This window comes from Pteronotus mesoamericanus, unplaced genomic scaffold, assembly GCF_021234165.1.
Source record: "Pteronotus mesoamericanus isolate MK-2021 breed Mesoamerican mustached bat unplaced genomic scaffold, CSHL_Meso_final contig_90, whole genome shotgun sequence".
Lineage (NCBI taxonomy): Eukaryota > Metazoa > Chordata > Mammalia > Chiroptera > Mormoopidae > Pteronotus > Pteronotus mesoamericanus.
Window position 1 is genome coordinate 2,758,871 of NW_026555277.1, and position 144,179 is coordinate 2,903,049.

Here is a 144,179-nt window from a genome sequence, read left to right on the forward strand (position 1 = left end):
TTAACTCATATATTCCAAATCCACACATACAAATATTCCTAAATTTCTATCAGTTTTTTTCATTTTTCTTCCAAAAAAAAAGGAACTTGAAGTTGTGAGCCCCAGTTTGAGGAACTACTGAAGAAGAAGGAGAAGGAGAAGAAGGAGGAGAAGGAAAAAGAAGAGAAAGAGGAGGAGGAAGAGGACATGATTGATGACCTTGGGGTAAAGGGAGGGAGGTGTGGGAAAAGTGAGGGGCTGTGTGTGACCCAGTGATTCTTTGTTAGTAAAACCAACTAGTTTTGCCTGCACACACTGGCTACAGAATAAAGGGCATTGCAAATTCATCATTACAGAAGTTATTATTAAAATGCAAATAAGTAAAGCTAAAGAACTATCTCAAAGACAATTTTTGGTTATCAAATTTCAGAATGAGTGCACTGCACCAAAAGACAACTTGAAGATGCATAATGTGTGGAATGAACAAGAGATGTGATAATGTCTACAAATCCTTCTGGGCATGTGGGTTTCTACATAAAACATATGTGTCCTTAAATACAAGAAGAAACTGAGTTTTTTTTTCCTTTAGATTAAATAACCAAAAGAGGTGGTGGCATTATCTAAGATGACAACTAGACTGACAAACACCCAATCCTCATCAAAGAATGTGAAAAATAGACAACTGAGAATATAGTAATTAAGGAAATCAAGAACAAAAATTTATATAATCTTTATTGTATTTTTTCCATTACCGTTTAGTCCTCTTATACCTCCCACCCCCAGAAATCCCCACACTGTTGTCCATGCCCATGAGTCCTTTTTCCTTTTTGCTCAATCCCTCCCACCCCCTAATTCCACAACCCCCTAGTTGTCATCTGTTCTCCATCTATGAGTCTGTCTCTGTTTTGCTTGTTAGTTCAGGTTGTTTGTTAGGTTCCACATATGGGTGAAATCATGTTATTTGTCTTTCTCTGACTGGCTTATCTGATGTAGCATAATGTTCTCCAGTTCTTCCATAGTGTCACAAAGGCTAAATTTTTGTTTTATATGACCAAATAGAATTCCATTGTGTAAGTGTCCCATAGTTGTTTTATCCACTCATCTGTTGAGGGACATAATGTTCTCCAGTTCTTCCATAGTGTCACAAAGGCTAAATTTTTTTTTTATATGACCAAATAGAATGCCATTGTGTAAGTGTCCCATAGTTGTTTTATCCACTCACCTGTTGAGGGACACCACTAAGATACAATCACATATCTTAGTGATTGTAAATAACTGCAATGAATGCAGGGGCGCTCACTTTCTTTCGAGTTAGTGTTTTGGGTTCCTTCAGATATATTCCCAGAAGTGGCCAAAAGGCAGATCCATTTGTAATTTCTGCATATCTATAGACTGCTTTCCACAGTGGCTCCCCTAGTCTGCATTCCTACCAACAGTGCAAAAGAGTTCCCTTTTCTCCACATCCTTGCCAGCACTTGTTTGTTGATTTATTGATGATAGACATTCTGACAGGTGAGAGATGATATCTCATTGTGGTTTTTATTTGCATTTCTCTGATGATTAGTGACGTTGAGCATCTTTTCCTATGTCTATTGGCCATCTGTATGTCTTCTTTGGAGAAGTGTCTATTTAGGTCCTTTGTCTATTTTTTAATTGGGTTGTTTGTGTTTTTGGTGTTGAGTTTTATAAATACTTTATAGATTTTGGATATTAACCCCTTTTCAGATGTATTAGTGAATACATTTTCAGATACATCTGAAAAGTATGTATATTCTGTGGGTTGTCTTTTAATTTTGTTGATGATTTCCTTCGCTGTGCAAAAACTTTTTAGTTTGATGAAGTCCCATTTGTTTATTTTTTTTCTTTTGTTCCCCTTGCCTGGGAAGATATATCCAATAAAAAATTTCTACAAGTAATGTCCAAGGTTTTTCTTCTAGGGATTTTATGGTTTGAGGTCTAACATATAAGTCTTTGATCCATTTTGAATTTATTCTTGTGTGGTATAAGGAGGTGGTCTAGTTTCATTTTCCTGCACGTGTCTGTCCAATTTTCCCAGCACCATTTATTGAATAAACTATCTTTAGCCCATTGAATGTGCTTGCTTCTTCTGAAGAATATTAATTTACTATAAAGTTGTGAGTTTATTTCTGGGCTCTCTATTCTGTTCCATTGATCTATGTGTCTGTTTTTATGCCAGTAACAAGTTATTTTGATTACTATGGCCTTAGAGTATAGTTTGATATTAGGTAGTGTGATTCCTCCAATTTTGTTCTTTTTCTGGATCACTGTTGCTGTGGGGGGCCATTTGTGGTTCCATATAAATTTTTGAAATATTTATTCTAGTTCTGTGAAATACATCATTGGAACCTTGATAGGAATTGTATTGAACCTATAGATTGCTTTGGGTAGTATGGACATTTTACTGATGTTAATTCATCCTACCCATGAACCTGACATGTACATCCACTAATTTGTATCTTCTTCAATTTCTTTTCTCAGTGTCTTATAATTTTTTGAGTACAGATATTTTACACTGTTGGTTAGATTTATTCTTAGATATTTTTTTTGAGGCAACTGTGAATGGGATTGTTTTTCTTAATTTCCCTTTCTGTTAGTTTATGGTTGACATATAAAAATGCAACTGATTTTTTAATGTTAATTTTATATCATGCTACTTTGCTGAATTCATTTATCAGTTCTAGTAGTTTCTTGGTAGACTCTTTGGGGTTCTCTATGTACAGTATCATGTCATCTGCAAATAATGACAGTTTTATTTCTTTCTTTCCAATTTGGATGCCTTTTATTTTTTCTTCTTGTCTGATTGCTGTGGCTAGGACTTCCAGTGCTAAGTTAAATCAGAGAAGTGAAAGCAGATATCCTTGTCTTGTTTCTGCTCTGAAGGGGAACAATTGTAGTTTTTGCCAGTTGAGTATGATGCTGGCAGTGGCTTTGTCATATTTGGCCTTTAATATGTTTAGGTGTATTCTCTCTGTTTCCACTTTGCTGAGACTTTTTATCATAAATAGGTGCTGAATTTTATAAAAAGTTTTTCTGCATCTAGTGATATAATCATGTGGTTTTTATCCTTCATTTTGTTTATGTGGTGAGTCACATTTGTTGGTTTGCGAATGTGGTACCATCCTTGCCTTCCCAGAATAAATCCCATTTGATCATGGTGTGTGATCTTTTTGATGCATTGTTGTATTTGGTTTGCTAATATTTTGTTGAGGATTTTAGCATCTATGTTCATCAGTGATATTGGCCTACAATTTTCTTTCTTTTAGTCTTTATCTGGTTTTGGACTTAGGATAATGCTGGCCTCATAAAATGAGTTTGGGAGCCTTCTTTCCTCCTGAATTTTATGAAATCATTTGAGGAGGGGTTTTAGTTCTTCTCAGAATGTTTGGTAAAATTCACCTGTGAAGCCATCTGGTCCAGGGCTTTTGTTTGTTGGGAGTGTTTTGATTAGTGCTTCAGTTTCATTAGGTGTAATCTATCTATTCAGATTCTCTGATTCTTCCTGATTTATTTTTGGAAGATTGCATGTCTCTAGGAATTTATCCATTTTGTCCATGATGTCCAGTTTGTTAATATCCAAGGTGTCCAATTTTTTAATATGATCGTATAATTGCTCATAATATTTTCTTACAATACTTTGTATTTCTTTGGTGTCAGTTGTTATTTCTCCTCCTTCATTTCTGATTTTATTTATTTGGGTCCTTTCTCTTTTTAGAAAAAAAGATGAGTCTGGTTAAAGCTGTGTCAATCTTGCTTACATTTTCAGAAAACCGGCTCTTGGATTCATCAATCTTTTGTATTGTGTTTTTTAGACTCTTTCATTTATTTCTGGTCTGATCGTAATTATTTCCTTCTTTCTACGCACATTGGGCTTTGTTTGTTGTTCTTTTTGAAGTTCCTTTAAGTGTGAAGTTAGATTGTTTATTTGAACTTTTTCTTCTTTTTTTGAGATAGGCCTGCAATGCTATGAATTTTCCTCTTAGAATTGATTTCCCAGTGCCCCACAGATTTTGGATTGTTGTGTTCTCATTTTCTTTGTTTCAAGGTATCTTTTGATTTCTTCCTTGATCTCATTGTTGACCCATTCATTGTTTAATAACATGTTATTTAGATTTCTTGTCTTTGCATGTTTTTCAGTGTTCTTCCTGTGATTCATTTCTAGTTTCATAGCATTGTGGCCAGAGAAGTTGCTTGATATGATTTCAATCTTCTTAAATTTATTGAGACTTGTTTTGTGTCCTAGTATGTGGCCTGTCCTAGAAAACATTCCATGTGTACTGGAAAAGTGTGTATATTCTGCTGCTTTGCGGTGAAATGCTCTGAAGATATCAATTAAATCCATTCAGTCTAATGTGTAGTTTGAGGCCACTGTCTCCTTGTTGGTTTTCTGCCTGGAAGATCCATCCATCCATTGAAGTCAATGGGGTATTAAAATCCCCAACTATGACTGTATTTCCGTCGGTCTCTCCTTTTTTGTCCACCAAGATTTGCTTTACATATTTAGGTGCTCCTATATTGGGTACATAAATGTTTAACAGCATTATGTACTCTCAGTGGATTGTTCCCTTTTTCATTATGTAATGTCCTTCTTTGTTTCTTACTATAGCCTTGGTTTTAAAGTCTATTTTTTGTCAGATATAAGTACTGCTCCCCAGTGTTTTTTTTTCCCCTTTCCATTTGCATGAAATATCTATTTCTATCCCTTTACTTTTAGTCTATGTGTATCTTTCGATCTGAGATGTGTCTCTTGGAAGCAGCATGTATATGGATCATATTTTCTTATCCATTCAGCTACCCTCTGTCTTTTGTTTGGAGCATTTAAGTCATTTACATGTAAGGTGATTACTGACAGATAGTAAGTAGTGTCATTTTATTGTTAGATGATTTTCCTCTGTGTTTTTCCTAACTTTCTCCTCCTCCTCCTCTCCTTCTTCTTTTTCTTTAAGCAAGCCCTTTAACATTTGTTACAATATTGGTTTGGTGTTAACAATCTTATTTAGCTTTTTTCATGTCTGGGAAGCTCCTTATTTCTCCTTTGATTTTAAGTGATAACTTTGCTAGGTAAAGTAGCCTTGACTGTAGGTCTTTGTTTTTCATCACCTTGAATATTTCAGGCCACTCCCTTGTGGCCTGAAATATTTCTGATGAGTAATCAGATGACAATCTAATTGGTGCTCCCTTATAGATAACTACCTGCTTTTCTCTTGCAGCTTTTAGGATTCTCTTCTTGTCTTGAAGCCTTGTCACTTTAATTATTATATGACTCATTGTAGGCTTCTTCGGGTCCAGCTTGTTCGGCACTCTCTGAGCTTCCTGGACCTGTGTGACTTTTTCCTTCACCAGATTAGGGAAGTTTTCAGTTATTTCTTCACATAGGTTCTCAATCCCTTGCTCCCTCTCTCTTCTTCTGGTATCCCTTGATGTGTTTATTGTTATGCTTCATGTTGTCCAAGATGTTTCTTAAGCTCTCCTCACTTAAAAAAATTTTTTTCCTCCTCTGCCTGGTCGTTTTTTATATGTTGTCTCCAAAACACTAATTCAATCCTCTGCTTCATCTAACCTACTGTTTATTTCTTCTAGTGCATTATTTATCGCAGGCATTGCATTCTTTATTTCTGATGGACCCTTTTTTATGATTTCTATGTCTTTTTTTCATGCTGTTGAGAATCCTTATAACCATTGCTCTAAACTCTCAATCTGATAAATTGCTTACTTCCATTTCATTTAGTTCTTCTGGAGAATTCTCTCATTCTTTCATTTGGGGTCTATTTCTTTGTCTTCCCATTTTGGCTGCTTTGAATTTTCTGCCTTCGATGTTCAACTACTCAGCTGTTAAAAATAATCAACTGTTAATCGAATCAATCTGTAATCAGGCTTCAGTGCCTCAGGGCGGGGCAGAGTAATTCCTGTGGGCGGGGCTATTGCTTCCTCTCAGGCTGATGCCACTCAGATGGGGATGGCCTGTCTGAGCAAGCTGGCTCCTACACCATGGGGGATGACTCAGCGCCAGGGTCCTGGTGGCTGCTCTCTCACTTCCTTCCCCAAAGCCTCTTTCCCCAGTCTCTCTCCTCAAGAGTCTCTAGTCCACTCTGCCCTCTCTTTGCTGGAATCCAGGGTAAGTGGCTGAAAATGAATATTTATGTGTTGGCCATTTAAAAGGTTCTCTGCATCTCCAGCTCTCTGTCCCTGGTAGAGAGAAATCCTGCTGTTTTTTGTAGCTGGATATTCTCTGGGTAATTTTTGGGTTCTGATAATGTATGCTGGGGAGCCCAGCTTATAGTTTAGACCCCACACTTCTCAAGGGCACCTCCATCCCCAGCCACTGAAATATCCCTCCGGTAATTCAGCTGCCGCATATGGTAGCCCAGGCAACCCTCTTGCTTCTCCTCAGCACCCCCAACCAGTCACATTGTGCTGAAGTGTTTTCTTTTGTTTGTCTGTGGTTGGAAGTCTTCTCTCCAGCTACTGTTCAATTGGTTATTCAAGATGATTTCTCTACCATTTAGTTGTAGCTCCAGATTGGTCCTCGGGGAAGGTTAGCGTAGCTTTCACTTATTCCTCCGCCATCTTGGATCTTCCTCAAGAAAATTTTTAAAAAAAGAAAAAGTAAGTCTTTTAGATATGTCGGTTATTAGGGATTATCTAAAATATCATCAATCAGTAAAACTTATAAAATGGAAAATAAAATACTAGCACTGAGTTTTCATCTCCTTTCTTCCAACCTCATTCATCTGTTTATTTCATGCCTTATTTATAACAAAGTCAGCAAATATTTTAAAATTTGTCTTTTGAGGGTATTAGTATTTGTGAAATCCTGTGTTAGATTTCAGTACATTTATTTTCCCTGAGTTCTCTAGGAGAGATGGAGGATGAAATTAAGATGAGTGTAGAACTGGATTTATACTATGTGGTTTCCAGTACTGGATTTTTCTCAAAGGTGCTGAAACCCACCAGGTGTGGGTCATTGCATGCTCCACCTAGTTGTAGTAAATAGTCCACAGGTAGAGACTTCTGTTTACTGAGTAAGACTGTGTATTCTCTTGTTCCCAAGGTATTTAATTAGACATTTTCCTTTGTGCCTCAGTCACTAATTATTAAACTTTAGTGTAAACAAGAATCTTTTGGAATGCTGCTTAAAATGCACATGGTGTGTGTGCATGTGTGCACGTGTGCTCGTGTGTGTGTGTGTGTGTGTGTGAGAGTGAGAGAGAGAGAGAGAGAGAGAGAGAGAAAGGAGGGTGTCATTTTCTAAAACACTGGTTCCGTAGGACTTGGACGTAGCCAGAACTCTGCATTTTAAATCACACCTTGGAAAACATTAACTCAGACGTTTAAGAAAAAAAATCACTTTTCACACTTGTCAGAAAGATTGGATAACTCTGACTGAAAAGAGAGAAGCCCCAATGCAATAATGCCTCAGTTAAGTAGTTTTTATTCCTGTTCTTCTCTTGATATGCATATAATACTAGAATGTACGGGTCCTGCGTGTGTTTCTCGGCACCATATTAGCATGCCTTTCCACGAATCCTCAGTCATGTAGGCTGTGCTACTGAAGGGGGGTACCCACCCCCACCCAGCAGAATCAGCATCACCTGGAGGGTGTTAAAAATGCACACCCTCAGCCTGCCTTGGACCTTCGGAATCAGAACCTGAATGTTGCTAATAAAATCCTTGGGTTTAAGAAGCATTGATATAGCAGATTCTCAAGCCAAATGTGACTTTCCAGCTCATTTTTAATTTCACTACCTCACATTTTTTAAATCCGAAGGCAAGAAATTTTTTTTTTTAAGAATTTATTAATTTTTAGTGAGAGGGAGGAAGAGAGGGAAACATCAACGTATGGTTGCCTCTCGAGTGCCCCCTATTGGGGACCTGGCCTGCAGCCCAGGCATGTGACCTGACTGGGAATGGTTGGCAGGCTGGCACTCAATCCTCTGAGCCACACCAGCCAGGGCAGAAAATTTTTAATTGCAAGGTTTTGAAGGGGAAAGGCATCTCTGGGCTCCCAAATGGTACTGTCTGTGATTGATGATTTTAAATTAGAAGGCAGTTGATGGTTTGGAGATCTCATTTGCCCTGTGCCATTTTCACCAACGAGATCACAGCACTCTGTGGTTGGACTCATTTGTCTTGCATCTTCACTGAAAAGCTTCTTGTGGGCTGAATCGTGTCGTAGATATCTAAATCCTCAGTGCCCAGCCTAATGCCTAACACAGGATGGTGCTCCAAAACCTGGGAATGGCAACACAGAAGCAAGTCAATAGCCAATCACTTACCTGGGTGACATCCGCCCTTCGAGGTCAGGCTTACGGCTCCTCTCCTTCCTAAAGATTTCTTCAGTTATTTCATCTACCGTGATCGCCACGTGCTGTAAGTGAATACCACTTATTCGAGATTGAACACACACACACATACACACACACACAGAGGGATTTAGTTATGAATTATCTTTATTTCGTATCTCTCTCATCACCCCATCCAAGCTGTAAAAAGCTGTTTCTTTTTATATAGTTCATACTGTCTTGCAGAGTAAGCATTCAAATATTTTACAATTAAACTATCTTAAAATAAAAATAGACATTAAAATGAGTAAATGTACAAGCTTTAATTTTCCTTCAAGCATCATTCTAAATTGACAAAATTAATTCTAGAGATGACAATATTTAAATAGCTCCCTCAGCTGTGACCTATTTATCTTAAGTAAAACATCTGTTTTGATATACAAAATACTTTCTAAATTTCAAATGGTTAGTTACACAGTTAGGCAACCCAATTCTAATTTCTGCTAGGACAGTAATTTATAGTTCTCTATGTTGACCATACATAAAATGTTTACTTTATAACAGATCGATTCATAATCAAGATAAGTTTATAGCTAGAGATCACTTTAGCGACATATATAGTAACTTATAAAGTCTTTATGATGTACCTGCTAACATCATACAGACCAATATTTCCATTTTTTAAATGCCCATCTGGGGGCATGCTTATTGATTTGAGGGAGAGGTGAAGGGAGGGAGAGAGTGAAACATCGATGTGAGAGAGAAACATCAGTCAGTTGCCTCTCCTACACACCCCAATGGGAGGGACCCCAAAACCCACAACCTAGGCATGTGCCCTGATTGGGAGTCCAACCAGCAGCTTTTTGGTTTCCTGGACAATGCTCAAACCAACAGAGCCACACCAGCCAGGGCCAATATTTTTATTTTAGAACTAACTGTAGACGTATCGCTCAATAGTGTACCCCTGGAATATGAAGCTTTAACTTCTGAAATCATAACTCCATTTGTGAATTATCAACATAGATGTTCCAGTGTTTTGATGAATCGATTTTTATCTCTACTTGTTTTAAAATGCACTTTAGTCTGTTACACAAATCACCTCTAACTATCCTACAGATGGCAGCATTGAGCAATATATTTGGTACTAGTTGGCTTTTTGGTTTCTGTGAATTTTCAGCTAGGAGTAAATTTTTCATACAGTGTATACCATTACAGTATACTACAAGACTAATTTAGTGTAAGGTGACAGGATAATTCTTGTACCTGCTTAAATTACTTCACTTAGATTCCACAAAAGCATCTCTTTCTATTCTGAATATTATTGCACCAAACATTTCCAGAGTTACCTCAACCCATTAATAAAAAATATGTAGAGAACAAATGAACCCACTATAATATATTTATAATAAATATTAACCACCTTTAATGTTGGTAGTAAAACATCAGCAAGCAGGAAGAAATGACAATATCTAATATTCTATATCCTATGATCAATGATTGTCTTTCACATGAAACCCATTGGTCTGAATAGAATTTCACTTTATTTCATGATTTCTAGCCACTATATTAGCCACTGAAGTTGAGTTTAAAGCAGAAATCCTTTCCCACCGAGACATTTTTAAAAAAGCTTTTATAATAATGTGTCTTATGTGATCAAAACCCTAACCTTTCTGTGAAGGTTGTTGTAGAATATTTGCAAGTTAAATTGGTCTTCCTGCCCTCTCCTTTTAAGAAAGAGTACAATATTTTGTTTTCTACACAAGCATGTTCCATTTACTTAGTTTTTCTTTTTTCTTGGGGGTGGGGGGTCGGGGTTGTTATTTGAAAAGTAAGTCTATGGATTTAGATCGTTTTCCTATGAAATATGAAATAATCTCCACGCTGCGCTAAACATCAGACCTGCTAAAAGTCCTTTGGTCTTAGATTACATTGCTACTAGTAAACAACCTTTTATCTTTTTCCCTGCCAAGGGGGAAATCCCAGTGATACTTTACTGCTAACTTCATGCTTCTCTGCTGCCCCAACCCGTCCCTTGCTCCATGTAAAGCACACTGTACCCCCAGAATCTCGGTCACCGCTATTGCCGCCTCGTTACCAGTTCCAAATATACGCTATTTATAGCTCTGCTGTAGTGGGCACGTGTGCCCACATCACCAAGCTGTCAGGGGGAGAGAGGGCGGGCTTTCAATTCAACACTGTGTACACAAATGATAGATTAACCAGGTTTAGATGAGGTTGCGTGATGGCAGGGAACAAAAAGGTGAAAGGCGGAAGGAGCTCTCGGGCGGGGAGCTCCCCTTTGCAGATGCTGAGTCCCCGGAATTCGCTTATTATACGCTGCTGAATGGCGCCTATGGTTCTTTTTTATTTATTTTTTCTACGCTTCGCAACCTACCTTGGTACCCCTACCAAATCTCCCCACCTCCCCTCCTGCCATGCAAGACTTGAGAGACGGGGAGCCCCACCAATCAGCAGGCTTCTCCAAGAAACTCCTCCCGCCTCTCACCCCCGCATCAGGCCCAGGCGCGCTTCTCTGCAGCCCAGCCCAGCCGGCCATTGAGCGTGCCCAGCGCCTCTGCTGCTGCGCTTTCCCTGCCAGCGTCCCGCAGTGCCGGAGATCTGGCAACAGACGAGGGTCTCCCGCGCAGAAAGGGGACGGAAACCCCGAAGGGGCCAGGAATGAGGTGGAAAAACGAGACAGCATTAAACCGAGTGGCAGTCATCTTTGCAGGGTTCTTAATGCTAGCTGGGCAGGCAGGGACAAACTAAACTGCCTGTTTATAGGTCAGCTTTAAAAAAAAACACCCCAAACTTTGGGGAGCGTGTGCTTGTGGTAACTGATACTGCAAGGTTCACTGTAGACCCAGGCTGCTGACCTGCTCTCGTGAAGGACCCATGTTCCTGTACAGCTGAGTTGGCACCATCCCTGTTCTCTCTCGCTTATCCTTGTAGTCAAGGGTAAAAACGTTATGGTGCGGTTCAATGGGCGCGGAAGCTGTGTGTGAAACCAATGCTTAAGCCAATATTTACACATCAGGTCTTATGGATCCCTGCAGGTCCCAAACATATTTTAAAATCTTAAATAGACTTCATAACATGATAAGGGGCATGTGATTTTCTCCCTGTGCCTTCACCCCTAGGGGTGAATCCCCGCCCCTCGCCAGGATGGGGATAAGCTGTAGTATTTTATTTTCTCCCTAATCAGCAGCTATAAGGCCACAGCACCAGGCGGTTGAGGGTGCTTCCCAGGGATCCCTCTGCTCTTTCGGAGTGACCAGGATCTCCCAACCTCTGCCCGTGGGCGTCCATCTGCTCCTTTGAGATGCCTCCCTGCAGCAAGTGCGGGGGTTCCAAGGAGCAGGCTGGCCCACAGCCTTATAGTCCCTTAGGAAACCTTATAAAAATTCAGATCTCCTCGCCACAGCCTATCACCTCGAAACTGAAATGCAGCTTTTATATTCCCTGGAGAGAAAGCCTTGACTAGAGACCTCCCTCCCGAGGGGTCGGTCTTACCTGTTAGGTAAGCTGCAGCCCGACTCCCGCGCCCCCTCCTCCCGGGCCCTCCCACTCCGGGCTCCGTAGCCGCAGTGCACCCCGACCCCCCCAACCCCAGCTCCTGCGTCTTCCCGAGCTCGCCCCCACCCCCAGCCGTTTTCCCAGATTCCCCTCGTGCTTTCGGGTAGCCACCCAAACACCCCGCCTGCGCCCGCAGCGGGGATTCCTGCGGGCTGGGGGCACCCTGGGTGGCGCGCGGGGAGGGAGGCCGTGCGTCCGTACAGGCGGCCGCGCAGGGGCGCTGGCCGAGCGCTGCAAGGAGGCCAGGCGCGGGCGCCGCTGCGGCAAGGCCGGGGGGCGGAGAGGGGCGGGCGCGGGGCGGGCTCGGCCCGGAATGTAGAGACCCGGGCGGGAGCCTCCCGGCGGCGGTGGCGGCGGACGGGCTGCGGAGCGCAGAGTCTCCGTCACGTGTTTTTCTCCTCCGAGTGAGACGGCGGCGCGGTCGGAGGGGGCCGGCGCGCGGAGCCAGACGCCGCTGCTTGTTTTGGTTGGGGCTCTCGGCAACTCTCGGAGGAGGAGGCGGGAGGAGGGGAGAAGTAACTGTAGCGTCAGCGCCCGCCGGGGAAGAGGCGTCTTCCCCTACTCCTTCCCAAATCTATCCCTCGCCTCCCGTCCTGGTCCCCTCCTCTCCTCCCCTGCGGACTGGAGTGAGGGTCAGGGATGTGCCAGTCCCTCCGGCCCGTCCCCAGCTACCCCGGTTGCCTAGTAGCGTTTTGCTTGGAAAAGCCACTTTCTCCGCCTGCTGAGATGGGCCCGAACGGGGGCTGCAGAGGACGCGCCCGCGGGCGGCAGCAGCAGCAACAGCCGCAGCGCCGCGGTCTCTGCGCTTGAGCTGGTATTTGGGCGGCTGGTGGCGGCGGGGGCGGTTAGGGGGTGGGAGGAGGCGGAGGAGGAGGCAAAGGAGGAGGAGGAGGAGGAGGAGGAGGGAGAACCCCGTGCAACGTTGAGACTTGGCAGCTCGCCTCCCCCTGCCCAAGGATATTTAATTTGCCTCGGGAATCGCTACTTCCAGAGGGGAACTCCGGAGAGAAGGCGCGCGCTCCTGGAGGGGCAACCTGGGGACCCCCGGCTGCCGCCGCCTCCTGCCAGCGCGGAACTCCAGCCCAGCCGGCGAGAGATGCATCTACGCTCCTTCCCGGAGACTTGGCTCTGGGAAGATCCGGGCTGCACTCCCGCCGGACGCACAGCCTCTCGCCCGGGCATGAAACGCCCGTAAACTCCGGTTGGGGCTATCTCCTTGGCGCAGCCTCTGCGTCCGTCTGCGGCCGCCCCTCCCAGGCGAAGGGGGGCAGCGTCGATTTCGGAGTCGGGGTTTCGGCCGCCTCCAGCCCTGTTTGCATGCGCGGGGCCGCCGCGAGGAGCCTCCGCCCCTCACCGGGTGGTTTTTCGGCGCCTCCCTCTGCTCGGCAGCAGTGGCGGTGGCAGCATGGCGAGCCCTCCGGAGACCGATGGCTTCTCGGACGTGCGCAAGGTGGGCTACCTGCGCAAACCGAAGAGCATGCACAAGCGCTTCTTCGTACTGCGGGCGGCCAGTGAGGCAGGGGGCCCCGCGCGCCTGGAGTACTACGAGAATGAGAAGAAGTGGCGGCACAAGTCGAGCGCCCCCAAACGCTCGATCCCCCTCGAGAGCTGCTTCAACATCAACAAGCGCGCAGACTCCAAGAACAAGCACCTGGTGGCCCTCTACACCCGGGACGAGCACTTCGCTATCGCCGCGGACAGCGAGGCCGAGCAGGACAGCTGGTACCAGGCCCTCCTGCAGCTGCACAACCGTGCCAAGGCCCACCACGACGGGTCTGCGGCCCCCGGGGCGGGAGGTGGCGGGGGCAGCTGTAGTGGCAGCTCTGGCCTTGGCGAGGCTGGGGAGGACTTGAGCTACGGGGACCAGCCCCCAGGACCCGCGTTCAAAGAGGTCTGGCAGGTGATCCTGAAACCCAAGGGCTTGGGTCAGACAAAGAATCTGATTGGTATCTACCGCCTCTGCCTGACCAGCAAGACCATCAGCTTCGTGAAGCTGAACTCAGATGCCGCGGCCGTGGTGCTGCAGCTGATGAACATCCGGCGCTGTGGCCACTCAGAGAACTTCTTCTTCATCGAAGTGGGGCGCTCCGCAGTGACTGGACCCGGGGAGTTCTGGATGCAGGTGGATGACTCGGTGGTGGCCCAGAACATGCACGAGACAATCCTGGAGGCCATGAGGGCCATGAGCGACGAGTTCCGGCCTCGCAGCAAGAGCCAGTCTTCCTCCAACTGCTCCAACCCCATCAGTGTCCCCCTGCGCCGGCACCACCTCAACAACCCTCCGCCCAGCCAGGTGGGGCTGACCCGCCGCTCACGCACCGAGAGCATCACGGCCACCTCTCCAGCGAGCATGGTGGGCAGCAAGCAGGGCTCCTTCCGTGTCCGCGCCTCCAGCGACGGTGAAGGCACCATGTCCCGCCCAGCTTCAGTGGACGGCAGCCCTGTGAGTCCGAGCACCAACAGGACCCACGCCCACCGGCATCGGGGCAGCTCCCGGCTGCACCCCCCACTCAACCACAGCCGCTCCATCCCCATGCCTTCCTCTCGCTGCTCGCCTTCGGCCACCAGCCCAGTCAGTCTGTCCTCGAGCAGCACCAGTGGCCACGGCTCCACCTCTGACTGTCTTTTCCCGCGGAGATCTAGTGCCTCTGTGTCCGGTTCCCCCAGTGATGGCGGCTTCATCTCCTCCGATGAGTATGGCTCCAGTCCCTGCGATTTTCGAAGTTCCTTCCGCAGTGTCACCCCGGATTCCCTGGGCCACACCCCGCCAGCCCGCGGAGAGGAGGAGCTGAGCAACTACATCTGCATGGGAGGCAAGGGGGCCTCCACTCTCACCGCCCCCAACGGTCACTACATTTTGCCTCGGGGTGGCAACGGTCACCGCCACCTCCCAGGCGCTGGCTTGGGCACGAGTCCGGCCCTGGCTGGGGATGAAGCAGCCAGCGCTGCAGATCTGGAGAATCGGTTTCGAAAGCGGACTCACTCTGCTGGCACATCCCCCACTATTTCCCATCAGAAGACCTCATCGCAGTCCTCCGTGGCTTCCATTGAGGAGTATACAGAGATGATGCCTGCCTACCCACCAGGAGGTGGCAGTGGAGGCCGGCTGCCCGGCTCCCGGCACTCCGCCTTCGTGCCCACGCAGTCCTACCCTGAGGAGGGTCTGGAAATGCACGCCTTGGAGCGTCGCGGAGGCCACGGCCGCCCCGACACCTCCACCCTCCACACTGATGATGGCTACATGCCCATGTCCCCAGGGGTGGCCCCAGTGCCCAGCAGCCGGAAAGGCAGCGGGGACTACATGCCCATGAGTCCCAAGAGTGTGTCTGCCCCACAGCAGATCATCAACCCCATCAGACGCCATCCCCAGAGAGTGGACCCCAATGGCTACATGATGATGTCCCCGAGCGGCAGCTGCTCCCCTGACACTGGGGGCGTGCCCAGCGGCAGCAACAGTGCCGCCCCTTCTGGGAGTAGCTATGGGAAAATGTGGACAAATGGGGTCGGGGGCCATCACTCTCACGCCCTGCCACACCCCAAACTGCCCGTGGAGAGTAGCGGTAGCAAGCTCTTGTCTTGTACAGGTGACTACATGAACATGTCGCCGGTGGGGGACTCCAACACCAGCAGCCCCTCTGACTGCTACTACGGCCCTGAGGACCCCCAGCACAAGCCAGTTCTCTCCTACTACTCATTGCCAAGGTCCTTTAAGCACACCCAGCGCCCGGGGGACCTGGAGGAGGCCGCCCGGCACCAGCACCTCCGCCTTTCCTCCAGCTCGGGTCGCCTTCTCTATGCTGCAGCCACCGAAGACTCCTCTTCCTCAACCAGCAGCGACAGCCTGGGCGGGGGATACTGTGGGGTGAGGCCGGAGCCCGGCGTCCCCCATCACCTCCACCATCAGGTCCTGCAGCCCCATCTGCCTCGAAAGGTGGATACAGCTGCGCAGACCCATAGCCGCCTGGCTCGGCCCACGAGGCTGTCCCTGGGGGACCCCAAGGCCAGCACCTTACCTCGGGCACGAGAGCAGCAGCAGCCGGCCCTGCTGCACCCTCCGGAGCCCAAGAGCCCGGGGGAATATGTGAATATTGAGTTTGGGAGCGATCAGCCCAGCTACTTGTCTGGGCCCATGGCGCCCCATAGCTCGCCTTCTCTCAGGTGTCCATCCCAACTCCACCCCGCTCCCAGGGAGGAAGAGACGGGCACCGAAGAGTACATGAACATGGACCTGGGGCCCGGCCGGAGGGCCGCCTGGCAGGAGAGCCCTGGGGGCCAGCCGAGCAGAGTGGGCCCTGCCCCTCCGGGCACTGCTAGCGTGTGCAGGCCCACCCGGGCCGTGCCTAGCACCCGGGGTGACTACATGACCATGCAGCTGGGTTGTCCCCATCAGAGCTACGTGGACACCTCTCCAGTTGCCCCTGTCAGCTATGCTGAAATTCGGACGGGCGTTGTGGAGGAGGCGAGCCTTCCCGGGGCCACGGCGGCTGCACCCTCCTCATCCTCAGCAGCCTCTGCTTCCCCTACTGCGCCTCAAGGAACAGGGGAGTTGGTGGCCCGCTCTTCCCTGCTGGGGGCCCCGCAGGGACCCGGGGGCGTGAGTGCCTTCACCCGGGTGAACCTCAGCCCCAACGGCAACCAGAGTGCCAAAGTGATCCGCGCAGACCCGCAAGGGTGCCGGAGGCGGCATAGCTCAGAGACCTTCTCCTCGACACCTAGCACCCCCCGGGCAGGCAACTCAGCGCCCACCACCGGGGGTGCTGCAGGAGGGGGCGGCAGTGGTGGCGTCGGCAGCACTGAGGAGGTGAAACGTCACAGCTCTGCTTCCTTTGAGAACGTGTGGCTGAGACCTGGGGAGCTCGGAGGAGCCCCAAAGGAGGAACCCGCTCAAGTGTGTGGGGCTGCTGGGGGATTGGAGAATGGTCTGAACTACATAGACCTGGATTTGGTCAAGGACTTCAAGCAGCGCCCCCCTCAAGCGCAGCCTCCCGCCCCCCCGCCCCCTCATCAGCCTCTGGGCAGCGGTGAGAGCAGCTCCACCAGCCGCTCCAGCGAGGATTTAAGCGCCTATGCCAGCATCAGTTTCCAGAAGCAGCCAGAGGACCTCCAGTAGCTCAACTGGACATCACAGCAGGTGCGTTTTATGGTGACACAGTCAGAAGACAAAATTGCTTTTAACCTTGTGCTTGGATTCCCTTCATCTTTGCCTCTGGCCCTTCCATCTCTTTCCTGCTTCTTCCTAAGGGAGCGAACTCTGGTGTGAGGTGGGGAGGTCAGGGCCTACAAGATGCTCACCCCACAGTAACACCTGGCTGATAGTCATATAAACCTGTGGGAGCAGCCATACAGGAGGGCTGTTTCATTTGGGGCTGCCAACTGTCATGTTTTCAAAACATACATTCTACAGCACCAGTTCTGAGGCTTGTGAAATTGATGTAGAAGAACCTTGATCTCTTTATCGAAGTTTACTTTTGACTCTACAGTTAGGTCACTCCCTGGAAGGGACAATTCTTCTACAAAAATATGTGTTAGAACAGGGCTACAGCCTTCATTTCAAATCATTTCTTGACACGCTTAGGTTGATCTTCCTAAATTACTCTGTGCACTTTATTTCTGTGATTACATAATACCAAGGCAACATAAAGAGCAGTAAGATATATTCATTTTATTCACACTCCCCCCAAAATGATTCAGGTATAAGATATTTTTTAGGTTTACATATTTAGAAATAACCTGTCTACCAATGACTCTTTAGAAAAAAGTAATTATGGGTGATGCTTTCCTTTTGTTCCTGAACCAGGATTTGGGAAATATTTACACACCGACCTCCACCTCACAGCCATGGCTGCTTTTGTACAGGGTGTGCAGTGAAGCCTGTATGCGTCTGGGACCCATTATTAGTTAAGAGTTATGGAAATTCAGCTCCGCGTGCCTGCCTCACAGTTGTCGGTTCTTGCAAAGTCCTGCATGGAGACATCACAAAGATCATTTGGGGGCTCCTGTGCATCTTCTGTAAAATTACTTAACATTTTAATGTTGAAAGGAGGAGTATTAAGTCAGGGCAATGGAGGGTTTTGGTATGGTTCTGCATTCAGTGTAAGGACTAAACCTTGTACTCTTTATTTTTAGGGTATTTATTACTTGCCTTTAAGTTCAAGAGTGGACGCCTCATTAAAAGTTGAAAGTTGGCTTGAGGTCCTCTGTGGTTCAGGCTGTATTGAAAATGAAAAGCATTTGTAATAGGAAATTAGCTTGTTCTTCTTTCTGTTGAGCCTATTTTCTGGTGGTCATAATTGTGGGGAGAAGAGAGGAGTATAGTTTGCAAATAATGTGATGAGTTGGCAATGCAGAAGTTTCCAGCATTTGGAAACACTTTATTCTGACAAACAGTCTATCTTGTGATAGTCTTTTTATATATGCTTCACTAAGTGAGCTTTTAGAAGCATTCTTCTTAATATGTGCTCATTCACAAGAAATTAATTTGTGCTTTTGGGTTCCTATTGATAGGTATTTGTTAATTATGTATTCACAGCCTCCTTGATTCTAACAGTTTCCAATATTTGAGCCATATCATTCTCTGTTTTGTAGAACAAGATGTAGGTATACAAACAAACTTAAGATTTTCAGTGATAGGATATATTATGAAAAGCAGTAATCTGATCAATATTCAACATTTATTTTCATGATTCACTAGAGAAGATTTAATCGTGTTTATCAACATAAACGGTAAAAATCTTTGAAGATGTTTTGGGGAATGTGAATCCCTCTAACACTTGAATCATTTTGCGTGCAGTCTTTTATTTATAAAGTAATGAGAATTTGAAGGAAAATTCCCCAGCAGAACTTAAATGTAGGAGTTGAAAAAAAGAGGCTATGAAACAATAAGTTTTCCTCACCTGTTTTCTTAATTTGAACAGGTTTTATGGAGTAGAATAAATAGTACCTGCTTTAAAGGCAATTGATAACCAAATAGAGTTTTACATTTTAAAAAGGGCTGAAAGTCCTCCATCTGTGGAGATACATTAAAAACAAACCAACAAAAACAAAAGTCTTCTATTCTTAGCTTTCTTAGGGAAAATATAATATTCTGGACTAACCATATCATCGTTTCCCTAATAATCTTGGACTCTGAGCAGACCATGTTCTCACAGCTCCATGCCAGGCAATTCTACAGTTTATTTGTAGATGTAAATGGAGAGAGATGAGGGGTGTGTATCTTTGAAATGAGGCACCAAATGCTGCTTGGCACATGTACGCCCTGAATTCTGCGTGTTTGCCTTTGCCCTGTTGAGCTTAAACGTGTGATTTGATAGTCAATTATACCCTGAAACCGAAAGAAATCAAACCTGTCCTTGGCAAACAGCTTTTCCTAGAAATAGGTTAAGTTTGTGAAAACACGTCTTTCTAACTTCCTGAGCAATTACTATCTTTGCCTCTCCCAATTCTCAGGTAAAACCAGAAACATGAAAGGGAATGAGATGCTGAGGACTGAGGCATGTGCTCTTTCTTCTAACCCCTCGTTTTAAACATCTCTGCTTGTCTAATGTGTTTTGCTATTAAAGGAGAACATTCACAAGGCGTTTTCGGAGCTCAGGTGCCCTTTGCTGCCCCTCCTGTCCAACCACCTTTTCTGTTTCTCCTCTCTGGTCAGCCTGTGTCTCCTCTAACCTGGTGCTGACCTGCTAGATTGTTTTCTGGAATCTCCCCTCTCCCATTCCCTTTGTTTCCCACCTCTTATTTCAGGTTCCCGGCATTGCCCCCCCCTTTTCTGCTCCCTTCCAGAATTTCGCACTACGTGTGGCCTTCTCTCTGCAGATAGTAAATGGAGAGCCCAGGAAGGCAGGCAAAGAAGACACAGCAGCCCAGCTACTTTGCACCAGCGTTAACCTCAAATTTGTTTTTCCCTTTGAAACTGCAGCTGGGCAGATAGAGCAGGGTTTGGCAAAGACACAGACACAAGCCATCCTTTTCGGGTTCTTTTTTTTTGAAGGGGTGGGTCAAGGATTCTGTACCTTCACTACCACCTCCCCTGTCTTCCTCCAGTTCCCCTCGCTGTGTGGCCTTTTTGTCTGGCCCAAAACCCTTCTGGGCTCTGGCACTTTCCCTTTTCCCCCGGTCACCTCCGCTTCCTGCATTCCTCTATTTATTTGGCACTTGGCTCCCCCTCCCTCCTGGCTCCCTTTTGCCAGGGGTTGGAGATTCTGCTGTGGGGCCCAGGCTACCCTCTGAAGTCTGCCACCCCGCCCACCCCCGGTGGCCTGGGGGCGCTGAGGTGGCCGGAAAGGGGGGGATGGCCCTTCCCCAGCAGCGGTGGTGGGCGAGCCGCTGCCCACTGCGCAGAGAATGGCTCTGAGGAGGCGGGGCAGGTGGAAGCTGATTGGCCCCCACTAGAGCCAATCAGCGCGAGAATTAGCCAAGCTGTGCCGGGGCGGGGCGGGGCCACGGGGTGGCCAGGGTCCCGTAGTGGCCGCTGGCCTGGCTTGCGGGGCGTCCTCTTCCCACCCCGTCCCCCCAACCCTTCCCTGGGCCAAACAGGAGCCCCTCCTTCCCCCTCCCGGACGAGGCTCTGCACTCAGCCTTCCGCAGGCAACAAGATCGGAATCCTAAGAATGAGAAAGTCCAACCGGCCCACTTGACAGAGGCCGGAGACACTCAACTTCCTTTTATTTTTAATTGAGAAAAATCCGGGCCGTGACCATGTGACGAGCCCCATTTTGTTTCCCTCCTTTGGTTACTACGGTTTACTAAGACGCCTTGTTCTTTCATCTTCCCCTCTTAAAATCCGGGAGCAGGAGGGAGCTACAGCACGTGGTTGTGGGATTGATTGGGTTGCTCAAGTTGCTCATATTTACATCCCTTACTAATGGGATGGAGAAGGAATAAAAACGGACACAGGTTAGGGAATCATCGAGAAAACCTCATTTGGCTTGAAACTGCATTGGGGTCAGCACTATATTGCGTGCCTGCAGTTTGCAAAGCACGGACTGACACACCCTTCTAGGCCCCGAAGGAGATCACAGTGGAAGGAAACCGTCCGGCAGGGCTTGTACAGCTTGAGAATCTATAGAGTTGTTACAAGGCCTCCAGTCAGGTTCCTTTCTGAGGCTGGAGGTAATGTTGCTTAAGCTCTCAAAAGCAGAATTGTTTTTGACAACTGACAGCCCACGTGAAAACTCATCAGGCCAAGCTGAGGGAGACAGTTCTGAAAACCTGCTAGATTTGTGTTATGCTCTCCCAAATAACCAAAACTATGTGAGAAGTATTACTTACATAGGATGGAAACTTCGTTGAGATTTGTCCTTTCCATAATAAAGAAGGAAAACAAGAGAAAAACTGTGATAGCATTTTATCCTCCCTCTCCCCCCATTCCTCTCAAATGAGCATTTCTCACCAGCCTTCATCCCTGAATCATGACCAAAGAAATATTTTCCCCTTGGTGCCCATAAGAACATCCCGAGTAAAAATGTAAGGAAGAAGGACTGCCCCGGTATAGATGCTATGTGTGCCCTGATCTCTTGTTCCAGAAAACTTTGAACATCTAACAATCTTCTCAATTTTTGCCATTATTTAGGTGCCTTTACATTAAAAAAAAAAATCAATAGAAAATTCTATATATTGTAGTCATTTATGTTTGCACCCAAATAAATATTGTCTCCAGTATTGCCATACTGTAAGGGACTGGGAATTCAAAGTGCATGTCTCCTACCTCCCCCCCCTTTTTTAAATCAAAATTCCTGGAAATTTTGCTGTCTTGACTGATGCAATGGAAAAAGCAGCTCCTTGGGGCCAGAGATCTTGCCCGGTAACAGCCAGTGCCCTTCACTAGCCATGTGACCTTGGGCAAGTCACTTAAGTTCTCTGGACCTATTTCCTCATTAGTAACCTGAGAATTTTGTTCTGAATTATTCTAGCCTCCTTTGCAGCTCTAAACATAGGAATATTTTGGAGAAAATGACTGATATTCTTTAATGGGTCAGCTGTAATGAGGATTCTTCGAGGAAGCTGCTGATGGGTCACAGTGAAGTGTATTAGAATATTTTGTTTTGTTCTGTCCTCACTTTCAGGTCAGACATTGTTTATGGTTTGATTAAGGACTAATTTTAATTAACGCTTTTTGTTTAAAGGGGGCAGGTGCAGGTTTTAATGGACCTTAAGACAAACCCTGCCGACTGACCAGTTTAAGTTCTCGGAACTTTCTCTAGCCTAGATTAGGCTCCTCCCCCTCATTTTTAAACTTAAATGTGTGTGGGAATGAAAAGTGACCTGCTAGTCCTGCACCCTAAGCCAACTGCTGGAAGCATCCTTCCCTACCCCACAGTACAGGTCAAGCTCTAACCAATCCATTTCTTGATATTACTCTGTTTATTCTGTTGGAAATCACCCCTTCCTGAACAGGCAGTTCATGGATAACGTTTCTCATTTGAACCATCAGAATCCCTCAGTGAGGTGTCCACTTGAGTGAAAGGAAAGGAAATCTTGAGAGGCCCGTTGGGTCTATAGGGTATTTTCCACAATTTTTTGTTTTTGTTTTCTGTTAGGTGTGTGAAGAAGCTCAATATTTCTCCTGCCAGCAAAATGATTGTCATCCAGCTTTTTTGTGCTTTAGGATTTTTGATTAGTTCATTGAGCTGTACACATCTTTTCTGACCCAGTGTTATCTTGGCTCTTACTAGTGTATTCAGAAGTTTCAACCCTTTGGGTATCTCTGTGTAGATTTCATAAGTCATTAGAATAGTCTGTGGATTCTTTCATTCAGAACTTCATTGATTATCTTTTCCAGTCCTCCTGCTGTAATCAGACATATTTCTTAGCTGAATTGTCTATAAGTTGTTCTTTTTATTTTGGTGGGTTGGGAATTTTAGGAAAATAAAACACCTCACAATGTTAAGGTTTTGTTTTGCATTGTTTTAAAGGAAGCCATTTCCTCAATTATTTCCTCATGTTACAGAGTTACTGGAAATTTTATTCAAGGAAAATAGCTTCTTGTGAATTCAGTTTGAAGTCAGTTTCACACCAAAGATTCCCTAACTTTTTTCATACTAATATTTTTTGTGTTTAATATAATAGGTACTCTACTACATTTATAATGATATAATTGATTTATTTCATTATCTTATGTGTTTATGTGGCAGACTTTAAACTCTTTAAAATGTTATTGAAGCATGTTCAGAAGTTGGAATCACACTGAATGTTAACAGAATTGCATTTTGATATTAGTAAGGTAAAATAGTATACTAATTTCATACTAATTTTAAGCTAATATGAAGTAGTTACAAAAAGTTACTGTAAAGCTTTCTAAAAGATTATCTATTTACTCCTCATCTTGTCCTACATTATGGAAATGAATCTCTCCCATCCTTAATTCACAGAAAAAGGGGGAAGATGGATTAGATAAGCATAATGTACTGTCATCTGTGGACAAAGGAATAGTTTCCATTTTAATAATTTTCTTGCTGCAGGCTCTGCTATAATCTGTTAAAATAAATTTGGTTGGATAAATGCTATTTGTGCTTCTTCAGCGAGTCAGTGATCTTTGAATAATAGAGCTTTTAAAAGTGATGTGTTTGTGTTGAAAAGGCTGCTTTTCTTTCTCAACAACTTTTCTGCGTTTTCATTAATGATGGCAGCAGAACTGACCGTGTGGGCCAGATGCTGATTTTAGGCGTCTCTGTATTCCAGCAGAGAGGAGGTTTGTGGTTGCATGGCCCTGCCCTGAATGTCTCCTTGAAGAAGCCGAGCTGCATGCATTGTTGTCCTTTTCTCATCCCCCATTTCCCCTGCTCTGTCACACCTGACTGGGCCCAGTTAGAGCCAAACCCCTATACAGTGGGTGCTAATTGGTTGGCCTAAAGAAGATACCAGAGAAACCCCAGTGGCAGTAAGGAAAAAAGACTGATAAACTTTCCTCCTCTTTTTTCTTTTGACCAAAATACACTTTGATAGGAATTCTCTGATCCTTCTTGACATGTTGAGGTCATATTGCTGAACGATATCACTTAACCTTGGGAAGTTGTAGTTGTGTTTGTTGAAATGATCAATGAGGCATTCTTTTTTTTTTTTTTTTTGTCTCCAGATATATGTTGGGTGACAAACGGACTGTATTTTATAGAGAGAGTCACAATTTTTCCTTTTAAGAAGGTTATGATCTAAGAAAGACAGGCACAATTTTTAAAAAATTATAAAAATACAGTAGTTACTGGATAGTGAAATATTCAGTCATTACTATGTCTTTGACTGTTATTCACTTGATATTATTTAATGATCACTTCCCTGGTCATTAAAAAATTATTTGAAGGGCTTTATGGGATAAGGGAAATAAATTGTACTTACCCTTGAATTTTAGGGACTGTGGAGGAATCAGAAGAACCTTAGCATCTTCAGTGTAGCGTTAGAGGCCACCTAGCACCCAACATAGATGATCTGAACTTGGCCACTAAACTGCTGTTCCTCGGGCAACACCACGGAGCACCTGTTGTGTTTCAAATAGCACGTTTTGTTGAAAAGAGGATGGGGGTGGATACTCGAAGGAAAAATGGGAATGACAGGAGTTCATCCAAGTGATTGCCAAATTTCTTATGGCACAATTTATCTGGATTCAGATAAATCAAGATTCAGAACATGCAATCCATGAAAATCAGCATTTTTTATGTACTTACAGGTGAACGTGCTTCTCCCTTAAAGTTTTGGGCTTTTTGTTATCCGTTTAACCATGGCTTCCTGCCTCATGGTAACGCCACTATATACTCAAACAGTTTATAAGGCTGTCGAGACTCCCATTTGGAAGAGTGGCCTACTTTCAGGTAGTCTGCTAGCAGACAATGTTGGCAAGAAGCTAGAAAAAGATGTCTTTGGTTCTCTTGTACAGGCGATGCAGCCAGGAGAGGCGTGCAGGTGTTACGTGAGCGCGCGAGCAGCGAGCACTTGCTCTGGGCTGCTAAGGGTTAGGGTGAGGGTGGGGACTGCAAAAGAAATCGAAAAGTTTTCTTTTGGTCTGAGAAGCTCTGTCACTCCAGGACTTCTTTTCCCCTTTCGGTGGGTGGTTTTTATTTTTAGTGGTGAAAGGCTCTAACCCTCTGACCTCTGGTTCCTGGGCTTGCTTCTAGCTGGAAGTAGACTCTCCTCTGAGAATTTGTCATGCCTCTCTCTTAAGTGTGCACACACACTCTTTGCCTCTCTCTGTTATGATGGTGTGAGTCAAGTTTGTTTTGAAGTTTGTAGTAGTTCCTTCCAGAAACATAAAAAAAATTTTGTTAAGACCACCACATTTTATGATAGCTTGCTGGGCCTGCTCACACTGTTTTTTCCCTTTAATGTTTTTGGTATAGGCAATACATGCACATGCTATAAATTTCAAGTAGTTAAAAATGTTTTTAAAAACGTACAGAGTGAAGACTAAGGCTCCCTGCCACCGCCGTCACGCAGCTTCCCTCGTGGGCCATGGTCAATGCTGGGGGTTTTGTTTATCTCTCCAGAGATGAGCTGCTTGTAAATTTTGAAGCTTAGTAATAAAACGTTGATTTAAATGCCCTTTGCTCAAAGTCGCAAATTTCTGCACTAAATGAACGCGGCAAACAATATACCTCTTAAATAGACTCACTGCTTGTTTTTTTAAAATTTTTTTAAGGAGAAGAAGAAAAGTACTGTCTGTGCCTCTTTTGAGTTTCGTGTTTGTACAGACTGATTAAGGAGGGCAACGTGTCTAAGTTTTAAGTATTACCATTTAAAATCTTTATTACTTTATTTTCTTCCCCTATTGTTCACTTCCATAATAGTACTCAGGCCCCCACCTTCCCTACCTCTACCTACCCCTCCCCACGGAATGAATAACTAGTTCTTAATATAGTGTAGTGGGATCAATGTAAAGCTTAAGGATCCTTTTGGAGACATCCTGGACACCAGGGTCTCATAGTTTTGAGAGTTCAAAAGAATTGATGCTTTTTATTGGAATAGTCTTTCACCATTTCCTACTCTGGGAGCAGTTTACTTTAACATAATAGTGCACAGAATAATAAAATAAATTCCTTGACACTAGTGATTTCTTCTAATTTTCTTCAAAGTTAATGCCTCGGAGAAAATGAGTGGCATATAGAGAATCTCTCATTCCCCCTAAGGAAGATATGTGTATTGCTGAGATCATTGCAAGGAGAAACTCTAATGTTTAAAACCATTCATAATTGATGTCCTGATGTCCTTGCTAATTGTACTCTAGGTTGAATTCAAATAGAATGGGGTAATGCTTGTTACAAAGCAGAAAATGGTATTCAAGAATATGTTAACAGGTAATATTTAAATCAGAATTACCAGTGTTGTGTCACTTCTGGTGACTCATCAATAAGTGTATGCAGAAAGCAGTAGTGTCAGCTTTCTTCCAGATCACCTAGAGCAGGGGGGCCTGCCCTCCGGCCTGGACCAGTGCGGCCCCTACACTAACCCTCTCCCCGCCCTCTACTCCCACCTCCCTCCGGGGAAGAATTGTCTTCCACGAAACCAGTCCCCAGTGGGTAAAAGGTTGGGGATTGGCGACCACTCATCTAGAGGAAGGAGGAATGAAATTCATCAACGGGAAGGAACTTTTAAGAAAGCTGTTAAAGAATTTCATCTTTGAGGCCGTCCGGTTTTTAGGTGTGTGCATCATCATTTAGCTTTGCTGTGTAGCAAATCATCCCCAAACCGATCGCCTTGAAACCTCTACCATTTGCTCTGCCACACTTCTGCGGGTAGGTGGTTGGACTGTTCTCCGCTTGTCTCACCGGGGTGGGTGACTGGGCCAGCTGTGGTCACTGGAGGGCTGTCAGTGGGCTGGTTGGTCTCTGTGGACTTCGCTCGCTTGTCTGGTGGGTCACGCTGGCTGTCACTTGGTGCTCGCTCTTGACTGAGCCACATGTCCCCTGCTAGGCAATCTGACTTTCACAAGGTATTGGATGAGGTCCTAGCAACAAGAGAGGGCAAGCATGCACAAGTACTTTTCCCGTCTCTCCTTGCAGCACGTTTGCTACCTCCCCATTGCCCAAAGCAAGTCACAGAGCCACAGCCAGTTTCAAGGGGTAGAAAAGTAGAGGCTACTTCTTGATGGGAGAAGCCAACTGTTTTTTGATATATACAATACATGCGTGTATTTATAAACACAGTTCTTTAGGTCATCTTTAACGCTGCTTTATCAGTTGCATGTTGAACAATTAAAATAAAATTTTTCTTAGATGTTCATAGTGAATATTCTTAGCTTTGGGTGAATTATCAGTGACTTCCTCATAATGGGATATCACTTTTTTCCTTTTATTTTTTAACTTTATTTTCCAATCACAGTTTACATTCAATATTACTTTTATTTTTCAGGTGTTTGCCTCTTAATTTTTCTTTGAAAAATGTGCAAACTGTTCCCTCAATAAATCTTTTATATATTGAGCTCATACAGTGAGCCAAGCACTTAGAGACGACAGTTGACATGTCCTACCTTTGTGGTGTTTATAGGAGGTAGAGAACAAGGGAATAAACGAAGAATTGTGTTCTACAAAATGTGGGCTACTGAAGGGCAGGCTATTTCTACGCGGAATAATGGGGAACCACTTAAACAGTAGGGGAAGCAAAACCATTTGAGAAAATAATAAATAATGTGGTCATGTTATTCAGGTTTATGAAGGGGGAACAAATATTTTTACATCATTTATTCCTTAGATCAGGCCTTGGGATGGCATTTTTTGTAAGAGTTAGATTTTTCTCTTGAGACTGCCTCTTATTTGAGAGTGAGGGCTGGAAGCTCACCTCTAAGTATCATACAAAAAATGATGCTCATATTTTTACATTACCCGAGGCTGGTGTCTCTATTTTTAGTGCCATTGGTGGTTGGTGACACCATTTGTGCTTTTTTTTCCCTAGACTAGAGGATGACACTTTCTAACACCCTCAGGTGGCTCACATAGGCTTGGAGATCAGCGTGTACTGGAGGGACCCCAGAAGCAGAGGACATTAGGCGTCTTGTACCATCTTCTTCTGCCCTTGACCAGGGCTGCCCTTATCCTGCGAACACAAGCAGAGATCTTGCTCAGAACAGCTAGACCTCCCCTGTGGTGAGGTGGGCGCAGTGTCGAGGAATAAGGGCCAAAGACTTTTCAGTAGTTTGAAAGAGGTTTTCCCACCGGAGCACAAATCTGTATCTTGGTGATGCAGAGTTGCTAATTATTGGAAAGCAAATGTAACTTGTTCTAAGGATGCATGCCAGGCAAAGCCAAGGCTGTACCTTTGTTCACTGTTGCCCCAGATCACCTATCAGGCAGTGTTTACATTTTTCTTTTGCCAGAATCTTGAATGCTTTAAATGTTCCTGAGATTACAGAAGAAAACAACCATGGGGCTCTGAATAAAAGATGTCATGGCGGGAGCAGGGGAGGGGTGCCCCTTGGGCGTTTTGGGGGGCTGGCTGGGTGGTGTATTTCTATCGGGATCTTGGCAATTCCCATCCGCCTCTCAACTCCTCCCTTGCTTTCCCTCCCTGCGCGCCCCCCTTCCCAATTCCAACGCACTCTTTGAACCACAGCTAAACAATAACTTCCTTTCAAAAGCCGATCCCATTCCCTCTGGTTAGAAATATTACATCTATTTAAGGAATGGGTAATGACTTAATTTCTGAAAATATTTTACTTCCACTAGTAGGGTTACCCTGGAAATCTCTTGGATCATAAAGACTTTCCCTTTGGCCTAAACTTGACTGTATGCGGGCATGCGTGTGTTTGGAGGACATGGGACGGAAGGTTCGGAGACGGAAACTACAGCCCAATAAAAAGGGTTATATCCCTAACACTAGGTCTTTAAAAATATTTTGCAGCCGCTGGTCCCTCACAAGTCCTTACAAGGGACGACCTTCAGAAAGTGTGCAGGCTTATTGTTTCTCAGGCCTTTGAACTGGGTGAGGAATGCTGCCCGAGTCGGAAGAATGAATGGCTGGTGCTTTTAGCCTCCAGCCTGAAACTCGCAGGAGGAATGTTATTGTGTCTTCAAAGCCTGCGTCCCACCAGGCCGTATTTGATGGGCTCTTGAAAAGTGCCTGCATTATCAAGTACACAACAAAAACCCATGCCACCCAATTCGATCTAATTCACTGGCTAGATTTTATAGATTTAGGCAGATTTTATATTAATGTCTCTTCTCTAAGAATAGAGCCCCCCATGCCCTGTTCTCTCCCACCCCAATGGGGATGATTTATTGTTTCTTACTAGATAGAAAACTCCAGGCTTTTTTTTGGGGGGGGGGGGCAATGTTAAGGAATATCATTTTAAAAACTAGCGGCAGGGGGTATTTAGCAAGGTAGATAGTGTTTTCAGCTTGGAAGAGTTCTGAATGGATTTCCACTATGGGGTAGTAAAATTGCATTTGCAATGTAAAATCAGTGCGTTTCAATGGTCAGAGGAAAAAGTGTTTTGTTGAGTGGGTTCAAGTGTACCTAGCACCCTGCCTGCCTTCTTTCAGAAAGCTCCCCACTTCCTGAGAGGCAGAAACCTCTGTCCTCCCTCTGGTTACTGGTTTCGTAGAACTCCTTTCTACTAATGATTGCGAGCTCTTTGGGAGCAGACTCACTGTTCATTTCATGACTCCAGTGTCTGAGGAGGCGCTCACAAAACGCTTGCCCAGTGATGAATTCGTTTATCAATAATTCAGGAGAAAGTTGCTGAATTCTGGCAGAGGAGGGCTCTGAGAAATTTCCCAAATGAAAAACAATACTGTGGATATTATTTTTTGAATACCTCAAACCTTTTCACTTGCCAAATATTTTAAAAATCAAACTCAAATGTAACAATATATTTTAAAGTAGTCAAACAAAATGACGGGAGTCCTCGCAATCTGATAGGAGTGGATATGAAAACGTGGGTAAAATTCATTACAATTGCATCATCCCTATTTCTGAAATCCTTGGAGGCTTCCTCTGTTCCTCAAACTGTTCTTTTAAAGATTGACAGAAACTTTGCTTTGTTTTGACAAGATTTATTTCTCTGCTTTCAACAGTAGTTCATCAACTTTTATTCTACTAATAGAGTTCTTCTGATGTTAATTGTAGCGTACTGATCTAGGTCATAACATAGCATTTTTACTGAGGTTTAAAGATATCAAAAGCAATGAGAAAATTATTTGAAAAACAATTATTGTATTACGGGTACCTCTATTTTTAAAAGGAAGTCAGTTATTAAGTATGTGATTCATAGAGTCCCCTTCTAATTTGTCCCTATGCTCTTTGCTTTTCTTCCTCTTGGGTTTATTGTTGCTAATTAGTCCCTCTGCTAAAATATGGGTAAGGTCTGGGGAAAGGAATTAAATTTAAACAAGTCCATTTTGCCGGCATGGCGCTTGTTAGCTACTCTGCTAAAAAGGTACCTTGGCCTGGAAAATTGAACCTAATTACCAAGATATGAGACTTTTCCCCTGCATTTGATTTCCACACTAGATTGCGGCCGGGCTAGTTTGATGACCATAGTAATAGAACGTGTGTTCTAGTTTATCAGCCATTATAGCCATTCCTTTTAAACAGTGCTTGAGATTTCAAGTATTAAGCTAAAACTTAGGATTCAAGCAATTTTACACAGAGCAAAACATATCTCATACTTTCATGTAAAATCCTGCATTTCCTTAAGATTTGTGATATAAATGTATTCTGTCCTATTTTAAAGAGGACTTCAGGGAATATAGCCCTGCACAGTCATTTGACGTTTATGTAACTTTCTGAAACTTGACCATTTATGCTGCTTTCCAACAGCTATGTGTCTGGTATGGAGCTCGGTGGCTGAGTCCCTGTCTGCCAGCATGGCTGACTAGTTTTGAATGCTTAGTGCAATGAACCTGGCATTTGGTAGATACTATTTGTTGTTGATACTGAGTGAATGAGTGTGGGACCATATGTTTCTAAACCCTGGTAGGGGAAATATGCCTGCACCTCCTTTATCTGTAGATCAGAACCATACTCTATTCAGGAGGACAGAGAGTCTTTCTTAACTCTGTTACCACTGCCTGACACTTGGTGGGTGCTTATTGTCTTACAGGTTTCCATTCACTCCATAATTAAGCCATTGTAATTACTGAACCTGGAAATTTGAAGAAATCATAACTGGTCATGAAGATAGCAGTAGGGAGTTGCCAAAGACTCAAATATTTGTAGACCAGACGGGAGAGAATGTTCTGGTTAATTAATGTAACAAGGAGTTAGTGAGTTTCTGCCGCATGCCCATGTTTCCCTAAGTTCTTGACTTAAGACTATAAAGAAAACCGATGAAAATTCAAGCCCTTGTAGAGCTACTTCCTTGAGGGAAGGTTGAGTGAGAAGACTATGAAGGGCCAGCTTCCCCTAGAGGGGACACACAAGACCTACTGAGAGAAGTAACAAGGACTTGTAGCCACATTTATGGACTTGAGGGGTTGACAACAATGATTTGTACACAGAGTTTCACCTAAAACTCATGATGTCCTTGTGCCTGCGTGTAGGTACATGACACTCCTTGTGGCTTATCAGTCATGTTTGAGGTTACCCTGTGGCTCACAAAATGAAGCAAAGGCTGATTTTTCTGACATGTCGGGCAGGATATGGAAGAGAAAAAAGTAACAGTTGAAGCTGATGTGTGTCTGCTTGGTAGAGATTGTTTCACCTGAAAGGCAATATCTGGAACAGGCAGCAACTAGGGGACAAGTGTGAGGAGTGTGTGTTGCCTCCAGGGGGATTGTGGGAAAGACTGGGCCTGGCCAGTGTGGCCACCGATGTGTGTGTGTGAGTGTAGAGAGAGAGGGAGAGGGAGAGGGAGAGAGAGAGAGAGAGAGAAATTTCTTTTTAAGATTATTATGCAAAACCTTTAATGTATATATACCAACCCTTTTCTGAAATTTGGTTTAAAACTTCTGGAAAAGTATTTAATATGTTTGCTTTACTCTATATTTATTCTTTGTATAAAATGTTTGAGAGAAAAAGACCATATCTTGAAACTCCTCATATAAAAAGCTGTTATTCTGGTATTATTATGCATTTTACCAATAAGGATCTTCAGGCACACTTCTGTTAGAGCCATACATCACAAGAGGAAATCTCACCATTTTTAGTAGCCTTTTCAAGTGGTTCACAGCTTTTAGGGTGAGGAAATTCCTTTGTAGCTAAGTTAAATCCACCATTCTCAAGCAAGAGCATTTTCCTTGTTCTGAATTTGTCAGTGGTGGCAAGTGATGGCCTCTGTCCTTTTTATTTTCTTAAAGTGAGGATATAAATTATAGTTTTATCAGATTTAAGTTTACATAATACAAAAATCTATAGTAAGGCACTGTAAGATTCTAAAAACAAATTAAAAATAAAACACAATGAATGTATTCAAATGTGTAGAAGATAAAACAAAATCATAACAACCTTGGTACTGTTACTAATTAGTTTGCTAAAGAGGAAATAAAACTGAAAATGAATTTAAACAGAAATTCTTAGAAGAAAATAGCCATAAACATAAAATGTTTCATAAGTGATTAGACAATGCTAATTAAACTGAATATGACTTTCTGGGTTTTAATATAATATATATTCATTTGCTGAAATTTAATTATAGAGTCCATTTCCTCTGAAAGAAATTTTGCATCATCCAACTTTTTTTAAATAAAAAAACTGTAATTCATCAAATATAATTTACAGTTTGGGGTTCTTTAAAGTGGCCAGGAGATTTAAAGGTATTTGGAAACCATTTAGAGAGCAGAACACATCAATATTTCTATAAGTACCTTAACTTGTTCTATCACTCATTTTTACTCAGTAGGTTAAAAAAAAAAAAAAAAAACATTTCTTTTCTTACTGACACTGCAAGATGCTCCAGGATCACCTTATGTCCTGCCCCAGTCCCAGAATCTGGTCCTCCAAGGACCCCTGGTTCTTTTCATTAGAAAAGTCACATTAGAAACCCCGGGATACTGGACTAGATGCATTTGTTGCACTGGGTTTCAGTTCTCTTTTGCCCGCTTGGCCTTCAGAGCAAGGAAATGTATGTGTTTGTATTCAGATACAACCTTGTGAAACTACCCAAGTAAGAGTATAATTTTTTTTTTAACCTACCATAAGATGACAGTCTTGAGTGCACACATAACTGGTACTCTCTCATCTATTTATGAGCATTTCATTCTACCTACTCACAGCCTGTCCAGAAATTATCCAGCCATGTCCTATGAAAAATAGAGACATTTATTGAAAAAGATACAAGATACAAGAAACATTGAACAGAGGACAATGAAACCTTAGTCCCCTTCAAAGTAGGCACCTTGGGACCTCATGCAGTTCTCCCAGTTGCCATCAGCTGCCCTGTCATATTTGTATATTCCTGAATCTCATCGACGGTCTGAAATCTCTTCCCTTTCAAAGGTGATTTTAGTTTTGGGAAAAGCCAGAAGTCGCAGGGCACCAAATCTGGGCTTTAGGGGGACTGAGTCACCTGGGTGATTTGATGTTTTGCCAAAAAAACTCTGCAAGAGATGTGATACATGAGTGGAGAGTATGTTGTTGTTGTGATGAAGCCGCCAGTCACCAAGTGCTCATAGCTGTGGCTTTCTGAATCATCTGAATAGTTCCCATGGAGGAATGTTCAGGCTTAACACAAAATTTGATGCAGATTCATTGCTCTACTCACTCAGTTATTTTGAATGTGACAGCCCCACAGTTCTTGTGCTCACTCAGTGCACCTGCCTATTGCCCCCACGGACTAGTACGGTGAAGTCGTCATTGTTCATGCATGCATATCTCAGTCCACTTTTCTTGGCTGCAAGGTTACATCGATGTCACACAAACCATTCTGATTATATTAACAATGGCTGGACTTCTTCCACGCAGACCTTGTATATATATATATTATATAAAGCTATAAATATTTCTGTATGTAACTATCTGTATACTAAGCTAAGCATGAGTTCACACTGATGTCTCTTAAGTCTCTTAATGCTAATTGTTTTCCATATGGACCATTGTAGCCCCTTCTACTGGCTTATCTATCACCACCCACTCCAATAGCAAGAAACTTGGCTCTTACCATCTTTCATTCATTTACTTGTTCAATTCTACTACACATATATACATAGTGTCAGAATTGTTAACTCATGCTCCTGTGGGAAACAACTCTTAGCGACCAGAATACAGTGCTTATGCACAGTGTTTTTTGTTTTATTTATTTATTTATTTATTTATTTTTGCCTTTAGTGGTATAGACTGACTTCATTTCCAAAGTTATTTAGGTCATTCCCCCATCCCCTGCAATGAGATTTTTGTGTCCATTTGTAATACATGTAGATTCTTTTAGACTCTTCTGTCACATTTGGCATTCCACCTGGGATAGCTGATCTCTTAAGTGATTTTTAAAAACTCATACATATAAAGGTTTACTCTTTATGTTAGGAAGTTCTGTGGGCTTAGACAAATGCTCAATATTTGTAATACACTATCATGCAGAATAGCTTTACTGCCCTAAAAATCCCCTGTGCTTTTCTCTTCAACCCTCCCTTCTTCTCCTCAATCTCTGGCAACCATTCATCTGCTTATATTAGTAGTTTTGCCCCTTCCAGAATGTCATATAATTAGATTCATATAACATGTACAATTATCTGATTGGCTTCTTTTACTTAGTAGTATGCACTTCAGATTCATCCACCTTTTTTTTTTTTTTTTTTATAACTTGATGGCATGTTTCTCTTATTGCTGAATAATATTTTCTTGTATGGACGTACCACAGTTGGACTATTCAGCCCATTGACCTTTTGTGGGATATGACCTGTCTTTGAAGACCTTTCTGAAGTCAGCTCTCAGTTTTTCCTTCATATTAACCATTTTCAGGTTTTACTCATCATTCCGATTTCTCAAACCTGCAATCAATTTTTTTGATTCCTTCCAAAACCTATAAAGAGCTTCACAGTTTTTTCCTGCCCAGAACTGGCCAATATTTTGTGGTAGAGTTTCAGACCCTCCCAGGATACAGTTGGAGATTTGCTTCCTGACTTCTCCATGTTCTACCCATTTTAATCTGCTTTGTGTCAGTGTTTACTTGTTCAGTGACAGCAGGATATTACAGGTTTTTGTGCCACCGGGGAGCCACTGGGATCATCGGAGCATTCTTAAACTCGTTTCCCTAAAGGACAGAGCTATTTGGATTTTTTGAACAGAGTTATTTGAAACCTTCTACTGGTGGTCTTTTAAAAAACAAATACTTTATAATTTGTCTTTAGTATAGGCATTTATAAAATCTTCATTTTTTTCCCTTACCATAATTGATTCCCAAGTCTCAGGAAAATGAGTTAATCAAGTCAATTTGATCTTGGTCGTCATGAGTTCTGGGTGTCCAGTGGGAATCTGCAACTGGCCCCAAGGGCCATCCCCGTCTGGACTCAGAGTCTGGGGACAAGCTTCCCTTGCAGACCACAGGGGCTTGTTCCTGGGCTTGCAAAGGGCCCCCCTATGGTGGGTGAATCAGTGCTCATCGCCTCCGTGTGAAAAAAGGCAGCTACTTAGCAACTGGCTAAAAGGGGCTTGAAGATCATATTCATAGTCTTTCAACGCTCAGTAAACTTTTCTGAGCATTTACTACATGCAGAGTGTAATCAACCTTAAGGCTGTGGGTTAGGTTATCAGAAGAGGGAGTGGTAAGGGGCCAGAAGACAGCGGTCCCCAACCTTTTTTGGCACCAGGGACCGGTTTCGTGGAAGACAGTTTTCTCATGGACCAGACCGCCAGACCAGACCGCCGTGAGGGGAATGGTTTCAGGGAGATTCAAGCTCACCTCCTGCTGTGCATCCTAGTTCCTAACAGGCCACCACCAGTACCTGGCCATGTCCGAAGGTTGGGGACCCCTGCCGTAAAGCACAGATGTTTTGTTCAAATACCAGGACACACACACAAAAATAATAAAATCCCAGGCAGCTATGCTCCATTGTCCCATTCCACATAGTCCTGTTTTTTTTCCCCTTTAAGAACACAGACATTGATTATTTTTTCTCTCTCTCTGAAATTGTCTCAGCTTGTTGTGTAGCTCTGGCGATAGAATTCCTGACATACTAGATCACAGAGATTACAGCGAGGCGTCTTTTATACCTCTGCATGTGTGTTGTCTCCATATATTTAACCTTGGGTTACATGTGCGATTTTTCAGACACATTCCCTTATAATCAGTCTTGCTGTCTGTACTTGTTGACAACAAAAGCTTCTGGAAAAGTTGTTTAAAATATAGGACCCAGGGGTTTCTTTATGTACATCCTTTTCACCAAAATGAATCTCTGGATGAAAGTTGTTTTCAAAACTGTTTAAAATTTAATTGACCTGAAACAAGTCTTGTGTTCTTTTGTGAACCATATATTAAAAATAGAACTATGTATTTGCTAATGGGCTTTGTTTCAAAATTTCCAGAAATATCCAAATTGAGTTCCTCAGGTCATGGGCTAGAGACATTCACAGTATCCTCCATAGAATTCTGGGGCTGCTTGATTTTGCACATTTTGAATTGTCACCTAAGTCTAAGAGGGGTAGGTATGACTGGACTATATTTGCATTTAGAGTGCTAGTAACCCCCTAGAGTACATATGCTGGGCTATTTATGAAACAACTTCAGCTGACAGCTGAAGATCAGAAGATTCTATTTTGGGAAGTGTCCTAAATGTGAGGTTCTGTAGTTAAAAAAAAAATTTAGTGTCCTAAAGATAAGAATACTTAAAACAGGAAGCAGTGGTAATTTATTGCTTCCTGTACAAGTATTCTTTATCAGTATGATAAGCTTTAGGTTTCAGTTCTTCTTTCTTGATCTGCTTTTCTTTCCTTGTAATCAGCTTCTATAAGAGGATTAAAAAATAATAGTTAAAAAAAATTTGTAGGGAGAGAAAAAAGAATTTACCAGCATCATTGTTTTCTTTCCTGGTAAGTTCCTCTCTTTTCCCACAATTCAGTGGCATTTGCTCAACTAACAGAAAAACTGCATAGTGCTGTTCACTCACTCCACTGGCATATCTATTGTGTGTGTGCATATAGTATCAATTCTATATATCGTAATTCAAGGCTAGGTTGACTATTAGACATGAGGGGTCAAATGATAAAATAGAACTAGTGTGGATTGAAAAAAAATGTGAATTTTATTCCTGATTTTGCCACTTCCTGGGATCCATCATTCTTCGACCTAATTTTCTAGTCCATTAAATTGGAAGTAGTAATATTTCCCCAGTGGCTCTTAGAGCGTTGTTCTGAGAATCAAGCGAAAGAATATATGGAAGTGCAGTTGTCAACTATGAATTGCCTTTCAAACCTAAGGTTTGTTGTGGGTTAGGTCCCACCACTCCCTTTTTGCCCTTAGATCACAAGGGGGCTTTTAGTTTATGCCCTTTCCTTTCAGTTGGCCTCCTAGATTTCTTGGCTGGAAGAATATATCACAATTAGGTGCCTGAAAAGACGCATCAACACTGACCCTCTAGCTCAGACGTTTGTTTCATAAAGTATGAATGTTGTACCGTTAAATTCTAGGAAATTGGTTCGCATTTATTAGCTTGGCATAGAAAAAACGAAGTTCTCCATGTGGCCTAAATTATTTTATAAGTTGTAAGTATAAATCAGGATTAATAGCTGAAATGTATTTAGTAAATTTTAGAAGGAGGTATGTACATGAATTTTGTAGTTTCTGTGGATTTAATTATATACCAAAGATGGAAAGTAAAAGCATTACTGGGTAGCACCGAATGTTTTCTTCAATAAAATCATTGTTGCTATATCTCTACCTTTGAGTGTTAGCGCTCTTCCCCAGTGGGGTCTGGTGTGGTGTGCTGAGCTGGGCAGAAGGGATGGCCACCTTGGAGAGATGGGTAAAGGAAAGATCGCATGCAGCCTGACTCTCCTTCTTGGTAAGGGAACTGGATCAACTCTTTGAGGTTAGGCATAGAATCTCATTAATGCAATTCATTGTACTTGTCCCAAAGAAAGGAAGCTTTGGAGAGTGAAAACTAGCTAAATCTTCTCTTGACTTTTCACTCTTGCTGTTCTAGAAGGACTTTGGTAGAGCTGGCAGTGTTGTGATTTTAGAGGTTACCATGTTTTTATGGGGGGGAGGGGGTATTTAGGTGTGAGCTCATCCTTGGCTCTGAGTTGCCTTTATCAAGGTCACGGGTTTGTGGGAAGGATAATGACAATAGGGTACACATGGCTGTAGAGGAATTACAGCTGGTTCCTGTGCTTGAGTGCATGGCATTAAGCAGCTATCCAGAACAATAACTTCAGTGGCTAGCTAGACTCATTTATGCTCCAAAATAACTTCAGAGCATGTGGCTCCATCGATCAAGGCAAAAGAAAACAGAAAATGAGAGGAACAAAGGGGTAGGTTGGAGGAGGGATTACATTCATATGGCAGTTTTATAGATGGCCATTGATTATAATTATCCAGCGGTCAGGAGTTACAATTTCAGTTACTTGTTATTTTGTTTTCCGTGTAGAGTACATTATGTAAACTGTTATAGGAGTCTTTTGAATTTATTAAGAAAAAATATTAGAGCTGAACGTATCCTTGAAGATGATAAAGCTTAAAATGTTCATTCTGTAGATAAACTCAGGCCCAGAGAAGTAACTTACTGAAGGTGATACAGCTGTTTCATGGTAGAGCCAGCAACCACCCCCCGCCATGTACTGTCTTCAGCTTGATGCTTTTCCCTCATACTGTACTAAAGGTGTGCATGTGTATAATACTTTGTCTATTTTATATAATATACATTATATATTATAGTGTTACATGTTCACATACACATGTGTACAGAGTGCTTGTTATAGATTTACTTGTTCTTTCATTAGTTTCTTAAATGGTTATAATTGGGGAATAAGACTTGGTTTTTGCCCTCACAGAGTTTATATTCTAGTGAGAGAAACAGACAATAAACAAAAACTTATTTCAGGTAAGTGCTCTCAGGAGACATCAACCAGTGTAGAGGAGTTTATGGGCAAAACTATGATCGGAAGTTTATCAAAGAATCTAAGTGGATCACTCCCAAATTTAGTTTTAATTTATTGTTTTTGAAGGTTTTGGGGGGGGAATTCTATTGGGCAAGAAGCATTCTGGTTTTCAAAGATATGTTTGGAAAAAAATCGTATTTATGAGAATAATTAAAGGATTGAAAAGATAGGATGTTATATGAAGTTTCTGTTTTTATATGTAGAGTGTTTGATTATTAGCTCTACTTGAAAATAATTTATGAGCTCTGGTTATTAACTGCCTGTATCTATGACTTAGTCAACCCTAACCATAAAGTTTTAAAAATGCATTTATGACTACTAGGACTTTATGAGTGCTTGTTTTCAACCTCCTATTTCCTTTCTGGGACAGGAGTGGGTTTCCAGCACCTGCAGTGTTCATTGCGTAGGAGGGCAGTGAAACTGGGATGTGTATTTTATATGACTCGAAAGGCCATACCTTATACAAGAGTAAGGATGATGTGTCTTAACTAAGATAAACATATACTTGTTATCAATGAATGAACAAAGTTCATTCAGAAAAGCTGGGGCACTTTTTTTCATAGATTTATGAATTATTTTCACATTGACCTGTTTTCCTGGAGTCATAGGTACAAAGTTTTGGGGAAGTAATGATGAGAGGCGTCCTCTCTCATTATCTCCCCTGTTCCCACTAAAATGATAGTTTTTTAAAACTCCAAGTCGACCCTTGGAACAACACAGGGGTCAGAGGTGCCAAGCCCCGTGCAATCGCAAATCCACATGTATCTTTTGACTCTTCTAACATTTAACTATTAATAGCCTACTGTTGACTGGAAGCCTTACGGATAACATAAACAGTTGATTAACACATATTTTGTATGTTATATGTATTATATACTATAGCCTTATCATAAACTAGAGAGAAGAGAATGTTATTAAGAAAACCTTAAGAAAAATATATTTATAGTGTTTATTTTTTAAAAAATCCACATATGCCCTGACTCATGTGGCTCCAGCAAACCAAAGGTCACCTGTTCGATTCCTGGTCAGGGCACATGCCTGAGTTGTGGGCCAGGTCCCCAGTCGGGGGCATGCGGGAGGGAACTTGATCAATGTTTCTCTCATGCATTGAGGTTTCTCTCCCTCTCTTTCTCCCTCCCTTTCCCCTCTCTCTAAAAAGAAATAAATAAAATCTAAAAAAAAAAAAAAAAAAGTAAAAAAAAATCCACATATAAATGGCTTCATGCAGTTCAAACCCGTGTTGTTCAAGGCCAACTGTAGTTTGATATCATAATGATGGGTTGATATGCTGCCTTTTCAAACAGAAGATACATCTCTAGCCTCCTGTGAAACTCTTTGGAAGCCTAAAAGGACATGTCCTGCATGTCTTGGTCTTTCATTTGTGGACTTGTTGGCTAAAAGGACGGACCCAGACATGCCTCTCTGGTTCCATGGGGTGCTGGAGGCCAACATCGCTCTGGTCTAATGGTGGAACTTCCTGAAGTCACTCTAGGCTGTCTTTCTTGGGACTTCTTGAACCCAGACTGTTCTGATTTTAGTGTCTATATCCTTCTTTTCAAGTGGCCATCCTTTTGCTGAGCAAGGGCTGGTATTGTTAACTGTGTTCAGTTTCACTGTCTTTATAACTCTTTTCTGTCTTTGCTCATTGACTTGAAATTTTTGGCCTGTTTTCTGGACCTCAGGAGCATATTTGTGGTCAGATTGATTTGGTGATGGTAGCGGCATTGAATTAGGAGATTCTAGTACCAGTTTCTAGGTTCTGATTGTCTTTCCAGTTGCCTAAATAATATTGAAATATACTGAGAACAGTTATATAAAATATATAGAATGTGAGTGGTCCTGGTATGCAAAAAGTGTTATGACATTGTTGTTGGAGAAGGGTTCACAGACGGTACCAGCTGCTCTGCTTCCATCAGCTCTCATATCTTTAAAGAAGAATCAAGACCTCATTGAATTTCTGCAGCATCCCAATTGGTTTAGTAGCAGCCGAAGTTTAGTTTAGTTTCAAGTGGATTTTAAAGTCAGAGTGCAACTCCTGGCATATAATGTGGTACATAAACACCTGTGTCTTTGATGAGCCCTTTGGCTTTGGTTTGGTTTAGTTTCATCTCATCAGTGATTACTTGCTTATTATGGTCATTATTCATTCATTATTTCATGAAATATATTTGTAGCACTCCAGCTAATATATGTTCATTCATTCATTCATCTCACAAATATTTACCTGTTGAGTACCTACTGTGTACCTAGATACTGCTTTGGAAAACAGAGACTCTAGCGAATCAGGCAGAGTAATAGGTTCCTGTTTTCATGGCGTATACCTTATTCTAATGGAAGAGGCAAATGATAACCAAGTGAAAAAAAGTGATATAATTTCAGGGACTTAGCAGTGCACAGAAAACTAAGTAGTGTCAAGTGATAGAGAAGAAGGGGGAGAGGGACTGTTTTTTGTGAGGGGAGCCAAAAAAGGAGTCAGTGCTTGAGTGAACACCTGACGCAGCGAAGGAGCGAGTCCTGTGACTGTCTGCTGGGGAAGAACCATCCTGACCCATCCCAGAGCATCTGGAGTAGCAGAGAGTGGGGTAGTAGCTTATAACCAGACCTCCAAAGTCTTGATAATGATTCGGACCTTTGTAAGTGGTTTGGATTTCATTCCAAGTGTGATGGAAGCCTGTTACAAGGTTACCGCATGTGTTTGGACCACCCAGCCTGCCCACCAAGTTTTCTGTTGGAGAGGCATGGGATTCTTCTGTAGAATCTCTTACTCCCTTGTCTTCCCTTTTGATTGAGGCCATGGGCTGGGACCTCTCAGATAAGAACTAAAGCCACCTCTGACCTGGATTTTCATAGATTCGATTCGTCCCCAGTGTCACCCAGGCATGTTTTAAGGGTGCCTCGGGGAGATTTCATCTTTAGTCTTGCCACAGCAGCAGGTTGCTCAAGCCCTGAGATGCCCATTGGGCAAACTAGGCCCTTTGGTTATGGTGACTACAGTTTAGTCTGAATTCCAGGCCTGTCTGAATGCTTGGGCACCCACCTGATGACATAGTCCTTGCAAGACATGCCTCATCTGGTTTCTTTAAAGCTAGATCACAATTTTCTATCAAGAATGGCAAACGCCCTTCCTTCGGGGTAGGAGCCTTCATTTAAGCCTCCAACAAGCATTCTAGCGGTAAATAATTTAATCCAGGGTTTCTGTATCTTGATTTGGTTGTTTTTGTTTTGGAATCCATGTCACCTGATGTGACCCATTCCCATATTGGCCCTATTAGTCCTTGAACTTATTTCAGCACTCCTTTTATCTTAAGTGGTTTTTTAGGTTATGAGATCCAAATTTAGACTTGCTGATAACACTTGGCCTGCCAGTTGACTAGCATTGAGTGGAAGTCTGTATGTTTTAGGAAGTACAGTATTAGGTCATTTTAATCCTTTAATCTTCCTGTATGCAAGACACTGGTCTGCTCTAACACCTACCTTTCAGAACATTTTTCTCTGTGCCATTTAAAACCTATAATGGCAACATATGGCACCAATCAGGTAGCGTGTGTTAGCTTTGACTTTTATTGCTTTAAAAAAAAAAAACCAAAAAAACCCCTGGATCTTACCTACTTCCTGGAAAATGTTGGCCAAGTTAACTTTTAGTGATATTTTTGATATGCCATTTGCTTTAGGTGTTAATTCTGTGATCATTCTTTTCTGAGCTGCTCTGGACAGCTGGCTCTAGTGGTTGCATGGGAACATGCTGGTGGCCTGATGAAAACCTAAATAGGTGGGTGGAAGGGAGGCTGGTGTTGAGAGAGTGATCTTCATTATCTGAGTTCTTGCAATTATAAGGATTTAGTAGGGAAGTAGAAGGAATAAAAATATTCACTAATGAAGGTACCACTGCTAAACTCTCTCCTAGTTTATTATCACTCTCTACTTAATACCAGGGACTGCTCCTCCATCAGTTTTATTCAACGTTGAACATTTTGCAAAAGAGGTGTGATTTCATGAGGTTAGTGAAAGTGATATGGAAGAACTGTGAGGGTTCATAACTAGTCAATGACAAGGATTTGGCAGAACTCGATGAACCAGCTGTTGAAGAAATCAAACGTAATGACTCCTTTAGTACTTCTAAGAGGGACAATGAAAATATACGATTAAGAGAGAGACCCTTGGGGAAATTGATAAAGCTTTTGCATCTTTCTGCAAAAGTGATCCTTTTAATGATTGGTCTGTGGAAACTAAAGTCAGAGATGAAACATGAAGAAAAATAATCCAAAAAAAAAAAAAAGGAACAGTTGATCACATTTTGTTCATTCTAACACTTTGACAGTTGAAGCAAGTATGACAAATTTGGCTAAACATAAGGTAAAATAGCTTTTTCTTCATATATTTTAGTTTCAGTATTTCTAATATTTTTATTTTCCAACGTGGAGTTCTGTTTAAGCCCTTGTTTACTATAAAAACTGGGTCTCTGTTTTAAGTGGCTTTCACTTTCTGACGTGGTTTTCTTCTGGTACCAGCTATGACCGGCTGTGGGAGACATCCTGCATGCGGTAGTAAAACCGCTTAGGCTGCTGATCCGTTTCTGATGTGCTCAAATGCAGGCGAACCTTAATGAACACCCTGACGGCCGCCCCGCAGCAGAGGGATCGTAGCATCGTTCCTGAACAGAGATGATGCTGAGATGGCCCCCACCGTGGTCATCAGCGGTAGCTCTTTTTTCTAGGTTTCATAACTCCCTCCTCATTTAAATCTGTTTTTCCAGGTCTTCGTGTACTTTCCATAGCAATTAAAAACTCCGCATTTTAAAACCTGATTTTGTGTCATATTTCTTTGGCGATCCTTTGTTATTGCCAAAGGAGCATTTTTATTCATGCAATAAGAGCAAAAGCAAAATAGTATTCAGAAAATCTTGTATAGGGAGAAATCATAACATTTATTTTCAGATGGAATAGACAGGCTGTTAAAGTTTACCCGTTTTTCATCATTTGGCATGAAGTGCAGAGTTATATATAGAGATTTTCATTTTATTAGTATTTGAAGTTCATTTATTGTATAATGTTGATACAAATGAGGTTACTAAGTGATTACTTAGTGATTGGCCCAGCTATTATCATATTAAGAAGGATATAGTAATACCCTGAGATTCATTGTTGGTATTGACAGTGAAGAAAAGAGTAGCTCTGGCATTGCTAAAGAGAAATTTAATTCAAAAGTCAAAGATTTTTGTGAATGGAGGATGTATATATGGTCTTTTTTGATGGCAAAGTTGATTTGGAATTATTGTGAGGATAATAAATCACCCGCGCTGGAATAAAGCTTATATCTTAGAAACCAAGAGAGAAAGTCCACAAAACTGTTGATACATTGGCCATTGCAAATCAGGTGCACTGTAATCTAATATTCCGGATGCTGGTGCTAGAGAAGGAGAAAACACTTCTGCTGTTTTGCTTTCAGAATGCAGATGGCGTTTAAAAAAAATCCTTGAAATTTAAACTCTTGGGGTTGCTCCTTTCATTTCCTTGTTGGCATTAAGAGGGGGGTGACCACTGGGATCTGAGATGTGGTACCCATGGCACTTTTTGTGGATTTTGTTTGCAATATTTTTGTCATAAATGTAGACGGTAGCCTTCCCAGGGAGCCTTAATATAGGACTCTCCGAATCTTGTGTAATTTCAGGACGGAAGAAACCACAACATGGTATAAAAAGAAAAACCCCAGAAATGTAGCAATTTAAATAAAAAGGAACTCAAAATAGGATGGTAGGGAAGTGTTTAGGGAATGGTGAATTAAAACTAATGAGACCCCAGTCTAAGGTCCTCAGCAATGCATTCTCTCTGGTTTTTCTGTTCCTTAATCTAATAATCTTTCCTCTTGACTTTGAAGGTGACTTTGAGCAGATTTTCCCCCTCCTTTTATGTTTCCATTCAGAAATTGCTGTACATTCTTTACTATGAAAGCATTTAAAGTAAGATAATGACACAGAATGTTCTGAAGTTAGTCTTTTTCTCTTCTAAATGATCAAAACAGTGTAATATTGTGCAAAAATAACAAATATGTATTCATATATACTGTGGCAATATCACTTGTTTGCTAACCCAATTTCTTGCATTAGAAAAGTGCTTTATATATGGAGGATTGTCATTCTGAGCTGATTTGGTTTTCAGGTTCAGTCCCTTTTGTACTCCTATTCCTGATTTCTGATGAGATACGCAGTTTTGCTCACATCACCCTAGATCAGGAGTCAACAAACTAGAGCCCATGGTCCAAAGTCTGGCTATCACAGCAGAGTTGAGTCATTGCAGTAGAGGCTCTTGGTAGAGATGAGAGGTAAAAATTATATTGTGGGTTTTGGAGAATTTTTTTTTTTTTTGCCCTTTATCTTTTTTTCACGTATCTATGGTCTCAGGGCATTTTAGATGGCTATTTCACAAAAGGCATGATATATCTTTAATTGTCAGTACAATATGACAAATGTAATGACTTCCCCCCAAAATTCTGGGCAGCAATTCTAAGTTAGGATGCCACGTTCACATGGCAGTAGTGCCTGTTTACTTTCACCAGAAGCAAGGTTTTTGAAACAGAATTAATAAATCAAGCAATTTGAATCTATGTTTTTTCTGGAAAATAATGATTGGGGGCTGTTGGAAGAAAACGCACCTTCGGGAGCCCTCCCATTTTATTTAGCTTCTGCAATGAGCAGCGCCTGGGTGCAGGTTAGCCGTTGGAGCCCCGTCCTTTGTGCCTTTCGGGTAAAGGGAACCAAGTACCTGAGCAATGTAGTAACCCGGGGTCTTGGCTGAAAATAATGAGAAACTTTAATTTTCCTATAGTTTACGACGGAAAATAATGCCGTTTGGCAACCTGTGTTACTCATGACCATGTTTATGGCTTTGTCATGATTTCCAAATTACATTCATGAAACAGGCATTCAGGTTTCAAGATTCACAATCTGTGGCTTAATAAGGTCAGACCATTCTTCCTTGGACGGAGTCCTTGGATTTGGAGCATTTCAGGTTTATGGAAGTATCTATAAATTCCTAGTTCTGTTCAAATTTTAGAACCTTTTTTATTTATAATCTGGGATTTTTGGGGGGAAGAAGGAAACTCTTGGAAACTTCAACTAGCCTTCATTCAGCATAAGGTGTGGTAAGGCGCTAAACTTTGTCACTGTGAATGACAGTTGACCAGCATGGAAAAGGTGGCTGGGAAGAATTACGCAAGAAAATATCAGGGATAATATGGATACTTTTCCAGCGTTTTCCTGAGGTACAGCTTTTGGTAACGGGTTTAGAATGACTTGGTAAAACCCCCAACCATGGTGTTATGTTCACGCAGTGGTGAAAATAGCGCCCCCTGTGGTTGTACCATCAAACCTCAGGTACAACAAAAGCCAAATTTAATACCAAATCGCATTCCAGAGTAATTATATGTTTTGTTAAATTATCTGGAGAGTTGGATTTTATTGCTCTCCTTTGCTCATTAAAACCAATAGTTCAGAATTGGAACCGTCTCTCTGTTCACATTCCTGCCCACAGCAAGTGAGGTGGTGTAGCTTGATACAGAATCCCGCTTGATTTCTAAGTTTAGCTTCTCATGGTGAGCCAGCAGTGAAACCTAGAAGTATTGGTTTTCATGGAAGCAGCGTGGAAAACCTCAGCAGTTCCTGAGCCTCTGCTGAGATGCACATATGCAAGTCGGCTGCTCTGAGAACAGAGTGGCAGGGTTAGGTTTCACAATGCTCCTTTCACAAGATTGGCTTTGGAATTATGCATATTTGCTTCCAAGGCTTCTAGTGACGGTAAAAGACAGTACCTTGGACTTCAGACAGCTTTGATGGCAGGTTTTCAGGCTTTGTTCTTGCAATCTTTTCAACAAGGAATTGTTTGATATCTGATAATAGTACAGAATTCAATTAAACACACACAACTTATTTCCTCGCTAGCGTCATATGAGAGCGGGAAGAAGAGGGTGCTGGAGGGAGTAACCATTTATCCGTGTGAATGCACGCGCATAAGTGGGTTCCTTCGTACGAGCCCAGATCCCCACCAGCTGTGTACTTGTTCATCTGTCGCAGGGGGTGAGGGTTTTCCTCTGACGTAGAGACATTCCAGATGGACGAGAGTGTCAATGCCAGGTTGCATTTTTAGGGGCTTACTAATGGAGCCACAGCAGATTAAGAGAGGGGAAAAATATAAAAAAGGATGGCCACATATATTGGTAGGAAAGTGTGGACTGGACACCATTCGATGGGCCATTCAGGAGATCGTCTTCTATTGACATTTTATAAACTAATTGGGTACTTTCAGCTCTTTTTCAAGGAGTAGAAAGGAGATTCTTAATGTCACCTTTTGTTGAAATAATACTTTAGACAACCTTTTACTAAAGCCACTTATTGAATGTTGGTTTTAAAATTAATTTTTAACCTAGTCTTAGGGCAAAAGATAACCAAAAAACCCCACCAAAACCAAAAATCCACCTAAATTTAATTTGTGTACATAGAAAAAGACTTTTGTTTGGAGGGTAGGCTTATTCTATGTGTGACTTTTCTTTCTCACCTAAGCCTGTGCGTGAGTTTTAACAGACTTCTGGGAGAGCATTTTATTTGACAAAGCATTGTGTCTTTATAACCTTGTTATTCAGGGCGTACTTGTGTTTTATTGTGACTTTTGATTCTGTTATGTAAAGAAAGCACCATGTTTGAAATTATTTCCAAAAAGTAGTTTTTATTTGTCTTTGCATAAAGTTTGAAGAAAAGAAAAGGATTCTATGTTGTTTTTTATTCAATTTTTAAATACATTTGAAAATATATATCTGCTTCGGTCATAACAGCTCTTTTCTGCTTGCATGATCTTTGTTCAGCCTCACTGAAGGAGTACATTTCACTGCATAGCAACATTTTCCTGTACCATAGGAGCTGCAGAGTTCTGGAATGTGACTTGCTTCAGCTGCTGTTTGGTGGTTAATGGTTCAGGACATGTGCCAGCTGCCATGCTTTGCTGGCTGTGTCAAACCTTTGTAACTTCAGATTCAAGAACCCAGTCCTTAGTTGTCCTTTTATTAGATGCAGGTACCATGCTTAGAAGTGCATTGGTTCCTGACCTGCCTAAAAGTTTTCTCTGGACAAAATGTTTTGTTTTGTAGAAAGAGATTTTTTGTGTACCAATATGGCATTGTAAAAATAAAGTGACTGTGTCTCACGTTTGTAAGTAAGGACTTGAATTTGTTTTTCAAAAGTATGTGGATGCCTAATGAATATTACTTGGTAGTTGTGACTTTTATTTGTGCTTTGAGCCTTGTGTAATGTTCTTCTCCCCCTCAACCCTGAAACAGGCAGATTTGGATATTAGGACTTATTTTTTTAGTATCCCCCATTGGGCCTCTATGAGTCATGTTCTGGGCACAAACAGAAGGAAATGTAATGGTGCAGCCTGTCTTCATCCACAATTACTGGATAAAATAATTTGGAATGTGCACTGAGCATCTTTGCTAAAGGAATTTGCAAAATTCTCTTCAAAAACAATCCCTGTATTTAACTATAGAGTCTCAAAAACTCCACTTCCTTGGATATTAGCAGAATATTAGATTGGATTGTGCTTTCTCTGGCTAATGGTGAGGTTGTTGCCATTTGCATCTGATAATTTAACTTCATCCTTTCCCTGACACCTTTTTATTTCCTTTATACCCTATGAAAATGATGCTCTTTATGTCTCATTTCTGTTTCTGACCACGTATAATTTATACACATAAAGGTAACTTAGAAAATATTGTATATCATCATACCCTTTTGGAAACCAAGAAAGGAATCAAAGTTAATAGTCAGATTGTTTGTAATTATTTCTGTATTACATCGAAGTTTAACCACATTGTGATGTTGGGAGGGGGAAGTCTATGCTCTTAAGGTGAGGCTTTTGGCTGGGTTAGTGCTTTAATGCTTGAAGGCAACAGTACAAATAGATAGCTTTTGAATTGGGGCCACCCAACTCTCTAAGGCTGAGTATCAACAAAGATGCTGGCAAGTGTTTAGGGGTGGCACTGATTGGCAGAGAGGAGGTATTAAGGGGAAGGAAAAAAGGTTGGGGGAAGGAAGGAGAAAAGTAGAGGAGGAAGGGACAGAGTGTCCCTCCCCTCCCACCCCAGGAATTGCAGCCAGTGTCATCACGCCTAGAGCCACCAAAGTTCACCTTGAAAAAGCTTTTTGGATTATTTTCATTTGCTGTGTCGTGGTTCTTAAAATAGGGAACATACACTCAAACTAGATACCATGTTAAAAGTTAAGTATATATATGCTGAGGTCTGTCTGGAAAAAGTCCAGCCATTGTTAATATAAAGAGAATGGTTTGTGTGACATCAGTCTAATCTGGCAGCCAAGGAGAGTGGACTGCAACGCGCATGCATGAACAATGATGACTTACGGTACTAGTCAGTGGAGGTGGGAGACGCTGTTGAGGGAGCCTATGTACTGTGTGGCTGTTGCATTCAAATGACTGGCAAGCAAAGCAGTGAATCTGCATCAGATTTTGCTTTAAGCTTGAACATTTCTCCATGGAAACTATTCGGTTGATTCAGGAGGCTGCAGCTATGGGCAACTGGTGATTGGCAGCTTCATCACAAAAACACACCTGCTTATGCATCATGTCTCATGCAGACTGTTTTGGCAAAGCATCAGATCACCCCGGTGACTCAGGCCCGCTACAGCCCCAATTTCGTACCGTGCAAGTTCTGGCTTTTCCCCAAACTAAAATCACCTTTGAAAGGGAAGAGATTTCAGAACGTTGATGAGATTCAGGAAAATACAATGGGGCAGCTGATGGTGATTAGGAGAACTGTGTGAAGTACCAAGGTGCCTACTTCGAAGGGGACTAAGGCGTCATTGTCCTCTGTTCAATGTTTCTTGTATCTTGTATCTTCTTCAATAGATATCTTTTTCATATTACATGGCTGGAAACCTTCTGGAGAGACCTTGCATATTTTGGAGTTTCCTGAAGATTATGAGATGAACAAAATTAGACCTCTCCTGTTGAGCCATTCACATCATTTGCTTCCAACTGGAATAATGCGCATAACTCAGCTCTGTTTATACATAAACTGTATAATATCTTAAAGCTAACGTCATTGTTTTCGCCTCCTCAGAGTACAGCCTGTTTTGATCTACAGAGGGAGTACTTTTAAAAAGTTGATGTCTAAGAATGTAAACAATTGGGAAGGGAGAGGCAGCTGTGTATGATTGACTTTTAATCTTCTGTTCTCTCCTGGCTTCTCACGGCAAAGGACTGTTCTTTACCTATTATAGTGCATGGCTTATGACTCTGTAAGTATACTTCTCCCGGGTTTTATTTTGGCTCTCTAAATAAGGGACGGAAGGAAAAGTTGTTGGGTAAAAACATCCCGGAGTGTACCAAATCTTGCCCTGGTCCTAGAGGGAAAGGATTTCTGTTTTATGGGACCAATAAATGTCAGGCCTCCGCTTTACCTCTTGGCTCTGTTTATGTTTGTTTGTCAGAATCTATTAGTCACACCCAGCTGCTTGCATCTATGACTGTCTAGCTCTTCAAGAAACGAGAGATTTCACATTTAGTGTTTTTACAGGCGCTGCTTTCACGATGGCAATCTCTTTTGCAGACTGTTTTCCTGAAGTGAAGGTATTTCTGCTATCCGGATGGCTATTATGTGAAATGCGGTTTTAGCTGAGTTAGTTTAGATTTATCAGAATGGCATTTCACTGTGTAATTTCTCATTACCCTTTGTAAACACAACGCTTACCCTGCTTCCTTTCATAAAAAGAACTTGGTGTATGCCCGTGGACTCCATTTAGATGAGAGGTTCGACAACACTTCCATCCTGCTCTTTATAGCATTATCTATAAATTTGTGGTCAAAGCATGGGTTGAGGATCCCAGTTCCCAAAACTTACTAGCTTTGAGATCCTGAGGAATGTACTCATCTTTTCTGAAGCTTGGTTTCCTAGCCTTTAAAACAGGAATACTTATACAATCTCAGGATGGTTGTGAGGATTAAATGAAGTAATGCACTTTCAAGCTCCTAAGTAGTACCTGACATGTAACAAATATTGGCTTTGTTGTTGATAGAGTCTGAGAGTGACTCTGTGTGTGTGTGTGTGTGAAAGAGAGAGAGAGAGAATGTGTGTGTACGTGAGAGATGTTTTACCTTCGGAATGGTTCTCTGGTTTTCTCAAATATTCATGGAGTAAGGAGGATACAGCTATAATTTGAAAACAATTATAATCAATATTGAAATGGCTTTATTTTATTAGTCATGTTATTTGTAGCTTTAAAATTAGGCTGAGTTTTTTTTTAATATATAATTACCAGAAGGAGGAGATAACACTTTTAAAAGGTTAGCAAACACCCCTTATTTTACTCCCTGTCCAGCGTGCGGGAAACTTCACAAAAAGCTGAATTTCTTGGGCTGAAATGACCCTTCATCAAGTCACGTGGACCTTAAAATATGTGTGACTACATTTGCTTTTTGTATAGATATTTTTTGAGACAGTATAAACAGGTTTTCATTGCACATCAGTTATGTATAAAACACTGCAATAAATTGAGTAGAAAGCCAGAGATAAGAAACCTCAAATATAACTTGGTAAGCGTTGTTCATCAAATGAAACTTTATCTGCAGCCTCAGAAAATTAAATTTCATGGCATATTTGGAGTATGGTATGATTCCACGATGCCTCGTTATAATTTTACCTTTCAGCTAATGAAGTTTAAAAGTTCAGATGACAGAACTTCAGGGCGCTTTATAATTGCTCAGGGTAGTGCGGTTTGAAGAATGGATCAGCTATTAAAATGGCAACTTCAGAGTGAAGTAGGAAGCACCTTCATACCCAGTGATAAAACAGTTGTGACTCGAACAGAACTCCACACAGTGAGTGTAACTGTTGGGGTTTCAAAGACACCATTTTTGAGGTGCCCCTTTAATGCAAACCCGTCAGCAGTATTGCAATGAGCAGAGAGCGTCAAGCTCAAGCACCTTCCTTCCCCTTTCAGTTCCTCTTTCTGCCTGCCTCCTCCCCATATGGTTTCTGGTGGCTTCTTGCCACCAGATACACTGAATTAATTGTTCTATAATTGCTTAATTGTGGGAGCCTGTGCTTTGAGTTTTACAGTCACCATCTCATTTAGTCTTCATAACAACCCAATGAGTTGGGCCTTTTTAGCGCCATTTTACCACTTTTATAGCATTGTCTATAAATTTGTGGTCAAGAGCATGGGTTTTGAATCCCAGGAAAGTGCAGCCCAGTGGGGCTGGTCAGCGCCTGAGTGCCAGGAAGCGGCGGGGGTGGGGCGGAGGGTCTCACCACTGTCTGGCGGCCGCATGGGTCCCCCAGTTAGTGCCTTGCAGGTGATTTCCATTCCTCTTGTTACCCATAGCTCTGTTGCAATGTGTTCTCACTCTGTCCCTGACTGGTTGGGAAATCATATGTGAATTGTGTGTGAATTGCACTGTCCAGCACCGGTTAGGGAATTAGCTCTTGGGGAGTATCTCTGGCCACATCATCATTTTCCTGTCATTTCCTGAAGCCATTAGCAATGCGCGCTTGCCTTGTCTGGGCCTCCCTTGCAGACCAGGAATGCCGTGGCTCCTTGTCAGAGCGCAGGGTCAGGCCTTGTGCCTGACATTGCCATCAAATAGCAGGGCCTGTGCACTGCTGTAAAACCTCACTGACAGGGAAAACAGAGTCTTGTAAACTGACTTCCTAATAAATTGAACCGAAGGGCATGCTCTGGCCTCGGGCTGTTTGCCTTCCTGTAGAAACGGGGACCGCTGTGCTACTGTCTGTCGGCCTGAGTGGCAGTTACTAGCACACATGTAGCATCTGCTTGGTTTTCAGTCTTTTCCAAATTTTGATACCTTTGACTCGTCGTAGCTTTACTGCTTCCCCTAATATTATAAAATGTGCCAGTTCTAGATTTGTCCTCTGCACACAACTGTGGTTCTGGGGATAAGTTGTCTGCTTGTGGACTCATCCTTGATCCTTAGGAAGATTGGGGAGGACGAATTGGTGCGCAGGGGGAATGGCTCTGTCCGCTGTGAGCTAACACGCATGGCCTGCCTCAGCAATCCGCATTCAGTTTTTAACGACAGAAATGCCTTGTGTCCCAGCTTCCACCCCGCTTCCCCCTGTCCAGTGGTCAAAGTCTCCCTTAGCCTGAACATTCACTTGGGTAAAACCTGTCAGTGCGGAGTCTTTTAAGGAATTCTAACTATTGTTGTGTCTCCAGTGTCCTTGCTGCAACCTTCCAGATCTTTCTCCGTGTCACCCTGGGCAGAGGGTTCTCATTCTTTTCCAGTTAACCCTTCTAGAACCTGTTCGACCTGGGAATTTCTCTTCATGTGTCCATTTAAAGCTGTTTCTACAACTTCAGCACATTGACCCTATGGAGATGAGGAACGGATGACTGCCAGGATAGCCTTCCTTCTAAGTCCCCAGATAGACCCTCTTATCATTTTTTTTTATATAAATTAAGCGGCACGTTTCCCTTTTCCTTTTAGGTCCTCTACTCCTTTGCCACTTCTGACCAGCAGCACAGGGGCCACCTGGAAGCCCCACCCCAAATCTGCAATAAAACCCCCGGGAGACCCAAAGCACATTCAAGTTGGAGAAGCACCACTTTAATTTACCCCTTCATAATTTGGTGACTATTTCCTCTCTACGTATCTCTAGTATGTCTTCCCAGTGAAGACCAAAGCTGGACATATTACTATAATAATGGCTTGGATATTACCAAATATAGTGGAAATATTTCTCTGTCTTAAATTTTACGCCCATGAAGTTAAAAAATTTTGAACTACTGTTGTCCCTTGAGCAACATGAGTTTGCGCTGAGCAGATCCACTTATACATGGATTTTTTCCAAGAAATACTGTCAGTGTATTTTCTCTCTCATGATTTTCTACATAACATTTTTTATCTAGCTTATTTATTGTAATAATACAGTATACAATACATATAACATGCCAAATATGTGTTAATCAATTGTTGATGTAATTGGTAAGCCTTCTGGTCAACAGTAGGCTATTAAGGGTTAAGTTGCCGGGAATCAAAAGTTGTACCTGGATTTTCGACTGCAGGGAGGGGGGCCGTTGGTGCCCCTAACTCCTGGGTTGTTCAAGAGTCAACTGTAAATGGATGTGTATTCTTTATTTACAATAAATTTGTAGTCAGCAGAGACTTTGGGGGGGGTCTTTTTCTGCTCTCTGTTTATTCCTATCACCTATAAGAAGTCCCCATTTTGTAGCTGAATGAGTTGGCTGCTAGAAATCTTGCTTTGCATTTATGCTGAATATCAACATGTTTTTCTTCTTCTATTAGGATCACTTTTCTTTTCTAAATAGTTGGGGCTATTAAGATTTTAAAGACTCATGGTTAGAAAGAATATTTCTTTGAGGCGAGGAGACCCCCATCTCTTACCTCATGGAACTACTATTTCATGAACTTGGGCAACTCATTTAATGATGCTTCTAACTCTAAACAATAATCACATGATCAAGGAAGTTCTCATAATACCAGGCCTGGAACTGCTTTGATCGTTGTGTTCATATTAATCCATGAGCCCTTCCTATGGTGACTTGGTCATATAGTGGAAGTCACCTATAGAAATAGGAATGGAGCAACTAAAACAAAAATTGGAATAATTGTTATCCAGATACATGTTTTGGTTAGACATTGCACCATCCTACTTACCACTCTTATAGAACTATCAGGTGGGAAAAACTTGCTGTGTTGAATTTTGGCTGAGCTCTTGGATCTATTCCTGGAAGAAATGCTAATAAATCACCAAATGTCCAATGTCAGGGACAAAGGCTGCCACGGTGAAGGGGCTTTTCTTATTTACTTATGTCAAATGGTTCTCAAGTCACCTCCTTATTGACTTTCTCTAGTTCTGCATTTGTATGAGAAATGAGCGAGGATCTGGTTGCTCTCAGTCCTCGCCTCTCTACTTGCAAGACTTGGGGAAGGCCTTTGTTTCTAATGGAAGTTGAATGGTGTGTGGCGACTCAGTGGCTGACTCAGTGGCTGTGTTTGTGGGCCCCGTTGGGTACTGCTGATGGTTTGAGAGTGACAAGAGCTCAGAGTGGGGGACAGAGGAGCATCTCTGAAGAACTAAGCCCTGACATGGACATTTCCGTAGTCACTCTGTTCCATATAGTGTTTGGCAGGACAAGGCAGAGAAACCAGAGGCACCGGCACACAGGCCATCGCCCATTTGTGACGTGGCTTTCCGGGAAAAATTTAGGGCAATTTTTGAGCATAATTAAGCGAGGTTCATCATAGGGCTGTTAATTAAGTGTTAATTATAGCCTGTTGCTGTTCAATAGTAATGGTGAAATTGTGTGGTTAGGTTTTATTTTGAAGGCACTTGGTCAGCATCTCAGGCTGAGGTCTAGAATGAATAGAAGCTGTTGTTTTCGTTGCATAGTTTGGGGCCACAACAGCTTCTGTGGCTATATTTAAAGGGGATCTGTTCTTACTGCCATTGCCTTGCGGTTCAGTGTGAAAAATTTTGTATCTAACCACTTGGAAATCAATAGATTTTCTGTTCATTGTTTGATTTTTAGAATTTAGAATGTTGTGTGCTCTTCCTGAGAGGGCATATGTGCCCTTCCCCCTCCCCCTATCCTGCTATTTTAATTCAGGTTTAAGTTTAGGGAGAAGACACCAAAAAGTGTCTTCCTGGGAAGACATCTTATTCTTAGAAACAGCAACTGGGGTTCCTATCTCAGTCTTTGGCTATTTTTTTTGTAATAAATTATCTTCCAAGGTGGCTATTTATTTCATAATGTAAAAACAAACAAAAAACAAAATAAAACCCTCTAGGAAACAGTATTCTGACTTAGGAGTAATCTCTTAGAGAACAAAGTTAGTGGATTAATTTTTAAAATTTGACTACTTCTGCAACAGAGACATACTCCTCAATTTTTTTTTTCACTCCCATATGTTTTAAGGGCAATGAGTGTGACAAATAGTCACTAGTAACGAGTCAAATATCTCTTGTTCATACTGTCCTTCTCTTATCTCGCTGAGTTTTGAAGATTAGCTATTTTCTCCATTTTATTAAATTACAGAGGGAGATGAGGCCAAATGACTTGTCCGAGACCATACAGAAACTACTGGCCAAGGCGGGCAAAGACAAACCCGGGAGCGATGAAATGTATTTCCCCGTGGGGCTGGTCTCTTTCTCATGGTCAGAGCAGGTGGAGCAGCATCTCACCTCGCTGCTCTCCCTCAAACTAGTGCCCCATATGCGTTCCTCTCTCGTCAGCGCTTTTGCGTTGCATCCCAAAGGCTCCTGCTTTCTCTTGGAGGAGGGACACACGAAAATGTGGGCCAGCACTGTAAATGCTGGTTCATCATTAACTAGCAGAGGGAAGTTTCCATCACTGATAAGTTGGGAAAGGCTGTGAGCTTGAGGAGGCACCCTTTGGAACCCTGAAGCCATGGGTGATGGTCAGAAATCCAGGAAGACCTCAGAACAGGAATGCCTCTTCCTTCACACCCTTCCGTGGAACTGGTGTGGACCCCAGAAACAGTGGATGAGCATATTTGGTGGCTTCTTATATTTCTTCAGCCAAAGGCAATAGCTATGAAGCATGGTTTCTCAACGTCAGCAGCACCCTCACTTGGGGCCAGATGACTCCTTGTTGCAGGTGGCCTTCTTGTGCACTGTAGGATGCAGTGGTTCCCCTGGTTTCTACCTGCTGGGTACCAGTAGCATCTATCTCACCTCACCCCAGCCAGCCCCGGCTGTGACAACCAGAAATGCTTCCAGACGTTGTCCTGCGGGGAGACATCTTTACTACCCATGCAACCTGAGAACTGCTGCTCTAGAGATTTAGTGAAATGCTTGGAGGCCAGGTGAGCACATTTCAGCTGACGTCCAGGTGACTCTTGTGGCACTCCCGTGGGCCCGATGGTCACCTTCACAGGCCCCTGTTCTCCCCCTGGGGCTCTGATCCCCTCAGGATCACTGATAATTATTCGCAGTAAGGGTCCCTTAGATGAGTTGTCACCACCTGTTGATTAAGAGTTTGCACAACTGTCCTCAGGATACTTTTAGTTGAGCCAGGCTGCCAGCTCTGCACTGCGGCAACATGATGCATTTTAATTCAGTATGCTTAAATCAGTTAATTAGTGAACTTTCCAGAAAAATACCGCTTCCCAAACTGAAAAGAAAAGGGCGGAGATGTCAGGTAATGGAGAAAAGAAAGAGGAACAAGAGCAAAGTGAAAGTGAGACCTGAGAGATGAAAGCAAAGGACCAGGAGCTTTGGGGTCAGTGGGTGAAAGGTTAACCCCCTTTTGACAACTGGAAGAATTTTGACTTCTTATTTGAGAGCATAAAGCGTTTGCAGTTAGAAATATGCCCCACTGTCTGCTTCAAAGACCTTAGAGACGCAAGCAATGTATACATCGTCGATTATTTCAGATTAGCTTCGCCACTTTTTCCCCTCCTCGTCCAGCTGCCAACGATTAAACGTGAGCATCTGGCGGCAATTTCAGTTTTTCGTCAGGTTACTCAGGCAGCATTGACTGGCTGTGTCGCACTCCTGCTCAGATTCTTCGGATGAGAGATTGGGAAAAGAATTTGAAAACAAAAGCTACCCAGTTCCTCCCCCAGCAATTAGAAACATGCTTCAGAACTGGAAACAGGGCACAAGAATCTCATTGAACATCCATTAAGCCTAGTCATGAGAATTCTTTGTAAATTCTTTCATGTAGCATCGTAAGTCTTTTGTTAGCCGCTTAGAAAGGGTGGGGGGTGTCAAGTGTCTAATTTCTTCTGGGAACGCAATCAACATGGCCTTTCCACGGTGACTCTGTAGATGACAATATTTTAAGGGCTGCTCTAAGATACACTAATGCTATCTCTCCTAATATTTCATTTGCACTGGTCTCTTTGGAGGTAGGTAGGTCCTTTTCTAAAATTGTATCACAGGGTTCTATTTTTTGGCATTACCACCACCACTTTTTGCTCTGGCGTTTTCTGCGTATCTACCTTCTGTCTGAAATAACTTTGTCTCTCTTCCCATGACACATTCTGATCTTGGCTTCACCTTTAGTCCTTTGCCGCCACCTGGTCTGTGGCTTTATTTGCTTGCTAGTTCCACCTGGGCATTTTAGGCTGTATTCAGGTATCCAGAGAAGATATGAGATCTAAGGACTTCTTAATAAGAGTAGTTACAACAAGAGCTAATGTTTGAGGACTTATTATGTATCAAGCACAATGATAAGAACTTTTCATGTGTTAATCAGTGATAACCCGGTGAAATGGGTACTCTTTACACCCATGTTACAGATGAAAACATTGAGATTTAGGGGTGATAGTCACTTGCCCATAATCACAGAGAAAAGAACAATGAGATAAGAGGTCATCTAAGTTGTCTTAGTCTCCTTTTAAATTTTCACTTGGGAGTAAGTTTTGAGTCAAAATCGATCAGTCTTTAAAAAGCGTTAACAGCCACATAATAGCTCCAATATTCATTCTCAAAATAGCCTGTTTTGGATCGTTTTCTAAACTACATTTTTGAATTCAGAATTGCGTTCAGGTTACTCACATACGACTCACGTAGTCACAACTCAGGGGAAGCACACCTTTCTTGTATTCCTTTAATGCAAGCAACATTATAGCTTATCTTTAAATGGGCCCCAGTTATATAGAGGTCCTGCCTGTGGCCTTCCGCAGTTTCGGATGGATGGTACAGTTTCCCATCCCCCTGAACATTGACTTTTGTTTAAGAATTGCTCTCATTGTCCAGAAATCTTTATGACTTGCATTTCTTCAACAAGGATTCCTAAGGTAAGACAAATGAGAACTGTGAGTTGAATACATTTGAAATATGCTGCCCTATACTTACATGTTTATGACCAGATTCAGTTGGTTTTGGGGAGTGTTCTTTTATTATTTAGACCATTTTTAAAAACAAAAGAAAGAACAGCTCCTGTAACTTCAAAGGCTCCTGGATTAAATTCTTCCCCACATTTTCTTCTTGGTGTTCTCCAAGCAAAAAGGGAGACATAGACTAAAATCTTTTTTGTCTGTGATTCATGATAGTGGTTTCCAGGAGAAGTTAATTAGGTGTGTGTAGGAGAGAAAGTCTTCTACTGAGCTGGGACTTCCTGGGAACAGTTGGGACTGGTTCTGTCCTCTGTCAGACCAGTTTAATGACCAGAAAACCTACAGGAAGGCGATCAGGACCACACAGCTGAGGTACCTCGTGGCTCCTTGTAAAGATGCTTGTTCAGTTCAGTACATTTTTCTTGCATTACCAAATTCTTCCATAAAGTCAACCACAACCCATATTATCAGGGACTCCAGCTAAAACTTGTGGTGAGTAGGAAATAGATTAAACATAGGTTTTCCCTTTTCTCCAGCTGCCAAAAGTGATGTCAGCGGTGTTAATGACCCTTACCTCAGCCCGCGGCAGACCCAGGGCCCCAGTGCGGACGCTGTTTTCTCCTCTGGTTCCCGGGCTATCGCGGAAAAGTTGATGATGGTTGATAAGAAACAATTGAGTAGCAAAACCGTGACTCAAACGTAAAGTCAGGCACTTGCTTTCTTGAAGCAATTTGTGATACAGCTCCAGGGAGAGAACAGAAAATGCAAAATTTATTTAGTGTTTAACAGAGAAAGTAAAGGCGATGGAACTAGGGCTGCTTGGTTTCCTTTTGCCTAATTACGGAACCAGTATTGCAAACACCTTTTACCACCTTTTACATCACATTGTAAACTGAGTTGTGATTTTCATTTCCGTCTACTGGTTTGTATCAAAGTCCAGACCGACAAAACCTGTATCCTATATTTCTGCACATCACACACACACAAAAAGCTGATATGAAATTACAATATAAACCTTCAGAAGTGGAATGCAATTCCTCTGAGGGAGAATACTGCAGAAATAGCTCCCATGAAAACCGAAAGACTGACTTTTATGACTTTCTTACTCAGGTAGGGAAGATGATATCATATTACCTTCGTGTCTTTGAGTCCCCGGTTTATTTGGGTTGAGCCCTGTGAAAATTAAAGCTTCCTGTCCCACAGCACATGTGGTCTGGCTTGAAATGTGGAGGGCTTGTTTTTCTCAGTTCCTCCACCTTGACTATTGTACATATGGGGACATACTATGATTTGGGTAGAAGAAAGGTGTGAGACATTTTGGTTTACCTTTGGAGGGGCTGTTACGGTATTGACCCCCATTTGCTTTACCTTTTCATTATCTTTTGTTTTATTGCCATGCTCCCTGTTAGTGAAAAGAAGAGGAAATCACTAAAGTGGATAGTCTTTGGCTCAAAAGATTTCTGGATGTTTGTTCAGATTTTCTTAATATATCATTGACAGAATACATTTAGTTGTTGAGAACCATATGCTGTTGTTGCTGTTTTAATCTGTCTTCTCCATAAGTCCCTAAGTCTCTTGCAAAGTTTCCAGACCCGCCCCCAGCCTTCGTTGCTGGGGCAGGGGAATCCACAGGCTGACAGAGCTCACCCCCCGGACCGCAGCGGGAGCCCGCGGCCTGGATGCTGATGGCCGCTCCTCGGTCACTCCCTTTCCTTTTTCCTTTTCTTAATACGTGTGCCTTTCTTCATTGGTGGTCTCCTGAAGTCACCAGCCCTGCCAGAAGGTCTTTCACTGGGACAAAGGGGGAACCGGAGCGAGCTGGCCTCTCACATGTTGGCAGCTCTGTCTGAATTTTCTTCCTTGGCAACGCCGTGCGCTGGGGGGCCGGCCAGCAACCTTGTTATTTGCACCATCCCTCTCCCATGTGACTCGCACCAGGCAAAAGTGCTATTTAAGCAGCCCTGCTGGCTTGGCTGGTCTGTTACCCTTTGCCATTTACGACCACGAAACCAAGTCTTTCCAGCTCAGTTCTGGCCTGTTTTAGAACATGTTGGTTTCCTTCCTTGAGCTAAAATGGCTTTCTCCTTTCAGCGTAAAGTAGCAGACATCTTGGTGTTACCTCGAACTTTAATTCTTTGGTTGGATTCTAACTCGAGATACACATATGTGTGTATTTGATGGCTATGGTCTTAAGGCTCTGAAGCCCGACGCTTGCTCCACGCGGAGGCCTGTCCTTTCCCAAAGTTTCGGTGTGCCCACGCTTCCCAGTTGTACCTTGTGAAAAGCAGAGATTCTACCCCAGTCCTAACCTGAAGCGCTGTGGATTTCACTTTCCTTTGTCCTGGCTTGATTCCCACGGCTTCTAACAGAGCTGGGCGGATAGTGCTGCTTCCTTCCTAGGTGCTGCCGTCTAACCTAGGAAATCCCTTTAATGGGGGGTTTCACAGTCCATCAAAGGGGCCAGGGGTCTCATTTATCCATCTGAGATCACGTGGCTGTGAATGTTAAAATGAGGAACACCTATGCACTGCCAGATGTATGAATGTATTTGATGCCGACGATTAAAAAGCAAAACCAAACCCAACCCATTGAGCCCATTTGCCATATTTCGGGTATGCTTAAGCAGTACTTTTGCAGTGGGTAATAAGGCATTTATTAATATGTAAGCAATCCTAAAGGCTTGGTCAGCTCTAAATTAGTGGGACCGTGAATTAATTGCATGAGCTTCAGAGAGGGAGCTGAAGACATGAGTTGTGGGCGTGCGGGGGTACACAGCTGAATCTAATCGTGTGAAATGAGAAATCAGCAGACATGGGAAGATAAGCTACAGAGAGATATATGTCCCAGGTGCCACGCTCAGCATCCGCCCAAGGACAGAGCTGCCCACCGACGTCCGCTCTCACATCCCTTCCACCTTGTTTCTTCCCACCTGGTTCATCCAAATACTTGGCCTGTGCCTCTCCCTCAAGTATTTAGGCTTTTGGAAACTGCATCCTGGAAGCTGGAGGCTTTTTCTGCTGTCAACCCGCCACAATTCTGCCCCATGCCATGAATTGGGGGTATGGGAAAGGGATAGACTACCTAGAAGGCTTAAAAAGTTGGTCAGGACTTCATATATTTTCTCATCACAAACTTTTTTTTTTTTTTTAAGAATGGGAAAGATCCAAACACTATCAAAATATTACTTTCCTCTCCTATTTAAACATTTATTATTATACTATAATGTATATGCAAGAATTTTTCTTGTTATACTCAAGAATGTTTTTTGAGTCCCAGCTGTTTATATTAAGAGAAAGAAAAAATATGCTGTTTTGACACATTTCTTTAAGTGGAGGAATTTATTTATATGAATTTTTCTAGTTGAATCAACAATATAAGATTTCAAACAATGATCTCCATTGAAGAAAAGTCATTACTGTAGTCTTTCCGTCCCTCCCCCCCCCCAGCATAGTTGGATGAGGAAGAGTTACTTTCTGGCTACCTGTTAGTATATGACAGTAGCCAAGCAACTTAACAATATTTTACTGCTGTTTCTTAGTAAAACTACAAACTGCTAGTAATACTCTAACCAGGTATTTATAACTATGTTGCACTTGACTCAACAAATTGGCAGGAAGTTTCAAGGCATTTAAAAACAAGATAAAAAACTTTTAATCAATGCCTTTGATTAAACACGCTTTGCTGGGAGGGTGCAGATCCCTCTATTGTACTTACATCATACGCCGGTGCTGTTTTCAGACGCTCACAGTGAGGACTAATCAGTAGGCTGACAGTGTGAAAGGCAGCAGAAGCTTTGTTTGTTTTTCAGCTCTAGCAGGCATGGTTTAAGTGGGTCGAGTCCAGAAGATGTAAATTCCTGCCAGTTACAATAATGCAATAAGCCATAGGTTTCAAGTAGCATTGCTGAAGTGTTGACTTATTTGATAATGCTTTAAAAATTACATTTTTCATTACTGGCAATGGGATTGGGTGGGTTTTATCTTACAAGAAGACACACAGAAGGGTACAGTAGATGCTGATATGGTGATAAAATTTTGTCAAAATGTAATTTCCTGCTGCTAATCTTGTGACAGGTGCATCATATTTCTGAGTTCCTAAGTTATTCCCCAATGATGTAACTAGACAGACTGTATCACAGGAGCAACACCATTTGATATTTGCACAGCTCTTCTCTAAGAAAAAGTTTGTGTGTGTGTGTGTGTGCGCGCGCGCGCGCGTGCGTCCAGGTTTTGTGTGTTACAAATGAGCTTTTGTATTTGTAAAACACCGTAGCTGTATTCACCTTGTATGGTTGATATGAGTCAATTGGGGTTGTATATATAAAGGACATTAAACATATGTATACCCATGTCTTCTTTTTTAGTGCATATCATAGTCTTTATCATTGCATTTTTGTCACTCAACAGATGTTTGTTGAATTAAATGACTGCAGGAGCCTAGTATGAGTATTGCTTTTTTTAAAAAAACCCAACAAATTGCTAAATTACAAAAATGGATGATCTACATCTTTGCTTCTGTTCAAATGAGTTCTTTATTCAAGCTCAGCCCTTCTTGATTACATGCGTGTAGAAGCAAGGGAATTGGCAGATGGATTTAAGTCCATAGAGCACATGCTAAGGTCTGTCTGTAATGTTTTGAGAGCCCCTTTCCAATAAAACTCATCAGAGCAATTGTGGACAGCTCTGTTTGGGAACTTTAGTTTTGGAGTCCTTTGGCTTCAGATAATAACGCTCTGGGAACCATTACCCAGCTTAATCAGCCCTTTTATTCACCATATTTGGCTCTCAAAGCTTTTTGGCTGTCTCCAAAGATCAAATGGGCCCTCCAAGGGCCAAGACTGGCTGCTATAGCGACCATTCAAAAGCATATACCCAAGGCTGAGAAGGCAGTCACAAAAAAAGAAATGGGAACTTGAGAAGGCATTCCAAAAATGCTCTGAACAATGGCTGCATGCTTGGAATAAGTATTACCCTAAGGTGGCTGGAGTGAAGGACAGTTCTCACCGAGGGATGTCTGTTAAAAATCCATGTCATTACCCTGTAGCAAAACTGAATGTGTATTTATACACATGCACACACGCACACCCTTGTACAAAGATGAGCGTGAACTTCAGGCGTTCCTTGTAACTTTCGCTGGACCTCTATTGCCTGTGTATTGCTCTCCATTCCTTTTCCCTTTGTGGCAGGATTGCCTCCCAGGTGCTTTCACTTTTGCATAAGCTCCTGAATTGATGGCACCAGTAGGTGCCATTAGTGGCTGAGACATATATTGATCAGGATTCATGATATAGGGCTTTGCAAAGTAGGATGCTAAGACTTTGGAGGGAGGGTACGTGGTGGAATTGATATAGCCTTTTATTTCCCACTCTTTGAACATATATACTTGTGGGAAATTACAGGAATAACTTCAGAGTGCCCCAAAGTAGTAGATTTCTGCCTCTAGTGAAGCTGTAGATTTTTCTCTTCTCATTGGGCTCCCGGACTCTTCCCTTCTGCATCCTTGCAGGTTGTCACATGCAATGACAAGACTGGATGCAGTTCTTGTGCTGAGCTGTTTATTCGGCCATTGTGGAGGAGAGCACGACCTAAAAGTAACATGTGCCCTTCGCTTGGCCTTCATTTCACATGCAGCAGTTTGTTGGTCTCCGCCCCTTGTGCCCAGTGTGGCCCTCCTCTCATTTTAGGCCCAGAGCTGTGAACCTGTGCTAGTTAAGCTGTATCTAGATAGTCTGGTGGCAACGTCCTGACAGATGGCCATATGAGTTCAGGAGAAACTTGAAACTAACTGGGAGATCTGTAGACCATTCTGTGGGGGTTTGAGGAGATGGGCTAGCCTTTGACTTGTAGACACCATGCAATGGCAATCTCATTTCTCTGGCAATTAAGGGACACTCCTGGAGTGCTCTTTTGTTTCTGTGTGTTGTTCCATGTCAGATCTTTATTTTTAAGTAGGTAAAGAGGCTGTTTGTTTACCTGTTGTTTAGGGGCAGAGTTAATATTTTAAAATAATCAGAAGCCTCCTCATCACAATAGAGTTCTCATTTGGTAAATTTTGTCTTACCTGAGCCATTGTGTAAATGGCGAATGCTGACCGATCCCCGCCATACCCTCCTTCAGGAGGAGGGAGAGGGAGAAAAAAATCAGTCACAAGGCTCAACATTTTCACTGTGTGAGTTTTGGAATCCATCTCTATCCTTGCAGCTGACGTGGATTACCACTGAGCACTCTTATCATCCCACAAAACGTGTCCTTGCTGTCCCTCTACTGTACAAAGGTGTCTTGACTGACAGTCAAGGCTCTTCACCGCCCACCCCAACCTGCATTTGTACACTTAACTCCTTCTACCTTTTTTCAGATGTCTCGTGCTTCCAACAAAGCCACACTCTTCACTGGTCCTGTCCCTGGCTGCACTCTCAACTGCCTTGTTTTGTTGGGTGCTCTCAATGGGCGTGTGCTTGGTCCCTGCCATTCATTCCCTTTGTATTTAGTGAGTAACCCCTATGTGCTGGCCCCTGTGCTAAACTCTGGAGATGCAACATGGGAGCCACAAAAACACAACCCTGGTTCCATACCCCCAACCTGTTTGTTTCTTCCAAACCAAGCCGGATGTGTCAGCGATGTACTTCCCTTCTGTTCTAGCTGAAAGTGGTCTATCCCTCCGTCGTGCATCTAGAGCATTCTTCCTGTGTCTGTCATGGAATTCACTCCTTTCTACTCTTGATTCTATCTACGAGCGGGAGCTCTCCTTCCTTTCTAGAATTTCTAGATAGCAGGGCCTGTAGCAGAATTTAACTTTGTAGTCTTCATAGTATTTAATGCAACCATTTTACTAATTCAACATGTGCCTATTGATTAAATACTCTATTCAGGACATTCTGTAAATATTGATATTTATAGAGAACTTCTAAATGCATGAAAAATATGGGCCTCAGAAGGACTCTCTTGCCCTGACTGGTGTGGCTCAGTTAGTTGGGCGACACCCCACAAAGCAAAAGGTTGCAGGTTCAATTCCCAGTCAGGACATATGCTTGGGTTGAGGGTTCCGTCCCTGGTTGGGGCACGTATGAAAGGCAACTGATTGATGTTTCTCTCTCACATTGATATTTCTCACCCTCTCTTTCTCTCACCCTTCCCCTCTCTGAAAAGAGAAATAATAATAATAAAAAAAAGACTCTAATGTTGATATATGAGAGCCAAAGAGGCGTCATGAGGTTGAAAAGATGGGTCTCCTGGAAGGGACAATGCCCCTTGAGACCTGCCTTTTTGAATTGCATAAAAGAGATGTGCTTCTGCCAGAATAATTTATTTCTATTACATGAAAATCGGAAACCTTTTTTTTTTTTAATTTAATGATTAACTTGGTCTGCTTTGCTTTGGTTTCCTTTCGTATCTAAAATTTTCACATCAAACAATGGCACCTTAAAAACCAATTTCAGGTTTTGTAATGTTAAGCCTTGCAACTTCAAATTCTAAAACATGCAGGTAACTTTTAAGCAAAAGAAGACTCGGCATAGCCTGTCTATTACCTGCTTGCCCTGTTTTGTTGTAGTTTTACACAGTGCCTGTAGTGTACATTTTTGTTTTGATCATAAGAACATCAAAGCATTGTGTAGTTTGGTTGCTAAGCCTCTGAAACCTCCAAATCATATTGATTTGTTTGCTGACTTAATATTGACTATTTTGAGTTTGTGATTGCTTTGGACCCTTGCATTTTGAAAGAAAAAAAAGAAGTTAAATACAGTTTGTTGATTTTATTGAAGCACACAGTACTGTTTGTGCCCGTGACTTCAGTTTATCTGCTAGGTCCCCTTTTTAAAGCAAAACCCTAACAAAGTGATTTGGAGATGCCTGTGTTGATGAATTCTTTCTTTTTTTACCCCCCAGAATGAAGACCTAAATGACCTCAGCAAATCTTCCTCTAACTCATGGGTACCCAGACTCTAACTATTTCATGATTCACAACCAGGACCTCACAGCTTCCTCCTCAGTAGATGGTACGATGCATCCATTTCAGTTTGTTTACTTTATAAATCCTCAGGAGTCCGTTGACTGAACTGCATGTTCTTTATTGTGCCAAGCAAAAAAAGCACTGTGACACCAGGACAATGAGTCTGCATAAACATCATCTTCAACCGTAAGGACTTAGCTGGCCACATGAGCTGATGTGCCCACCGCCATGCCACGAGAGAATGGGTTTCCTCTCATTGCATCTACAAGATACATTTCATCTGCTGCTGAAACTGCGTGCGACGAAGCATCGTTGTAAATTATTTCACACACAGTGGTTCACGTTGGATGGAGAGAGTATTAAATATTTAACATAGGTTTTGATTTATATGTATAATTTTTTAATTAAAATGTAACTTTTCTTACAGCGCACATTTTTTTTTTTTTTGGATGTGGAACTGAGGTATGCAATGTTCTGTTGTAAAGAGTGGAGCAAATGCTTAAAACAAGGCTAGCAAGAGTAGACTAGGGTACGACCCTTGTTTTAAGACTGTAATTCAGAAAAATAATATAAAAATCATAGTGCCATAGATGGTTCTCAATTGTATAGTTATATTTGCTGATACTATCTCTTGTAATATAGCCCTGGTGTTGAGCTGAGATCCTTACAAGAATTGATCCTAATTTTGTATTTTTCCTGTAAGGCAATAGGCCATGTTAATGAACCTGAAGAAGGGTATAGTCTGCTAGGTATTTTCAAGTGTCAGCTTAAAATTGGCAATTGAATGGAAGCAGAATGATAAGAAAAGGAAATCAAAGTCTTCCATTGTACATACTGTACAGAGAAGGAGACATGGGGGATCCCTTTAAATCAAAAGGTCTCTTTGGAATGAACAATGTGGGTGTTTGTAAATTCTGGAAATTTCTTTCTATTCATAATAAACTAGAGACTGTTGAGCTTTTCTTCTCCCCTCCCCCCACTTCTGTCGGCTTCCCACTCCATCGGCACCATTTTCTTCTGTGCACAAACTAGGACACTTCGTTTCCTGCACTGTCTCAAGAAAGATGGCAAGACAAGTGAGTGCTTGTCTTTAATTCCTAACCAGGAGTTAAAATTCCAGACAGTGGTGGGGTTTTTTTGTTGTTGTTGTTAGTTTTTGTTTTTGTTTTTAAATCATGACCAGGGCTACGTGTCACTTTGTTTAAGAGCTTATCTCATGCTTTGCGAGAATTTCCAGTGTTTCATTATTTAATTGAATGTAATTTGGCCCATTTGGGTACTAGCCTATTAGTGACTAGTTAATAAAACTCAGTGCACAGAGAGTCCATCCAAGCTTCATGACGAGCTATTGAAATACCTAGCCAGCAGTGAAAATGTTAATCCTTTTCTTCTTTGGGAAGTACACACATCTTGAAATTTTCCTTGTGAAAAAGCAATGGCAACGAGTGTACTCAAAAACACTGCCTACAGAGTTTTTAAAAACATTTTTACCAGGAGACTTCCTGGAAGTTAAGTGGATCAATGCCAATGTCAGGCTCCCTCCCAGTCTGTATGAACTCTGTATCAGAAATTCCCAGCTCTACTGTTGAAGGAGCAACATTTCATTTCTCTGAAGGGTTGTGCTTCAGAGGTGAGGCAAAAGGAAGGGGCGGGGGGCAGTGGCTGCTGCCCCTCATGTCCTGGCTGGGGACCCTCTGCTCTACTTAAAGGGAGTGGAGGTACACAGGACCCCTCTCACTGCTGAGGCCTGTGTTGCCGTTAATCCAACCGGATGGCATATACTTCACAGACAGTTGTGCAATGTTCGTTGTTGCAGATTCTAATCATTTGCATGCTCATCAGTTTCTAAGATAAATAGGTCTGTAGTCATAAGAATCCATTGTTTTCAAGGAACTTGCTGAATTACATCATTTCCTATTAGAAGAGAATACTACCAATTTTAAAAATCTGGTTGAAAGGGTTTTTTTACTCTTTTATGAAAAACACTTTGTTGATCAAACAAACTTTCATTTTTCAAGTATTCTGACTCATACTCTTGCTGTTAGTGTAGGAGAAGAGCAAGCTGTCCTGCTCTCTTCCACTGAGGACTTAAGTAGTTAAACAGAAATCAGTGAACAAAGTCAGCCCTGATCAGTTTCCTGTAAAGCTGATTATTATTACTCAAGGAACCTTCACTTTGAATGATTATTACCAAGATACCTCTGCGTGTGGAGTTATCAGCATGTAATGGGTGAGAACAGAAATGAACAGACTGGAAAAATCCATCTCTTGGTTTCTATTTCTCTGATGTTTTGTTCAGTTAAATAGCATAAGGGTAGAAATTCTTATTTAAGCTGCTTCAAGTGGTCCCTGAGCTGGGTTTGATGGTGGTTTCAAACTTTACCGACTTAAAACTGGAAGTTGCTGGTATTTAAGGCAAAGAACTCATGCTCTGGCTACATGAAGGGTTGATCTTGAGCAACTTTAGCTGCTCAGTCCTTGTGTTCAGTTCCTGTTGAGGAGACTTGGCTTTTGTCCATTTCAAAGTATTTGTAGGCCGGCCAAGGGCTTACATTAATGGGGATTCAAGTGGCCTCTGGTTAGCCTATAAGATAGTGGCTTTTTCTTCATGAGACCAGCCTTTCACAGCATTCTTTTTTAGAGACTTAGGCAGAGTTTTAAAATTTTCTTTAGTGGAAAGAACAGATATATTTCATGATTTTGATGATATCTTTGTTATGGTTGGGGGAAAAAAAAACCGTTCTGGAACCAACTACAAATAAGGAGAATCCATTAATGATCAACCGCCTGAGTCAATAATGACAAATCAGTAGTGATGTTACATTGGTGGCTATTTCTTGCTAACTTTCAAAGGTCAGGGACTCTCTTGCCTAACCTAGGTTAACTTAAAAATGGATTTACTAAAATTCATCTAGCTGGAGGTAGAGATTTTTAACCTTTCCTTTCCTGACTATTTTCTCCCGGCTAGCTGTCTTTTACATTTGAGATGAAGTGTTAAGAAGCAACCCGACTAGACTGGAAGACACAGGATTGGGCACTCTGGAAGCCCTGTTTTGTTCCTGAGTTGAAAACTTTAATTTTATTTACTAGAGGTGGTTTAAAGACGGGGGAAGGGAGCTCACTGTCCACTGACACGAATAGAGCCATGAAAAATGGGCTAGATGTGACATGCCCCGACTGCTTTGGCAGAGCTCTGTGGGTCAGTCCATCACACAAGGAGGTGCTGAAACCCCAGACACTGTGGGAAGGAAGACCTTGACAGGGGAGAGACAGAACCCTTTGGAAGGCATGTGAAGGAGAATGGGTGGAAGCCAAATATGAAATTGCTTCTTTGCAAAGACTTGACAGGGGAGTAAAGGGTTCCTAGGATACCGTGAATGTTAGTTGGCCATGAGGCTGGATGCGGATAGGCTGCTGAGAACCTGGAGAGGGAGAAGCACGTGCTGCTAGGGACATGAAGAAGTGTGACCTCGCCAGAGCTGAGACAAAGACCTCTCGTCTGTGAGCTTAGTTGGGGAGAGCACAGACGACCTTCTTGTGGTTAGTAGGACGTCAAGGATTGAACACTGGTGCCCATAGTCATTTCCAAAGCCAAGGTAGAGGACACCTTGGAGGTCCTCCTGTCGCTCCACTATTGGCCTCCCAAGTGTAGGTAGAGAACGTGTGGGCCAGGTGGCATGTCTGGGTGTCCCTCTCTCCTTGTAACCAGAACATCAAGTGAGTGCCAGGAGGAGGTGGAAGGACACTGAAGGTGTCTGATCCAGCTCCTAAGGAGTTTCATTAATGAGGAGCTCATGGTCAGCTTATGAGATTAGAAAACGTATGACCTAGCTGGAGAGTTGTCCCCCTTCCCTCGTTTGTTGATGAGTTGGCATTTGGGATATATATACACTAAGCAATTTGGTGTGTTAGACTTTTGCCATCCACCCTGCATTTCAGTCTCTCTCTGCTTAAGTGGTTAATTTCTGCAGCGTTAATCAATATACCACATAATAGGATAACTTCAGTGAACAGGAAAACTTGTCTGTATTTGTATAGACATCTTTAGTGCTTTTTCTTTTTTTTTTTTTTTTTAACTTTTCTATTGGATTAAGAATGTAGTTCCTGGAACAATTTTTCTTACAAAGCTCTTTACACCTCTTGGCTACAGGGTGGGCCAAATGAAATACATATATATTTTTTCATTTAATGTCTGTGCAGTTTGGTTTATCATCTTAAGATGGTGGTGCTGCTCAAGGTGCTACTTCATCTGTGTACAAAAGGACCAATGCATGGTCTGTATTGCTACCAAAACATTTATTGTATATATGTGTATAACATGTATTATGTATATATGTAACGGGTACCAGGCCAGGTATATATTTTTATTTAGAAGTGGTTCACTTTTCCAAGTTTTCTTTCTAGTGTTATGCTTATTTTCAGTTTTTTTTTTCTCCCCTGATTCTGTCTGGTACTTAGAACTGTAGTGTCTTCATCGTTAATTAAAGAAAACTGTCTAAATGAATTCATGGTTGTGAATGCTAGTGATCCTTAATGTCTTTGGTTATGGGACATAAAACAGAAACCGCCAATTAAAATTTGCTGGGGCATTTGATTGGGTCAGGGCAGCATACACCATTTAACATGCCTTAATAAATGATTTTGGAACAGATAGGCTGGCTTCACCCTATCCCTCTTTCAATGGGCAACGGAGTAAAGAAAATGACTTCTGAAAATATGTTCAGCTACCTTTTTGGTGGGCGGTGCAATGGGAAGAGGGAGGAAGTGGAAAGACGTGTTCTGTTGAGAGGCACCAGAACAGCCTGTCGACCTTCAGTGTGTACAGAGATCCCGGAAGAGCTGGTCAACCGCAGCTTGGCCCTGAGGGGCCTGGGGTGGGGCCTGCATTTCTGACCAGTTCCCAGGGCTCCAGAGCTGCTCATCCTGGCCTGCCGATGACACTTAATAGCGAGGCCGGGGAATGGTGTTTCTCAGCTCTGGCTACGCTTTGGCATCATCTGGGTAGCTTTGAAAGAACTCAGTGGCCAGGCCAACTCCAGAGATGCTGATTTACTTCATCAGGAATGGGGCCTGCGCATCTGTTATCACTGCTGCTGCCTTCTGTGCCCTCCGGAAAATTCTAATACAAGCTCAGGGCTGAGAACCGCTGCTGGGAAAAATTGCCCCAAACCATCTGATTACTAGAGTCACTTATTAGAAATGATGATTCCCTGAGGTGCCTGTGAATCTCTGTTTCTACAGGAGACTCTGTTGGGGTTGGCAAATTTGGGAAACCCTGATTTCTGTACACGGGGAGCCTTTTAGGTCACTTTACCACTAGGAGGGATAGGACACTTACAATTTTTTTATTTTTATTGAATTGACTGGGGTAATGAATTTTGAAAGTAATAAATCATGTTGGCAATATAGAAGCGGCCGACTAACCCACTCCTCCCAAATGGAGCTTTCTTGCCTAAACAATTTAAAAGATATGATTGATGTGTCTTTAGTTGTTCAGGCAAACTCAAATGATTGAACATTTTGGAGAGCCAAGATTTTTTTTATTTTTATTTTTTTTGATGAACATCATGCCCCATTCTCTTCTCCACCCTAATCTGGCGCATCAGGCTGGAGTGGCTTTCCTTCTCCCTGGCATTACAGATGATATTTTCATTGTTAAGGAGCAGCATATAACATGATTGAATAATGCTGATGTCATGATTTGATCTTCACTTTATATTAGCTTCTTCCATTTTTATTCTTGGGAAAAACACAGACACACACACCCCTGACTTTTCCCGCCCAGAGGTTTTACAAAGCAAACATCATGTTAACCTCTATTGAAATTACACATAAACATCACTAATTAGTATTAATTTGAGGGCAGTCTAGTTGAAATGAATTAATGGTATAACTTATAGTGTAATTGTCTTATTACCTTTACACACATACAGAAACAAACTGGAGCAAGTACAACGTCGATACAAACTCTGCAAGAATTTAATAGTCATCAAGAGTTGTAATTACCTCACAGATTCTATTGCAAACAATAGCAACGAACTTACGTTCGTTCTAGATTAGCCGCCAGGATGTACAGTGATGAGCTCAGTTCATCCTTCCAGCACCCCAGGGGCAGAAGCTGTCCTCGTCCCTGTTTCCCCGATACGCGAGCAGAGGAGTGGAGTGATATCTGTGGCCCAGCTTATATTCTCATGGACACACTGCAAGACTCTGGTTTTTAAGTACTTAAAAAAATTAAGGCCTGTCCACTAAAAACTATCACTCCAGCTGCCTGTGTTTTACATTTGCTGAGCAAATGTGATGGATCTCACATGAGCCTGAGAGGAAATCTCCGTCCACCTTGTAACTTCCACCCTACAAAGTAAGAGGGCCTTCCTTGCTACATTTATTTCCATTCTTTATCTTTTTTTGTCTAATTTAGTTCATTCCTGTCCCAAATCGTGGTCTGCTTCCCTATTTTTTTTCCTCAATAAATGCCCCTGTTATAGCAACGGGGCAGAAAAAGCCAGCCTTGTTTTAGGAACGCGCCAGGGCGGTGGGTGAGGTGGGAAAGCCGCGCTGAATCAAGGTGCCTGTGTTTCCAGGCGTCAGGTTTCACATATTGTCTCCCATAAACTCTTGGAAATCAGAACTTACATTCTCCGTTCAAGATACTAATGATTAGATGAATGACCAAATCGGCAATGGAAAAAATGTGAGGGGCAAGGAAGCCGGAGCTGGGATCTGAACTGGGGACCGAGCCCTCGCCTGAAGCGCAAGGGCAGCTGAAGCTGCCCGGCCGGCGCGGGGCTCGCCCGCCGACCCGGGGCGCGGCGCTGCGGCGGCAAACGCGCCCTGCGACGCTCCGAAGGTCCCTGGCTGGGTCTGAACACTAAACTGACAAACGCATTCACTGGGGAAAAGCGTTTAAATTGATCAAATATAAAATTCACGTGACACAAGAGCCTCATAAGGAAACGAAGACCCGAAGACAGAGTCACTAGGCCTGAGTGTCTTCACGTGAAGTTTGATGACGAGGGAACACCACGCGCAGATGAACAGCGTAGGTTAAGGAGAACGAGGTGAATGGAGTCAACCGGGGGAAGCTTCGCAAGTCGTGTCTGTTGTTTGTTCAGATTCCTCTCAGCACTTCTTGGTCTTTTAGGAGATAAGAGTGGCTGTGCCCTCCCGGTGGAGGAGGGCAGCTCTCGCAGGAGGGTTTTAGGGCCTGTGTCTGGGAGCAGGGTGGGAAGAAGGTCACGGTGACCTCCCTCTGCTGTTTTCTCAAATTCCTTCAGCTGGAAATATTCAAAAGCCCAAGTACCCTATTTTGATGCAGCATTTCCTGAATACCTTCAACCCCCAGGGCTTCCCAAAGCTTGGGCTGTGCACCAGCTGAACAGAATTTCCGGAAGAACTTACATGGATTTGAACAGGAGCCGTAGGAAAAGATGTTAGCAACAAGTTGTTCCCTGCCACGCACACACCCTTGTCTCCTGGGTCAGTCAGGCCCGGACCGGGAGGAACCTGTCAGTGGAGTCCCCCCCTGTGCTAAGTTGCTCCAGACCTCGGGCACTACAGCTCCTCATTGGAAATGTGAGAGGAGAAATGACATTGCTGAACGTCCTCACCACTCCCGGAAAAAAGAAATCAAACCACCGATACCAGAAATGAGTAAAATTAAGTCTAAACTTATTTAGGAAATCACATAAAAATAAGAGAATTAGGTAAATTTGCACTTACAAAATAATGGCGTTATCCTGATTCTATAAAACACAATCCCCCCCTCAAAAAATATTAAGAAGTGGTATGCCTGATGGCCTTATGGATGATTTTTATCTTTTCTGTTTTTCTGTAAGTTTTTACAATGATCTTGTCTCATTTTCATAAGGAGAAAGCAAACAATATTCCAAAAAAAACACAAAGGGGATTGGATGAGAAACTTAGTAAATCCCCTCCTGTTGACATTACCATATATCACATGCCACTTCATGATGGAAGACAAGAGCCAGCCAGCTATGCTCTCTGAGCCAAATTCAGCCCAGCTGCCTGTTTTTGTAAATAAAGTTTTATTGGCCCTGGACCACATCATGCATTTAGGTATAGCCTATGGAACTACAACAGAGATGAGTAGCTGTTGCAAAAGTTAAATACTCTCTAATCCTTTATAGAAAATATTTGCTGACACCCCGACCCATTCCCCCCGCCCTCCCCCCACCAAGGGATAAATGTTTCTTACAGGAGAAAACTGGCAGGAGGCAAAGTCCCTCGGCCCGGGCTTCTGAAATTCTGGACCTGCTAGAGGAGCGCCTTGGAGCTTTGAGCCTCTGTTCTCATACTGTTGGACAGGTTACTGTCCCCTCTTAATGCATTCCTATGCACTGATCATTGAAGTCCTAAAAGGACTTCTTCATGTTTGGTCTGCAAACACGAAAACACTTTTATAGTTAGACCTGTGGTGCTGAATTAGAGTACCAGATCTAGAATGATACTTTTTTTCCTGGTGCTTCAGTTACAGGTTGTCCTTTTCAAATAGACGTGGGATTTTCTCAAGAAATTCCAAAGGAAGTTTAAAGTAGATTGGGACATTCAGAACAGGGGGGCCTCAACCTGTAGCAGAGACAGGGGATGGACACCCTCCTCCAGGCTCCTTTGCTGACTTGTCACCTGCGGAGCTGGGGGTCAAGAGCACACATTCAGGTCAGAAACATAACACCTGCTAACTAACCTATGAGACCAAGGTGGAATATGTGAGAATTATTGGATTGAAAAAAGAACCATTGTTTCAAATTGAATCATTCATCAGATAGGGAATCAATTCCTTCTTTTTTTAACAACATAAAATCCCAGTATGTTTTCCTTCATCACACCCTCAATATTACTGAGGAACTATCATATGCTTGCGTGAGAGATACAGCATGATACAGTTCCTGCCCCTGTTCTGGAACACATCTCAGCTCTCAGCTTGTCTGGACCATTTGTATACAAGGAAATTGCATTTTAGTTTCACTGCCATTTAACGTGGCTTGATTATAAAATTATATTTATATTAGGTTGATTACAATGGATTCTGAAAGCGCTTTAATGCCCACCTCCCAGAGAGTTTGGGCATAGCCTCATGGGCCCAGCATTCAGGGTGTGAAGCTGGTGCACACATCAGAGGTCATGGCCTGACTTAGAGGGTTGCCAAAGTCGGTCTGGATAGCCAGCTAGGTGGAGAGTGGGGGACAGGCGCAGCCCTAAAAATGGAAAGCACAGAACCAGGAAGTGGAATGAGGACAATCAGAGAAGGCAGGCAGGAAAAGACCCCCGCAGCAGACTTTCAAAGAGGCTACAAAGAACAACAGCATCATAAAGGGTTACTGATGGATGGAATCCTTTATTTATCATGTGGTACATCTCCTTATTTCCCTGTAAAGTCAAGGAACCAAGGGCCCCGGTCTCCTGCCCATGAGTTCAGAACTCCTGGACCAGAGAGAGTGAAACCCAAGTAATATCCACAGCTCACATTCATCGAGCATTTTGTCATATGCCTATTGCTGGTCATAGATCAGCTCTTGTGCCCACATAACCCTTTATCCCAAAGCTTTGTAGATATTACATAGAACACCATTTGACCCAGTACAATAAACTATGTCCTACAAAGGAATTTGTCTAAGGCCCCCCAGTGGGTTATTGCAGACCTAAGATTCCAACTTAGTTCCATTCAACTCTTTGAAAGTTTCAATGATGGAAAGGCATGAAAACTGAAAAAACAATTACGTTCTTTGGAATTCTGGTATATGTGACACCCGGGCTGCCACAAAATGCCCCGTGGAAGTTCTTGATGTGAAGTTTCCATTCTCCAGACACAACCTGTGCCCCTCCCCCACTGCTACCCTCCCAGTCCAACTTCCTCCTCTAGTGCATCCAGGGGCTTCTGGGAAGGCTGGGGTGAAAGTGTTGCTCAGCTGTCTCATTAACCTTTTAAAGCCCAACTGTTAATTAAGGGCTTTTCCTCCTGGGTTAAATGAAGTCTCCCATCTGCTTTTCACAGATGATGGCAGCCAAATACACACACATGTACACACATACTATACCACCCATACACACATGTACATACACTCATTTACACCACACCGCACACATGCACATCCAGACCCACACCACACCACCCAACGCGCGCGCGCACACCACACCACTCGTACACACCAAACCACACACATGCACATTCACACATACCATGCCACCCCCACACATGCACACATCACTCATACACACCCGCACATACATATGCATATCACACCACACCCCTCTCTGCACAAAATTAAAGGAGGAAATGTTAATGACGCATCCACAACAGCCAACCTATTTTTCACGTCAGCAGCATGTTTCTGATTTAAATTCAAATCATTCATTTAATTTGGCTTCCACCTCTCATCCCCGCCACCCACGGACTGCTCCCGTTAGCTGAGTCCCATACCCTATGTGTAAAACAAACAAAAAAAAATGCCGAGTTCTGAATCTGGTTTACTTCATCTGTTGAAAAATATAATACGTTTGGCTGAGCTAAACAAACTTCTTCCTGAAGAGAGTAACCCGACTATTGGTGTTTGCTGAAATGTTTGACAGATGGGAATCTGTGGGGGTGGGGGCTAAGTCTTTTAACGATCGTGTAACTACTTTGGTTCTCATCTTTGCTTTGCCGTGCTAAGGAACTTTGCGCAAGCACGCCTCTCCGGTCCTCTGTGTCTTTGTTTATAGAATACAAAGGTTATCTGATCTTAACCAGGGCTCCAGAGGTGCATCGACATTAAAACCTAGTGCAGTGGTTGCATGGGCAGGGCTGTGCGCACTGTTCCTGGGGAGAGGAAATTGGGACTTCCAGTGGACTCACCAAAGGTTCAAAGCAGAGAGCTGGTTTTTTACAATAACAGAATTTCATGACTATTGTGAGTCCCTAGCAAATTTTGTAGAAATAGGGACTGGCCTAAGGCAAAAATAGTAGGTTAGCAAACTTTGTCCTAAGTTTTCTCCACATTGGTTGAGGTTGGTATTGTCCTTTGCCAAATGCTTTCATGGGACCCAGAGTCTTTCTGGCATGGAGAAAACACATCTGATAACTAATTATTTTCCCCCAAAGGTATATTAAATTAATATATTAGCTCCCAAGGTATTTGCCTTAAAAATAGAAAACCTACCCAGAAAAAAGGAAAACAGCTTAGCAAAGGGGGACTTACTGCTAAAAATGGAATTTTAGGTATCCACTTGGGGAGATGTTTAGTGGGAAACCATTAATTTAGTTGAGGGAGATTTAGCACTTTGTAGGCACTGAGACTCAAAAAGGAATATGATATAGTGTCGCTTTCCCTTACATGTAATTAAAAATAAAACTTTACTTTGACAGTGACATAAAACTTGCATGTTTGCAAAACTAAAATAGCTCCTTTTTCGGTTTTCTGGATAACTTCAATGTTGTATATATACATTAAAGCTAAACTTATTTTCTCCATTTTTGTGGGGAGAGAGAGGGTGCGCTCAAGTCCTCCCTGGGGCCTAGCACGCTCACCCTCACATCTCTGGAGTTGTCTTTTGTACACGTCCCATGTACTCGCCCAGCGTGAAGTCGGCTCTCACCCACTCTACAGCAAACCTGGCTTACCCATTGGCAGAAAAAGAACTAAAGCAGGAAAAGAATGAAAGAATTCCCATTTTGGCTGACAAACAACTGCTACTTGTTGCTACTAATGGGAAATCTATTTTTACTCTTCCCTACCCCAGCCATGGAGCTGATCTTTGTGACACAAAGCAACCCCAAGCCAAAAAGTCTAAAAAAGAGCATTTCTCTGTGGAGATTATAAATGCAAAATTGCTCCTCTAGGAAATGACACTACAGTATTGCAGACGAGAAGACTACGCCTACTATGTATGTTCCATAAAAATGTTGACCGGCTCCCCCAACAGCCAATGAAAACACAGTCAACCATCCAAGATTTTCACCAAAGATGACATGCAGAGGAAAACTGCCATTCGAACTTCCCCATTGTCATCACACAGAGATGAGCTTTTATTCCAGCATTGGAATTAGACAATCCTAGGCCAACCCAGAAATCTCATCAACCCTCTAAGAGGCCTTGGGAAAATTGCTTGACTTCTCAGAGACCTACCATGGGGACAATGGTGTCATTCTAGCCACTTCTGCCACATGCAGAGCCCTGGGCACCCCATACATGGTAGACATTGTACGGTAATTTAATTGTAAATGTCTTTACAACTTTTGGATAAAAGCTCTTCCTTTGTGGCAAAACAGTTTGCCTCACCTTTTTACAAACATGACGTTGACGAGGCCTTAGACACAAGCTGTATGCCCTTGCTTGACGTCTTCCTCCTACCTTTCTGGTGAAAAAGGCCTATGTTCCAGGAATCTTGGAGACAGAGCCTCAGATGGTATTTGGCCTTCACTACACCATTTCTCAGAAATGTACTCACGTGGCCTTTCTGCACACAAAGCTGGCACACATGAGGGAACCGGTTCCTAAGAATGATGAGCAGACTAGCTCATTCTACCCTTATTCCAACTTCTGTAGTTCCTTGCGCTATGAAAGGAGACAAGCAGCTCTCGTCCCACCCAGGCTTGGTAAATCTTCAAGTGGGACGCAAATGCGGGCCCCGCATCTCACACTCCCACATTCTTTCCAAACACTGCTGTTTTGTTCTGACCCAGAAGCCTTCTCTTGGAGATGTTTGTCTATAAGCAAATGTCCCCCAGACTACTGTGCCGACAGGCTCAGCTGAACTTGAGTTCTGTTCTTTTTATATTTAAGATGAAAATTAATTTTAAAAATATTTAATATTCAGATGATGTATTATAGAATTGTAAATAAAAAACAAAACAATATTTAAAGGGAGGCTGTGGTTTTCCTCGTTTGCAGCCTTGCTTCTCCTCACCATGGTGTTCTTAGAGAGCAGGGTGTGGGGGTCCCCTGCGGGGCCAGGGTCAGCCACCACGAGACTGCGAAGGGGGTGCTCAGGAAGACAAGGTGGGCAGGCTGTGCCTGGCAGCTACTGCCCCCAGGCCTCCCTCCTTGTTTCTTATTTTCTTCTCCCACTGCTTTCCATTTCCCTCTCCCTCCATTTCTGGGCCAGGCCAACCTCTTGCGGCATTATTTTTAGTTTTGTATGGCAGCCCTGACTTGTTGCTCTTGTGGTTTCTTTTTCCCTTTACCAAGGATGTATGATTATTTTTCTGCTTGTGCGTTCAAGGGCGTCGGGAACATTGTGTGCTTATGGCTAACCCCTTGCATTTCCCCGAGGTGCTTTGTTCATTTGCTCATGAACTTTTAATTTTTTCCAGGCTTGTGTGTTTTGTCCAGACTGCAGCTTTTCTGGAGCTGGGCTGGCCTCTTTGTTTTGGGGAAGCTTATTGCTGCACAGTCAGACCATCTGACAGTTGTTATCTGCGACCTGAGAGACAGAACTGCCAGCGATGAGAGCCAGAGGCAGAGATGAGCTGCGCTCCTCACAGACCTCCCAGGTCCCCCGCCCCCAGCACCATCTGGGACCACCCGAGGAAGGAGACCAGCGTGACACCAAATGTTCACGGGAGGATGGAAAATTTCTCCACCTACCAAGGCTGGCCTCAGCCTGTCCTCGAGTCCCTGACAATGGTGAGAACCATCAGATGTCTGCTGTGATCTCCTCTCCCTCCTTTTCCCCCGCTTCCCTCTTTCTTCTTTCCCTTCATCTCTGTACTTCACACAAGCCTGTGGACTGGCTGCTGGGTAACAGCTCTCAGGGAGCGAATGCACGGGCAATTCTATCATACTGGGTACCAGCCAGAGCACCATGTCTTCCAGGATGTTCCCAATCACATTGGGAATAACATCCACACTCTTTATCTGTTTATCTGGGCCAACCCAGCCCCCAGGGACAGGCCTCTGTCTGTCACCTCTCATCAGCCCTCTGCCACGCTTTCCTTCGTTTGCTTTGCCGTCAACCACGTCCCCGCTCAGGGCCTTCTGCACGCTCTGGCTTTGGGACCGCGGGTAGGTGCGTCCGGCTTCCCCTGATCTCAGGCCAAGTGCTCCCCTCTCAGAGTGGCCTGTGCTCGTCTCCCCTGCCTGTTACTCTGTTGCATATCTCATTTCAGTTTCTTCACAGTCTGTCTTCTTCTGAAATCGTCTCTGTATCTATTTGTTTGCTTGTTTATTCACCGCCTTAACCTGCCCTCCCACCCCAAACATTCTGTCTTTTTTTCTACGTGGTCCCCCCAGTGCCTGACACAGAGTTTGTCCCCAGTAAATATCCATGAGATGAATAGCGAAATAAAAACTTCAAAGGAGACATAAGAAATAACAAAAATAACATCATAAACAAGGATGATAATGATAATAATGATGATGATGATTGACTCTTTTGGTATTTTACCAAGTACTGTGTTTTATGAATACTATCTTCAATCTTCAAAACAATCGGGAGAGAGGATATTATTTATATATTTTGCCAAAAAAGGAGGCTTCCCAGACTCTGGAATTTTCCCAAGGCCACCCACCTAGTGAGGGATGGACCTGGCATCCATCCTCAGACAGGTCCGACTCCAACGCCAACAGCCATTCTTTCGTCTTGACCGTGATGTCTAATACACATAAACAACTCTAATACAAGCCAGGGAGTGATAAACTCCATGAGAGGCACAGATAAAACAGCTTGGGAGTTCAAAGGGGGAAGAAGTGGCCTTTGCGTGAGGGGAGCAGGCAAGGGTTGTGACAGGGTGGTTTTGTTTCTCTGGAGCTGTGCCCTTGCAGACGCAAGGGAGGGAGGGAGGACGATTTGGACAATTGGAGGTGGACTGTGAAGGCCCAGGTGTGTTGAAGGAGGGGCCCAGAAGGCCACCATGGGAGTGTGTGTGTGTGTGTGTGTGTGTGTTTGATTATAGTAGTGAACAGAAAGGCATGAGCAACAAGATGACTTTAAAGTCCATTCAGAGAAGGGTACTGGTTGTAGTAGAGAGTATTTGTTTTATCCAGTTCTAACTCTGATTCTTATTTAAAGACAAAAGTACGCGTCTGTATCAATTACAGGAAGAGCTTCATATAAACATCTATTTTGTTTAATCAGACCTCACTATTTATCTACCAAAAAATGTACAATATTTTCTTGTTGAGTCATATTTTAATTTTGGATCTAGTCTAAATATTCCCAGGCCTGGCTAGCCTGAGCAGGGGTCACATGTGACCACTCTACCATTTTGGAGCCCAAGTTTTCATGAAGCAGTGTCCCCATCCCCTTGAGCAGGACTTCTGCCCCCTGCCAAGTCCTTGCCCAGGCTTCCCTTGAGTCTCCAGGCACATCAGCTGTGCTCACGGGGAGGCCCTGCTTGCTTGCACTGCTCTGCCTTCTCTCTTCCCCCCGGGCGCTGCAGTCTCCGCAGGCTCGTAGATCCCGTGCTTTGGACCAAGCCCCCACCTGCGGCTCCAAACCTGAAGGGTCCCAGGTGACTCTCTAGCCCTGGAGCTGTACACTGTGGTCCTCAAAGACCACAGAGGCCTTTTCTCATCTGAGGGCTAAGGCCAGACTGCAAAGGCCTGGCAGTCATAATAGATTTAGATGGATACCAATATGTCATCAGGAACTGAATGTGTATGTCCTAAACCCCAACGGTGTCAATGTGACAGTAACTGTCACATAATGGAGCTTCTGTAGGGACACTGATTCCCTGGTCTTTCAGGTAAAGAGAGAAAATCTGTAATTTAGAGCTGATAAAGCAAATGGAAGAAGTAAAGGTATATTTAAAGTATAATGACGATTGTTATAAACAGGTTTTGAATAGTGGAAGAAAGGCAGTGGGGAGGACATAGACTATGTAACAATTCTTTTTCATGAAAATTGTATTTATTTATTTTTAGAAGGGAAGGGAGAGGAGAAGGAGAGGGAGAGAAACATCTATTAGTTGCCTCTCGCATAACCTCAACAGGGGACCCAGCCTGCAACCCAGGCACGTGCCCGGACCAGGAATCCAAGCGTCAGCCCTTCAGTTTGCACACTGTCACTCCGTCCACTGAGCCACACCAGCCAGGGCAGAACTATAACAATTCTGACTTATTGGCTGCCTTTACAACTGCAACAATATCACACAATAACATGATAAAGAGTACAATTCAGAACAAGGATTGAATAGTTTTGAGTGTACATAAGCCTAAAAACACAGTATCAACATGCATAAAGAAAGAATTTCAATACAACGAGATCTAGGCAGAAATACTTCATGGGAAGAGACTTTGGTGCATTCTCTTAGTCTATGGCAGGTCAAGTGAATAAAAATAAAATCAGCAGACCTAAATAACAAAATTAACAAGGGAAATCCAACTGATACATATCATCCTCTGTTCCATGAAAACAGAGCATACATTTCCCCTGCAAGTACCCATGGAACATTCACACACGCAAAAATAATCATCTCTTAGGACACAGAGAAAACTAAGTGAAGCCTGAAAAGTGCAATCTGTACAAATATCTTCCCGTGGTTGTAATGGGGGAAAAATTAGATGAAAACAAACAAACAAACAACAAAAGCACTACTCACATGGAAATACTTTTAAAACGTTTCTTAGGGTAACTTTTGAGTTAAGGAGTAATCCAAAACCAAAATTACAGACTATCTAGGAAAACACTACATATCAGAAGATATATTATGAAACTATAAATTCTACTCTATTCTATTTATGTGTAATAAAATGAACATAAAATAACAAAGAGAAGAAAATAAACCAAACAAGAGGAGAAGGAGAAAGAATCAAAGGGAAAACATAAATTAATTAATGAGAAAAGAAAAAGTAAGAAGCGAAACACAAAGATCTGTTTTTTTAAAAAATAAAAGCAAAATGCAACTATCGACTAATCTAAACAAATGAAAAAAGAATGCATAAAATGAAAACTAATAATAAGATAATAGCCACAGAAATAACACTAAAAGACTGGCAGGGAATGCACTGCAAAACTTCATAAAATAAATTTGTGAACTTAGTTATAGTAGATAATTTTTCTATGATAATAAATTTTTAAAACTGATCCCAGAGTAGAGAGGAGATAGAAACATTAGAAAATAACAATAGAAAGAAAGCTTAAACTCATATATTTGGAAAATAAGTAATATATTATTGAATAACACTCAAGTTAAAAAGAGATTATAAAGAAAATTTTTAAATATTTAGTAATGAAAGACATAAAAACCCTATAGTTTAAATTTATGGGGCAACACATATACTTGTACTCAAATGTTCATAGAAGATTTCATCACATTAACCCCAAATTGAAAGCAAAATAAGTGTCCTTCAACAGGTTAACAGCTAAACAATCAAATTGTGATGTATCCATACAATGGAATAATACTGTGGAATAAAATGGAATGAACCAGTGATCCATGCAACAACATGGATGGGTCTCCGAAACATTATGCTGAGTAAAAAAGACCAGACATAAAAAAGTACATTTTGTATGATTCCATTTATATAAAGTTTCAGAAAAAGCAAAATTAATCTGTCACACTAGAAAGCAAATCAGTGTTGCTTTGGTGAAGTGTCAGAAAAGGTTTATGGAAAAGAGGCAGGAGGGCACATTTTAGAGAGCAAGGGAAATGTGTTGTATCTTGACTGTGTTCGGTCGCTCAGGGTATAGATATTTAAAGCTCATCAACCTGTCCACATAAAATGGCTAATTTTGTGGTATATAAATTATATCTCGAAAGAGCTAATTTTTAAAATTATGTGGCAACAAAGTAGCACTTTGATGGAACTTTGTAGCTATCAATAAATTTATTTGGAAGCAAGAAAGCTTAAAAATAAAAATGATAATCAACTTAAAGAATTGGAAAGAGCACCAGAACAAATCCAAAGAAACGGGAAGGAAGAAAAGACCATTAACAACAAAATAATAATAAACATTAACAAAAACAAAATTCTTCGAAAATATTAACAAAGGAGAAAAGACCCCTGGCAAGACCACTCAAGAAAAAGAGAGAAGATGCAAATAAACATGGAATTCAGAGAAAAAGAAGAGGGTAGGGTGGGGAAGAGCTATGAATATAAGGGGAAATTTTAAAAAATTAAGCATAATACACATTCATTTGATAATAATTTTGAAAACCTGGATGATATACATACACACACAATCAAGTGTTCTGTTCCTATGAGAAAGACAAGGAGGAAAATCTTTATTACTAATATGGAAAGATCCCCAAGATATATTTTTAAGTGAAAAAAGCAAGATGTGAAGAAGAGAGGATTATGTATTATCAGTATGTAGAAAGGGAGGGAATAAAGGTCTGTTTGTGTTGTCTTGTATATATAAATTTATAAACAGTATCTGGAAAGATAATCATGGTTGCTGGTTGTGTGTTGATTGGGAGAAGCTGGAACCGAATTGTTGGAAGAAGGTTTTTTAGGGTGCACCATTTTGTACTTTTTGTTGTTTGAGTTATATGACTCTCCTACCTATTCAAATAGGTAGCTTGAAACAAAAGTTAAAAATTTGTGTTACTACAGTTATGTGTGTTCCATAAGTAATAATCCTTCAAATACTGCTTTCTGATAGAGTTTTGAATTAAACCAAAAGTAAATGAATGGTCACAATTTTATTTTGGAAGTGTAACCACAGGACTTTTAAATCCGGAATAGACTTTAATGATGATCTGCTGAAATTCAAAATCTCACTCGTCACGTAAGAAGAGGGAAACCCAGAGAGGTTTCATGGTCTGTTTTATCTGCTGTCAGAGTTAAGCTGAAACGAAGGTGCCTTGTATTTTCCTATTGATTCAGTGGCAACTTTGCTTATCATTTGTGTAATTCATTTTAGGCTATTTTGTCTCCTCGTTCTTATGTAAGTGGCTCTTCTTTGGAGAAGAATTGTGTAATCGCTACTGCACAATTCCTCCAAGCTCGCCTTCCCACAGGGGAGAATTGGATCCCTGAAATTCATGGCCAAAGACAGAAATGACAACTAAATTCACCTGCCTGCAGAAACATTTTGCTTGGGGTCTTACTCGGATGTTATGTATCACATCATAACTCCAAAGAACAGGAATTTAATTCTGGAAGCCAAGAATTTTCAGTCATGTGGGGACCCTGTGCAAGTTTTCTCTTTGTTGGAATAATAATAATAAGTAATAAACTTATTAATAAATAATAAAATAATAAGAACACTTATTGGGTTCTCTCTCTACACAAGGAACTGAACTAGGTGCTGTACCTGGAATGAACTTGGATTTAATCTTCGTAACAGTCCTATGAGACAGATACTGTCATGAAACACGTCATAGAGGGGAAGAAACGGGGGTTTACAGGGCTTGACTGGCTCAGGGTCGGCCGTGGCACTGAGCTGCAGGCACAGACTCCAAAGTCACATCCTTCATTGTTTCTCAGGTGCCTCTGTCATACGGGTGATTTTTTAACATCTCTGATTCTCTTTTCCTTCCCCACTTCTCTCACACCCGCTGAGTTAGAAATGTCTTCCCTTTGTGTTTTCATGAATTTCTGAGTGCAGTGAGTCCTGATGGCAGTCTACCAACAATTCTATTTCTTGACACTTCATCTTATCCAAGACTTCATTTAAGAAGAGATCAGATTGCTGCGGGGTTGTTTCTCTGTGTGAGACACATGCGTTTCAGCAAGAACAATTTTGAGGAGTAATGTTTTGTTAACATCTGTCTAACATAGGTTACAGGCATAAGAGTAATATGTTAATTTGTAAAGATGTTTTCCTTAGAGAAATTAGTTATTGAGCATTAGAATAGCTCAAATGCATGAAAAGTTATGCATTATGATTTTTTTAAAGAATTGCCTCTTGCATTGCTTTCAAGTAAAAATTGTAAGCCAAATAAAGTCAGTACTTTTTTTTTTTTGCTTAATATGGACCTTAAGAAATCTCTTTTAATACATGATGATGATTTATAATGTACATACCAAGAAGTATCTTAATTTTGACAAAAATTACATATTTTAAAGTGCTTAACATATTTATTTTTAATGGCTTGGATATTTTTTCTACCTCTTATTTATAAAAATATATTACTGATTTACTTACATTACAGGATTCTGAGTTTAATGTGATGTTAACATACAATAAATGCTCACGTCATATACTCAAATGAATCCAAATGAACCAAAGACCTAATGTAACAGCTAAAATGATAGAACTCTTAAAAGAAACTATAGGTGTAAATCTTCATCACCTTGGGTTAGGTCATGGTATGTTAGATATGTCACCTAAAGCATGAGCAAATAAAAATATACACAAGTTGAACTTCATCAAAATTTAACACTTTTACGTTTCAAAGAACATTATCAAGAAAGTGAATAGATAACCCCCAAAAATGGGAGAACATATCTGCCAATCATATGTCTGATAACAATCTAATATTAAACATAAGGAACTCCTACAAGTCAACAATAAAAAGACAAATAACCCAATTAAAAAATGAGCGAAGGATTTGAATAGGCATTTCTTCAAAGAAGAGATGCAAATGGCCAAGAAGCATGTGCAATAAAATTATTAATCATTAGAAAAATGATAATCAAAATCATGAGATACCATTTCACACCCTCCAAGGTAGCTATATTTTAAAAAGGCAGAAAATAGCAAGTGTGGGCAAAGTTATAGAGAAATCAGAACCCTCACATAGCCGAGATTATAAAAATGGCGTAGCCATCTGAAAAATAGTCTTGCAGATCCTGAAAACGTTCAACATAGAGTTACCACATAACCCAGTGATTCACTCTTAGGTAATAACATATATCCTCACAAGAACTTGTGCATATTATTCATAATACTCCCAAACTGGAAATACCCTAAATGTCCATCAACTGATGAATGAACATACAAATTGTGGTGTATCTGCACAACGGTATTACCCAGCCATAAGAGGGGTGTGGTACTAATGTGTGCTGCTATAGGGGTGGACCTTTAATTCAGTAGGCCAAGTGAAAAAGACCACACATTGCTTGATTTCACAAGTACATAATGGCCAGAATGGGTAAATCTATAGAGCTAGAAAGTAGACTAGTAGTTGCCATGGGTTGTGCAGTGGGGAGCCTGGAGAGCGACTGCCCATGGATATGGGGCTTCTTTGGGGGGTGATGGTAATGTTCTGAATTGGATAGCAGTGATGGTTGCACAACCTTGAGAGTATATGAAAACCCCCTGGACTGTACACTTTAAATAAGTGAACTCCTTGGATTATGAATTATGTCTCAATTTTTAAAAGGATGGGATGTCAGACACCACATTTACCTAGGAGAAGATTATCCATACACACATTTCAAAAGATCTATTCTAGTTACATGCCTTGGATTTCTTACCCAAGTGAGCCTCACCTAGATGAAGCACATAAAAGGCTCAAGAACATGGACATTAGGAGATGATTTGCCAGGAGGAACGTTGTGGAGAGAGCTTTGCCTGAAGCCCTGACCCTTTCCTGGGATGGGGCAGGGAATATTTTCCCCTTTGAATGAGCTCTCATCTTCTACAGAAACCTGGGTCCCTGCACTTACCTGGCAGAGCCCTCAGGTCTCTGATGCAAACCTAAGTAAACCACTTGGCTTTGCCAGCAGGTCCACAGTTCCATTGGGAACAACTGACCTTGCCTTCTGATGGGAGGCCAAGGGGCAGACTTCCAGGTCCAGCTGTGGAGCCCTTGGCTGGAGTATTGTCCTGGGGATTCCTTCTGAAGGAGTGAGTGGGGCCTGACAAAGGAGGTTCTCTGCTCCTGAACAAGTTATGTTTGCAGTGGCTCCACCGTAGGTCTCCAGAGAGCCCATAAATGCACTCACCAGACAAAAGGTCAGCTTGAAGCAGCTCCTAGACACAGGGGGCATGGGACCATTGAAGGACAGCAGTGAGCCAGTCAGAGCTCTTCTCTTGGTCACCTCTCCTCCCTCCCTGCTCGGATCTAGGTGAGGCCAGAAGCAGCGGTTGGTAAGTCAGGGAGGAATAAGGGGGAAGAGAGATTGAGAGTCACCCCACATGCCTACCGCAAGTGGTCCCAGTCAAGATTTAGGGAGGTGAAATGGTTTGCTCCATGGCGCACAACTTTGCTGGTGGAGCTGTGTTCATTTTCTGAAGCCTATAGGCACATCGCTGTACTGAGAGAGAAGATGAATATCTGTACAGTAGGCATGGACATTTTTGAGTCCTAGCCATTAACGTAGAGCAGGCAAAGACAGGGCAGTGACATAATACAGGAGGAGCAATTGTGTTCAGGGTTCAGGAGGGAAGGGCAGCCTTGTGTAGTCCTACAGAATCACTCTGGTCTCCAAGTTTTCCAAGAAATGCCCATTTGTGCATGGGGTCTTTCCAACCTTAAAGCATTGCCTTCCAGCAAGATACATGCTTTCCTCTGCACAGATGAAAAAAATTAAAGAAAACCTGTGCGAAGTAAACAACAGAGTTAACAGCGTGATGAGCTGCACGTGCAGTTTCTTAGCAGGTTTGTGAGTGTGGAAATATTCACTGATAAGCACTTTCTCACCTATGGCACCTATGGTACCGCATAAATTAATTTCTGTAACAAGTAATGCTCAGCACTTCCTACAGGTTGTTTTTAGAGACTTTGTAAATTTATTTCAGGAAGCGCTTATGTTGTGACAGCTTCTAGAGGTTTATGTCGTTCATTAAAGCTCAGGAAAGGACCTAGCAGTGCAGGCACAAGTTCCTGCCTAGGGGCAAATGGGGGCCTTTGAAATATGACATCTGGTCAAATGTTTGGACTTCCATAGGACTTGACTATCACAAATACGATAGTTCTAGTACTGACATCATTTTGGTTGCTCTCTTGAAATACTCCCTTCAAAAAATAGTCATCTTTATTTAGAATTTGGAAAAGATGCTGCTTATTCTACACATTTTTATCTATAAAAGGAAAAGCCATTTTCATGGCATTTTGTGTTCTAAAACAGCAGCACTATGTGTAAGCTATATATAGAGCAAAGATGCTTCCACTATTTTGAAAATGCAGGTCAATAAAATTAGTAAATAAGAGATTCTGGTGTGCAGACCCTGATAAAATCTAATCCTTATATTTTACAGATGAGGCTTGAGGCTAAGAGACGAAGTGTCAAAGGTGAGGTTGTCTAATTCTAAGGCCAGCCTACTTTCTACCACCCGATGCTGCTGGAAGATTGGAGTGCCTGGGAAGTAGCCAAATACCATTTGCCCAATGTCAAAGTCAATCTGACCAAAACAACAGGAGCTACCGTGGATGGTTAAGCCCACTTTGTCCTCCTTCTTGTCCTCCTACTGAGGACAAGAGGAGCATCCTACCTTACCCTTGAGCTACAGCCATCATCACAACCCTGACTTCAGCTTCCCTACACCTCCGGGGAGGAGTATTCAGGGAGGCACCGGTCTGGGATGGGGGCACCAGGTTTACAGGTGCGGGTTTGCAGTGTTTCAGCTGGCTACCTGTTGTTGAGGAAAAGCAGATGCTCCTGATGGGAGTCGGGACACAGGGATCCTGTTGAAGTCTGGATTGTTCTCATACCTCCCTACAAGCCAGCAGCCCAAAGGTCAGAAGAAACAAGAAGCTGTCTTCCAGCCGTCAGCAGTGGGCATTTGGTTGACCAGCTGTTGCTGTTCTTTATTTACAAAGCATCTGATGATCAGGTTTGTGATTTATATGATAAAAAAGGAGAGTGGGAATACTAAATAAATACAGCAGAATAAATTGGTTATTCATTAATAGCCATGAGACCGTGTATTAGTTTCCTATGCCTGCTATAACGCAGGGCCACAAACTTGGTGGTTTAAACACACGCACGTTTATTCACGTGTAGTTCTGGAGATGAGAAGCCCAGAATCAGCTTCCCTGGGCCAAAATCAATGTGTCAGCAGGACTGCGGTCCCTCTGCGCCTTTAGTGAGGGATTGTATTTAGAGTTGAGCTGGGTGATTTGGGATAATCTGCTCATCTCAAACTCCTTAATTTAATTGCTCCTGCAAAGTCTCTTTTGCTATGTAAGGGAACATCCACAGGTCCCCAGGATTACGTTCTCAATATCTTTTTTTCTGGAGAGTCGAGTATTATTCAGCTGACCACCATCTGCAGGTCAATAAGCCTCCTCATGGGTACACACCAGCTGCCTTTTTACAGCCTAATGAGCTCTGTGGGGCCTTTGGGTACGCTCAGGGCAGCAGGGTGCTGTGGGGTTCTGGAGGACTAAAGAAGTTCATCTAGTTTCCAAAGGTCTAGTTTACACCCAAGGAAGGGCCTGGGAACCACATTTGGTTTTTATCCATAACAGCTGCTACCACTACTTTATATTCAATCTGCCTGTGTTTGCCTGAGTTTGTGCAGGTGTGGAGGTAAGGCCACAACGAGTGTCTCTTGCTTCTCTTGAGCTCTGAGCTCTCCTCTCTTCCAAATGCAAGGCTAATCACTGCACAGCACTCACTGGGAGCCCTGCTGGCTGGGAGCCTTCTGGATCCTGTGTGTGGCTCTGGGCTTGGCCGCTTTCCACTCTACAGTTGGGGGCCCCACCTGTGACACTGGCCAGTGAATTCCCTCTGTCTTCTTGGCATAAGCCTTTAAATTTAACCTACAAGTCCCTGCAACTTCTGGAGCTAAGGATGCTATGAATGGAGCAGAGGTGAGTGAGTCTTATCACTGGGTACCACAAATGATCCTGTTGGGAGAACCTGGCTCTAAGATGGAAGGGCCTAACGTGGACTACCTGGGTCTGAATCTGGTCTGTGTGACAGTGGGGACCTTCGGTTTCCTTACGTGTAAAATGGGGGAAATTGCAGTTCTTAGCTCCTCGGGTTGCTGCAAAGACTGAACGATATAATCTGACCAAACTCTTAGCATGAGGCCTGGCATCTAGAAGGGCTCAATCCATTCTGAATAATGGGTCCAGCCAGGGGGACTCCTGGGACATAGATTTCCTGATTGATTCACTAAGGTTATGCTGAATGTGTGTGTCATGGTGCGGAGGATGCGCTGCACAGTGGGTGGGTCCTCTCGTTAGTCATATTTATGGAGACTTGACCGGAGTCGGTTCTCTTGGGGAGACAGAGATGTATAAAATAGAGAACTCAGCATCTGAAAGGACAAAATAGATCTAGAAGTTCCCATAGATGTCACAGGACTAAGGCAGCTGTGTCAGACTGCCAGTACAAAGAGGCCGGCTTCTGGGGTTGCGGGAAGGAGGGACAGTTTTCCCGAGAACGCGGGGCTCCAAAGACTTGTAAATTCCTGCACTTCACTCTCCTGATTCTGTGAATTTGTTTCCATTTGCGATTATTTGGTGTCCATTTCCGGTTAAGAGAGCAGCACAGAGATGCAGTTGAAGCAGCGTCTGCAGGGCAGAGCTCTTGGACTTGCAGGCCTCGCAGGAGAGCGCTTGGGAGGGGACTGCCAGGCAGCTGGCTTCTCCCGCGGAAGCTCTTCCAGGCTCCGGCCTGTGCCGGGAAGGGCTGGGTGTGTCAACCTGGAAACAGATCTGGAGCAAAGCAGGAAAGCAGGCTGATGAAGGTGTGACCTTCCCATGGGCGCATTTCACCTTCCCTTCCCATGGGCAGGAGTGCCTGACTCCCTCCGCCCCTTGGCACGGACTCTCCCGGCCACGGTGGCTGTCTTAGTCCTCTGGGGATCCTCCATAGCGAAGTACCATGAACTGGGGGTCTTAAGGCAACAGAAGGGTATTTTCTCACAGTTCTAGAGGCCAGAAATCATAGTTCCAGGTGTTGGCAGGGTTGCTTTCTTCTGGAGGCTCTGTGGGCATGTGTCTCTTCTGGCTCCTCTCGGTGGTTGCAAATCCTTGATGGTCACTGCATTGCGACACAGTCTGTTTTCTGGCTCAGTTGTCACACGGCCTTCTCCCCTTTGTCTCTGTCTCTTCCTTCCCGTCTCTCGTAAGAAGAGCTCTCCTGATTGGATTTAGGGCCCACCCTAATTCAGGGTGGTTTGATTTCAAGGTCCTCGCCTTTATTACGTCTGCAAAGATCATTCCAAATAAGGTCATATTCTGAGGTTCTAGGTGGATACCTTTTGAGGGGGCACATTTCAGCCTAATAGGGTGATCATATAATTTTACATTCAAACCAAGACCTGTCGGGATTGACAAATGTTAAGTGGGAAGAATGGCAGACAAGTGTCCTTGCTTGGGCACCCCGGGGTGGCCGTATGACCCCCCTCAAGCTGACCGTCACCATCCTCCCCTGGGAGGACCAGCTGTCAGGCTGGTGGGTTGGGAGAGGGAATGTGAAGACCAAACTGTCCTTAGTACCAACTCCTGAGCTTTTCCAATAGTCTCTGGCAAAAATTCACTTGCTCCTGGTTGAATCATCTCCTTCAGAGACACCAACGTGGATATCAAAGTCACTTTCCACTTATTCATCTGCCTTGCCTCTTCCAAATGTTTTGACGTCCTCTTCTTCTATTCTCCTTTTCTTTTTTTAAGTAACCATTTTATTGTCACTTGAGTGGGAAGTGACAGTGTGCAAGACAGTACCCCAGGAGTTGGGGAAGAGTGAAGGGGAGGGTGCCTGTATATGCTTTTGTATAAAAAAATGGGTGCAGGAGAAAACTGCATTTTGTTCTTATTTTTATGCTAGAACACAAGAGAATAAGTAAAAGGGAAACCTCAATCAATAATTTTAAACAATGCAATTAAAATGGCAGTGAATACTTATATTTAGATATCAACCCCAAAGGGTGTGTTTACAGTGGTATGGTGCTACTTGATGTCGGTGAGGGTGTGGGAGAATAGGCAGCTCATCCTCTGCGGGTGACATAGAGACCAGCAGACTTTTCTGGAGGACGAGCTGACAAATACCAAATGCTTGAAAACGACGCATAGCCATCCACCCAGTTTCACCTCTGGGAAGTTATTGGGAAGAAAAACAAAAAAAGATTTGGTACCGATTTATGAATGAAAATATGCATGACAAACCATGTGGAGGTCAGAATCAGTTGAAATATGAGTATGGTAATAATTAGCTAAATTAGAGGTCATCCACAGGACAGCATTGCATACAGCCATTCACAACCATATTTTAAAAGAGTATTTAATGACATTTTCAAATGATCAGGAGATTATTTAAAATTTAAGAGACAGTTTACAAAGCAATTTTTAAAAGCCAAACAACATTATACATTGTCAAAAAAAAAAAAAAAGACAGTTGCTCAGATATATGTCAGGATGTTAAAGTTGAGCATCTCTGAGTGATGAGATTATAGCTGGTATTTATTTCTCCTTTTATGTTATTCTGCATTTGTAGATTTTCCACAATAAACATGTCTTGGCATTATATCAAGAAATCAGCCCCCCAAAAATAAGGACAAAGAGGAACAATGAACACAACAGGAAAAACTAATCAGATCCCTGTCCCTTCCCCTTCTCATGGTGTTCCTTGCATGGTACAGAGTCAGGCTATTTAGGGAATGGGACCTATACATGCTCCCCAGGGCCACCGCACTCTCCTACCACCTGTGTCCTCAGAACCAACGCCTTCCTTGGTGGCACTGGGTCACATACTTTGATGCCCCACACAGTGTTGAATCCTGGCTTCTTCACCTGCCATTGTCGGAAAACTCTCTGGACCTTGGAGAAGAAAGAGATTGTTTTTCTTTTGGCTACCAGTTTAGAATGAGCCTCAAACAACCTTTTGTATTGTTTTTCTATCCCTCCCATAAAGAGTGGCCCCTTTCTGCAAGTCACCTGGTTGGGAGGGCAGCAATAAGTTGTCACTACTCTTTGTACTACAGCTCCAGGACTTGTACCTCCTATGATGAGTTGAGCCTGACCTTTTTTCCTCTCAGGGAGTCATTAGCTTTATCCTGAAAGTTAATCTTTTGATTAGGCAGGTAATCTTGAACTTCTTTTGCTTTGGGTATTGATAAAGTATTTGAGGCCTTTTTTCTTCAAAGGTGTTGATTGATCAGTTCCATATACTTCAGAAAATTCCAACGCCCAACTCTCCCTCTATCCCATATCCTCCTTCCCTCTAATCCACTCACCAGAACCCAGATGCTATAATTTCTGATCCTGACATCATTGTCCCTATCACTCACTGTCACCTCATTTATTACGCCTTCAAGGCTCCCTCCTTCTGCTCATTTAGTTTCTTTTTCGACTTCATTTGTGTGTGTGTGAGTGATGCAGACATACAGGAAAATGACAGGAGCGCAGTTGGATGTGTTTGTACACATTTGATAATCTGTTTGAAATTAAAAATATAAGACTCTTTTAAGGTTACCCCTTCACCATTTATGGACTGCTCTTGTGTTTAGGTGATCTTAGATTCTGAAAGAAAAATTAGGGCACATGGGCTGATAAAGTACTTTTTGTAGTATTTATATATCTATTTGGTCAAAGCCTTACAAAGGGATAAAAATGAAAGAATGCTGAGCTTAAAAGTCAACTGTATTGATAATAATAACAATCAATAACATTAGGACCATTTTAGAAAATCTTCAGCACCTGGCTAGTATTGTATTGCTACGTTTGCTGTATGTATGTGAGTATAATCGACTTTGTATACAACTGGTATTCTAAACATAATTTGATGGGTATTAGAATATGTAATGTCTCAAAATAGAGTTTATGTTGACCCATCAGCCTATTAACTTACCAGCCCCAAACACACTGAACACTGAACAGCATTTCTTCATGGCAGGCTACTGCTTGCTCTTCTCAGACGCCAGATGAAAGAATGATAGAACAGGCTTTGTAGATTGAGAAGCTTACATTTTTAAAAAAGTGTACGACTTATAAGGACCGCGGTGTAGGAGCTTTTAGAATAAGAGTCCCGGGTTCCTATGGCTCAGGTGGCTGTGTTTCCCACCAGCCTGCCTACTCCATTGTTTATTTGGCTATAAAAGTTGCTTATTGGAAATAATTTTTTAAATATTGAAATATGCCAAAAATATTGAAATACAGAAAAACTTAGAGAAAAACTCAGAGAAAAATAACTCACAATTTCAATACTCAGAGACGTCTGTTAAGACTGACTTAAAATAATTTTCTGTGTATATATGAATATATGAGATCATGTAGAATATATAATTATGTATCCTGTTTTTTTACTTAACATCATATGCTAAGCATTTCTTCATGTAACTAAAAATTCTTAAAAACATCATTTTTAAAATTATTCAAACTTCACTGTGGCAGAGATCTTTGCCTGTTTTGCTAACCAGTGTCCATCTTGTGCCTAGTACATTACCTGGACATAGTGGGCACTTGGTAGACAGTTATTAAATAGTTCTATATATTATAAATGTACTCTAATTGTTCAAACTCTAGTTATGGACAGTTTATTCTTTTTTAAAATTTTCTTTTAATCCTTACCCAAGTACATGCCCACTGATTTCAGAGTGAAGAGGGCGAGGGAGAGAAACATTGATGTGAGAGAGAAACATCAATTGGCTGCCTCCCATACGCGCCCTGACTGGGGATCGAACCTGCAGTCTAGGTATGTGCCCTGACTGGGAATCAAACCTGAAAGAAACCCTTTGGTGCACAGGACAATGCTCCAACCAACTAAGCCACCTGGCCAGGGCAACAGTTTTTTCTTTTATAAATTGTATTTCTATGAATGCTTTTTAAATCACATTTCTAAATCATCTACCTTGGGAGTTCTTAAAATCTGTTTTCCTAAAAGTATAACTATCAAGTCAAATAGCACAAACATTTTTATACCGCTTGATGCAAATTGTTTTATAGTATGGTGCCCAACTTCAAGAAGATGAGATTATGGAGAGATTACAGATAAAAATTATCTCTACATAATCAATTAATAGAGTGATCAAACCATGACTTTCCTGAAATAATTTAAGCAAGATTGCTACTAATCAGAGATGATAGGGAAACATTCAATTCACTATACCTAATTGTCGACTTCCCCCTGCCCGACAGTTAACACTAGGAGGATTTATTATTTATTCAATAATTGCGTATTGAGTGCCAAAAATGGATCATGTGCTGAACTCTGGGAAAACCATGATAATCACAGTCTCTGCCTGTATGGGGCTTATAGGTGATTGGGAGAGACAGGGACCTTTGAAGGGATAGCACCACCTGGGAGTGCTGAGTCAGAGTTAATTTTTTTGAGTAACATGGGGTGCACTACACACAATATACTTGTTTCTTAACACCTGGTATTTCTTCTCACAGGAAAGAAATAGTCAACAACATTAGACAAAGTTTGGAAAGAGATGAGATTCAAAGGGACCCATGAGTGAACTCAGTTAAACAGTTAGAGACAGAGCCTTGAATAGACTCAGTAGGAGAGCTCCCTACAGAGATCTTGGCTTCACCATTCAACTTCCCAAGGTCTTGGGTTTCACCTCTGAAATAAAGAATTTCACATTTCAACCCCAGTTCTAGCCTTCTCTGAAATCTAAGTTTCAGTGGCCCCTGCCTCTGAGATTAGAAGTGATCTCTAGGCTACCCCACAATATTCACTGCACCCTAATATGTTCACAGACAGGCAGGAGGTTCAGGGAGCTTTCTGAGGCAGTCCATGATAAGCTTTTTCAAATAAAAAGTTTTTATAGTAAAATTTGGTGAACCAAATTTTTGGTGAAGCCCCATTCACCTTGTGCCTGCCTGTCTGGACACACCCTTTTCTTGTTGATGTGTTGGCCATACTCAGGGCCCAGAGCATCCAGAGGCACATTGTTGGTTCCCCTTACACTGTTCCTTGGCTGAAAGTGTGCCTTAGAATAACAGAGCACCAGGTTTATATTATTGCACCGATTCTGAATACAATTCTTTGTATTTCATTGTGCATGTGTGTCGGGGTGGGGGATCATGATAGTCCCTCTGTGTTCTCTCCTAGATGAGAAGTAGCCTGGGACACTTGTTGGATGCTGTTTAGGGGGACAGGAGTGTCCCAGGCCCTTTGGTGATAATGCTCAGTCACTGAAGGAGCACCCCTGAGAGACAGCATCTGCGGAAAGTGAAAATAAAATCAGATAAAACCATCCAGCTGTTGGTTGATTGGAAGGACCCATGCAGAGAATGAGTCAATGTGGGGGAAGCCAGATGAGACAAGAGGGTTAGGAGTGGAAGGAAGATGAAGCTTGAGCCTTGACAGTGGGTATAGCAGCTTTTTATAGGTACCTTGTCACCTCTGAGAATGGCAAAAGTTATCATTAAGGGCAACAACTGGACCCAGCCAACTGTTAATGACTAGAACAGTACTAGTGAAGAGGATCCTGGCTGACTGGCGGCTGGTAGTGGATTTTACTGCTTTGGCCACACCAGCTTGGGGCCTAGGAGCACATGGCAGGACCCCCAAATCATCTGTGCTTTCTCTGAGCACTTCAAGAGACACTGTGGACAGCTCAAGTTTGTGTATTGAGTGATACCAAATGACTGGTCTGTTGAATCAACTATGATTACAAGAGATTTTATTGGGTTGGAATAAACCTCTTTATGATTCTTTGTTGCCAGGGAGCTCACTAAAAGGGGAGTTGATGTCAGCCTTCAGGGTGGCTCAGTAGATGGCCTTTTTCAGGCAAAGAGCCATTGTGGGCAGATGATGAGATGACAGAATGCCAGATTTCTCCACTTTGGGAGCTTTAATCATCAATAAGGGGGAGGGCTGAAGATGAGCTAAGTGAAAAGCACTTCTCTTCCAGGAGGGGTAGATCATTGTTAAGAAGAAATTGGCATTTCCCACATCCCCTCTCCCAAGTTAAAAGCCAGCAAGAAAGTTGTCTCTACGTGATCATGACTATGCCAAGGAAACTGTGGTCACCTCATTTGTCCTTGAGTGTTTGCGTGCCTTGAACTTTGCTCTTTCCTTGTGTTGTTAATAACTCTAGGGCTAAATTAGTACTGTGTGTACTAGTTTAAAATTTTCCTTTGGGAACTTGTTCCATCTCTTCTTGTACTAGCTGTTCCTCTTTTATTGAACAGTAGCAAATGTACTACCCAGTTTTAAACCCATATTTGGCAAGTTCTCCATCCAGGCAGAAGGGCCAAAGGAGGTTATGGGGCCAGCTTTACTTGACTTTTTATAAGAAATTTAATTTTTTTCCAAAAGAAGTTGGCCAAGTGTTTACATTAAAAATAAACATATCTTCACAAACATCATTTGACTCAAATTACGATAAGTTACGCTTTGAATTTAGATGAGATGAGTCATTGACCTGAATGAAGATTTATTCTCTATTCAACAAACATGTATTGATTTCTCACTGTCAGCCAGGAATTGTGTTAAATACTATGAGGCTTATATTGATAAATGAGATAATCCCTGCCTTCAAATTACTCTCAGCCTCTTGAGGGAGATATATAAAAAAAAGATTAATAGCACATTGTGCTTAATATTTAGGTATAAGTAAGCTCAGGAGGCTATGAAGCTATTTTGGGGATTCCAGGCAGGGAGTATCAGGCTTGGAAGATCACCTATTGCAGTGCCAGACTTCTACAGCTACCTATGTGACCCTTAGTTCTTTGAGCATCCCAAATGCTCTTTACATGGTACAAAGATTGATGCTTCATTCTCTTCAGGTATTTCCTCAAAAATCACCTTCCTACTGAAGTCTTTCCTGATCATCCTACTTAAAATTGTACTTTAGACCTGCCCCCTCCTCCCCATTTCTTACTCTTCTTCTATGTTTGTTTCCTTTCTCTCTGGCAATTATCATCACTGGTTATATATTTTTTACTTGTTATTGTTATTAACCAACTATTGCCCTTTCCCCTTACTAGAAATGCAAGCTCTATTCTTATATAGTTATATTCTCAGCACTTAGAATACTGCATTTCATAGAGGAGGTGCTCAGTAAATATTTGCTGACCAAAAGCAAGGATGAGTAGTCTTATCATTTGCACAAAGTTAAGGCTATAGCTAGTGCCCTATTCATTTTACTTTTATTTTTTACTTAGCCAAACAATTTTAAGGAAAGAATATTAAATAAAATTAGATGGAAAAAAGAGTCATCTTGCAATTAATATTTTGTGAATGCCTGTTACATACTAGGCACAGCGTTGGATGATATGGTGAGTACAATGAAACTCAAGAGAGGACTTTGTCTTCAAATATCTTATAATATACTTGGTGAAGGAAATATGAAACAATGTACAAAAGAATAACACATGAGAAAATAATATGAGATATCTCCAGCAGAAAAAGAGAACGAGCTGAAGGAGTGTCTGAGCAACCGTGGCTGAGATGGCTGAGGGCAGGCTGGTTGGTCAGGAAAAGTTACCTGGAACACAGAGGACTTGACTTTGGGTACAGGATTTAAGGGGAAAGAAATGAAACGTATGGGGCTGGGGTGATGGTGGTATAGAAATCTATGCTGCAGGGCATGTCACTTATGGGGAAGACTGTGCAAAGCGTGGCACCGGGAGGGAGGGAGATTAGAGCATGAAACAACCCTGAGATAGTTACAAGAGGCTTCTGTAGAGAAGTTATCTTGGGAAGCAGTAAATTTATTCTAACAATACTACCTTTGTTCTAATACCCCTTTGAAAATGATCTTCAGAGACTAACTTGTGCTTTTAAACTTTCTCACTGGGGGCATCCTTCATTACTGGAGAACATATTTAATATTTTGAGAAAAGCCAATAATCGTTCAGGGTCAAGCTGGATGCTATGAACTGAATGTTGGTGTGCCCCCCTCCCCTAGATTCGTATATGAATTTCAAATGCCCAAGGTGATGGTATTAGGGGTTGGGGCCTTTGAAGGTGATTAGGTCATGAGGGCTCTCCTGGGATTAATAATGGGATTATTGCCTTTATAAAAGAGACCTCAGAGCTCTCTCACACTCTTTCTGCCAGGTGAGGATGCAATAAAAAGATAGCAGTCTGCAAATTAGGGAGTAGGCTCTTACCAGACATCCAGTAGACTGGCCCCTTGATCTTGGGTTTCCTAGCCTCTAGAACTGTGAGAAATAAATGTTTGTTGTTTATAAGCCACTAGTCTCTGGTATTTTGTGATAGTAACCTAAATGGACTGAGATACTGGGTTAAGAAAGCGACAATCAAGCCAAGCAATACTGTTTGGGTTTCAACTGAAATGTGAGTTTAAAGAAATGGGCTAGATTTTCAGATGTGCCTCATGCATTAGAGCTGAAGGCCATTTCAAAGTTGGGATTTAAAAACATATTGATAACTATGTCATTGGCATTAAGTCCTTTTTAAAATTTTTTTTAAAAATTAAATTACAGTTGACATACAATATTATTAGTTTCAGGTGCACAACATAGTGATTACATATTTGTAGGACTTACAAAATGACTGCCCCAAGAAGTCTAGTACCCATTGATACCATACCTAGTTATTAGAATATTAATGACTATATTCCCTATGCTATACTTTATATCCCTGTGATAAGTCACCTTCTAAGATTATTGTTTTGAGAGCCATTGCTCATTTGGTTGAGTAATTGTTTTCTTAAAAAGGCATTTCCTCTTGAATAAGTCACTCTTCACAATTGTGCCTATCATTTTTTCTAGTTTCTCTGAATTCCTTCTATGAACCCTTTGCATGTGGAAATGTGTTCTGTTTCTCTATCTGTTGGCATTGAACCAATTAGCTGTGATGATGAGAAATGACCTTTCTTGACTCAAGAACAACATAAGGAAAAGAGCAAATATTCAGCTCTTATTTAATTATCAGATGAACAATATTGGTGTGGTCAAAGGAGATAATTAACTTTGACTTTGTCCCTAATAAAGGAGAAAAATCAGGCAATGGCTAGATCATATGAACAAGAGATTTAGGGATGCACAGTAACCCATTCCATTTCTCCTGTTCCTTTATGCTCTGCTCCACTCCCCAAACTGACTTTGGCTTCTGGCCTCCATCCTGAAATACTCAGATGACTGGCTAGCTATATTCATGATAATCTCTAAACTTTGTCTCAGCTTTCCTGGGCAGATGCCATTGCCATGTTCTTTGGCACTGGACTCTTTTTTTTTTTTTTTTTTTTTTGTGGTAGAGGAATTATAATCACTCAACTATTTCTATTGCACATATAAATGGGAAGATCAATAATCAGATTTAACACTTAGAATCCATACAATGTATTCATTTATGGGAGCTCGCAGAAGATTTTGACAGGACCAGGTGCTAATGGCTAACATTACAAAGGCAGACCTGGTTACTGGGGCTTTGAAAGTCATTCACCTCCATGTGTCCCTCCAGTGTGGACCATCAGAGAGGGGAGAGGTAAGTGTAGATATCAACCAGGCTAGAGTTTCACTAGCTGCTGACAAATAGATCCTAAGTGCCAGGGATCACTTGGTAAGAACCAGCCTTGTTAAAAATGACAAGGTCAAGTTTCAGGAATGGCAGTTCAATTGTCGCATTCGTCTTAACATCCGCAGGACTTACAGCTTGTTAGGCATAATGAGCCCCCTAGTTATACCGTCCTAGAACTCATATGGCATTAAAGTAGAAAGGGACCAGAATGGATAATTCATTTTCCTAATATCACATTTAATTAATGTACAATTTGTCAGTGTTGCTTAATGGGGGTTAGACTTATCTCCAAGAACAGTGTATGTTCCTTGGATATAATTCACAATATTTGCACCTAAGTCTGTACTTGGGTTAGCAAATGTTGGACTCATTGCAGACACACAGTTGATTATTGATTATCTGTTAGTTACTATAGGGATTAACCATTCGCAATTATTATTGGGACTCCCAATACCTGCAGAAATATAGAGAGCACAGAAATACAAGGGGCAAGGGGGATGCAGTGCTTACTGCTACAGGCAAAGTGACAAGAGACAAATTACTTCCCAGCAGACTTTTCTGCCATCCGCCGCTCCCATAGCTGTGGAAGACATTTAGCTACATGGTTTTCGCTCTTAGTTTGTGATTGCCATCAGATCTATAGTTTTAAAGGCAATGTACTAACTGGTATTTAAGTAGAAAAAGAGAGGCTGTGGTATTTGCAATAAAATGCAGGAGGAGCAGGAAAACATGAGCCAGTTGGCACTTTGTAGACCATTATTGCCCTTGCTTAATAAAGCAATAGATGCTTCCAAATTGCTTTGAAGTGGTTGCCAACTTCCTCACGGTGCTGTGAAACCTGATACTTCTGCCTTTAAACAGTGTGTGAAAGTGCAAACGGTAGTACTTGCGAATTCATTCAGCGACTTCCAAACTGTCGTCTAAGCAGGAAATGGGAACAGGGAGACTGAGAACGGAGGGGAAAGGGCTTCTGCGAGACTCCGTGGTTGGATGTCAGATTTGGCTGACTTTTAGTTATGCAGACTTGAACTTTACAGAGATAAACATTGGTTTCCTCAAAGGATCTAAAGGGATTAAAAGGAGGAAGTCTGATCTTCTTAACATATATTTTTTAATTTAGTAAGCTCATGGCAGAGTTAGTGAAAGCCAGCTCAACCCACATTTAATAAAACACTTCATTGGGTTACCAAATTTAATAGATACCTTTTAGAAGGTGGAAATTAGTGTCCAAATAATAAAAGGGAGTAGGTCAGAAGAGTATTTTCTGTGCTTGAACTGAGATGACTGTTGCAAGAGTGCAAGAGACTGGTTTAGCCCTGAGGCTGAAATTGTTTTGTTACCTGCCTTTCCTTCCTGAGCAAGGGGATCCATGTGTTGAGGTTCTTGAAAATGTCTAGTCATTTTTAGGTGTCCGAAGTGCTACACAGAAAAAAAAGGAAGCCTTTTTTCCAGACTTATGCTCGGGCCATGGCTACACACTCACAATTTCCGTTGCCCTTGGAGAGAACACGGTAACTAGATGGTTGTCTTTGCCCCATTTGCTTGCTAACGAAGTGGCTTAGAACAGAGGTTGCCCTTTGGGCTGCTCATTGCCTGCCGAACTGTGGAGCAGAGTCAGGAGGCTGAATCTGCAACTCGCGCTATTTCTTGAGCAACAAGCCACTAAGTCAGAAGAGCAGACCGATGACTTGCTTGTGCTACACATTGGGAAGTACAAAAAAAAAAAGAAAAAAAAAAGAGGCTTTATTTGAACACGGGTCCAGCAGGAGCCAAAGTCCTTTCCAAGAATTCATCATCTGGATAGAATGCAGATCTCCAGCTGTGTTTTACCACGAAGAGAAAAAAAAAATTCGTATTCGGTAGCTGCATTGCTCAATAAAACTTTCTACAGTGAAGGAAATGTGCTCTATCTGCACTGTCCAACATGGTAGCCGCAGGCCACAGGTACCTATTGAGACTGAGGAACCAGTTTAGTTTTACTTAGTTTTAATTCACTTTAAGTAGCCACTTGTGTCTCACGGATATTCTGTTTGGACAGCACAGTACCGGAGGGCCTATGGCTGGGATTTGAGTACCTGTTTCATGTGCTCTTTAAACTTGATCGTTGGTGTACGTTGTTAAAGTTTGGGAGCTTCTATTTCTTTTTCTCATGAAGCTGCAATACTGATCATAAAAATAAGACATGCCACTGCAGTATGATGAGGCCCTCATTAAGAACAAGAAAGAAAAGCCATGCAAAAGAAAAAAAAAAACATATCGCTGTGGTTAAAGATGATCCTAGGGGATGGTTGATGTTGGTTTCTTGGCCAAACCTTTGCTCAGATGACAAATAGTAACATCTCAGAGGGCACAACACTCTCCTGCTGTCCTTCGTGTTTGGAGGCTGGGTTTCTGCACTTTTATCTGTTTTGGAGAACTGTGTAACTCCTTTCCAAGCCACTTCTCAGAAAACAAAACAAGAGAGAGGAAGATGTGCTAAGTGTGGGAAAACGCTTCCACGACGCAGGTTTCAGCTTGCTACCGAGTTATTCCATACGTGACAGCAGCTCACTCTTTCGGAATTTAGAACATGCTCTCTGTGGAAGTGCTTTTATAATTTGTTAGTTTTCAAGGCTAAAACTATTTGCAATAAAAATGTCAGAAAATACTTGTGTGGAATACGAGTTGTTAATAGAAACCCATATAAAAAATCAACAATACTAATTGTTGTGCTCTCCAAAAATATATATGAGGTCTGAAAAATGGAATAAGAGCTAATTTTTAGTTTAGTTTTGTTTTGAATTGTTGAATGCACAAAGGAAAGCAGACTAAACTTTGAAAGAGAGGGAGAATGAAAAAGATATTTGGGATAGTCTGGATTTATTTTTAAGGATGTTTGTACTGATCAACCCTAGTTCTGTATTTTACTTCAACTATTTCATTTCAAAGTTGACGGCTTTCCTTTTCTTATCTGTGTATGTCAGTACTGCTGCTCTTAGAGTCACTAAGTAGCCTTGTTTTCATTTGGGAGTGGGATAAAGAGTAGGCGAGAAAGAAAAATTGGAAGGAAAAAGGAGACATGTAAAATGGACAGGAGTTGGAAGAAAGAAAAGAGGAAGTAGTTAAGGTTTACGATGATAACTGGAGGTGAAATTCACGTGCTTGTGAAAAATAACCTTCCCCATATTTAGAACATTTCTATTCAGTACCAGGAACTGTACTAGATTATTGATATTAATTATTTCATAGAATTCTCGTGACAACTCTATAAAGCAAGTCTTTCTCCCTATGTCTCAAATGGGGGAAACCAAGTTCAGAGGTGAAACAACTCACTCAAGAGACTCTCACCCCATCCAGATAAAAGCTGATGGTCTGGGTTTAAACCCAAGCCTGCTGAGTGCCAAAGCTCCTGCCCCTCCTGTTGCAATAGACCCTAGACCACACTGAGCAGGACGACAATGAAAGACATAGGTGGTCAAGATGGGGAGGATAAGGCCTTTGAGAAGGACAAATGGAGGTGCTGAAGAGGGTGTTGGATGCTTGTCACCAGGACCCCAAGAGAACTTAGGAAAAGGGTTTTGAGCTGGTGAGGAGTGAGATGGGATTGACCACAGGACAACTGGCATCAGAATTTTCCTAAGCTGGCAGCTCCTGACGCAGGAACGCCTCCTGTTGCGTCTGTGTTAATCAAAGCTCGTTCCTTCAGAGGAAGAAGTTGAGACAACTTTTGAACCCTGACCGTTGGACTCATTGCTGGCAGAGTGTTACGTAGGTGGTAGGTTTCCAAACTCACCTTTCCAGGGACTTTACTTCGGAGAATGCTCTCTCTGATCTCAAAGGGTAAATGATGCAAAATGATATATTCATTCACACAATCAACCTTTTTTGAATCCCTGCCACACACATTTCAGTCCTTCCACATTCCACAGATGCTGAATGAGTGCCTACGAGGTCTCAGGTGCTTTTCGATGCCACCCAATGTGAACACCGACTTAAGGTATTGGACAATGCCTTCAGTAAGTCCAATTTTAATTTATTTAACCTGTGGTTTTAAATTAAACTCCTCTCTACCCTTTGTCTCACAATACTGTGTAACACTAAAATGGTCCTGAAAGAAAATGAGAACATTTTCCTGTAGTGTATTTATAACTTCTTTGGATTTAGGGCTTGACATGGCTGAATAGAAAACTAAATATAACCGGCATTTGTATTTTCCCTTCTAAGCCTATTGGGCATTAGAAAGGAAGGAGAGAACACAAGCCTTGTGAAAAAGACTTCCAGTGTTAATAAGCAGCTGCATGTATCTCAGGGAAACAGTTTGCAACTAAAAATAGAGTCCATCTAACTATAGCAACTCAGAGTATTTAATACCCAGATTTTGCATGGGCAGAAATACATTCCAAAAGGGCGTATGAGTAGGGAGGGTGGAGTGGTAGTGTGGAAGGGGTCAGAAGGACTGGGGCCCCCAATCCAGGGTTGCATTAATCCAAGCGTGAGCTTCCGTCAAATATGCCTGCTGCATTCACATGAGATTTTCTGTCTCAAAGACAATTAGAAATCAGTAGGTAACAATGGAGCTAAAAGGAAAAACTGTGCACATGGGCTATTTTTAGCACACTAAGCCACATTGTTGGGGGAAAAATAAAGCTGGGAGAGTAAGTAGAAAAAAAGGAAAAGATAATATGTCGTTCTTTGTGCATAACTGTAGCTTACTGAAGATGCAAGATGTGTCCTGGACATCAAAAATATTAGTCTTAAGATGGCTATCTTTGTATTTTATTAACATTTGTTAAATTCAGATGTCTAGAAAGCTGCTTTCTAAGATAAATTATAACTTTAATTTTTTTTTTTTTGGTAACTCGTGCTATAGACTGAACTGTCTCCCCTCATCCCAAATTCACATGTTGAAATTGTAACCCCCAAGATGATGGCATTTGGAGGTGGAGCCTTTGGGAGGAAGGTAGATTTAGATGAGGTCCAGAGCGTGGGGGCTTCCTGGTGCAATTGGTGCCCTGATAAGAAGAGGAAGAGACACCAAAGCACATCTATCTATCTATCTATCTATCTATCTATCTATCTATCTATCTATCTATCAGGAAGAAGTCCCTCATCAAGAATGGAATCTACCAGCACCTTTCTCTTAGACTTGCCAGCCTCCAATGCCTTCCAGATGTATTGGAAGGTATTTAATGTCTGTCTACACTTCCCAGTCTGTGGTGTTGGTTAGAGCAGCCCTAGCAGGCCAATATAACCATCACTGCCATCGAGGTGTGAAAAAAAATCAACGGGATGGTTATTGTTCAATAATCAAAGAAGCACTAATTAAGCATTTTTGTCCCTTTCCTTATTCTTTTTGATTCCCTCTTTGAAGACGGAAATCCTTTGGAAATGTCAACAAGTACAGATATTTTCTAATACAGATATCTCCTGATACTCATTAATCTTCACGTGATATTATGTTCAAGGCATTTCCACATGGGTAGATTTTTTTCCATTAAAAGGCAAGACCTGAAGAGCTAAGTATTTCTGTGTGCATGGCAGTTTAACACTAAAAAGAGGAAGAGCGGGACTGCCCATGTTTAAACTACTTATGGCCACACCTTTATTTTGAAATCATAATTGTTATAATCTTGGCAGCGGAGCAGGCTCTGGTTACATATGTAAAGGTAAACACAGTGAGGAACTTCTTGTATTGAAAGGTTTTGAGCATGATAATGCTTATTTACCATGTATTTGGTGACTGCCACCCTTGCAACAGCAATCTGATTAACTTGAGGAATTAGAACATAATTATTTTTTAAAGAATGGAATCAGTCTTCTAAATCCTTCACATACACATATTTTTATTTGTATTTTGAGGTCAAAATATAGTGGCAGGTACAACAGTACTATGTTACTGATGGGGAAATTCAGTAAGAGAAGTTTGAGTAAAAAGGATAATCTATTCCTCTCTGTCCAATGCTTCCTCAGAAACTTAAAAATAATAACTTTTTATTTCTAGAGAACTCAGGTCATTCTGATTTTTTGTGTGTGTGTGTGTCCCGTGACAAAGAGTTCAGAGCTGAGGAAGAAATTCCATTGCTAGTCTCAGATGTACATACTCAAACATGAGTAAAAACAAGGAAGCATTTATAGCACTGTGTATTGTTAAAGTCTTCTTGTTAAAAATGGAATGAAACAAAAGGAAAGAAAATGAAATAAACACATTGTGGGCAGGCTCCTTCCCTGGACTGCAGACCCACGGGGCAGGCTTGAATGACTTCTGTCAATCTGTTGTTTCCCAGGTTGTTTTAATGCAATGTGAGTAATATGACGTTGAACCATTTGAAATTGCCACTTCTGTGGGCCAGAAATGGTCAACTATTAGCAATTTCCTATGGTCATACTAAAAGTGGCTATTTCTAGGTTTATATGGCACAGGTGAATTGTAAAACTGACCAGTAACAACTCAGGCATTTTCAACTTTCTCCTCTCCTCCTTCTCATTCTACTGCTGTGATTTGTTGACATTTCCATATGACGCAAGTTCCCTGAATGTACTCAGAGCTTCTTGAAACACCAAACTGGGAGGGGGTAAAGAAGAGAGGGGCTGCCTTTAAGGTCAGTATTTTTCATCGCAGGTATTCAGAGCCTGTGACAACGATTAATTAGGCATCAGGCTCTGTGCAAACTTCCGTAGCTCACTCCCTTGCTCTCCCGAGAGGAAGGGTGAGTAGAGTTGTCACTGTTACAGGAATAACCAGGAATCGGCCCTGACTTATTAAAGAAGTCAATCATTTTCCAATTTCAGTAATGAATTACTTCCAATACGCCTTATATCTAATATCCATGGTGTTCTGACCCTCTACTTGGGAACACCTGATGCTGCCTGTAAGACCGCAGGGATGGGGGGTGGATAAAACCCTAAAGCCTTAAACTCAGGCTCCAGGGAGTGTGTATAATGGGGTCGTCCAGGGACTGGCAAGAGGTCCATGGATTCCACATGTCTGGGAACCCCTTTCAGTTTAGATCCAATCTGTAAACTAAAGTCAGTTTCTTTAAAAACCCTCCCAAATGCTACATCCCTTGGAGGGGCTGGACAGGGGCTCCGTGGCCAAGATCACCCACGGGGCAGCATCTGATCTGGGCTAGGATGTCTCATGAGCATGACTACCAGGCCCGTGTCAAACAGGTGCTCACATTCAGGGAGCATCAGATGAAAGCAATTATAGCAAGCTACGGTTGATAAAAGACTGTGCATCTAAAATTGCCACTTAAAGCAACTGCAGGCAGAGAACCATTTGCAGCTGATATGAAATGCCCCTCTATAAAGAAACAGCCATAGACCCCCTGAAAATGCATCTCTGGAGGATAGAATTGGGACTATGGCAGCAGGAGGGGGTGCAGATAGGTTAGGACAGGGACCAGGTACTTAGCTCCATACAGCTAAGAATTTCCACGAGTTCCTTAGTAAGAAAGGTTTGGGAGTGAACCCCAGAACTCCACCGAACAGGACCGCAGTTTGTTTTTTGGGTGTGGTGCTGTGATTCTGCTGGTGTGTTTGTGTGCACATGCTTATTTTAATTAGTAATCTCTTTCTAGTTTTTTTATTTCTTAGCATGGGTTTCATCACTTTCAGTGGACTCTCTATAAAGTCTCAAGTCTTTATAAAGTTAAAGAGTGTATTCAAATTATTTATGTACATATTTGTACCAGATAGAATCAACTGTTCAGTTCTTGTAAGATTCAGGTCCTCGGAGGAGGCTGGCCAGACAAACAGCTCTCCTCTGAGTATGCCTGGACAAGGCACCTTGAAGCCTGGGCGGGTCCCATGATTTGTTGGGACAACAGCGCACTTGCTTGGGCTCACGTACTCATAGCTCACATTTGGCAGAGACGAGCTGGGAAACACATTTACATATTCTTTTTTTTTTCCTCCCCTCAAAGCAGTGTTTGGGGAGGAAGAGAATCAAATTCTAAAGGCTTTCAAAATGGCTTTGTAAAAATGAATGAAACCAACTGGATGTCATGATATATTGAAACAGGGACAAAGACTTGAATCTTAGGAACAATTTTTTGGGCTATTGAATAACCCCCTCCAAAAAAAGGAGGGGGGTGGGGAGAAGACCAATACAATGCAGGTGAGGATTTTAAGACCAAGTCAGCAGTAAATGACTAGGTGCTTTCTTTTATTTGTTTGTTTCCCTCTGAATTTTAATTTCTTGGTTGGACAATGAGGAAGTATGGTGACCAGAAGACAGTGTGAAGTTTATTGGTTGTGGACACTCAGGGTACAGTGGAGTCTAATTTCAGTAAGACTTCTACAGCCTTCCTTCTGCAGGTGAGACACACTCTGAGAGGTTCAAATACAACTCTGGAGCACGACTTTCTAGTCGATTTGTGATCCGTGAGAGGTGGAGCCTGCAGGGGAGCCTCTCACTGTGGGAGCCTGCTGTGCCTCGGCGGCTTCTCTGGGAAGAGATCGCACCTGGGGCTGTGCAGCAGGCAGAGCTGCAACGAGAGGCCGAGGGCCAGCGCTAGGGCAGCTGCGGCCCGCAGCACTGCCAGGCCCTATAATTAGTACTGTTGCCGTGCAGTAATCTCGAAAGGCACGTATTTTAATAAGTCCTACAAATACATTTGGAACAAGGCAGGGCATAACTACATGAAACAAAAATAAAAACATACATTTTGCACAGTTTAAGCAATTTGTGATCAGAGGATGACAATATAGAGGGAAAAAACTCTCCCACCTACCAGGCTAGAATAAGAGATTTGCAGCTTGCAGCCTTGACAGCTGCGGGCCCTGATGGAAAGATGTGAACGGGTTCATAAAAATACATTAAACCTAAAGGAACAAGTTGACCTATTTATTACTCATTAACATCTGTTTGGGCAGGGCAGAGGTAGTCAGGGATTTCTATTGGAGCAGGGACCCTTATCTATTGGGGGGTCTTTTGGATGTCTGCCAAAGCCTAGGAACCCCTTCTTAGGATGCTGATTTTTAAATGTGCACAATACAATATATCCTATCATAGGAGAAATTAATTATATCAGAAAGCCATCATCAAAAGAGTAAAAAAAATTAAATTTGTGATATATGTTTCTTAACGTGCTAGATAACATGACTTAGCAGCAGGGCTGAATTTCCATTATTTTCAAGTTCTGATGTGCACAGTGGGCTTCTGGATGTCCCCACAGTTGTAACGAGCTATGGAAACATCTGAGAAGGTTATTGCTGACGAGTCACATGCACTGTTCATATTAGTCTGGCTTATTGCCTCCTTTCATAACTGAAGGAAATGCTACATTTCAGCTCAAGGTCAGTGGGTCAGGTATAGGTCAATGATAATAAAGAAGTAATATTTTCCCCTCTCCAATTTCATAGTCTCCTGAATTCTCTCCAGGGACCTCTTGTTAGGAAGTCCTGGCTGCACTTCCCTTACAGGTTTTCACTGGAGGAGGGGAGGAGGTGTTCGCCTGATGACTTTGGGAAAAGAAACAGCCTGCCCAGCTCCACTCTGCTCTGCGCAGCCTCTTGCCCGCCTCTTGTTTTCCCTTCCAGCCTGTCTGCTCAGTGCATACCTTCCTGCTACTCACTGTCTGTCCTGCAAGGGGGACCTGTCATTTTGAACTGTGCCAGGCAGTAAGTGGGCAAATCTGTCCCTTTTAGGGGTCACTTTTCACAGTCCTTTGTAGTGATACTAGGCGGTCCAATCCAGCTTTTATCAGTAGTGCAGCTGCTGGTTGATGTCCCAGGGTCTGCTGTGGTCTGCCTCCCCTGTAAGCCTCCCATTGGGTCCCCAGGCAGCTCAAGTGTGCAGCTGAAGAGCGCAGACCCCGGACGCAGACAGCTTGGGTCCCATGCCAGCCTCTGCTACGACCTACCTGGGGCTTTATTTAAGTGACGCATTTCTTGGCTTCAGTTTTTTTGATTTGTAAATTGGGATGATCATAGAACCTACCCCATTGGGTTGTAGGGGAATTTAAGGAGTTCATTGACATAAAGGTCTTAGAAAGATACTGGGAATGGAGTGCATGCTCAATAAAAGCCAGCTGTTAATGATTTTGTGTGGGGCGTGGGAAAAGTATGCTATTGATTGAACACCCAACCATGGCAACTTTTTCCTGGGACCGAAACTCTCTGGTTGCCTGCATGGGTTAAGTTAACTCTAACAGATATCTACCAGATCAATCTACACCTGCTGGACAAACACAACCAAGTGTCACACTAGGCCTAATTGGGGGGAGGCATAATCCCAGAATAAGTACTATATGATTGTGCTGGTTATTAAAATATGGAGGCATAAGTGAACTCTATGAAATAGGCAGTATTGTAGGCCAAAAACATGGTTAAATATCAATCATGTCACGGGATTTAGCCTGATAATTCCATATTGGTTGTTAAAGAGCCACTGCCTCCCAGTCCCCAAAAGACCCTTCAGGCTTCCGTAAAGCTCCCCAACCAAAGGGGTCTCCAGGATCTTTCTGTGGTGTGAGGCTGACATCCATTTTGGCTCTTTGGAGCCCTTGCGGTTGTTCAGGGAAAGGCTTTTAAGAGCCTATCATTTATTGAGTATCTGATAACTTGGGTGGGATGCTGAGCCCATGTGAGGCCCTTCACTCATGGTTTGGACTTCAGGCAACCACTTAAAATATAAAGAATTCAAGGCCTCCAGTGGTATAATCTGAAAGATCAAGGCACTCGTGACATTTCCTGAACTTCATGCTGTGTCCGTGTAAGTCTGATTCTCTCAGATCTCGAATGTGTTCAGATTTAATGTCTGGTTCTCTCAGGAGAAGCATAGCAGGAGGACGGAGTGAGCAGAGGTCCCTCAGAGGATTATCAGTAGGCACGTGGCCCCCTGCCCACCAGCAAGGACAGCCTCCTGGGGTGAGAAGTCCCTGTGTCCAGCAGGAAGGAACAGACGGAACCCAGGGACTGGGTTCCTGGCCCTGTGTAAGTCCTCTCGTGTGTACAGCCAATCTGACATCCGAGCTAACTTGGGGGAGCAAATCACAAAAGAATAATAACTTTGGCTTTTCAGAACCTCTCAGGTTCGGCTCTATTTCCTAGCCTCTTCTCCAGCAGGTTGTCCCACGCCGTTGTTCACCTCAGCCATTTGGTCCTCTCCTGAAGTTCTCTTTTTCTTCAGCACCCACAGCTGAGATGCACAACCCAGCGCAAATGCAGAAGCTAAGCTCCGATGGCTCCTGGCTCACGTCAAGGCTGCCCACAGCTTCCTTCCCTATGAGATACGCAGATCAGAGCTTCCTTCTTCAAAAGACTAGAACAGTAGGAGAAAGCGGGCTGATGGAGATAAACACTAGTCGAGCTCCTGCTATGAATTAAACACTTCTGAGAACTACTGTTTGATCATTCATAGGGCAAATATTTACGTTCCAGGCATGTTCTAGGCACTGGAGATGGAGCGATAAGCAGGATGCAGTTCCTCCTCCCAAAGACGCAGAGTCCTTAAACTATGCTTAAAATCTAGATATTTCTACTTGGGAAGCAGAATCTTTCATAAGGTGGTATGCTATACTCTCTTTTGTAAAATCACATACAGAAACACAAATACGTACAGAATGAGAACCAGATATATTTGTTCCACTGTAAATGTCCCTCCTTCTCCAAATACAGAATTGTAATCACCGTTCTTCCACCTCCACCCCTCACATACTATTATAAAATACAAGAGCCACAGAAACAAACTGAAATAAAAGGGCCCAGAGTATATGTGTGCCTAGATTCCCTTGGGACTTAAGAACAATCCACTTTTCCCATGTCTCAACGGACTTCGGTGTGCAAGACCCACAATAACACCAAGCATTTGTCCCTGGGCTCCCAGGGCCGTGTGTAGGCAAGCCAGGCCACCTGCGCGGAGAGGCCTGCTTCATTTACCAGCCAGCGTGTGTTGATACGGAGAGGTCCAGACTGAACTCAGCAGTGAGCTCATGCTCAGATAAGCAAGGTCAGGCGTCCCTGGGGGCCCGGGCAATTACAGAAAAGACAGCTCATTGCAGCCCCACAAATAGGTTGCCATTTGCCTCTTGCTTGCTTTGGGCACAGGGCCAATGTTATTCAGGAAGAATTATATTGTAATATTCATTTACCAAAACAAACAAACCAAAAACTCTGTGCTTATCTTATTGGAAGCACAATAAATAATCTTATTCACATGAGCCATGTAGAATTTTACAGATCTAGGGGCCTCCTTGTTCCCTTGTAAAGCAAGTAGTTTTTAATAAATTGTCTGCTTCAACCATTTTGTGTAAATTTTATATGTGTGGTCCACTCTTGCACAGAAGAAAGCAGTCTTGTTTTTTTTAATGGGAATAATGTAACTGCTCATATTACCAGGTGAATACATTATCTATGTAAAGTATGCTTTTGATCTTTGTGTGCAAAGACGCTCTTGATTGGGGAAGTTTCTCAGACATGCTAGTGTGAAGTTAGTGTTTGGATGAGGATATTAACAAAGAGCTATTCATGTTAATGTAGCCATTTCTAATGAGCAAAATTCCTTTCAAATAACCAATCTAGCTATGTGTCTAAGGAGTAACATCTCTAATTGCTCTGTGGTAAACTATGAATGAAACCCGCAGCTGGATACCTGATAGCAGTACAGTCTGTCAATAAAACCAATACTGCAATGCCTCACCAGCACCACTTCCTTGTTAGAGTCCTGAAAGCTGAATTTTCATGGGGAATTATTTGAAAGACAGTTGGGCACGCTGGAACACATCTTGGCTCGTACGGTATGATGTGGTGAAATTTGTTATCCTTTCAAAGCTCATCATAAAGGAGCAAAGCACATACAAACATACTTAGGTAAAAAGTTTCCTCCTTTGAAGACTTATGTGTCTTTCAGGAGGACCCAGCCAGGATTATCAGGACTCCGATCAAACATTTATTGCTCCTGTTTCATATGCAGGGACACCGTGTACCAGCCCAGTGTGATTACCATCTAAATAGGCCCAACTTCACTCCAGGTTGGTAAACACTTGCATCACAAGAGTATGCGCCTCTGCTGGAGGAGGTTTATTATTCAACATTTTGTTGTGTTAAATTTGCTGAACTCCTAAATAATTTATTAGGGGGCTTTTAAAAATATTACTCTGATTTGTGTAGATGGAAATCGCCATGAGTTTATATTGAAGGCGGGGGATTGAACATATGGAAATTACCTTTCAGGAAGTTGTGGAGGGAAGAGATTAAGACCCAGACTGTCGGGGAGACTGTGGTAACTGTGGGCAGTCACTGCCCTGTGTTCTTTGTCTCTGCCCTGATAACTGCCCTTTGTTTTCTTTTCGTCGCTACCCCTGCCCATTGCACATGCACTTGGCGAAGCTGGCAGGCACAGTGGCCGGCCCTCTCCCGACTCAGCGTCCCCCTTTGTCATGGCTGCGGTGATTGGTTCAGAGAATGGCCCATGGCCCAGTATGAGCCAATCGCTGACAACGTCCTCTACAGTTTTTCATTTGGAGGAGTTAGTAATTTTCGGCCGGAGTTGCTAACCTGAGGGGATGTGGCTGGAGGCCACAGGGGACATCATGGAGAGGCACAGCTGGAAGTCGAGCTAGGCCAAGAGACACGGAAATGCGGAGGAGGGTGCTGAAGACACACACGCTTTAGGTCCTGGCACTGGCTGTGTCTGAGACCGGTGATCATTCTAGAACTTCTGGGAATCTGGGGTTTATTGGTTTGTTTGTTTGTTTTTGGTTTGTTTGTTTGTTTTGCAGGAGCTGGTTTGAGTTGAGTTTCCATCCTTTGAAACTCAGAGTCACGATAAATTCCAAGGATTACCTGTTTGTTTAGCAAACAGCCGAAGCAGGCTTATCTTGATCAGAAAGCCTAAGTATAATTGCCACTTACAAATCCCACCAAAACAGGGCTCTCATCTGCAAAGGGAGAAGACACAGTTTGGACGATAGTCCTGATAATTTGACAAAATATTTGGAAGTTTCATTAAGAGACTTCCAAAAACCACCTTGCGCTATTTCCGTATGACTTTTGTTTCAGTTAAATAGTATACATTTATAGAGGGTAGCCTCTTTATGAGCGAACTTAATTCAGTTTGTTGAGTTATACATCAAAGTGATATAGAGAATAATAAAAGCAGACTGCACAATAAAAGCAAAAGGCAGCATCCCTCTTTCTCCTTTGGCCGTTATAAATACTACCTCAGAACTGGCCAAGTCACATCTCCGTGGCTATTCCAAATACATTACTATTGCTGGACTTTCCCCAAAGTCCCTGTGTCCAGCTCCCCCTGATTTAATTTCCAAGTCTTCTGACCCCACTGGCTGACCCTCAGCCTCTATGCTTGATTACCATCCACAGCTTCATCTTGTCTTCTTTTTGCCATTTCTTAGCCTTGATCTGATTTCTAAGTCCCACTGCCCTCACCTCCAAGCTGCCCTCCCTACTACCCAGGCTGTGGATGTAGGACACAGTTGTTTTAGGTAAAAACTCCTCCTGGACCGACCTATACTTTAGCACTCCCCCTTCCCTCACACCAGCTTTGAGAAGTCTCCTTGCCTCCCGAATCTGGTCTGTCCTTTCTAGGACGTGACATTAGAGTCCTTCAGGGAGCCGTTCCCAATGAGGTCTCTGCCATCTAAGATGTCAGAGATTCATCCCCTCGTCTGCTTTCCTCTTTTGATAAAATGCTGGTATCTCTGGGAGAGGTGACACGAGAAGTCTCATCAATGATGTTTTTCTTTGGCACCTGTGAGATGTTGTGAACGGCTCTACAATATCCACTCTCCCCACTGTCGCCAGCCTCCCACAACCCCTTGCCATGTATGGCAGCCATGGGGATTGGGGGACTGATCAGCTCTAGGGAGGGAGAGACCCTGAGTCGATTCAGCCAGTTAGGGCAATCTTGTCCCCCACCCCCACCGCCACCCTAGCAATTTGTTCAGGAATTCAGGCGGAGCGCAGCTTTTTCGATGTATGGCAGCTCAGGGGGAAAAAGCACACCTTGGTGCAGTCAGATAGAAGAGAAGGCTTTGATTCAGTGTCTGGGGAAAGCATCTTTCTCTTCCTCCCTCCCCTGTCCACATTCACATGCCCCTCCGTGGATATGAATGAAGATGCACAGGGCTCAGAGATTGGTGCATGTGGTTCTAACCACAGAGAAAACAGCCTTAGGACTCAGCTGCCATTGTGAGCAGAGAGACAGAAAAAAAACCAGAGCATTTGATGACATTGTCCAGCCTTTCCACCGTCCAACCCTTATCACCCTTCCAGATAAGTGAGTCCCATGTTCTGCAAACCCTTAGATTTACAAAACCCAATGCAACTAAGACAATGGGTTTATTTGTGTTCTTTTCTGCAATCAGGTTTTCAGTCCAAGAGAATAAACAGAGCAAGGAAAGAGGTAAGAGGGAAATATTTCCCAGAGGGAGATGGACTAGGCTAGAATATAAAGAAAGGGAGTGAAAAACCCTAGAAAGTAAACCTTTTATACCATGACACATGATGGAGAGTCAAGTAGCCTGGAGAAATGATTACTTTTTTCGCATTAATCAGAAATAAAGACCCCTTTTCTGAAATTATCCTTGAAACCCTCTACACTGAAACGTGCTACATGGATGGAAAGACTTGTCCAGTGTTTGCAGGCAAAGGTCATAAGGTTGGGCCACAAGTCCAGGTCATAATAATAAAAGCTAATTATTAATATTTATAAACCACTTTCTACTTTACAAAAGGGCCACCACTACCTGATTTCATCTGAGGCTGAGAGCAATTCTCTAGAGTACGTTGTTACCATTTATTTTGTACCGACGAGGCAGCTAAGACTCCCAGAGACAAATGGAATGGCACCGAAGCATGTGGCTGGTGGCAGGGAACCCAGAACCGAAGACTAGGGTTTGGATGTGGCCCCCGCTGCCTGGACCACCCCACGGTGCGACTCTGCCATCCCACAGGCCCTTGCTGTTTCCCGGCAGGCAGCTCCTTCCTCGAAGTTCAGAATTGGTTTTCCTTGTTGGCATCTCTCTGGGAAGGCAGCCCCAGGGCCTTCCTTATCAGTTTGTGGTTGCCAGACTCCTCTTACCATGAAAAGGGCTTTATTTCTTGGCATTTAATCCCTTTCCTTATCCTATCCCTCGTCTCCATTACTTCATTGGGCTTCCTGTTGGTTTTGTATTAGGAACAACCCAGGTCAATGACTGGAGTCAATTTCTGCATTTGAGTCAAAGGAAACTCAATTGAATGAATTCTACACAATGGAGAACTTAGTGGATCATTACATCTTAAGTAATTCCCAGGAAATGCGGTGAAACCAGAGAAAAAGACAGCCTTAATCCTAAATAATAGGAGCTGAGAGTGAAGAAACTCTTTGGTTTTTTTAATGACACCTGTGAGACGATTGCTGTCTCACCATAAACATGGAAGGAAAAAACAAAAAACAAAAAGGAGTGCAAAACTAGGAGAAGGGGAGAGAAATAAATGTGCACATACTGGGAGTGAAGGAGTATGTGTGGGCAACCGTTTTCTGACCTCTAAATTTTTTCTCCCATTTTTGAGTTAAATTAGGCATTGCTTAGTAGGCACAATTAGCCATCCCCTGGAGCCCCTGTAGTACCGCCAATAGCACTGACTCAGTAATTGGGGTGACGGGCTGACAGCGTTAGCAGCTGACAGAATGGCAGTTACAGTCGATAGCCTACTGACTCATAAACCAGTTAATGTGGCCCCCAAACACCTATTTGTTCATTTGTTAATCTCATGTACAGAATACAGATACATTACAAGCTAGTCTTCGTCATGTCTGTAGTTGTTTACTTTCCTTCTCCCAATAAGCCCTTATAAATTAAAATGGAAAGTAGAGGTTAGGAATTCAGAGGTCAAATCATTTTTTAATTATTTTTCCCAGTGCACATTTTTAATGGCCAGAAATCCTTCCTCCCTGCTTTAGTGAGCATGTGGTTGTTTTAGTCTGTCTTAACGCTATTGTGATTCGGCTAAAGTGAAACTTGGAGGAGTGTCAGAGGTCAGATGTGTCAACCAGGGATTACTAGTTCAAGAGAACCTTCAGTCCTATTTGTCCTAGTCCTCTGGCCATTGCCTGTGGTTTACCACATCTTTGAATGCCTTGGTGTGGAGATTTGGGTGCTGGGTTGTCTCAAGAAAATAATAGGGTGAGTACATATACACTTAAGCTTTGTCTTTTGTAAACAGGAGGCAGCCAGTTTATTTAAAGCACTGTTGAATAAGAGGAACTCCGAAAGGGAACATTTGACTCATCCTTATCTTTACTTCTAGGATGATGATAATTCTTGGAATCAAGAAATATTAAAATAAACCATGCGATAGTGGATCCATCTGATTATCTTCATTAGTAGAATTGTAAGATTTATTGACACTAATTATAAGTTGGAATTGGCACACCTCTTAATTGCTAATGTGCAGAAGTTAATATAAGGAAAGATACAGCAGATGAGAGCATTATAGTGTAGATTAGTGTGGGAAAACATCTGCAAAGTTTATTCTTATAACGTTAAGTTGTCACACAGTATATTTGCATAGTAAAATGCATTCAAGAAAGCAGACACCACAGCATGCACGTGCAAAGTGGTGTTTCTCTGTATTGTTAGAGGGGAAGTTGGTAAGAAGAGCGAAGTCATAAATTGTGCAATCATTCTGAATTTGCATTCGCTTGAAGAGTTTCAATGTTCTAGTTGGCTTTTACTTTTCTGGACTTCGTGGTTCCTACCTCATTGCCTTGGCGTGCATTTACATAGTGTTACTCAGCTGTGCGGGGTGTTTTTCCCCGACTTGTTAATTTCCTACTTGATCCAAAGGGAAGCAGCTTAGATGAGGGATGACGGGAGGGATAATACTAGCGAATCACGATTAGGTCAAGGGGTATGAACAAGCGAGGCTCCCACCTCATGCTATTTACAGCTTTTCTCTCTAAAGGTTTCTGATCTCCGTGTTTGGCGATGCCCAGAGACAGAGTCGGGTCATCTTTCCAGTTCTTATTTCAGAGAGAATAGCAGACACAACAGCCACAGCAAGCAGTCACCGCTGTTTAGCACACAAGAGAAATACTTTTGCATCCATTATCTCATTTAATCTATTCAGTAACCTGGGGAGCAGGTGATATTATTGCATTTGACAGAAGAAGAAAAGGAAGAGCAGGAAAGTTAGGGAATGGGCTCGAACGTGCACTGCGTGCGAGCTGCGGAATGAAAATGTTGCAGTTTACACCCACATTCCTCTCCCATTAAGCCTGTGTTCTTGTTACTGTGCTCTGCTGCTTTTTTTAAAGCAAGGTTCCTAGAAGGTTGGGATGAGATGGGGGCCACTGGTTAAGCAAGTCTTTCTGGATTTGTCACATTCTTGACTGCATTTCCCCCTTGTTTCTCCATCCAACACACCCAAGCAAAGACAATGAGGCCCAACCAAAAGAGATAACTAGTTGTTACTGATTTAGAAGTAAAAGAAGCCAGTCTTCTAAAGTAGATTTTAGAAAGCTATTCTGCCACGTTCCCAAATTCTAAACTCAGAGGCTCATCTTTTTTCCATTGAGAAAATGATCAAGATAATCATTTAGATGGGATTTCTTCTGAAATGTAGGTAAATCTTATTTCAGAATTTTGGGTACAAATGACCATTTATTTGCATCTCAATCTTTCTCTGTGGGTCTGACTCAGTGTTTCTCAAACACTGGAGTGAATACAACTTATCCAGGAGTGAATCACTTAATTGTTTTTTGGTTGTTAAGAAACAGAAATCTCTGGTGACTATAAGCAGTGAGAATTTGGGCAGCTCTCAGAACTAGAAGGAAGCTTGGGGAACAGGGGCAGAAAAAGGAGAGGGACAGGCTGTTCTAGGGCTATAGGTGGGAGGATCTAATTTTCTTTTCTCTCTACACTCATATAGCTATACTTTCAATAATTATCTAAAATAGTCAGAATTCTAAGATTGGCCTCAATATTCCCACTTTCTGTGTATTAATCAGGGTTGTTTAGAGAAACAGAACCAATAGAAGATAGATAGATGGGTAGGTGAATAGATAGATAGATAGACTGATAGTGATTTATTATGCAGAATTGGTTCACATAATTATGGAGGCTGAGAAGCCCCACAGTCTGTTGTCTCTGTTGCTGGACCAAGGGGTCCACTTGCCTTCGTGCATCAAAGCCCGAGAAGCATGAACAGGAGTTTGTAGACAAGAAAGTGAGGGTTTGCTAACTGAGGAAGTGGCTCGTGCCTGGGGTTGCAGGTGAGCCAATGCTCGAAGACCAGGCTTCCCCATGGCTTTCATTGGGTGGGTTATATAAGGAACTCAGGAGTTACAGTCCTGGTCAGGGTTGTGATCTCTAATGATTGGCGGGCGCTAGGGTAGGGGGAGTTGATCTGAGCATCTGGTCCTGAGGTCAGACATGGTGCCACTTCATCTGGTTTCATGAGGATGTGGTCTGTGGGGCTGTTCTCAAGCTGAAACACAGCTGAGGCCCAGACGATTTCTTCAGTTAGATTGACACTCTGTTCCTGTGGCCAACAGACACAAAGCTTTGTTCCTAAGGTTATTTGACAGCTTAATGATTTGGGGAGTGAGTGTGTAAGGGAGAAGGAGGCAGCTCAGCCAGGGTGCTGGAGGAGGATAGTTTGAATCAAAAGGAAAGAAAGGAGAAAATGTCATATGAAAGAAATGAAGTGTCTGCGTGGTTACATTTGTAAGCCAGAGTCCCAGGAAAGCTGGATGGGGTCCTAGCTCAAACCCTACGGCTCAGTACAGCAGCTCTGATGTCCAAGAACAGGAAGAGATGGATGTCCCAGCTCAACAGAGAACAAATTCAGCCTTCTTCAGCTGTTTTGTTCTATTCATACCCTCAGTGGATGGGATGATGTTAACCGGCATTAATAAGGGTGATCTTCTTAATTCAGTGAACCATTCAAGTGTTAATCTCTTCTGGAACCGGCCTCCTAGATATTCCCAGACATAAGGTTTACCAGCTGTCTGAGCATCCCTTAACCAGTCAGGCTGACACAGAAAATTAACCGTTACAACCTGGTGTATGCATCCTGTGTAATCTTCTCCCCTTGGGTGTGGGTAGGACTATGAATATCATGGGACATTAATTCTGCAATCAGGTGACTAATCAGTTAACTTTGAGTTCGTGAAGAAAGAGCATTGCCCCAGGCTTGCAATCTAATCAGCTGAGCCCTTAGGGGAGAGATTCTGTGAGAGGTTCTCTTGCTGACTTGGAAGCTGCAAACTGGCATGGACAAGGCCCTGTGGCAGGGAGCTGTGGGCACCTCCAGGAACTGAGAGTGACTCTGACCAGTAGCCTCCTGGAAAGTGGGACCTCAGTCTTACAGTCTCAAAGAGCTGAATTCTGCCAACCAGCAGCTGGCTTGGAAGAGGACCACAGCCTCACGGCAGCCCCAGCTGACACCATGATTTCAGCCTGGGAGAGCCTGCGCAGAGAACCCAGCCACCCTGTGTCTGGGCTTCCCACCTACAGAGCCATTGAGATAAGAAATGGATATTGTTTTAAGCTGATCAGTTTGTGGTCATTTGTGGTCAGAGCAATAAGAAGTGACTCGATACCATTTATATGATGATGACTCTAAAATTTGCTTTTCTGGTCTAGACCTCTCTCCTGAACTTCAGACTGATCTCCTGCCACCTACTTAATATTTCTGCTTGGGTGTCTGAGAGATATCATTAGCATAACATGTTCCAAACTGAGTTTATCATCTCTCCTTTCTCTCAACTCACTCTTCCTGCAGCCCTTTTATGTCAAAAGTGACAACGCTATAGTTAGTGTTGCTTAACTCAATGCTCCACATTCAATCCATCACTGTGAAACTTTGACTTTAGCTTCAAAATATTTCCAGAATAAACCACTTCTCACGTACGCCTCTGCTCTCACTCTGATATATGCCACCCATGTGTTTCACGTGAAATAAAGTGAAATAGCTTCTAATCAGCCTCCCAGAATTCACTCTGGCTCCCTTACTGTCTTCAACACACCAACCAGAGTGATGTTAAAAAGAAAGATCAGGCCGCTCACCAATGGCTTTCTAGTAGATGGAGTGACTAGTTTCCATTTTCCGTCCCTCTCTTAGCCGTACGACTTTGCTGTCCCTCTCCTGGGAGGTGAAGAGGGCTGCCCCATTCATTGGCTTTGGTTTGGCTGTGTGCTTGCTTTGAGCAAGTAGCCACAAGTGGGGAGAGACGTGCAGAAGTGACCGTGTCTCGGGTCTGAGTTTAGGCCTTGAAAGTTATTATGTTTTTCCACTTGCCCTTTGCACACTGTTGCTGTGAGAACATGTCCTCGCCAGCCCAGTTGCTCAAGGAGGGTGAGAGATACTTGGCACCGTCATGGACCCATCCTGCCACTTAATGCTGTCCAATTGAGCTCAGCATAGATTTGGCTGGTTCCAAGCTGACCTGTACGTGTGTGAGCAAAATAAAGGCTGATAGCATGCCACAGAAAGTCTGCGGTGGGTTCATTCCAAGCGCTGGCTGATGGAGGCAGGCTCAGAAGAGAAACCAAAGTGCTTCCCGTAAGTTTCTGCACCTCATATTGCCCCAGGAGCCCTGACCTTGGCCCCTCCAGGTCTCACCTACTGTACTCCAGCCTCATTGGTCTCTTTGCTTATTTTTGACCTTTCTAGGCCTACTTCTACTCAGGCCTTTGCATCTGTCTCTGCCTGGATTGTCTTTCTCTGAGAGTCTGGTTTGCTCACTCAAAATGTTGTCTTCTCACTGAGAGCTGTGTGCAATTGTAACCTCATCCATTTTCTGTCCCCCTCTTCCTGCCTTCGTTCATTTTTCTCTACATTACTTATTATACTTCTCCGTATTTTACTGACTTTTTATTGCTACCCACTGCCCTGATATGTAAGTTTCATGAGGAGATGGATTTTTTTTCTGGGTTGTTTACTCCTGAATCCCTAGTTCTTGGAATGGTGCTCAATAATAGGTATTAAATAAATGCAGGCAAAAATGATTCATTTATGATAGTTTTTTAAAAAAGATTTTATGTATTTATTTTTAGACAGAGGGGAAGGAAGGGAGAGAAACATCAGTGTGTGGTTGCCTCTCACGCCCCCACTTCCCGCCCCACTGGGGACCCAGCCTGCAACCCAGGCATGTGCCCCGACTGGGAACTGAACCAGCAAACCCTTTAGATTGGAGGCCGGCACTCAGTCCCCTGAGTCACACCAGCCAGGGACTTATGCCTGTTCTTATGGGGAGCCAGGTTCGTTCTCTCTCTCTCTCTTTCTTTTTCTCTCTCTCCCCACCTTATTCTTTATCATTCTGCCCAAGAACCAGTGTCTCAGGAGGGACTAGGCCTCGCTTGGATCTCAGCTCCATGGCTTGGTCAGGGCTGAGTAGGACATCTTATTTATAGCGCCTCCAATGGGGTTGGGCAATTCCCACAATGGGACTGGATGTGCTGTGGCCTGAACAAGGGGGGACCGTGACAGAAAGCCGAGAAGCAGAGAGTGGCTCTGACACGGGGCCTGAGTTACCTGGGCCCATCCTCTCACCGTACACTAAAGCTTCCATCTCCAAGGGTCTGCAGCTCACATTTTGAAAAACGTCAGATGCTGTAAAACACCATAGAAAAGTCTTGAGACTCTGCAAGGAAAATGGGGAAATCTGAGTCTCTTTTTGTGCGAGGGGAAGAGGAAAAGCCACCTGAAGCCCTTGAAGGAAGTAAGCCCTGGGACCAGAATAGGGAACAAACACAGATGAGGAAGGTCCTCAGGGATTTCCAAGAGTCCGTGCCGGAGCCCTCCACTGTCCCTCCTATTTCCAGCTCAGCAGGTCAGAGGCGAGAGGTGGCTTCCACCGGCCGCTGCCAGGGCTGCAGCGTGGGAAACGTGTTCTGGCCGTGCCGGGTCTAATCCCAGCAGCATTTCCCACTGGTGTCGATGGTGTGAGGTCATCGTGAGTGCACTTCAGCTGTGTCAGGCACAGAACAGGCTTCTGTGGGTTGGCCCCCGGGACCTGACCGCACCACGTAAATGTGGGAAAGAGCATTCTGAGCGACAGACACTAAGTAGCTGACCCGGTTTTGGAAAGCGGATTGTTTGTAATTTGGAGTTTGTGCTTCTAGAAAAAGAAGTTGCACAGTCTTTCTAGGTAAAGTGACTCAGCATTTAATGGCTTGCTGAGATCGACTTTTTTCTTCAACAGTCCCTGGGTCATTTTGATGCAAACGCTAGTTTGGGACTTGTCCATCATGAAGTTTAAATACAGTCTTTGATTTGCACAATAAGAAACACTAGCCCTTAAGTTCCAGACCTTGTTACCACAGTCACCAGTTATCCATCTTCAACATTTTCTGTTCAATATGAGTAAATATCTACTTCTCATCTACATGGCTCATGACAAAATTGATTAAGGAGGTGAAGTTCTATGCATAACTTTGAGCCCTTTGGAGATGGCTTTTTATGTAAATTATTTTGCTTATTTTGCATTTTGATAATGTGTTTATTGACTTGTTGTCATCTTACTGTTATTGTAATGGTTTAAGGCATGTAAAGTTTTACTTATAATTTTAACACTGTAGATATTTCTAAGTCCTGGAAATCAGGTTAATGGTCAGAGTATTTGAATAATGATAACAATAGTAGCAGTAGAAATGATCATAAGAATAAAAACAGTCAAAATAACCCTAGAAGCAATAATTTTTGAAAATTTATTATATGCCGTGGACAGTGCTAGACACATGTGTTATTTAAGCTTTTGAATATCTGATTCTTCTCACATCAGTCCAATGGAGATTTGCTTAGGGCGGCAGGTTTTCAAGTCAGATGACTGTGGGTCTGAATCCCTCAGCTGTCACCTAACTGGCTGTGTGATGCTGGGACAGCTACTCAGCCTCTCTGTAAAGTGCGGATAGCAACCCCCATCTCAAAGGGAATTTGTGGAACTAAAATTAAATGCAATGATGTGTATAAAAGACTAGGCATGGAGACAAATAATCATCTCTTAATTGGCCATGGCTCTTAATAATGATAATAAATTTGTCCCATGCTACACAAAGCAAAGGTCCTTATCCCTGTGAATAATCAAGGAGGGGTTGAAGGAATAGGAAAATTCCATTCCTCAGGGCTCAAGGAGACAACGCACATTTTGATTTTGATTGATCATCACAATTTGCTAACCATTAATCAACGTAAAGATGAGAGGAGGTGCCAGAACTCTGCCCTTAAATACGCCCCCAAACATAAGAAGGGCTGACTATTGGTTCTTCCTCCTAAACACTTTAGTACTTTCTCACCAAGGTTTCAGTCTTGGAGCTGTGCAGTCACCGTAAAGAAAAAACAGAGTTCATGGGCGGTGGTGGCTAGAAAGCAGGAAGGGCCCTCTTTTAAAAAGACTTTGTCCAAGACAGTTCTGAACACTGGAGAATAATATGCACAAATTAACATCATAATCTATGGGAGCAGAAGGCATGATGATGATTTTTCCCATAAGAAATACGTCTATTTTGGGAGTCTCAATGGTTTGCAACTTTCTGTACCATGGGAGTCAACGCAGTTTTGATTTACTGACTCACTGTCCCTGGAGTCATTTTTTTAAACCAAAGGAAAATAAAAAAAGGAGATAAAGGTTGATAGGAGATGTGCAAGGCAAGGAGGAAAAACAATGAGAAAAAAAGAGAAACAAAAGAAAAAGGGGAGGAAAAGGAGGGGAGGGAGGAGAGCAGAGCAGCAGAGGAAGGGAGTATAGACCAATGTGCTGTTCAGAGAGGGTTCCAGTTAAAATGTCACATTTCACTTTGTTCCAATTAAGTGAAAATATTCTGATTTTTAAGATTATTAAAAGTATCAGTTCGATATTTGAGTTTTTATTCAATCTGTGAGTGTCCTATTAACCTAATGCAAGTGCTTGCCAAGTATTCATTGTGTCTAACATGGCCAGGTGCGGAGGTGACAGGAGAGCCTTATCCACGGACCAGTGTCTCCCACTCAGTGCTGTGATCGAGTTGGGAAAATAAAACAATTAGAAGGTTAAATATCCTACAATTAAGAAGCAGAATTGATAAAAAGTCCTTTTGATTTAGGCTTCTAGAAAGAAAAAGAAGAGTGGCCCAGTCAAATACCTTTGGACAGTTCTAGAACCTGCCCGTTCCGCGAGGAGAATCGCCATGCGTATTAGTGTAGCCAAGTTTCCTTCTTTCACTAAAGGAACTGTCTTAGCCCAGGGCTCCCTCAAGGGCAGGGGCTGTGTGCAGGAGTTTATTAGGGAATGGGAAGCCAGGCATCAGCAGCCAGGGGCAAAGGGCAAAGGGCAGAGGGCAGTGAGAAAGGGAAGGGAGGAGAGGAAGCATGTGTTACTGAGTCCAAGTTGGCCACCATGAAGGGCACCCCGTGCTCAACTGTGTGGGGCTTTCTGCTGGAAAATGAAACCCAAACATGGGGAAGCAGCGCACAAAGCTGAGAAGCACAGAGCAGAACCTTAGGAACCATCATTTTAGTTCATGACGGCAGCCCTAGCAAATGTGTCCCAGCATTGTCCACCTAGCAGACAAGAGGGGGAGCATTTATCCACTGACTCATGAACTGCCTTGGTCAAGGCAGACCCCCACGTGGGTTGCTTTCCTGCAGCCGTGTGTTGCACGTGAATGATTGCCGAGTGGCTCCCAGGGGAGCTTTGTGCTCCGCACACAGTGACCGGGGGGCATGGCAGGCCCGGGAGGGTTTGGAGTGGTGCTCAAGGGCTCGCCGACCCAGACACCTATCGAAGCTTTAAAAATTCTTGGTATCTATGATCTCATGGAATTCTTCTGCTGCTGAATACAGTTTGATAAACACGGGAGTGTTTTCTTTAAATATTGGAGTTGGTCTAATTTTAGACATGGCTCTCTCCGCGGTTCAAATAGTGTTTCTCAAATCTCTCTTGACTTTTGCCCCACTTTGCTATGTTTTGGTTTTATTTTCCAGTAGGCTTCTTTTCCACGTGATAGGAAAGATGGACCATGGAAACGTCCAGTTGCTCCTTTGTCCCGCCTCCTCTTGTGTTTGCCTCTAGCTGCACGCTTCGACTACTTCCCCCAGCCTCACTTGCAATTAGATGTGAGCAAATGGTGCACTCTAGCTTAGGAAGGTGGGCAGAACTGAAGTGTGCCAGCCTCCCTCCTGAACCTTCACGTTGTCTCTTACTCACTCTCCGCAGCTGCTAATAGACTGCAGGGAGTCCAGCAAGGACTCCACAGCCCAGGGATGGAGGGAGCGCGGGTTCCTGACTCACCTCATCTAAGGGCACCTGCCAAATTATCACAGTGCACTGTTAGGAGAGCAAGAAAAAAAAAAAATTCCTGTAGCGTTCGGCCATTGCAGTTTTGGTGGCATTTGTTACGGCAGTTAGCCTGACACACCTCTCATGATCCATATGTTCGCACTGGTTCTTGAAAAAAATTCTTTCTCTCAGCTTGGGTCATTTGACCATCCACTGGATGAATCAGAGGTTCCAGCCAACGAGGAAGGGAGGTTGGGGTACTTGCCCCCACCCCAGAACCATGTGGAATGGGGGCAGGCTAGTTTGTAAGGTGAAGGAAGGTGGGACAGAAAAAAAGAGAGAACTTGGAAATTGTTGCAGGACCTACAGTAGCATCTCCCCCCAAACTTGGCAATCCTCTAATTTACATGTGGCCCTGGGTGTGCCATTCACGCGTTCTGGGCCCGGTTGTTTCCTCGGTCAATGTGAGAAACGGATAGATGGCTTCCAATGTCTCTTTCGACTTTGAGAGTGTTTGCTAATACAATGATGGGAGATTAAACGGAACGGGTTCTACTGTTTCCTGTGTGGGATGAGGGGCCCTGCAGAGGGTTCTTCTTCCCTACCCCCTCACTTTCACGAGTGTCATGGGAAGCCTGGGCTGCCACCACGCCCCCTGGGTACTGCTCTCTCCTGTGCCAGTGAACCCGCAGGGGCAGGCTCACCACGTGCTGTGAAGAAGGAAAACACAGGTGCCCATTCTGGTGGTTTTGCACCTGCAGAGGCAGTACCAGGCTCAGAGTGGCCTCCCTGCAGGGCACTCTCCCGGGGGGTCCCTTCTCATGGATCTAGATCTTCCATTGCAAGCAGAGGGTATGAGGAGGGAGGTAACGGTCCTGCCCACTTGACAGACACTAAGTCAAGAAGGGGATTGGGTGCAGATTTAAAAAGGGCAGAGACGGAGCCACTTTCAGGGGCTGGCAGCCCCGTGAGGCGGCCATGTGGGCAGAACTGAGAACAGGCGGATCTAGTGAGAAAGTGGGGAAGCAGAGAGAACATTCCCAGGAGCACAGAGAGCAGCCCGAAGGGTGTGAGGCGGCGGCGAGAAATGGCATTTTTAAAGATTTACAGGGAAAAGAGCAAAGGACAAAAATAAACAGTAATAATCACACATTGAGTCACTTTGGAGGCAGCTGTAAATTCTTGGCCGCCACCATAAGAACACGACAGAATGTAACAAAAAAGGAAAGTGGTGGGGGGAAGACCAGGATAGACAGGTTGAGGTACAGACCCAGCTGGCTCTGGCTCGATGACTTCCATCCTATTTTTGTGAGGCGGGTTCTACATAGTACAATTGGTTGTATTTTTAAAGTGAACTGTTTTAATGATGTCTGTTCATTTTTTTCATGCTAATGCTTTTTTTCCCCCGCTTTGGTGGCAAGTAGCTCCTCAGGTTGTTTCCACAGCAGTGGCCTCGCTTTGACTCTAAGCTGGTGCTCTTTGCATGTGAGCAAGGCTGACGGGGTTGGGCTCAGACATCCTGTCATGAGAAGGACTGAGTGCTGTCCTGGAAGAGACGTGCCCTCGAGAAAAGATCTGGGCTCACGTTCTAGATTCAGTAGAAAGTGACTCAGTTTTGGGGCAGGGTCAGTCTGTGGAAATAACTGTCGTTGCGACAGAGCCTACAAATGCACATCTGAGTTGGTGAGGGGTGTAAAGCCAAAAAAATTTGGGAGGACTCCTTTCACCAAAAATATCTAAGACATTCTTGTTTTCCTTGATTCAACAGGTGCTTGTTGAGCACTTATTTTGTGACTATTCTGGCACTTGTCACTGAGGTTTGGTGATAGCTACCTGCCCTAGTTTACTTTCCGTGGACGGGGTGGTTAGACCCCCTCTTGCCCCCCAACCAAGGAAACCATGGGAATATCATCTGGCGATAAGGAAATAATCAGATTAATGAAACTGAGAGGGATTAGGAACCTGTGAGGAGAGGATTTCTTGAAATCTGAAAGAGGACGAGGACCCAGCCATGCAAGGGGCAGAGCATTTCAGCCAGTGGGAACAACAGTTGCAGGGGCCCCGGGCAGGGATGGGCCTGCAAGTCCTACATCCTGAAAGGAGGCCCGAGCGACCGCAACAGAATGAACGGGGGACAGAGACAGGAGGTGAACTGGTTACTTAGAGCAGGGTTTCTCCACTTCAGTGCTACTATTGTCATTAGATCTGGAAAATTCTCTGTGGTTGAAGGCTGTCCCCTGCACTGTGGGATGTTGTGAAACATCCCGTGCCTCTACTCAGTACATGTCAGCAGTCCCCCGAGTTGTGACAGCCGAAAATGTTTCCAGATATTGTTGCATGTGTCCAGGGTGCTGAGACACTGGTTAGGAGCTGCGAAGCCACCCGCAGGAGCGGGGAACACCAAGGAGGGCTGGCAGAGCAGGAAACAGCAGAGCAGGAGGGCATCGTGATGGTTCATCGCACGTGTCTACTGGCAGGGCCACGGTGCCCAGGTGTTTGGTCCAATACTATTGTAGATGTTTTTGTGAAAGTATTTTTTTAGATGAGATTAGCATTTTTTTAAACCGGTAAAATAGTTTTATTTAATTTTAAAACATCGACATGAAAGAGATTAACATTTAAATCGGTAGACATGAAATAAAGCACATTACCTTCCATAACGTGGGTGGGCCGCATCTAAGCAGCTGAAGGTCTTCGGGCCTCCCTTCTCCACCACAGCAGGGAATCCTGCCAGGAGAACTGCCTCTGGGCTGGAGCTACAAGCCAGTCCTCTCCTGGGTCTCCGAGCCGAAGGGCCTGCCCTGCAGAGACTTTGGGCTGGTCAGTGTAGCTAATTTTGTGAGACAATTTCTTAAAGCAAATTTCTCTCTCTAATAAACACAGGTAGCAACTAATAAATAAATGAATGAATAAATAAAGAAATAAAATACAAAGTAAAATAATGCAATCCAGGGCCTCCAGCACCTGACGAACGCCTCTGCCTGTGCCTAGGGACCCGGAGAGGAGTCCTGGGGGAGGGGCACAAGGAGACAGCTGTAGCCCACCCGCTAGCTTCGAGAACACCGCAGAAAAAGCCTGCCTTGTCAGGGAGGGCAGGGTTTTGTGGGGGTCGGCAGCGAGGCACCGTCAGAGAGCTACGTGGTTCAGGGAGGCCTCACCGAGTGCTGGTAGAAGGTGGCCGGCTGTACCTGGGTAGGACAGAGGAGCTTGTCCCTAACACAGGCACATGAGGTCGCCTTTAGGGACACTCCTACTGATGTGAGATGGGACTGGGAGGTGGGCTGAGCTGGAAATACCATCGGGGAAGGGACAGGAAATACAGCCTGTGCTCTTTTGTTTTGTGATGCTATTTCGTTCTGAGGCTGATGTGGGGGAATTGGGGACAGAGATATTTGAGATCGTTCAATTCAGGTGTATGAACTGGCAGTGTCAAAACGGTGCACAGGAAGGGCAGATGATCTGCCCATGACCTGATGCAGAGGTAATCACACCAGGGCCTCCAAAGGGACCATTGTACCCGCCGATGGCTGTCCTCTCCCTCTTCCTAGCTCTCCGAGCACTCCAGGAGGCGCTTACATGGCCAGAAGAACGCACCTGACTTTTAATGGACATCGACAAAGACACATCACCTCCCTCATTATTTGGAAGTTGGAGTCTTTCTTAGGAGAGGCCAGAGGGGAGAGGACGACACACAGGTTTGCTGATTTGGAGGGGAGATGGAAGAGAAGTTTCTTTTTATAGATGTTGGTTTTGGAGTGAGCTCCGGCAGTGGTCACAGGTGCCCATCCAGTGTTCTCAGTGGCCTTGCTGCCGGCCTTAAGGGGAAGCTTGGGCAGCCTCCACTCCTGCGCTATGTTGCTGACCCAACCTGAAATCCTTCTTTGGGTCGAGTCAGCAACATATCTCATGACTTTCAGGTGACAGGTTCTTTTATAGCAGACCATAAAGCAGAAGGCCCTTTCTGCATGGTGTCCAGTTGCCCAGAGGCTATAACCAGGGGTTAGACTGCAATAAAAAAAAAGTTTAAGAGATATTGCTAAAAAGTGTTGAGTAATACAAAACTTGGCTTACTCATGCCCTTCAAATGTTTGTGGAGGGCAAATAAGACCATGGGTAGTTGAGAATCAAAAGTGTTGTTTTTCATACAGTGGGGTAGCACAGCTGAAAACGAACCCCTTTAAGCATTTTAATTTCAATTAACTTCACATTATAAGACACACACACACAGAGTCATGCCTTTCTTTTTGTCTTGCATTACTTGCACTATAGGTATAGGTCTCTAAACTCAGTGTTATATATGCACATAAAAGTTTTTCTTAAAAATTATCCAATTTATAATCTAAATATAAGAATCTCAAAAAAGAGCTATGTCAACACATAGCTAACCGAACAGGTCTGATTTTTACTGTCCTGGACTTTGTTTGTTTGTTTTGGCATTTGAGTGCTCATTCTAGGTCACCGGTTCCCCACTATTTTTGGTCATGGCTGCTCTGTCTGGATGCTTCGTGGACTCCAACAGACCTCCTTTTTCATGGACCAATCTCAGATACCTCCACACCGTGGGACCCAGCGTCACGGTTGACAACTGCTGGTCTAGGTTGTAAGATGGTCTGTGTATTAATAAACCTGTGACTGCAAACTTTCTGACTGGTAGGTTATTATCCACATCTGTCCATTTCAGCATTTTATTTAAATAGAAGACATAATTTGTCCAAACATTCACAAAAACTGATATTCGTTAATGATGGAGTGTTTGTAGTGGCGGGGGGGACTTTTTTTGTCCTCAAGAAATCCAGTGTGATCAAATTCAAGAGGTGACTTTACTGGCTCTGTGACTGAGCAGATTACTCAACTTATTCTGAGTTTCAGTTTTCTTATCTATAAAGTGGGGCTAATAATACTCAGCTCTAATTCACACACAGGTTTGTCATAATCGCAGGCAATAAGATGGGTGAAAGTGCTTTGTAAGTGTTAAAGCACCAGCTTCAATGAAAAGGCCTTCAGTCACAGATAATTACTGGGCACTCATGAATCTGCTGGCATCCTTTGTGTGCTAAGCTCTAAATTTAATATGCAATATGGGATAAATAGGTAAGATGTGGTCCCTGCCCTCTGGGATTGCCCTACAGAGAAGCGGAAAGAGAAGCCTGTGAAATGAGAAGGAGTTATTCTCTGGCCGCTATCTGAGAAGTAATGAGAATTTAAACTCTGTGATTAGCACTGGCCAGTGTGGTTCAGTTGGCTGGATGTTGTCCTGCAAACTGAAAGGTCACAGATTCGATTCCTCGTCAGGGCACATGTCTGGATTGCAGGTTCAGTCCCTGGTCGGGGCGTATACAAGAGGCAACCAATCAATGTTTCTCTCTCTTACCGATGTTTCTCTTCCTCCCCCTCCCTCTAGGAAAAAAAAAATCAAACTCAGTGATTAATTAGCTCTACAAAGATTTAAATAGCGTTGATTGATTCAATTTTGTTTTTGAGTCAGAGGGGGATGATTGACAACTATGTTTATTAAAATAGAACTCTTTTTTCAAATTATAAAAATATACTCTTTTAAACAAAAGTCTATAGAATTAGAAGGAGAAATTACAGGTCCCTTGGCGTGAGCTGCACTTGAATCCAGCCCTGCGCCCACTGGCCGTGGATGCGACCACTCAGACGGTCAGCTTCCTCACCATTACAGTGAGGTCAATAAACACTAATGCAAACCCTGGTGAGAATTAAGAGAAAAGTGATTTAAAATGCCAAGCATAATATTTGGTGGGTATTTAATACATGTGATGGGCTTTTTCCTTCCTCTCTTTTGAAAGTTAATTTGAGTGGAATTAACGATATATAATGTAGTGATCTGAAAAAAAGAAGCCTGCTGTGCTATGAATACTTGTTTGGCTCATTTCAGGTTCTATTTGTGCATAAGCAATATCTCTAGTTCTCAAGTGCCCTGTGGAAGGCCCTTCCTTGACATCTTACAGACTAACCTTCTCAAGAACTTCTCAGATAGGCAATCATTAAGGCTCAGAAAATGCCTAGACCTCTAACTATCCAGACTGCTTTAAATTTTTGAGGAAAAGGTACATTTTAAAAATTGTCCCAGGACACCTGGGTTTTTTCTCTGGCTTTCTCAGTACAGGTTTTTCCAAGCATGCTTTCTTTCAAAACTTTACTTCCAATTTTTTGCCCAAAGACATAAAATTGAGCCTTACCGCAGACAGAGCTACCTCAGACAGCTGCTTAGCTGTCTGCTGGTCATACGTCAAAAAGAATTATCTGTTGTCTCAGGAGAACCAAACGGTGGGATGGGTCGCCACAAGGAGCACCAGGCATCTCTGTTGCTGAACTCTGATTGTTACCAGACGACAGGGGTCCATTTGCGTGCATCAAAGCCCAACAAGATGCAAACAGGAGCTTGCAGAAAAGAAAGTGAGGGTTCATTTTCAGGAAGTAGTCCAGCCCAGAGTCACAGGTGAGCTAATGCCCAAAGACCTGGCTCCCCAATGGCTTCCAGGGGATGGGTGATATAGGGGAAAAATCATTAATCATGGTGGGTAAGGGAGGTCAGGGTCATGGTTAGGGTTGTGGTCTCTATTGATTGGTCCGTACTAGGGTCAGGGGTCATTAGTCATTGCATCTGATCCTCATGGTGTGCTGTGAGTCCAACAGAAATGAAGTTTCTATGCAGTTACGTGACTGGCCCTACTTGGGAGTGCTGTACCCCACCCATGGGGGTGCCCTGTCCTGCTGGGCTTAGTGAGTGTGGCATTAAGAAGCAAGTATGTAAGAAGTTTTTGGCAGATTGCAAAAATGGCCACAGTTTTTCATGCCTACGACATGACTTTGAAGCTCCTCTCATTGATATGTGGAGTTTATTTCCCAACTCCTTGAATCTAGGTTGGTCTCGTAACTTGCATTGGCAATGCAATGCAGTGAAAGTGACTGTACTGGTTTGGAGCCCAGGCCCAGGAGGACGTGAACACTTCCACATTCTCTCTTAGAACCTTATCCAGATAGTTTATGAATATGCTGAGGCTAGCCCACTGGAGGAGAGAGGACATGGAACAGAAAGGAGCCATTGCAGCTGAGATATGTCTAGTCCAACCTGCCTCGAATGGCCTAGCAGACAACCCGAAATGCATGATGGAACCCAGCTGAGACCTACAGAATTTTCAGCTAAATAAATGACCATTGTTTTAAGCCACTAAATTCTGTGGCGGTTTGTTGACGCAGTAAAGGCTAACTGATGAAGTTATCATTTTGTGCTTGAAGTAGAATTTCTGATATAAGCTCTCTGAGCATTTTTGTGACTCCCTTTTTGGAGTAAAGAATTAATAGAATATTTCTTCTGGCAGAATGGATAGGTTTCTTCTCCCTAGCAATTTTTTAATGTAGCATAGCTCCCAAACTCTCACAACTGGCTCGCATGTATAGACTAAAGTTTGGTAGGATCTTCACAATTCAGTATAGAAGCCTGGATGACATAAGACACTAGGCTTTGAATATCTGTTGAAGTAGCTCTCCCGTGGGCCCCTAAACAGTTTGTGAAGGAACGGTCCCTGGCTTCCTTCATATTCTTGTTCAAGTAAATGCAGGGTCTAGCTGGCCAAGTGGCCTGAGCAGGTGATAAATACGCTCATTTCCTCCTGCGTTTATAACCTACTGCTGAATTTCCTTGACCTCAATGGGGTCACAGATTTGAAGAATTGCAGAGCTATTTAGTGGAAGTGAAAGAACAATTTCAGAGGAGATTCGGAGATTTTGATGACTATGAATCATACCTTAAGAATTTGTGGCTGCCTTTGAAGTGCAAACCACAGGATGTATCTGATTGATTCAGCATCTGTGCTATTCCTGTGGTTCAGTTTCCAAAAGACCTGACTGAGCTGAAAATGAACTGCGCCTACCAAGAAGACTATTGGTAAAAATGTTGGGTATATTAACCAGAATTGTCATAAATTTCCTGGTCACACAGCCCAATTCTTGCTAAAGTTTGGGTTTTATTGGCTTTGTGGAAATGTTTTCTTTCATGAAACTGGTGCAATCAAAGCTGAGTCTCTCTGAGGGGTAAAGATTGTTATTCAGGAGTGAGATGTGCCCTCACATAACATACTCCTGAGATTCTTCAGAATAGCTCGATTTAATATGTTTTCTTATTGACCGTTCCACATACACAAGTGATGGACACCTGACCTAGAAGAGTGGATTTTTGAATGGATTTGGTTGAACAGCTTTTTTTAAGATTGTATCATATTGAGTGAAGAGACAGTACATCCCAGAGTTTCCTCCAATTAAAAGCCCAATCCTGTAAATATGCAAACCTGGCAGATAGTTCAGCATCACACAATTGAATATTTTTGTTTACTTGGTTTGTTTAGTTGAAAGGTCTGGTGGATTAAACATGGGAATCTCTAGGAACTAGATATTATTTGAATTGATGAACATATTTCTTGGAACAATCTAGTCTTTATCCAACTGCAACCTGCACATTTTTGAAATATTTTCTATTATAATTGAAAAAAAGATGCCACTATTCAACTGAAAAATCACCCTGTCCTTTATCAAAAGCATCTTCCCTTTAGAGGTTTAGTTTCATTTTTGCAGAAGATAGAGGCTGTACCTTCCAGCTCAGACAAACCTAGTTTGTTAAATAGCTACTGAAAAAAATTAGTCCAATGACTATTAAGTTAGATTATTATTAGTAGTAGCAGTAGTAATTACATTTATTGAGCACCAGGCAAGACACTAAGTAAAATTACTTATATTGGTCATCTCTTTTAATCTTCACTACAACCTTATGAAGTAGGCACTATTATTATCCCCATTTTCAGATGAGGAAATTGAGGTACCAGGAAGTGAAATGACTTGTCTAAATGGCATAACTAGAAAACAGAACCGTAGGGGCCCAAACACAGTTTTGTTAGACTCAAAACTCATAGCCATTTCAAAATGCTGTAGGTATTAAAGTACTAAATCTCTTTTTTTAATCCTATTTTATCAAAACAAATAGCCAGTGGTACCCCTCATGGAATTTTTAGCTGAGACCTCTGTAATAAAAGGCAGGTTAACAAGAGAAAAGCAAACAAGCTTATTAACATGTAGATCTCATGTATACATGGGAGCTATACAAGCAAATAATATGTAACTCAAAGAGGTGTCTTAGATTCAGGCTCAAATACCATCTTAATAGGAAAAGGTGGGGGGTTTTCTTAAGGGAGAGAAAATGATTTTTAGGAAAGACGAATGGATGCTTAGAAGAACAGATGCAAAATCTGACCCTTTGTGACAAAGTCTATATGTGTGTGGTGTCAAATTCTTGTCTCTTCTTCTGTGACAGGAGTCAACCTTCCTGGCTGATGAATCTCTGGGGAGGGGAGTCACAACAACGGAGTTCCTTTTGGAAGCTCTGTCTTGAAGCAGATAAGAGGGGCTCAGAGAAAGCCTATCCCTGCATTTGCTGTTTTTCAAGTTCCTGCAACTCAGAGTCATCCATATACTAGAGTGGCATATCCTGGGGCGGCGCGTCCTGTGATCCTTCAAAACAGAGTATCAATTGGTTTACCTTTTGCTGAAGTAACACTGAGTATTGACTCCTGGGACAGAGTATGGGAAATGATGGCAAGTTTGTCATCTTTGTTGGGTCATACTCTGGAGGATCTTTTAGAATTTAGATTCATTCATGCCAGAATAGCTTATCAAAATTCTAGAGATTGGGGAAGAGAGAGGGAGAGATGGACAGAGAACGATAGAGAAAACGAGAGAGAGAGAGAGAGAGAGAGAGCGAGAGAGACCCTTATTACTTTCAACCAACTGTTGACTGACTGTCCTGCATCCCCTCCAGGTTTCTGTTCATGCATATAGGACATATCTATGAAACTCTTAGTATTTCGGATGCATTGTCTGAAAAGTGAAAAGTTTGGAACCCCTTGTAAGGTGTGGTCTATTCCCTGTCTCATTCTTATTAATTTTATACATAGTTTAAATTATTTCATTTGAGCTCAATCAGCCACGCACCCGTCGTAGGCAGCCCCAACTGGCTGCCGTGCCTCAATTAGCCAAGCAGGTGTTGCCAACACACAACATGGGTACTGGATGTAGTAAAAAGACCATAAAATGCAGGCAACTTGAGCCGCCTTGGATCCAGCCCCTGTGGGCTTTCCCTTGCAAAACTGACTTCCTGGCTGGAGGGAAACACAGAGCCAGGACATCTCCCAACCAAAATATGTTCTGTGGCATTTTCCTGCATCTGGAGTCTCATGGTGTATGGACCGGTGGGAGAAATGGATCCTGAAAATGCGGACACAGGGGCCCTTTCGCAGCACAGCAGCCTGTCTGCAGCTGCCGCCCAAAGCCTTTGAGAAGAAGGAAGCTCCCCACTCTGCAGGGTGACTCACTGGAGATTTGCTGGCTGGGTCACAGGAACAGGAAGGCCCTGATTGTGCTCAATTGTTTTCCTGAATGCCTTTCTCAACAACAGCAAAAGGAAACATTACTGTTTGGCTTCAAGCCAGGCAGGCCACTTGGTACTTACAGTGCTTAGAATGTAAAAGTTGGGCTCAGCCAAGACACGCAGGGACGCGATGATTTCTGTCTGTGTCTCAGGTTAAGTCGTCTGCTTCTGCAGTAAACAACGCTGGGTGATTTAGGACAAAGGGAACCACAAAGGGAACTCCCTTTACTAGGAACAACCTCCCCAACCCAAGTCTGACCATTTGTTTTATGGGCCTGTTTCACGTCCAGGAACCCCATGTGGGGGGGGGCGGCCTTGACACCGCCCCCCACTGAGTGAAATGAAAGGCCCTGCCTGCCAGCTACCTCCTTCTTTGATCTCCCTGCTCCAGAGAGACAGGGCAGGTGGGGAAAATGCGGCCTGAAGAAAAAGAGAGGTGGAAACCAGAATGTTCCTTAATATACAAAGGGAATGGAATCTGGATGCCTGGAGGTCCCTAGGTCCAGGTGGAATTAGGCACAGGAATATCCAAACGACATAGCTTCTATCATGGGCTTCTCCTAGAGAACCTTAATCCCCCACTGCACCTGGAAAAATCTTCCCTATTACTGTGTGGACGGACGGAAAAGGGGCCGTACACTAACCCGGAGAAGCTCATTGGGAGGCCTGCATGGTGGGCCTTACAAACTCAGAGACCTAAAGTAACCACACAGGATGGTCTGAAATGAAAACTTCCCAACTAAAAGCAATTCATGGTGGGTGGTCACGTCCTCGGCCTGTATCTTCCTTGACGAAGGTCAATCTTGACCTCAAGTGAGCCTGTCTGTCTTCTTTGTGCATCTAAGATAACATACCTTTGAAATGTCAAAGTAATCTCCTCTTCCAGGCCCCTCAGGGCAGGGGATCATAGAAACCCTCCTTGTTATCTTGTTCCCTGAATACCATCTCCCGGTGCTATAAATGTTAATTATTAACCATCCTGTACTCACCAAGGTAAAAGAAGGATTTGTTTCTCCATTTTGGTTTTTATCCAACAGGAGAGGTTTCCCTGCTTTGCTTTCTCCTGCCTCTCTAATCTACCACCAGTGAATGTCACGTAACCCTCCTTAAGTCTCTTCCTTTGATTCTAATGTATAAAATAAGCTTTAAAACTGTTATTCTCTGGGGCATTTTCTCAATCTGCTGAGATTTGGCTTCCTGGTAATTGCGATCTGTTTGACTCAAATTAACTCATAAAAATTCTCTACAGGTTTGGATGCTTCCTGCGTTGACAATGGTTAAGGGTCTCCCACCCTGTGGCATCTGTCCTGTGCTCAGCGATGTGTGGACACCCTGACTGGGCCCTTTGCCTGCTTCTCAGCTGCAGCCGCCCTCTCCCCTGGGCACAGGGGCCAAAGCGGTGCTGCAGTTTGGGGCAGAAAACAGGGTCTGAGGACAGGGTGGCAAGAATGTTTCTTTCCTGAACTTGGAGTTGCTCTGGGCCCTGAGCTGTGCTCTCTGTGCCCCACCTGTGACCCATGGGACGCATGTGGCCCAGGCTGGCTATGAATGTGGCCCAACACAAAATCCTAAATTTACTTAAAATATTATGAAATGAAAACTTCCCAACTAAAAGCAATTCATGGTGGGTGGTCACGTCCTTGGCCTGTATCTTCCTTGACACAGGTCAGTCTTTACCTCAAGTGAGACTGTCTGTCCTCTTTGTGCATCTAAGATAACATACCTTTGAAATGCCAATCTCCTTTTCCAGGCTCCTCAGGGCAGGGGACCATAGAAATCCTATTTTTGTGTGTGTGTGTGTGATTATGTGTCACAATGTATTTAATGTGTGGCCCAAGACAACTCTTCTCCTTGTAGTGTGGCCCAGAGACACCAAAAGGTTGGACAGCCGTGTTTTACCAGTCTCTATGCCCCAGCTTCCTGAACTTTCTCAGCTTTTTCTCCAGAGGCTCAAGCTGCAGGCCACAGAATGCGAGTGGGGAGGTTCGGGGTGCAGCCGGGGGCAGAGCTTATACCAGCTCTGTTCCTTTTTTGGGGTCCCCCTGCACCAGCTCTACTCACATCTTCAGCCCCAGACCAGCTCACACATGGGTCCCTTCATGCAGAGCAACATAGGTTGAGTTTTTGGCTCACCCGTTCTGATAACAGAAAGCTGAAATTCATGTGGTCTCGCCTAGCAGATGCAGCCTCAAGCTTATTCTGTATCCTACAGGGGATTTCATCAGCCCATGTCAATATGCACCCTGAAACGGTGGGTTGCCCAAAAAGTCCCATGTTCAAAATAGTTTGGGTAACTACATCAGAGCAAAGCAAGCAGGCTGGCGGCTGGAGGACTTCTCAGAGATGTAACTGTGCAGCTGCGCGCTGCGGCTTTGCCAAGAGGCGCAGGATGTGAGGTTTGTGCTTTAGTCTGGCTAAGCACTGCTCTCGAGTTCCACAGGCAGAGCTACGAGCAGGTGCTTTTCCTTCCACTGAGTGGGCCTTTCTTCGAGAGTACGGCCTCACCACGCACAGGTAAGACCACAGCAAGCAATGTGGCCGCCTCCAGCCTTCCTAACCCCAGGAATGAATGGGGCATCAGACCGCTCCGGGAAACAGCCACACGCCTTATCCTTCTGGCACAGCTAACTGGCAGAGGCGGCATTCCCTGGGGAAGCAGCCAGGCTCCCCGACAGGCTAGGGAGTGGTAGCTGTATCACACACCAGCAAGGCAAATATGTCAACAAAAACAAAAACCAAACCACACTCTTAAATTCAAACATCCCATCTGTACTCACATCATATTGTCAGTGTGTTATAACCAGATAGAATCATCTCCTTCATTTCTTGGGGTCAAAGTGAAATCTCATCATGGAGTAATATTTACCTACAAGCCCAAACCCAGGAGGCCAGGGGTGAAAGGGGAAGATCTGGAAAACAAGTCAATACACAATCTTGCCAATGGCGGAATCAGCTCCACCTTTTTTTTTTTTTTTGAAACACCTTCTATGAAAACCTCTTGGAAATAATAAGCCCAGTTAGGGAAATGCTTATCTATATAGATTCCAACTTCCTTTGTTCTCTTTACAAAGAGAAAAGAGATCAGCAGACTACTTAGATCAGAAATGAACAATAGCCAACCATGTGGGAACATGACAAGCAAGTGTGTAAGCTTATCCTCCAGTTTCCTTCCCTGTTATGTTATAGTCCAAGCGAGTGAAGTGAAGGATGGAGTGCTGGATAGAGGGAAGGGGGAGGAAGTGCCACGCAGATAACCAGGGTCTGGCTGAGTAACTTTGTGCATGACAATGGGGAGTCGCTGAGAACAGGGCGAGGAAAGCAGAGCTGTTCTTTGGAAGAGAAGGGAGCTAGTGAGTTCCTTTAGACAGACTTTGCAGCTGTCCAAGTGGAAATCTCCCCTAGGCAGCAGATAGATGCGTCTGGAGCTCAGCGATGTCTGAGCTGGAGGCTTAACTTTGGGTCGACAGGGAATTGCAGCCATGAGTGTGCATGAGATCATCACAGGCGGTAGAGCCTGAGCAGCGGAGAGGGCCTGGGCTGGGCTTGAAGTGCAGACCAGAACGGAGACCGGGGAGGAAGGCCGCAGACGCGGGAGGGGCCGGAGAATCAAAGGCACGCCCTCAGTTAGTTCTCAGCAGGTGCACAGGCATCTGCCGACCCAAGAAGCATTCCAGCTGAGCTGTGTGGATTTGTATTAAACGGTTAAATGGGGCCTTGTTTTTCTTTTCAAGAGATTCCTTTTGTTAATTATACTAAAATGGTGTTTTCAAAGCACTTTTCCAACAGTTTTATTTTCTTAAAAAATTATGTTATAAGGAACGAGTGAGGATGTTGTGGAAGATGTTATGAGCCCCCCTTTTTAAAACAGGTTTATTGAATTATAACTGACAAATGAAAAGATGTTTAAAGGATACATCGTGGTGACTTCCCCCATTGAGTTAATTAACACATCTACCACCTTGCACATTTACCTTTTGTGTGTGTGAGAACGTGTGAACTCTACTCTGTTAGCAAATTTCAATTACACAGCACAGTGTTGTCAGTGGTAGTCACCATGTTATACCTTGGATCCTTGAACCCTATACATCTTATAATTGAGATTTTGTACCAACCTCTCCCTATTTCCTCCCCCCGCCACCCAGCCCCTGACAACCGTTTTTCTATTCACTGTATAAATTTGGTGATTCCACATGTAAGTCATAGCATGGGATATTCGTATGAGCCCCTTTTTAACAGTAAGGTCATTGAAACTCACCTCCAGGAGAGAAAGGGTGATTAGATGTAAATGGCCCTCGACACTAGAGTCTTCCTAGCTCTTTGTTTTCACTTCACTTTGGCTCATCACATTCTGATGTGTAATCTCGTAAATACACGTGTCTCCCTTTCCTACTGGATTGGAATGCCTTTGAGGTCGGGACGTCTGCCTTGACTCTCCCCCTAGGCTCCCCTCCTCCTTCCAGCGTCTTGCGTTGTAACATTAAAGTATTTGATAAATTGGGAGTGAATCAAATTGATAGCAAGGCAAATCATTTGTGTTTTGAGTGCTTTGAAGCTTTCATCCACCTCTCAGTAATTCCCTTCCCGACGACAAAGTGATGGTGGCATCCACCCAGGGATTGGTTGCCGGCTGCATTAGGGGAACAGCAAGCAGAGATGAATGCTTCCTGCAGGGGGCGCTCCTGGGGAATTCCTCGAGACCAGCTCCACAGGGCATCTGGAGCAATAGGAATTTTTACACCCGCCCCACCCGCCCCCGCCTTCGTTCTCCCTAATCATACACAGCCGTGAGGGAATTTGCTTTTGGAAATGTGGAACAGCAGTCTTTTTTTTTTTTTTTTTTTTTTAGCGTTTTTCCTAAAAATCTCATTTTAATTTTTTAACTTACTGTATATTTTGTACAATTTTGAACTTATTTCCTCTGAGTTTAGAAAATCATAGAATTCCTGATATTGGCCAATTTCTGTCCTGGGCTAAAGAAAATGAGGGTACTTTGAATCTTACAGAGAGAACACAGCTTTGGCGTCAGTAAGTCTGGTGTGGACCCTGTGTGACCTCAGGCAAGTTACTTAAGCTCTCAGGGCCTATTGCTTAATCTGTAAAATACATCCGACTGCCTTTAGAGGCTTGTAATGAGAATTAAGTGAAATAAGACCTAAAGCCGGCTCATACTGGCCGATGCTATGTGCTTGATAAATGTTTATTTTCTGTCTACTTCCTCTATTTTTAACTCTGACACATATTTATTATGTAACCTTGAGAGAGGTCTTTCAACATGTAGACATAATATCAGCCTGTATCTATCATTTACCACTTCTTACTTTTTTTCCAGTATCCTGTGCTTTCTCACCATAGAGTTTAAACGCCTTGAAGATAGAATGAACAGTGTATTTTTTTAGGTGTTTTTATGCCCAGTCACCTATCCTATGCTCATCATCAAGTAGGTGGTCTGACACTTTTTAACTATTCTTTGTTTAAGCTTCATCACTTGTCAGGTGGCAATAACAACAGTATCTGCTCCATGTAAGAAATTAACTGGAAATATTTTTAAAAATCCATGAATCTCAACTGCTCATGGTGGAGATCCAAGGTGGCATTATTGTTACTACTGATTTCCCCATCAGTTCCCTAACTGGAGGACCTTCTGATATACTCATCACTCTTCTCTCGCTGTGGCAGAATCCCAGCACAATCTGAAAATTGGCAGGCAGTGAAGTTCGTGCAGACATGAGAGTCCGTTACACAAAAAGACTATAATTTGTTGTCCAAATGGCAACACACGTGAAA

The 144,179-nt window shown here is 42.9% G+C and overlaps 1 protein-coding gene across 1 annotated transcript; it reads left to right on the forward strand.

The window, feature by feature from the left end:
* Window positions 1-12,845: 12,845 nt before the first annotated feature.
* IRS1 (insulin receptor substrate 1) lies at window positions 12,846-66,641 on the forward strand. Its single transcript, XM_054585606.1, has 2 exons — window positions 12,846-16,986; window positions 66,532-66,641. The coding sequence occupies exon 1, from the start codon at window positions 13,261-13,263 to the stop codon at window positions 16,963-16,965; it is 3,705 nt and encodes a 1,234-aa protein (XP_054441581.1). The 5' UTR covers window positions 12,846-13,260; the 3' UTR covers window positions 16,966-16,986; window positions 66,532-66,641.
* Window positions 66,642-144,179: the final 77,538 nt, after the last annotated feature.

Excerpts from the sequence above, each read along its gene's own strand:
- IRS1 (XM_054585606.1), top strand. The coding sequence starts at position 13,261 with ATGGCGAGCCCTCCGGAGACCGATGGCTTCTCGGACGTGCGCAAGGTG.